Source organism: Chlamydotis macqueenii, chromosome Z (genome assembly GCF_036417535.1).
Source record: "Chlamydotis macqueenii isolate bChlMac1 chromosome Z, bChlMac1.mat, whole genome shotgun sequence".
NCBI classification, from domain to species: Eukaryota; Metazoa; Chordata; class Aves; order Otidiformes; family Otididae; genus Chlamydotis; species Chlamydotis macqueenii.
This window is the reverse complement of record NC_141593.1, coordinates 48,272,277-48,416,455: the sequence shown is the minus strand read 5'-3', so window position 1 is coordinate 48,416,455 and position 144,179 is coordinate 48,272,277. Positions and strand designations below refer to the sequence as shown.

Below are 144,179 nucleotides of genomic sequence, written 5' to 3'. Positions count from 1 at the left end.
TGGGATTCTGGAAGTGGTCCCAGATAGGTTTGGTCTCTGGCAGTCCCAAGGAGGCTGCAGGACCTAGACTAGTAAAATCAAAGTGCTTCATAGCATGTTCAGGGAGAAAAGACCCTCAAGGAACAACTTTTTTTCTGCAGGTGGGTATAGCCAGAGCTGTCTCTGTGACTGCTGTAGGTATCAGACAACTCAAAACAGCATTCTCTGCTGCATGCAAGAGTGCTGGGAAAAATTTTTTTGGAAGTCAGACAGCAATAATCATATAGGCGGTGTTCCTTGGTCTGCTACTGATCTCAGACAAGTCACTTTCTCTCCCCAGTTTCCTGCACTATAAATAGAATAAGCTGTCAGGTTCCTCTGTGAGGTGCTTTCAACTTTACCAGTGTCTGTCTTATAAAACAGAGATCCCTGGTTGTCCTTCCTTAAGGAATGTATTGGTGGCCTATTTCATTAATGTCAGACCTGTTACTGAGGCAGAGGATTTATTACAGGTGATCACAAGATGCCTGTCAGGAGAGAGCTCTCTTGGTGGACAGTGAGCCTAGGGTAGAAACAGGAAGAGCTCTAGGACCACTGACTCTTTCTTAAAGCAGCTGCCTCTTTAGTGTGACAGCCTGTGAGAGGAGAGACTCTGGCAATGTATCCACTCAATCTCCTCTTTCCATTTCCAGTTTACTCAGGAAAGGGTTTGGTTAGACCATTGTTATGCTGGTGGACTGTTTATGTTATTCAGGTATTATGAAGAATTATGAATTGCGTTATTCAGGTAGTCAGAAAATGGCTCTCAAAAGCTGTAGACTCAAATGCATTCTTAGAGTGAAACCCATGCTTTGAATGTGATTGGCTTTTCAGCAGCTCTTGAAAATATTTTTTTTCGCCCTAAGCGAAAAAATTGTTCTCTGTAACAATCTTCTATTTTCGTTATCAACCTTGAGCCTATTTTTAGCTGTCTACATATGTATGCAGGCTTATGAATATCTTAAATGCCACATATAAATGGAGCAGTTATTTTTCCTCATCATACTGATCACACAGCTGGTGGCAATCATTCCAGCTTCAAGCTAGCTAAGGTTAGCATAGATTAAAACTCTACTGCGAATAAGATTATTAAAGAAAGAGTCATGGCAATGGTGAAATAAATTCATTCTTTTTAAAAGTAGCTTCTTACAAATAATATCTCCAAACATGCTTAAACCAACTAAAACACACCACAATGGGCAGTTAGGTGTATGCACACATCTGCTGCCTATTGTCTACTCAAAATAGATGTCTGATGGCCATAATCTCAATAAAAATCCACAAGGGAGCCATCTGGACTAATCCCCATACTTACCCCCAAGAAACGAAAGGGTCAGTTTACCAGCTCGGAAGGCAGGCAGACATGAGCTTACTGAATATGACCACAACTGTCTCTGTATTCTTATTAATGCGAGCAGAAATGGACCTGATTGAAGAAGCCTTCTCACATGCAATTATTCCTGCTCAACATCGCAGTATTGGCTGAGCAAGGCCATTAGGCTAGCATTCCCAAATAGGGAAGCACATGGTACAGGAAGCTGTGCCAGTCATCTGCACTAAGAAAAAACTATTCTTCTAGTGTTAGATGGACCTGTAGCATCTGTGGACCTGATAACAGCTGGAAAATGCAATTAGCATGGTAGTGGTCAGATAGTATCACTCATACCTCTGTCCACTGGGTATGAAGCCAACGAAAATTTACTCCACTCCCAGTAAAATGTGTAATGAATAATCATGCAATAAGAAACACCTGCTGAACATCTTAGACTGTTTTTCCAGCTCAGCCTTGCAAATAATGCCAGTCCTCTCGTAAAAGACTAGCAAGTCATCTGCGCTTTCACTGTATGAGTATTTACTAACATTCAGTTACCAACAAAGTTGGTCTTTCATCTGCTTAAATTAATCTCACAAACTGCAGATATTACTTCTTCATCAATGTCACAGTCCTAAACTGCTTCCAGTTACTGTGCTTAGCAATTTATGCTTGAACTTCCACAGTCTACAATATGTATTAGCCTCAAATATCATAATTCAGAAAAACATAAAACGCTTATACCACCAAGCCATGTAGGATATTCAGCTGTCTTTACAGAGCAACAACATGTGATTATTCATAGTGAAATGGCTGAACTTGAATTTGTAGCATAGAAACAAGATGCTGGAAGGGGAACAACAACAAAAAAAACCCCAATGTCCTGTTCAAATTCCTGCATTCTCTGATCTACTGTCTGATTATACTAGCCCACATCCTAATCAGGGGGAAGTAAGAAACACAGCAACATGAAGTGAATGCAAAATGATGAGAGTATGTTCTAGTCTTAACTCTCTTTGTTCCTCCCTGCCGCCTCTTCCCCTGCATGTTGCCTTCTCTGCTGGCACAGTCCCACTGACCCCCTCCAACATCCTGGACCCTCAGGTCCTTAGCCATTGCAAAGTTCTAGGTTCACTGATGTGACTGACCAGGTTTGTTTTGGTTGTTGTCGTTAGTAATGCTAATTGCTCAAATTTTATGACTCTGTCTCCCTCCCTTTCCTTATTATCACAACTGAGAATATAAACATTCTTACATTCCACATACCCACACATGACTGTCTCACTTCTGACCTCTTTTGTCTACCCTTCAATTTGTTCCTCCCCGCTTCTTCTGCCTGCGCATCCCTTATGTGTCTGTAAAACTCCATGGATTCCTGCACCCCCCTGCCCTCACTGTCTGGTGTCCCTCCCGCTGATTCACAAAAGCTCACCAGTTGGGAGGACAGAAATACTCATCCTCTGCACAAGGCTGTAACTGCTAGATGACCTATCAGGTAGTGAAATTGACAAGGTTCGTTTCTTGTCAATGTTGTATTGTTTGTGTTCTTTTTCAGATCTATGCCCCCATGTGTTTGCTTATTATCTCCCTTTTCCTTATCATCTCAATTAGAAGTCCTCAATCAGATCCCTTGCTAGTATAAACATTCCCAGCTCAACTTCTTTCCTTATCAATTACTGTAAGTGGGCAGGTTTCTTTCAGGCATTGTCTTTGTTCACACCGATTGATCAGAATTCCTGTCTGTAACTATTTGTTCTTTTCCCTTTCCTGTCATTCTAATTTTGTGAAGTCTATTTTCAGGTGATCTTACATCAAGGAATAAACATTCTCACACTTCAAATAGCTTTTCAGGGTTGTGTAGCAGCTGTCTCCAGTAGAACTGTCAGATGAATGGAAAAAATCAACAGTAGATATTCCAGTTATGTGTGAACTGCCAGGTAGGTTGAACAACTGCTTAGCTTGCCCAGCTCACAGATTTCCAGTCTTCCTACCCGACTTCCTGTCTAGCTTGAGCTGTATTGACAGAAAGAGTAAGAGAAAGATTTTTTTAAAACCTCCAAAATTACATAGTGGTTTTTTTCCATAAATGTGTTTATTAAACAAATTAAATCCCACAGCAAATGTTGCTTATTTGTATTTTCACCCAAATTCAGGATGGAGATGATATGAAGAGAGGGGGAGGTGCAAGCTTCATGGGCCTTGCAAGCCTCACTCTCTGGCCTCCTGCCGGGCAGCTGACTGGGCCCGACTCAACCCGGACTAGCTGGAAGAAGTGGAGAGGAGATGAGATGTGAAGAGATCCTCAGAGGCGTCTGCCTGCGTGTTGTGAAGAATTTTTCTTGTGAGAGGAACGGCTGCAGACGCCAAGGTCAGTTCAGAAGGAGGGGGAGGAGTAATGCAGGTCCAGGCCAAGATTCCCCTGCAGCCTGTGGTGATGACCATGGTGGAGTAGGCTGTCCCCCTGCAGCCCATGGAGGCCCACAGAGGAGCAGAGATCCACCTGCAGCCCATGGAGGACCCCATGCTGGGGCAGGTGGATGCCTGAAGGAGGCTGTTGCCCATGGAGGGCCTGCTGGGGCAGCCATTCTGGAGGGACTGCACCCCGTGGAAGAAATTATGCAAGTTGGAGCAGTTTCCTGAAGGACTGTGGCCTGTGGGCGGGACCCCATGCTGGAGCAGGGGAGGAATGTGAGGAGTTCTTGCCTTGACGATGAAGCAGTGGTGTAAAACAACGTGTGATGAACTGACTGCAACCTCCATTCCCTCTTCCCCCCTGTGCCGCTCGGGGTTGGGGGAAGGTGGTAGAGATAATGTCAAGCCTGGGAAGAGGGAGTGGTGGGAGGAGGTTGTCTTGTTCTCTGTCTCATTATCCTGCTTTGATTTTAGTAATAAATGAATACTTTTCCCCAAGTCAAGTCTGTTTTGTCCATAATGGTAACTTTAAGGAGTTCTCCCTGTCCTTATCTCCAACCTTGAGCCTTTTTTCTTGTATTATCCCTCCCTATTCTCTCGGAGGGTGGCGGGAGTGAGAGAGACACTGTGTAGTCTGGTCCCAAGTGGGGCTAAACTATGACATTAGTATATTTCCAGAGGGTGAAAAGTCCATTCGCTAGCCTCCTCTTGGTCTTGATGTCCTTCACAGACACTTGAAAAAGTGATAACTGCACTATACAGACCCACATACCAAGGAATTAATTACTTTTTTTTTTTAATTTATTTTGGAAGTTCTGATTCTTTTGGCACACCACACATATTCATAAAGCTTGCTAAGTAGCTAATTTATGTTAATAAGTAATACAGCTTGTCGTGGTTTTGTTAGTGAGGGGGGCCTAAGGTGGTAGCTTCTGTAGGAAACTGCTAGAAGTCGCTCCCCTTTGTTCAGGGGACTTGGCCAGGCGTACGGCGGACCCACTGCTGGCCAAGGCTGAGCCGATTGGTAGCAGAATGTCCCGTGATAACGCCTCTGCGATAACATATTTAAGAAGGGGAAAACAGAAAAAAAAAAGAGGAGAGAAGATGTGAAGAAGCTGAGCGGGGGCAGAGGCGCAGAGGGGGAGGCGCAGGCCTCATGGGCCTTGCAGGCCTCACCCTCTGGCCTCTCGCCAGGCAGCTGACTGGGCCCAACTTGGTCTGGCCCAGCTGCAAGAAGTAGAAAGGAGATGAGAAGTGAATAAGATGTAAAAAAGATCCCGAGAGACATCTACCAGCCTGTTGTGAGGAACGGCTGCAGACATCAAGGTCAGTTCAGAAGTGAGGAGGAGGAGTAATGTGGCTCCTGGCCAAGATTCCCCTGCAGCCTGTGGTGATGACCATGGTGGAGCAGGTTGTCCCCCTGCAGCCAATGGAGGTCCACGGAGGAGCAGAGATCCACTTGGAGCCCGTGAAGGACCCCACACTGGGGGAGGTGGATGCCTGAAGGTGGCTGTGGCCCGTGGAGGGCCCGCTGGGGCAGCTGTTCTGAAGGGACTGAACTCCATGGAAGAGATGACCCACGCCGGAGCAGTTCCACGAAGGACTGTGGCGTAGGGGTGGGACCCCACAACGGAGCAGGGGAGGAATGTGAGGAGTTCTTCCCCCAGCCATGAAGCAGCGGCGTGAAACAACGTATGATGAACTGACCGCAACCCCCATTCCCTCTTCCCCCCTGTGCCGCTCAGGGAGAGGAAGGTAGTAGAGATAATGTTAAGCTTGGGAAGAGGGAGAGGTGGGGGGAGGTTATCTTGTTCTCTGTCTCATTATCCTGCTGTTTGTAGTAATAAAGAATAGTTTTCCCCAAGTCGAGTCTGTTTTGCCCGTGACAGTAACTTTAAGGATTTCTCCCTGTCCTTATCTCAAACCTCGAGCCGTTTTTCCTTATATTTTCTCTCCCTGTTTTCTTAGAAGGTGGGGGGAGTGAGAGAGAGACTGCGTAGTCTGGTCCCAATCAGGGCTGAACTACGACACAGCTGTAGAAAATAATACATTTGTATAAACCAACCAGAGGATTTTGCTGAGTAACACAGTAAAAACATTTGCATCCAAATTGGGCAGATGAGCCCTGATTCATTATAACATGTCTTTTTGTGGTTTCACTTTATGAAGAAATATTCAGTAGTTTCTCCTCAGAATTGTTCAAAACAATATATCAAGAAAATAGAAGAGATCAGATAGGAACTTGTAGAAATCTTTTGAATATAACATATGATGTGACCTGAAAAAGATTGAATTGAACCATATCTTGGATTGAGCAAGGAGTTAAATTTTTCATTTTTCATAAAGTCATTCCTCAATTTGAGAAGATATTTTACTTAAAGTAAGAAGTGACTGCCAGCAAAATACCAATAGAAGCTGTGCAAAGGAGAGCAATTTAGGGGTTTGTCTTTGAAAAGCACATCCCTGAATTGCACGTCAGTAATTCTCATAAAAAATTGTATGCATTTTTGTCACAGACAAAAATCTCACAAATGTTAGAAAACTCAAGACTTTTCTGTGTAGCCTCACTAAAAATACACAGAAAAAAATATGCAGGAAAATTGCAATCAAGCACAAGAAAACTTGCTGTGTATTGTCATATCTGTCAGACTGATGGGTGAAGGAGGAATTAGTACTCTAACTGAGTAATAAATTGAGTTGAATTAGATGAGAAATGCTTAATTGTTAAATATCAGGATACTTCTAATGCAGTAAAGTATTACAAAAAGGAAAAATAATGATCCATTCAGTATTCTTCTGTTACCTATCAGACTAGCATTCAGAAACTCATTGTGAAAAGTGGGAATGATCTTTTCAGCAGAACAGATAGCCAGGAGGCTTCTAGTACATATATTAGTCTTTCTGTTCACAGAAAACTCGGAATGATTTAAGCAATAATTTAACAGCTCTGGGGCAGAGTACTTATTTTCTGTGGACGTCTTATAACTTGCATGGAATTTGATTAATTTGTGGCCACTCAATATGTATTTTTCCCTTTGTCCACTTCAACATCCTTCTCTTCACTGTGTAACTAGTCTTCCTTCAGCTTTTATAGGGGTGACCATTGGACAGTCTCTGGGAGCAGCACCATTTCTAATTTGTGTATCATTAATACTTGTCAAAGGAACTCTGATGACCTTCATAAAAGACACATGAAAATGCTTTTTAAAATCCTCATGCTCGTTTGTCCAGCCTTGGCTCTCTACTGTTACCACAGCAACAGATGTCCACTCAGTCTCCTTGGAAAATGCTGATTTTCCTGTAAGAAATCACAGAACCACTGAATGCCTGAGGTTGAAAAGGACCTCTGGAGGTCATCTTGTCCAACACTCCCTGTTCAGCAGGGCCACCTAGAGTTGGTTGCCCAGGATCACATCCATGCTACTTTTGAAGATCTCCAAGCAGGGAGACTCCACCACCTTTCTGGGCAACCTGTGCCAGTGTCAGTCACTCTCACAGTAAAAAAGTGTTTCCTCATGTTCAGGAGTAACCTTCTGTGTTTCAGTGTGTTCATACTGCTTCTGGTCCTGTCACTAAGCACCTCCATAAAAAGCCTAGCTTAATTTTTTTTGCAATCTCCTTTCAGGTCTTTTGATTGATGAGATGGATGATGATGAGATTGATTGACATTGATGACACCCACCCTGTGTCTTCTCTTCTCCAGACTGAACAGTCCCAGCTCTCTCAACCTTTCCTTATATGCAAGATTCTCCAGTCTTTTAATCATCTTTATGGTTCTTTGCTAGACTTTCTCCAGTATGTCTGTGTCTCCCTTGTACTGGGGACCCAGAACTGGACCCAGCACTCCAGGTATGGCCTCACCAGTGCTGAGGAGAGGGGAAGGATCCCTTCCCTCAGTCTGCTGACAACACTTCTCCCAGGGCAGCCCAGGACATTTTTAGCCTTCTCTGTGGCAAGGGCACATTACTGGCTCATGTTCAACTTGGTGTCCACCAGGACCTTGAGGTCCTTTTCTGCCAAGCTGCTTTCCAGCTGGACGGTCCCCAGCATTTACTGGTACATAGGGTTGTTCCTTCCATTGCTGCAGGGCTTTGCACTTCTCCTTTCTGAACTGCTTGATGTTCCTGTCAGCCCATTTCTCCATCCTGTTGATGTCCCTCTGGATGCCAGGACAGCCCTTTGATGTATCTGTCACTCTCACTCCTCACAGTCGTCAGCAAGTTTGCTGAAGGTATACTCTGCCCCATTATCCCAATCATTAATGAAGATGTTAAATAGGATTTAACCCTGTATTGACACCTGGGGTGCACTGCTAGTGGCTAGCCTCCAACTAGACCTTGTTCCACTAATCACCACCTTCTAGGTCTGGCCATTCAGTCAGTTTTCAGTCCACCTCATTGTTTCCTCATTCAACTTATGCTTCATCAGCTTTTCTATGAGGATCTCATGGCAGACAGTGTCAAAACCTTAAGGTCAAAAGTCAATGTGGACAATATCGACTGCGCTCCCCTCATATACCAAGCTAGTCTTTCATCATAGAAGCGTACCAGTTTGGTCAATCATGACTTTCCCTTAGTGAATCCATGCTGACTTCCTAGAATTGTCTAGGGGATTTCCCCATAACAATGCCCAATGAACACTACCTTGCTTACATGGAAATGCTGGAGGTGACCTTAAGCTCTGTTTTGTTGATTTTGCGACCCCTTCTTGTCGCATTACCTCAGGCCTTTTCCTTGTCAGCTCTGTCCATCACTCCTTCACAGAGCTGCTGATTACTCTCTCCCTCCTGTCATTCCTAGTTTAAAGCCCTCCTTGCCTACTCAGCCATCCTTGTGGAAACACACCTTGCCTCACTTAGGGAGGTGGATCCCATCTCCTAAGCAGATGTTGATCTGTGGACCGTGTCCCATGGTTGTAGAACCAAAAGCTAGCGTTGTCAGCACTAGCTCTGCAGCCAGTTATTGAGCCCTCCTGCTCACACCCTCTTCCCTGACCAGCAGGATTGAGGAGAACACAACTGGGCTCCCTGTACCCTTGACTACTGGCTGCTGTGGAACTAGAGTGACAGGGATAGTCAGGTGGAATGAATATTTGGATATAGCACCTGGCTTCCTACACTGCATTTCATCAAAGTACTTTGGGGCAATATTTAGAGTGTTTCATGTAACCCTTCTGCCAATCCCATCTCTGTATACAGAGGTGGAAGTATAAAACCTGGCTTTTCCTGTGAGGAAGTGTAGGGATGTGGTCATTCATTGAACATGGTTGCCATGTAGAAGCACAAAGTGTAACAAGGACTCAAATGACAAGGCTTTAGTTTGGGAAACCACAAGAGCTCTGTATCCAAATACAATGAAGTAACCAAAACCTTAAGATAGAAGTCAGTAGCTAAGCATTCAGGGACTAGGTGTTCCCACTCCCAGTAGAGTAAAATGGCTTCTTCCCAGCCCTCCCAGTTTACTAAACACCTTGTGGAAAATACAGACTTCAAAAATAAATGTTGGCACAGACTTTTCTTCAGCACAAGGTATCTGTATTTTGAATGATCCTTTTATCCTGTTTTATCTTCTACAAGCATAGCTACAATCAGCAGTGTGATATAAATAGTCTCTTGGTCTCTGCATTCTCATTGTCTCTCTCTAGCACAAAAAAAAAAAGATGCAGACCTTCAGAGTGGATCTAGACAGCATTTCACCAATCAAAAAATGGCTTCTCCCTCCCCCAAATATTTTTTGTCTCTGAGCTTTTCATTTTTTTTTTTGTAGATTTCTTCTCTTCTGAGTAGCAGAATGAAATTTTAAGAAAGCAGCAAAAAAAAAAAAATACTGAAAAAGAAAAATGCCACTGCTGCTCAAAGCCCTAAATCAAGGAAATTTCTGAAATACTTAACTGAAGAAATTGTTTATATTTTTCCATAGGGCTTTCAGTAAAGAAGGAGCAGTGACAGGTAGGTGGGAAACTTTGTACGGCAAACCACATAACAGGTCCTCTGTATACCTGACACTGTTCAGGTGGTCCTCATTCTTGTTCTGTCTCTGTCCCTCCCATTTACATGTAGCAGTGTTTCTCCTTCTGTGTTTTTATTTCAAATCATGTTTTAGACCTTCCAAATCCATCTGCTTTTTTGCCTCTAGCCACTGACCTCCAGAGTGCTATCATTGTGCCGTGTGATGTGGATATCATTATGAACTGCAGTAGTAGACTGGCAGTAGACCAATTCAATCAGCTTTTGAACTGATTTTATTAAAATACAACTGATACAGAGAAGCCTATGTAGGTTCCCAACTCATGCCTTCCCTAAGCCTTTTGTGGAATATCTCTAGTGCTAATGTTTCCAGAACAACTTCTGTCAGCTTCCCCAGAACATCCTTTTGTGACAGATTTCTGCCTTTTAAATTACATTTAGTTTTGGTTTTAAAGCTTATTATTTTTCTAGGCATTTCAATTGTTCTGCCTTTCATTTTAATGGACTAATGAAAATAATAGGACTTGGTGTCATTGTGCCTTATATTTATGAGCACTTAGAGTGTCCTTTGGAATTTCCTTTATGTAAATTACAATCTTTCCTTCAATTGGCTTTTATTGCTTAATTTCTCTCTGATGAGATGAACTTTGTTTTTCTTGCTTTGGGATATTTTTTAGCATCTTTTTCTAAAGGTTAGCCAGCTGACCTGTGGAAAAAATTAACAGATTTATGATTCTGTGTCTGATTCAAAGAAATGGAGGAAAATTACAGAGTGAGTCTAATTAATTGAACAAATGGGAGCCCAAGTCCACTCAAATTCAGCTTGTTTTGTGTAGATTTGGATGTTTCATAAATAAGTGTGTATTATTTTTATTAGTGCCTTTCTCTAAAGCACTATCTCTCCTATTAATTGAAGACAGGTCAAAAATGCCATTCACAAAGTATTCATTACTTGTATGAAGGTGCTTTGCCATGTCTATTCTGTGCAGTGTGCTTTTCCCCTCAGTTTTTCATGTATTTTCACTAGCCAATGAAAAGAACCATTCTTGGGGCATTGTGGCACAGGGAAATTGACAGAGAGCACTAAGCTGGTTTCATGCTTTTACTCTGAGTTCAGAGGGGCTGAGGGACAAAGTGTCTTCCTTCCAACTTGCAGTGAATTAGTTGTCCAGCAAGAGCTGGAGCCTTTCATAGAGGGAAGAAAGTGGTGTAAGATGAGTTGGGTAAAGCAAAAGCCTCTCAAGGTCTGCGAAGAGGGAGTAAAGCTGTTGGGGAGACTCCAGTCAATGATCATGTCTCAAGGGAGGAAAAAGCTAGAAAATTGCACTGACCAAAGGATCTGGTGGGAGTTCCTAGTGAGCAGTACTAGACACCTTCTCAACTGTGTGGCCTGGGGCAGATCTTTACATGAGCTTAGACAGCATTTCAGGAAGAAGTTAGTCAGAAAACGGATACCCTGGAATGTTATGTGGAGCCAGTCTATGTGGAACCATCAGTCTTCCATGTCTGGATCAGAGATCAATGGGTGATTCTCACATTGCATCCTGGGACAAGGGCTGCATGTCATGCAACACAGAAATGCTGAGAAGAAACAAAAGTATCCTGTAAGCTGTGACCTGTTGATCCTTCAATCAGGTCAATTTCTGCTTGCATTAATAAGAATACAGAGACAGTTGTGGTCATATTCAGTAAGCTCATGTCTGCCTGCCTTCCGAGCTGGTAAACTGACCCTTTCGTTTCTTGGGGGTAAGTATGGGGATTAGTCCAGATGGCTCCCTTGTGGATTTTTATTGAGATTATGGCCATCAGACGTCTATGTTGAGTAGACAATAGGCAGCAGATGTGTGCATACACCTAACTGCCCATTGTGGTGTGTTTTAGTTGGTTTAAGCATGTTTGGAGATATTATTTGTTTTTATTGTAAGAAACTACTTTTTTGAATAATTAATTTCTTTATAGACAAGATGAGAAACTGGTCATAACTGACACTCCAGTAACAGTCAGGAACTAGTTCAGAAGTAAGTGTAATTTATCTACATTACTACAGAGATCATAAATTTTACATTCTCTTTCCTGTGAAGTAATATTATGCATGGGATATCTTTTGCTGTAATTGTAATTTTTTAGGCATATACAGCATGTTTGCTTGTTAAAAACACTCTTAAGTATGAATTAGAAGAGCTCCACTGCCACTTGACAGCACTGTTTTTAACATGAAGCCAACTCCTGCTTGTTTAATGGGATCTGGATTGTGTGCACTGGAATGTTGAGCCAGAGGCAAGATGGGAACCAATTCAGTCTTGCCTCAAGTCTCTGTGTAAAATTTCATGTCTCCTCTCCTAGAAGTTCTTCTCCATTGTAACAGACAGTCTGCAGTTCTGGAGAAACCCTCTATTTCCTCCAGTGTGTCTTACCCCTGACAGCTGGGTGCATTTTCTTTCAGCAAGTTCCAGACTATGTGGTTTTAGTCTGGAGAGTATGATGAAGAATTATACTCTGTAACTTCTGGCTCTTCCTGCTCAGTGGGTAGGCACCTTCTTTTGTCCCTTCTGTCAAAGAAATAGGCAACCTGAAACTCTGGTCCTGACTTTGTCTTTGGGCAGTCGTGATTTTTCTGCAGTTGTTCAGGGCAAGACCAAGAACAGAGTGAAGCAAGACTAAGGAAAGTATTTTTTTCTTGTTTGCTGCCAATAGGACTCTTTCTCCAGTCTATAGCCTTGAAGGATTTGTTTTCTTCTCCTTCCTTTTTTTTTTTTTTTTCTGTTTCTCCTCCTTTCTTTCATCAAGTCCTTAGTTATCACCAAGAATTTATGCAGAAGAACTGCAGCCCCCTTAACTCAAAAACAATTGGACGGGAAGTGCCAAGAAGGAAAAACAGTTCTTGATGACAATATCATAACAGAAGAAAAAAGAAGTAATTCTGGTAATGTTCTCCTTTCATTGTATTTCTTCATAGTATCTGTGAATCTTAATTCCAGATTCTCCAAGAACAAATTTACCAACTATGCTCTTAAGAGAAGAAATTGTAAAGTGAATTTTGAAATTACAGAGAGTCCTGCCTTTGCAGATTAAGTCCATGTGAGACTATTAGAACGTCTTTATCACCAAACTAGAGGTGAGGTGTTATTACTGGTGAACAATAAGCCCTATTGGAAGAAAAGCGCAGTTTCCAAGGAAGAAAAACATCCTTATGAATTTGCACTTAATTGACAATTGTTTAGGGGGAAAAAAAAAAACCAACACACTAAGGGAAAGGGTATAAGTCTTGAAACAGCATTTTTAAGCTTTGGAGTTTTTTGAAGTTTGATTTTAATGTCAAAAGGTTGCAAAATAAAACAAAGCATTAAAGCTGCTTTTTTCTTTGTCCAGCTCTCCACATAACAAAAACTCAGCCATCTTTTGCCACAAAGGCTAGAAAAATTAAGGGGAGTGGAATAGTCCTGCAGTTCTACCGTATTTGCTTCTGCAACTGAACTAATATAATGAGAAGGGAGGTGTGCACATCTCTGACCAAGTGCATTATACCAACATATGCAGACATCCAGTACTCCTTGTTTGTGTATGCTTTGCCTTTCACCATAGACAGGTTGCCTCTTTGCCCACAGTTTGGCACAGAGTTCAGATTATACTGAGCTACTTATGTTTAGCATTAGGAAGGCACTTCAGAACACTGGTGTGGTTAGGGAGTGATACTAATGCACAGCAAGTAGAGAACACGATGCTGGTGCTTTCGAGTAAGGGAGGTGAAATGGCAGGATGCTGGGGACAGCTTTGGACAGTGATGAAAGAAGTCACAGGGATAAAGAGCTAAGGAAGGGCTTGAAATACCAAGTTCTAAAGAGGACAGGTCTAGAAGAATCAGTATTTCCTCGGGAATGTGTTGACCTGGTCATGAAAACTTCATTAATTTTACAACTGTTCATTTCTTAGCACTAATGAAATGCATCCATAAAAAAAAATAAAATTAAAAGGGAGTTTGGGGATATCCTTAGGAAGATGTTACCAAGAAGATAATTAACCCTAACTCAATGTTCTGCTTCAGCTGACACATAGGGAAAAATGGCTTTCCATCTTTGCCATGAAAAGGAATAAAGTGGCAGCATTTTTGAGATGGAAGAATTTGAAAACTTCAGGCATGTTAGGGATTCAGTTTTGCAGCAGCAGTGGTCATACTTCCTAATGAAAATTGGTTTTGAATGAAAAATGGGCTTCTTTTTACGGAAAACATTTTCTTTTGACAACTTCAGACATTTTTTTCTGCCTTTGCTTGAGGAAGAAATACGTCACTGAAAAATTCCTGACCCCAGGCATAGTTAAAAAATAGTGAGATTAATTTCTGCTTCTCTTGCATAATATGAAGTTAAATTGTTATTCATGTAACTGTATCTGTTGAACATTGTGCTTGTTCTGCTGACAGCATAAATCACTAGGATTGCCTTGTCTCTCAAAGGTGCAGAAACAGTGAAAACAAGATGTCAACCAGGCAGCATTTTAATATCATTACTTTAAGACAGCAAAGAGGCCTGTTTTCCAGTTAAAAGATTTGGTTGAAGAGAGTGAAGAGTTGGCATACCTTTAGTAAGGGAATGATGCACAATCTAGGTTCTATAAAGAGGTTGGGATAGATTTTAGATGATTGTGATAATAATGGATAATGATTGCATAATTAAACAACCATAAATCACCAATTTTAAGCTAGATGCTGGTGGCAAGAGCAGTATATAACTAATCACAGCTCTGCAACCAGTATCTTATTTTCTGGAAAGGAGAGGGGAAAAAAAAAAAGGTAGGAAAATTAACTTGGAGCAGGCTGATCTCTCTGTAAATTGTGCTGTGAAACACTGTACCAGATGATGTATTGTGTATCAGAATGCCTGGAAAGCTTTGCAAATAATGACAAACTGTTTTCCTTTGTCTTATATCACTACTGGTATCCTCTCCCACATGGGAGATGGCAGGCTCTGGCCTTTGGATCATTTGCCTTGCTGTGAAGGGCCATTTCTCTTTAAGTTTTGGTGTTACTGAGTTCTGGTGTTAACTTTCCCTGTTCATGGAGCTTCCTGGAAGAAGATGATTATCTTCTCCACAGTAAAGAATTAAATGTCAGGTTGTTTTTTAATAATGGCTGGATTAACTTAGTGTTTTTTCTTCCCTCTCAGTTTCTAGAGGGGAATTTAATTTTGCTCTAGCTTATAGGAAAAAGAAACTTCTGACTGGCAAGTTTCCTCAGTAAAGAGGACACAAAAAACCCTCAAATGGCATGAAATATTTACCAAAATAAAGCTGAAATATTTACCAAAAGAACAAGGATGCTTTTGATGGTGTTACTGAAATACTGCAACACTCACATTCCCTTTTCACATTCTTTCGTCTTGTCAGAAATCTTAGAAGGGAATGAGAAGTATTATGAAAGAATTCTCACTGCCTCTGATAAGCCTGTCTCTACTTACTCTAAAATCCAGAAGATTCTTTCATTGTAATGTGAGCATTTTTAATGAGTTCAAAGCATTCCAAAGGTATTTCTCGTATAAATCTGCCAAAGGGAAAGGACTTGCGCTGAGGTTGCACTACTTTGTTGAGGTAAACCAAACTACTTGTGGTATTAAACCAATCAATAATACAAGTACTTAACAGTCTTGTATCTGATTTTTTGAAAGGGTGCAGGCCCCAGTTTATTTCAGCACAATGAGTTCTGAGGAGAATATCCGTCTTTTGAAAAGCTGACTGTAGATGTAGATGCCCCAGGAGACTTCAGGAAAGAATCTCTGGGCACCTGCAGCTCATCATGTAGTTCTTTGACTTGTCCTTACATCATGGAGGCTGGTTGAAGGAGGCCTGAAGGTATTTAGATCATTATGCCTTTGCCACAAGGTGACTTCTCTTGTTCCCAAGTTCAAGCTTCAGTTAGGAATACACATGTGTTTGTACAGTGCTTCCATATCTGGAAAGAATCCTCCAAGGCTCTGTTTCTTATGGTTTCTATTGCACATAGCACACTCCCTTATACTGAAGTCTAGAAGATGGCCTATCCAGATACCTTTGATGTTTCAGGTTTATAAGATCCAGGAGTATCCCATGCAGGAATCAGGGGATAACTACCTACTGTTTCTCCATGCCTGCATGAAAATTAATGCCTAGAGTGATGCTATTCAACATGGGCTCACCAAATACATCTTCTTCCACTCTGAAATTGGAAAATGAAAACATGCTACCCAGGAGTGAAGTAGTATTTTTTTTTTTCTCCAAGCCACCTCTCCTTGCTCACAGATCTGCTTTGAGCAGAACCCTCTGCAAGCAGGAAGTCTGAACTGAAGCGGTGGGAGATGTAGCATAACTTTAAATTGTGGAGCAGACATCCTACTGGGCCTGCAGTGCCCCTGTTGAGCATTGCAGCATCCCTGAGATGGTTTATTTTCCAGTGCAGCTGGGCTTTACAAGGATGAACATCTGATGGAGTCTTTTTGTGTGAGCTAATGTGATTAATTCATTTGTTTCCTTGTTAAACCTGACACAAGCGCTCTGAGACAAACATCTCTTTCCTATGAAATTCTGTGATGGTGAGTCACTGGGGAATCTAGCAGGTCTTACCTTCAGCTCTACTTCCAGAGTATTTTTGTTTAACATTAGTTTGATGTAGCAGGCTATTTATTTTTATCTATTAATTTTAAGAAATATATGGCAAGCTTAACCTGGTGAGTGCTTTCAGAAGCCTCATGCCTGAGCAGTTCCAGTTCAGAAATTGAAATTGAAGAAAATACTTGTGTTTGAAGAGAAAAGTATTTGTTTAGATTATTGTCACAACCTTGATGGATGATAACAAACTGACACCTATACATACCCTTGGAAACAACAATATTGCAAACAGGAAGGTGTTAGACAGTGTCTCAGAGCACTGACTCCAGAACCCAGAACGTCTGGCACTGTCCTCACACTCTGCTGTCAGCCCAGTGTTGTGGACAAGCCAATGTGAGTGTCAGCAGCAACATGACCAGATGAGTTTCCCTGCTTCTGAAAGGCTGATGAGAAGTTGACTAGGAGCTGTTTGTACTGCATGTCCTTCCTACACAGCTCGAGGAGGTCTGTGCTTCAGCAGGCACTGTGGAAAGGAGCTGGGGGACTGTCTGTACTCAAAACTTTCCTAGCACTTCTTCTGTGGGACTGTGCTCCCAGGTCAGTTCACATGGGCCTAAATCAATCTCAGAACAAGATCAGTGATTTTTCTGCATCAGTGAGAAGTTTCAGTTAGCTTGACAAGTTGGGCTAACTCTTCACTGCCAAAAAACAATATCTGGACAAGACCCTCTCAAGTTCCTCTTTCAGCAGATAAACTCAACAATGTTTTACATCAACTATTTTGTTTTGTTTGCAATTTCATCAAAACGATCTCTTTTCCATAACTTGTCAAGGACTCTACCTTAATGTTTCTAGAGAACAAATGAGTTAACATTTGCTCAAGGAAGGGATCTGCCTTCTGCTGCACCTCTCCTTCCCTGTACTGAAAGATGAGGGCAAGCCACAATGATACTGATGTGAAAAACACTGTCAGCAAGTAATCTCACTACTGACTATAGACTTAAACTTCAGTGCCTCTGCTGGATCTGTCTCTGGTACATGTAATGCCATAAGGGTCAAAGGATTAATTATATACTGCACAAGAGGAACTAAGCAATGGATTTTCCATTAGCATTTTCTAAGTGTCAATTATTATAAAAGCTGTTATTTTAACTTTTTTTTTTTGGCAATTTTATTTCCTGTGCAGTGATTAATCTGCCTGCTCTGTATCGAAGAGATGAGCATGCCAGGCTGTCCACAGTGATGAGGTCACTCCAGACTTGAGCAGGAAATCAGAAGACTGATGATAGATCCCATAACGAGAAACTGGGAGTGAGGACCCCAGTCTGCTTACAGGCAGAGTACAGCTTACATGTGAAAACTGGACCCTTGCATCAGGTTTTTGTTGTGATGTTGTTCATCCTTGTTAGCCAAAAAGAGACCAAATTATTGAACAGGGGTAAAGAATGGCAGCAGAAGGACCAGACACCACTACATGAAAAGGAAGAAGCTTCAGCTGCCTGAAGAAGCTGGCCTGGTTAGTAGCCAGTGCTAAAATAAGACTAAGGAAACTTTTCCCCAGCTGTCAGCCAGGAAGGTCCATGCTCTGTAATCCTGCCCACAGCATTCATTTTTCAGTGTAGGTTGAATCACTATACTGGGGAAAATTAACTGGGGAAAAATATACAACTTGAAGCAAAAGAGGGATTTGTGGCAACTCTTGAGTTGAAAACATGGAGCTGGCCCAACTCTGGTAAGTGGTTACAGCAACAGAGTAACCGTGCCCTGAGGAGTAAAAGGCATACTGAGGAAGTGTGGAGAGGCTGAGCTGTCCCTCTCCATGCTCTGTGAGCCCCAGAGCTCCAGCATATAATCTGTGTATATGTAGTTATTTTCAATGTCTGATTTTTATTCCTGAAGTTTTGCTTTAATCTACAGTTTTTTCTCCCCTGTACTGTGTAGCTTCAACCTCTCTGCAAGCTCTAAACAGACCTCAGAATTCTCCATTACACCTGTTGCACTTACCCTTGCCTTCCTGTCTCCTAAGAAAATTCCTCATGATTTTCCTCTACTTTACTAGCATCCTGTTCTTTCTCACTCATCCACTGCTAATCTTGCATGCTCTTTCCTTTTCTCTTTTCTTCTCAACATTCTGGTGCGTCATTCACAATCTTTTTTCTAACCCCAACTATTCCTTATATTTCTCTTCCCTCCCTTCCTTCCATTCAGTAGGTTCACTCAAAATAAAGTAGCCTGTACTGTCCTCATGGTGCAACAACCATTTTTCATTCTAGTGACTGGATATGAAGCTCCCAAACTTCCCCAAAGACAGATTATATAAACAGGTTGTGATATGTTGGATATGCAGTTTCCAAGACTGCTTGTCCAAATTATTTAAATTTCTCACCAGAAGATGTCTGACTTTAGTGTCTTTATCTTACAGAAGAATACAAATCCTTTATCCCAATTCAAGTTTTGCTTCTGAGTATGGTATTGTGACTCAGGAGCGGCCCATACGCATCTAGAACAATCAATAGCGACATCCTTCAGTGGAGTTCATCAGGGAAATTATTTGTGCACGTTCCCATTTTGCATGAAAATGGCAAAATAAACTGATTCACTTGACAGCTGCAACTTCAAAATATCCAAAGGGCTTTGCCCTGATGTCAAAGAAGATACTGACTGCTTCATCTCAGACAGAAGCAATTTTGCAATGAGCTGTGCTCTGCCTGTAAGCAGACTTGGGTCCTCACTCCCAGTTTCTGGTTATGAGATCTGTCATCAGTCTTCTGATTTCCTGCTCAAGTCTGGAGTGACCTCATCACTGTGGACAGCCTGGCATGCTCATCTCTTTGACAGCTAAATGTATTGTTCATATTATGAAGAAGCCAGAGCATGAGATGAGGGGGTGAAGAGGTAGGGAAGATCTAAGACATCCCTTGATTAGCAGCTGTACTATGAGAAAATGTGCTTTCAAAATGGTACTAGGAGGAATTTGGCAAAACTCATATAAATCAGAAGGAATGCTCTGATTTTCAGAACACATCACAAGGACCTTTGTCTTTGTCTAGATCTGCATCACATGGCCAAGTGTTTTATGACTTTACCATCCACATGGATGATATTTCCAACTAGCATGCTCACCTAGGGATTATGTGTCTTTTTCCTCTAGTCTCTGTGGCTGTGCTTACCTGTGAAGATAATTCACCTTCAGTGACTGCCTGCCTGTTGGTGGTTTAACTTGTTTGTGGTTGCAGCCTGCCTGTTTGTGGTTTAACTTGTTAAGCTGCTGATGGTTCAAAACATCTGCCTCTCCTAAGAAGATCCCAGTCTCACAGAAGCACAGCCATCTATGTTTGTAGGAAGAGAGATAACTCAGCCAACATAGAAATGCACTGTGCTCATCACTTTGGCTGTCCCAAAATGAGGGATTGCCATAGCCAATACTCACAGAGGTCTTGTCTCTCATCAGAAGCTTGTCAGAGCTTCTTCCCATCTTGGGAAGGTCACATTGTCCATGACTTAACACCTGCCACTACGGAATGGTTTCCTTCAGCAGAATTTTCTCGTCAGAAGCTTTTCATGATGTGCTCAAAAACAGATTTCAGTGCTAAAAAAGATGATCAGTATCTGTGCTTGAAAGGACATGGGTTCCAACAACACCTTACTATTTGATTTCTTATTTGATCATAGCAAGTTACAAAGCCTGAAAGTTCAAGACTACTGAAGAGCCTGTTTTAACTCAAATGTGACGATTAATTTTGGGCTCCCTTGTGTCTAGGGATGCTGCAGTTCTTGAATAGGAGCAAGGCCTTTTCTCCATGTTCCACATTCAAGTCATTTGCATGCAGAGTTGTCTAGCCTTGCTTGCAAACTTCTTTTTCTGAATACTGTCCCTGATCCCACTGGGCAGGTAATGCGTGAGCAGCTGTGTGGTGCTTATCTGCCTGCTAGTGTTAAATCACATTAGTCGATCTTACGCAGTAGGCAAGAGTTCCTAACTTGATTCTCTGTTCTGTTGCTTAACCATGCCAGTAGTGGAGTTCAGAACCAGCTGAGTCTGTTCACTGTGACCTTTCTGAAAGATGACTGGAAACTTTCCTGAGGAAGAAAAAGTAAGATGCTCAAAAAATTACACAAATCACAATGGAGCAGGGCCCACCTTTATTCCACCTAAGCCTTGTGAGGGGCAACAGAGATCAGGAAAAAGACAAAGACCTGTGAATACGCCAAAGGAAAGAGAAACAGTTCAAAGTGGTCCCGAATCCTTAAAGCTACCAGTTGTTTGCAATCTCCTGATGAATGCACTTGTCTTTTGAGTTCAGAACTATAATTTTCAAAGCTGTCTAAGAAATGCTGATGCTTTTTTCCTGATTACTTGGCCTGAAAAATCTGTTAAGCTTCATTCAAAATTCTAGTGTGGTCATTCAGAGAAAAGGTGTGAAACAAGGTGAAAGTGAAGCTTTCTCCAGATCTGTAAGTACGAACTAGAGTGTTTGTCATGTGTGTGAGACGATAAACAAAAATTTCTTGTAGTTACTGAAAGAATGTAGAACAAGGAAATTCAAGGCAAGAAAAATATTTTTCATGAAGTATTAGCTAGACTAGGTTTTTTTACATGCAGTTCATGGAAGGCAAGTTAACAGGTATACAACATGCAGTCGTCCCCACTTTTGAGAAGACAAGTGACTAAACATGGGAAGCAGTTGACCAAGAGCTGTTGGCCAAGCCATTCAGTACTGGGTACTGAACACCTTCCAAATCTCATCTTGGATCACTTTTCACTTTCTTGCTGTAAGAGTCTGAGATTAAGACCTTGGAAAGCAAAGGGATCTGTCCATTGTTCTGATAATTATGTAGATTCAGTGAATTTTGGAGCACAGCAATGAAGCCAGGCTCTTCTTGACCATTGTTGTGGCTTCTGGAAAACTATAATGAAAGGAGTGGTAGAGGCAGGGTAGATAAGCCAAGAGTGGAGACTTTGTCAAGCAGTGAACAAAGCAAGGATCTTCTAAACTCAATCCTGTTTGTCTCAGTACCAAAGGGCAGGACACGGTTTCAGCTCTGATTTTTCCAAGCATAGGGTTTGTCCATAGCTACATGCAGGTTATAAAATTAAGCTAGAGCAGATCATGCTCACCTCTTCTGGGCATAGGCTCTTTGTCAGTGCTAATCAAAGCCTTCACTATGCTTTTCTAAAATAAAAAATATTTACTTTTACTAGACAATTAAAATATCCTTCCCTTTGATGTTTTTAAGACACTTTAAGTTGCTTTTAACCTTTAACTTTTGCCATTACTACAGCTCAGGTGCAGGATTAATGCAGTGCACAGTGCAGAAAATCATATAAGCCCTCACCACTCTTCTGGGAGAATGCTGTCCCTGCTGTGCCTTCTGCAGCCTGCTTTCTTCTCGCAGGCCCATTCAGATGATTGATTGAAAATGAGTCATTCTAAAAATAAGTTGTTTTTAAAATCTTCTTGCAAATTCAGGATGGTTTAATAGCACAACTATATAACTATGACAAATTTAACTAGAAAATAAAAAAAAACAACCCAGAGATTAAACCAATGTCTTTCTCAAATAATATGAAGTGACTTTCAGCTATTATACAATTAAAAGATGCGAGCTTTTGCTAACCATTTTCTTGAGAGGAAGCACAATTAGAAAAAAAGAGCCCTCCAAAGATAGCTCAAAACCTGCAGAAAACGTTCTCGTCTGTGCTGAAACAAACCCCTTTAAACTCCAATTTAAAGCTTTAGTTTTTAGAGTACCAGAGGATTGATGCTGCTTCTTTGTGGGACTGCCACTGCAGAAACCCATTCAGCTTTCTAAGAGGTAAATGCCCCGGCGTGAATTACTTAGAGTATAGTAAGTAATCACATACTGTGTGTAGTGTGTAGTGATTCACTTTATCCTCAGAAAGTGACTTCAGATAGGTGAGATTAGCTTAGGCACAATGCTCGTCTGACTTTGGCATCACGCTATGTTGGTTTGCTTTACAAGAGCTTCCTCTTCTTCCTTTTGTTGTGGGACGAGAACTGAGCACAGGTACTATCTCAGACAGAATTGGCTTAGACTCCACTACCTAGCCTAGCTTTCAGGTGGAAGGTAATAAAAAGAAGAGGCAGAGAAAAACCACCATAAATCCTAGTCTGATGACCTAGCTCCCAGTCAACTTCTTTCTCTCCAAGCCGGTGACACTCCAGCATCCTTCCTCCAGGATCCAGTTTACCACCAGCGGAACAAGGCAGTTCTTTCCCAGGGCTTGAAGAAGAGAGCATTGTTCCTCTTTCACTCCTATGCTCACTCAGTTTGTTTTGGTCTCAGCCATTCTGAGAGTTGAATGAGACAGCAAATGCTGAATCTTTGCCTTATTCTAATCATACCTCTTGCCAGCCAGGTCTCAAAGCCAACAAAATGCTTGTGGAAAAATAAACACTTATCTGAAGTTTGCTATTGTGAAAGGAGACTTTTGCAAGCCAAGAACACAGTGTTTGTGTTCTTTACTTCACTTTTACTGTGACATAATTTTATGGAGCTTTGAGGGGCTGGGTTAGTGTGTCTGATGTGTGTGTGTGTATCTCTGTGTGTGTAGCTGATTGCATATCCTATAGCAGCCTTTTCTCCCAGGAAATCCACAGGCCTTGTGGACTTGCTGTGCAATTTTAATAGGTCAAGTTCACTTATAGCCAGCTCTGACACTTGCTTTCATCTGGAGCTTTCTATTAGCCCTCCTGCATTCAGGCAGTCTTGTCCTCAGCAGGTGAGGGAGGTTTTGAAGGCTGTATTTATTGTTGTGGGATTAGTTCCTCCACTGCTCCCATTAGCTCTAATTGTTAGCTTCATGCAGTCATTTGAAAGTGACAAAACCACGCTTGCCTACAGATTTTAATATACAAAGCTATGATTATGATTAACACCAGATCTGGTTTGCTGGTCTGTGCTGCCTTTTTTTTTTTTTTTTTTCCCTTGAACAGCTTAAGTTTTGCCCAGCCTCAGGAGTAACTGGTTGGTTTTCTTTTTTTTTTCAAAAGTTCTGATGAGCTGTAGTGCTGCACTTCAAATTAATGCCTACCTCAAATCTTGTGGCCCCACTGGACTCTTTCTGTGCTATAAAAAGATCAGTTCTTGGTAGTGGCTATTGCATTTGCGAGTTATTTTAAAGTAGAGTCGACATAGTTTGGTTATTGTATATTACCCAACACTCTCACTGTGAGCAAATATTGGATTTTTACTGTGGGATTTGCATGTGGGAGAGATCTAAGGCAGAGGGCTAAAAAAAAGGAAAGATATTAGTTCATTTTTTACAGTTTTACATGGAACTTTATTAGAAAATAGCCTGTGCTTTTATTAAGAGAAAGTTGGTGAGTAATTGACAAGTAGATTGCTAGATCTGGTCTTTGGGGAGATGGTAGCCCCATTGCTAAGTGGGGCTTGAGTTTGTCACTTCTTAGCTTTACAGGATGTGTTTGCAGAAAATGTGCAGGACTCTAAGGATAGATGTAACCTTGTACTCTTGAATGTCTTCATCCTCTGGTCTATCTCATTTCATATTCCCTTGGAAGACATTTGCTACTCCAAATCAGGAGGTTTGGTTTCTCTACTTCCCCTCTCTCTTTGTGCTAAAGAAGACCCAGACTGTATCTGGTGACTCACAGAGATATACAGCAGTGTATTCTCTTCCTAAAAAGTAATTTCCAAGGGCAAGTCTGACCACAAAGGGAGATTAAAAGCATGGAGCTACGGAGTGAATTCCTACTGTGTGGAGTCAAATCTCAATGGTGTACCATAGCCATTAATCTTCTGCCTTAACCTTTCGCACAAGCTCATCCTGCTGCATATTGACATGACACAGCTGAAGTACATTCACTGGCAACATGTCCTTAGCATAGAATCATAGAATCATTTAGGTTGTAAAAGACCTTTAAGATCATAAAATTCAATCATTAACATAACACTGCCAAGTCCACCACTAAACCATGTCCCTAAGCACCATATCTACAGGTCTTTTAAATATCTGTAGGGATGGTAACTCAACCACTTCCCCAGGCAGCCTCTTCCAATGCTTGACAACCCTTTTGATGAATACTTTTTTCCTAATATCAAATCTAAACCTTGCCTGACGCAAGTTGAAGCCATTTCCTCTTGTCCTATCACTTGTGGGGAGAAAAGGTCAACATCCACCTCGCTACAGCCTCCTTTCAGGTGATCATAGAGAGTGAAAGGTCACCTTTCAGCCTCCATTTCTCCAGACTAAACAACCCCAGTTCCCTCAGCCTCCTAAGACTTGTTCTCTACACCCTTCACCATCTCCACTGCCGTTCTTTGGACATGCTCCAGCAACTCAACGTCCTTGTAATGAAGGGCCCAAAACTGCACACAGTATTTGAGGTGCAGCGTCACCAGTGCCAAGTACAGGGGGGATGATCACTTCCCTACTCTTGATGGCCATTCCTGATACAAGCCAGGATGCTATTGGCCTTCTTAGCCACCTGGGCACACTACTGGCTTATATTCAGCCAACTGTCAACCAACACCCCCAGGTCCTTTTCTGCTGGACATCTTTCCAGCCATTCTTCCCCAAGCCTGTAGCATTGCATGGGGTTGTTGTGACCCAAGTGTAGAACTTGTAAAAGCTAGTGGTATCCTAATGCTGTCTGGTCCTCCCTTTTCTTGTTTAGTCACAATGTTATTTGTACCATATTGTGGTCCATGCTCCTCCTGCTATAGGATAGTAGATGTTCAGCCACAGGCCTTGGTTGGGTTACAGCTTCCATGAGCAGAACAGAAGTACTTGTGTGAGGATCAGTCTGATTGTCAAAAGCTCCCTACCTTCACTGAATGTTTGGGTTTATGGAGAAAACCATTCCTGCAGGACTACAGGTGCTAAGTGACCGTAGCATACCCTTGTGTCACATGGAAGTTGCTAGGTCTTAATAATGCCATTAAGATTACATCCCAGTTGCTCCAACAGTGATAAAACGTGCTCCTGCACAAACTGGGCAGGGCAGTCAGAGGGCCACTATTGCAAGGCATGATGAGAGGCAGAGCTTTCTTCCATTATCAGCAATAAGGATGTCATTCTGGCCTCCACTGGGACCTTAAGGGAATATGTGACACTTTTTAATTAAACCCTGCGAAGGCAGGCTTATCTGAGAGGTTGAAAGAGTACTATGGTCATGTTGAGATGATGCCTGTTCACATGACCCCAGTGCTGCTCAGAGCTGCTTTGAACTTAAAAATCTGCTTTTGGATGTTGTACATTTTTTATTTAGACAAATCAAAGTTCTAGACATCAGAGGGTTTTGTCAGATCAGTATCTCTTTGAACCCACTGGGAAATAGTAGGGAGAGACCATTCTTTGATGAATCAATTAAAATTAATTTTCCAACAGCCAAGTCAACTTCAGGCTCATTAGTATGGGCAAATTCCTTGTTGGTCTGTTATTTTTCATCACATCTTCATAATACCATCCCAATAGCATGGGCCTCTGAAATGTAATTAATTCTGTTGAATAAGAGAATTGTTGCCTTTTTTTCCCTCACTAGATCATGGAGGTCTTCCTCAGAAAAGTATAAACAGAGTTTCTTCACTGGCACCTGCCAAAGTCTATTGGCAATACCAAGGAGGTCTGTGAAAGGTGTAAGCTTAAGTCTCCAGCAATTAATGAACCAGAGTGGCGTTAAGTGCCTGCAGAGATGTAGGGTGGACCAGGGCCAGAGGTTCTCTACTGTTGTGCATTACCTTCAAATATAAGCTGACACATGTTGCTGCTATTTTTCTGATCTGAACACTCTACACATAAAAATGCTGCATGAGACTGAGAGAAGCACTCATGCTTGGGAGAGAACTGGAGACAACCTGGCTGGGAAATATGCTTCTTAAGCCTGTCACTCAGGAGAGGCAAGTGCTAGGCCTCTAGGCACATGGAATGCCCTGTCATTTTTGCCCAAACGCATGGAAGCTCAGTGAGACCTCAGGTGTCATATCTGCGAATAAGGATTTCAAATCTCCCTTCCTGACCCTCTGATCCCCAGAAGCTGGAGAAAGTCCCAGCTTCTCACCAAATATGTTGATAACCGAAGAGTCAGGACACCATTAGGCAGATTTCATCTCACCATTCCCAAGAGACTTTTTGACATACATTCCTTTGATATTGCTGACATTTGAGTTGCAAGAGTCTTCAGAGAAAGATGCTTTTGCAAAGGACAGCAAATCTCATTGGGATATCTCAAAGAGGGGTCAGTATCATCATCTTCACTTCACCAGTGGGGGAAAATGAGGAGTTTTGTAGCTCTCACTTCTTCTCAGGCAACTGAACTAGAGTCTAGTAACTGAGCAGTGCTCTCCTTTGTGCTTTCTGTGGGGATGGCTCTCCACAGCCTGTTTTTGTGCATGACTGTAGTGCTGCTGCTGTGGTGGTTTAGCCTTGATCACCACACAGTTTCTCACTCACCCTCCCCCTACCCAGCGGGACGGAGGAGAGAAATTGGGAAGAAAGGAAAACTCTTGGGTTGAGATAAAAACAGTTTACTAAAATACTAAAAACTACAAAGATAACAGAATATAAGGATATTAATATATACAAAATATACAAAATGAACAATGTAAGATTTCTCACCACCCGATGTCCGAATGACCGACACAGCCCGTCCCGAGCAGCGATCATGGAAACAACACTGAGCAGCAAGCAAAGAGGGGAAAGCAAGCTAGCAAGGTATAGGGAACTATGTCAGCAAGCAAGAGAGAAGATGCTAAGGGTGCCCAAATGGAATGGAATGGATGCCCCCTCCCATGGGCAACCCCCACTTACGTACTGAGCATGACGTTTATGGCATAGAATACTCTCTTTGGCCAGTTTGGATCAATTATTCTGTCTGTCTTTCGCCCAGCATCCCACATCTGCATGTTAACGAGACGTTAATGAGACTTGCAAAGCCAGACAGTGTCCTTGGTCTCATTAACAACAACTCATATCATCAGAGTGTTTTTATCAACATTTTCACACACAAAATCCAAAACACACCGGCTACTGAGAGGAAAATTAACTCCATCCCTGCTGAAACCAGGACAGCTGCTGAGCACCATGCAAGTTTTAAAGAAGTCTGTTGCTCACAATCTCAGTGAATAAGAGAACTTTTGTAGACTCCTCGGAAATTTCCACTAAAATGTTCTAATTTCAGTTTTCTCCCCCTAAATGTAGTGCAGATCTGTGCTGAGCTGACTTTAAAAAATAATGAGCAATCATCATCTGCCAGTCTATGATTTTAACTGAGGAGTGGAAATTTTAGTTTTCCTCTCTTTGTCATAGTCTATTAAGCTAGTCTGCCTCATCTCCATGCTAAAAATGGCTGCAATCCCACAGAGGATGAAGTATCTTTTTTTTTAGGCAAAACTGAGAGATCATTAGGAGCTTCCTAATGTTATACTGTAATGCAATGTGAAAAACCTCCAAATGCCTTGCATCTCACCCCCATTTAGTACTGTGAAATCCAATTCTTTATTTAATCATGCAAATAGGAATGGCCTTCAATCTGTAACCTGATTGTCTGTTAACAGTTCGCTATAGATGTGCTGGAACTTCTTCAAATAATAATTAGAAAGAAATAGTAGTTGTTGAGGGTTATGACCTCAAGTGTGCCAGATGAGTTCAGAGAGTCAATCTCTATTAATCTATTTATTTGTAAATTCATTCACCTTAAAATGCTCACCTTTAGTCTGAGATTTGCAATGCTCAGTCTTCACAAAAAAAAAAGAGGGTTCTTTGTGGCTGAGGTGTGAATATCTGATAAGCATCTGTGCAGCTGTTGATAAGATAGGGAAACCTGGAAAGGTGTCTCATTTTCAACAGTTTAAAAGCCAGTTGCTAGATGTTGTGTTCATGTATGCAGAAAATTCACAGCTTATCAGGCTATGAAACTGGAATAGTAGAGTCCCATCTCAACCATGTGTGTGCTTCAGAATGATGGCTTACATAACCAAATTTGAAGTGACTGTACAGTACTTTGGCTATTTTTCAGCACCAATAAAGTGAAAATTGAAACAGAATATAAAATCTTAATACCTTAAGTCCATTTCAGTACACATTCTCCCTTCTCACACAGACTGGCCTTTGCTTCCATTTAACTTCTTCCTTGACCAATAGCTGACAAATTGGAAAGATGATGTTCCATTTTGTGTAAATTTTAAAATATTTTTTAAATTTAAAATTAAACAGAACTTAACTACGTTTTCAGTTGGACAGTTGTTGCTGTGTTGCCGTGGTCTAAACCTCCCATAGCCCAGCTGAAATGTTCACCACATAAGTTTTAAAGTCCTTTTCTCACTCAAAACACCTTCAGCTGCTGCAGCTTGAGCTTGCCAAACACACTGCTGTATCTGAACCTCTAGTACAAAAATAGGGTTTTGGAGGAAAGCAAATCTCAGAGGAAAAAAATTGTTTCCATCCCACCACACTAGCAGAATTCTGCTTCCATCTAAATACTGAAGGTTCAGGAAAGCATGAGTGTTTGATATCACATGCTCCACTCATTTGTCTTTCTCAGTTGTACTTTCAGCACGTGTCTCAAAGAAGCCTGAAAAATCACCAGAGACGGGCTATAGCAGAGCTATCTTCAAGAAGGAATATCCCAATGCTGTTGTAAACTTGTTTTTCCTGAAGAGAGGAGGGAAAGTTGGAGAGGGAGAATTAAAATTCTTGATGCCCAGTAGCCTTCATTCAAGTCTCATTTTCAGAGACCTTTATGAGGCCTAGATTGTCCACAGTACTTCAGGAAGAAAATGAAAATAATCCATTAAAATGGACTTACTTGGGACAACCAATGATGACTATCATGGTACCCAGCTTTTAATTTAGAAGTTTAATATCTGTCTCAAGCATGTAGTCTACGCCTTCGCTGCTGTCAGTGAAGGTTCAGAGCTTGCAGTATGGCTAATCACTGCATCTCAGGACCAGTGTCTGAGAAGCATATCACCAATACACCTCCAAAATTGGAGTGATTTTTCACCAAAACCACTCATTGTTTGCCTGCTGATTTGTCTTGTTCCCCTCTGGAGAATATTTTACCTGACAAAGTGTACTTTTAAAGTGGGAGAATGTATATTTCACCAGCTTGACCACTGGAATTATTCTTCTGTATCTTTTTAATAAGAAGGCAGAAGCTGGTTCCAAAGAATTATTTTACCTCCACTGCAAAATGAAGCCTGTCGAAATCACCTGCTTTCCTTCTTTGGTATCTGAACCCTCTCCCCTGGCCCCACTGGTTTGTTATGATTATTCTGGTTCCCTTGAGCCAGCTGTTTCTTAGGGGAACCAGTGAAAAATACTTTCTTGTCCTGTTATCATAGAATCATAGAATGGTTAGGGTTGGAAGGGACCTTCAAAGGTCATCTAGTCCAACCCCCCTGCAAGGAGCAGGGACATCCCTGACTAGGTCAGGTTGCTCAGAGCCTCATCCAGCCTGGCCTTGAACGTTTCCAGAGATGGGGCCTCCACCACCTTTCTGGGCAACCTGTTCCAGTGTTCTATAACTCGCATTGTAAAAAATTTTTTCCTAATTTCTAATCTAAATCTACCCCCCTCTATTTTAAAACCATTACCTCTCGTCCTATCGCAACAGGCCCTACTAAACAGCCTTTCCCCATCTTTCTTGTAGGCCCCCTTGAGGTACTGGAAGACCGCTATCAGGTCTCCCTGGAGCCTCCTCTTCTCCAGGCTGAACAGCCCCAACTCTCTCAGCCTGTCCTCATAAGAGAGGTGCTCCAGCCCTTTTATCATCTTTGTGGCCCTCCTCTGGACCTTCTCCAACTGGTCCATGTCCTTCTTGGGCTGGGGGATCCAGAACTGGACACAGTACTCCAGGTGGGGTCTCACCAGGGCAGAGTAGAGGGGGAGAATCACCTCCCTCGACCTGCTGGCCACGCTTCTCTTGACGCAGCCCAGGATGCGGTTGGCCTTCTGGGCCGCAAGGGCGCATTGCCTGCTCATGTTAAGCTTCTCATCCACCAGCACTCCCAAGTCCTTCTCCTCAGGGCTGCTCTCAATCCATTCCCTTCAAACAAAGACCTTGCCTGGAACTCAGAGTAAATTAAGAGCCTACCCTTGAACTCACAGGCTGCAGTAGCATTAACATGTTTTGGCCTTAGCAGTGCTGGGCTCAAAGTCTGAGTAGATATTATGGGATGTAAATAATAAGAGTTGATTCTCTGTGACTGTCCTGTGGCTGCTTCTGTGACTAAAAAAAAACCCAAAACACATCAACACACAGCAGTCCTAAGGAAGAGCTTTCTTAGGGGAAAGGGTATCAGCATTTCCTACGAGATGTTATTTCTCTTTCTTTTTCTAACATGATGCAATGCTTTTATGCTGAGCATAACTACTGATTTATTCCTGAGGAAGTAAAATGAGGCTTAGCTGTGTGCAATTTACCACCCAAGAGTTTTGTATATATCAGAAATTTTGGATACAGGGATATATTTGACATCATTGCAAATCAACTTTTTACCTTTTTGGTTTTAAGATCCAAATATATTCTCACTAAACCATAGCTAGATATCTGTGTTTCTTTCAAAAGAATGTTGTTCCACTCTTCCTAAATAAAACTAATTCCTAATAGCAAAACTTATGTAAAATTTGATAATCATCTGTAGATGTCAAACCTCATTTTGTCAAATGAAAAAAAATAACATCTCTATGCAAGTAATATCCATGTTTCTCCTCAATTCTGTTACTATTTTATTTGTATATCAGCATCCATACTTTGATTTCCAAGTGTAGCCTAGAAGGAATTTCACAGGACACCATTGCAAAAAATGTATGAAATCACTGGTATTTTTATTGTCTGTGATTCCATTTTAAAAGAATATAATATAATTTACCCACATCATGCAGGAAAAAGTAGCAGGCAAATAACAAATGAAATTAACATTCACAAAGTCTCTACTTTAAGTAATCTTCTAGCTGCTTGGAGAATACTGCATGCATCTGAAAGAAAGCTGGGGAGCATTTCTACCAGAAAATGCATGGCTAACTTCAATTTTGCTCTGTGTGTGAAAGAGAGAGAGGAAGAGAGAAAACAAGCAATTTTTAATGACAGTACTGAAACATTTTACTAACTTAGCACATGAAGAAACACTTGTCTTGATAACATATATTCAGAACAGATACAGACAACTTACAGATACATAAGACATTACACTGAGGTCACAACAGCTAATTTCTAACAATGCTTGTTCTACCACAGTAAGCTTGCCAAAAAGATGTATTCAGCAGCACTGGTATGGTCTTTCTTGACGAAGGAGAGGGGCTAGGAGGGACCTAAGCCAACATATGGTACTAGAAACATAGACAGAGGAACTCCAAAGTGATTTAGTACATGATCTTACATTTTGTTTCGTTTATTTTAAACACAAGAGTAGCATTCATAATTAATATTCCAGTCTGATTTCTTATGGCTTTCTCTGAAGATAAATATGACTTCACAAGGTCAGTGGCAAACTAAATCATTTACCCTGCAAATGTGGAGGCCCTTTGACTTTTTTTTTACTAACCAGTAACGTCTTGGAGTTGTGAAGGAAAATGGCTGCAGTGTCTAGCCACCAACCTTTCTGTATAAATAAAAACAATTTAAAAAAAAAAAAACAAAAGACCTCATTTACCTGAGATTGAACAGACCAGTGATGAAATAAAACAATGGCATGGAAAGACAAAGAGATATTCAGAATCCAGACAATGAACCATGCTTCTCTTTGGTCTTGTTTAAGTGCTTCAACACCTGCTTGAGTGCTGAGGGGGAAAGTGTCTGAGACAATCCTTCTCACATCCATACATGAGCCAAAGGCGTCTGTGTCCCGTGTTACCACTTCAGAATGTGAAGGGAAATGGATAGGGAGAAGGGAGTGGAGAGTGCCTGCTCTAGAGTCTGTTCAGCATGGCTTAGGCACTTTGAGGACAGTGGAATGACTTGAGGAGAGATCCAGAACTCATGCAAGATGCCAAAAACTATGTGAGGCAAAACCAAGCAAAACCTACCCAATACCCATGGTAGATCTTCTGTCGTGTTTCTTTATTGAAAGAAAAGGAAAATTAAAATGGGAACTACCAGCTCACTCCTGGCTGAACTCTGCTGTCCAAGGAGGAAGGGCTGCTGAGGGAGTGGAGAGCTGAGGTACAGAAGTGATGACGTGGCTGGCCTGGGAAGCTCCCACATTGAAAAAGACTTGGCAAACATTATTTAGTAAAATACTTTCCCTTTCCCTCCCACTCTGTGAGTCTGGCATGAGGCCTAACAAACTCAGCACAGAGTTGTTATGCCCTCTTCAGGGTTTGGATCCAGATGTTCACACAGCTTAGGAGCTCAGCTCACAAAACTAAAAGTATTTTTAATGCTCTGAGCCCAGGGATAGCACTATCTGCTTACAAAATTTGGGCACAGGCCACAGAGTGGTTGGATCCACTAGACCAGGTTGCTCAAAGCCCCATCCAAACTGGCCTTGAAAACTTCCAGGGATGGGGCAGCCACAACTTCTCTGGGCAACCTGTTCCAGTGCCTCACTACCCTCATGTTCCTCATCTTCCACACATACATGCACACATATGCACATCAAGCTGCCAGGGAGACTGTGAAAACAAACAAACAATTGGAAGTACTATTCTGCAAGGAGGACATCAGGCAGAAAATTCTGATTCTATGTCAGGAGTAGTATTGAGCTGGATGAGACATGAGTCCATGATGGGGGCCAGGGAAAGGTCAACAAGGAAGAGGTAGAGAAAGGCCAAAGTAAAGTTAAATGAGCTCACCTTCTTTTATTTGTTTGTTTGTTTGCAGAGTTATCCAGCACAAGGCCAGGGGAAAATATGAATGGATGTGTTCCTTTTAGCAGGGGCACATTTCTGCTGGTTCTGCTTATGTATTAGAGGATGCAAGCCACAGAGATTAGTCAGAACATTTCAGAAGTATTGATGTCAGTGTGTCACTGTGACCTGGGCTAGAAAACTTCACTACCAATGAGAGGCTGAAGCACAGAGCCAGCTTTCAGAGGTGTTCGATTTAGTTCCCCCTGTGGCAAAGCATCAAAAACAGCTGTTGCCTTTGTGACAGAATGAGAGTTTTCAGTTCTTTGAGATTTACTTAAATAGGCTCAAATTACTAGTTGCTGAATTTGCATGGGATAAGTAGGACACTCTCCCTAGAAAATAATAAATTTCTCAACACTGCTATGCTATACCCAAGCATTGATTCAGAGAGAAAGTCTTCGGGGGGAGACACTTATCTTGCTTTAAATGAAAGATATGGATAAAACCTACTGACATTATCTGAAGAGTAAAACCTGCCTTTTCTTCCTCTAGGAAGCCCTTGGCAGCTGATATTTGAAAGAACATGTCTTGTTTGCAGATCCAGCCTGAAATAAGTTGCGTCTTTATCAGCTGGTTCTGACTTGTAGATCAGTCAGACTTCCTCAGCCTCCACCTTGAAATTGGTAAAAACTTATGGTTGAAGTTATCGTGAAGCAAGGACTAGCATACCAGAATAACAATGGGTGGTGAGGAGGGCAATACATTTCTTCTCTTTCATAATATTTTTTCCTTATTATGAGAGATGCTGCTAAAGGCACAGAGTTCACAAGTTCACTGCCTTAACCATGGTGCAGATTTCTTCTGCTTACCTGAAAGCTGATAAAAATATTTTAAAATTTCTTATTCAGGAAAGTTCTGAGATATTTGCCTAGACTTAGTTCCACTGAACAAGTGCACTAACAAAGTTCCGTTGAAGTAAACAGCTTAATTTAGATATACAATTAAGTGTCTCAGTTTGCTCTCCTTTTTGTTGTCAGTAGAAAGTGTGTATTTGCTTCCAAATCTCTTTCATGTACTCAGGAAACTTTTGTTGTTCCCAGGTCAGGGACAAGCAATGCTAGTTCTGGCAGACAAACCTCTATTCTCTTACAAGACAGCGAGACCAAGATGGCATGATGCTCTCACAGCAGCGACTAGGAAGACCAAGTCAAATGCAAAAACTCCAGGATCAGCTCTTGAGATGACAAGCTAGATATCTGATCATTGGGCTTTGTGTTCAAAATATGTCTGTCTACACATGTGAGTCTGTGTATGTACTAGCAAGTCAACATCTCCAGTAGAATTTCGCTTATCTTATGCTTATCTTCGCTTATCTTAATACCCATAGTGCTGTATTGAGAAGCCCTCTGTATCTGTGTCTGTGAAAGGCAATAAAGATAATGGTGAGAGAGAGTTCCTCCCACCCTACTAGCATCAAGGGATGCCACATACTTTTATAATACTAATTAGCTGCTGCACAGCACTGGAGAAGCATCCTTACTTTATGCCTTTATAGAGACTGAAACCTGCATTTTACAGATGGAGAAACTGGGCGCAGCAGAAAAATAAATGACTTCCCCAAGGCAAAGGCAGTAATTTAGCATGATACATAGCAGGCATATGCAGGATTTCTGGATCTCCAGGGCCATGGCTAACATTCAGGCCACCACACTCTCTCACACACTGCAGAAAGAGGCACGCAGGACACAGCTGCAGTACTATACTGGAAACCAAATGTCTATCCTGCAAGCACTGCTAGGACAGCTGAAGATGGCACCAGGCAGAAAGAAGGTTACTTAGTCAAAGCAGCCTATGCACTTGGTCATTGGCTTCAAAGGGGCCGGGGAGGTTCTCTACCAGAGCACCATGCACTCTCGTGTGGTTTCAGATCTCTGTGTGGCAACTGTCTGACCAAATCTGCTCTTTCAAGTTAAGTGTATGGCTAATTCCCAAAGTAATATGACTCTTGCTTAGATTCTGATGCATTTAACTTCTACCAGCATCTGAGGGCAGATGAGTCACTTCTTCCACAGTTCTGAGTGATGTCAGCTGTGTAAGTCATGTGTGATTTACCTTCCAAATGATCTCTTATTTATGCCAGTGATTGAATTAAAACAGAAAAGCTATGCTTCCATGCGAGGACTGACATAACCCTTCCAAGGGCAGATGTGCTCAACAACAAATGGCTATTGAGAGCCAATCAACAAAAACATTAATAATAATGACTAATAATTATTGTCAGTAATTATAAAAAGATAATTCAAGAAAATTAAAGAGGCCACTATTCACACTAAGTGAACACTGCTTCCTGCTTTGGATGGAAATGCATGTGAGGTTGTTCCTTCTCTATGCTTAATGTACGATTGCCTTATTTAACATACATAGTACTATGGCTTATAATAAAAGTTGTGTAGTCTGCAGCTTTTAAATCTTTACTTCCATTTAGAGGCATCTACTGGATGTGACTATGTACAAAAAAGGAATGGAGGAATCTTGGGGTGGAGGGAAGAGAAAGAGGCAGTCAGAAGGTATGGGAAGCAAAGGGACTCCTAGTGAGCAGTAGATGGTAGTGGTGGGGAGGGCTGCATGATGGATGGCAAGATTGTAAATCCCCATTGGGCAAAAGAGAAATCCTTTGCAGCACTGTTCCTGCCCATCTAACAGTCTGCAGTGATTACTTCTTGAGCATGTCTTGCAGGGGCCCTGGTAGGTATTTGATGACTGTGTCTAGAATGCTCTCTTCTTCCTCCTCATCTTCATCCCCACACCCAGGAGGGATTGCCTTCTTTGGGCGTGTCAGACTCCCTTCAGCATTAGCTTCCAGTGCAGCCTGGGCCTCTGCTTCCTTTTCTTCCTTCTTCTTTATCCCATACTGCAGGTGAGAGATAACACATTGTCAGTCACTCATTGTACAGGATGACTGATTAAGCCAGCCATCACATATGATGCCTCATATTCTACACTATGAACATCACTATTAATATTCTGCTTTTGCTTTTTTACACAGACACCCAAATTATCAATCCTAACAACTTCTGCAGTACAGCCCAGTGGATGGACAGCTCTCACAAGACAAGATGGCCAGATGCTCAGATAATTCAGAAAAAAGCACAGGAGAGAATTTGGGACTATACAGCTGCAGGCCTAGCAAAGACAATACAAGCTCTGTCTTAGTAAAGTTTTGGGGTGGCATTCTACTGATGTTGATCCTCCACTTCTCTGTTAACAAGTCTGATGCTCAAGTTCATCATGCACATGATTTTGAAATTCCATCTGCAGCATTTTATAGTAAAGGTTTATGGATGTGGAAAATTTCACAAAAAAAAAAAAATTATCAAGACAGGCAGATTGCAGTCAAAATAACACCGTTTTAGACACTGTCATGGAGGAGATATCTTACACAACCTCATCCCCGTTCTCTTGGTATAAATGGGATAGAAAGATCCCTTAGTGAAAATAAACTTTAATGAGAAACTCTGTCTGTATTTGCACAGTGAACTGTGCACTTCTGGGAGTAAAGTTGACTTATACTCTCTGAAGAGAAACATTCTTCAGCCTCCGAGTAGAATGGATACCTGAAATTTGCTACTCCCATTGAGAATTAAAGGCATACCACTAAGACTTTACATGAGTAACCAGAATCTAATTTTATGGTTTTATATTCAAGATGCTAGACTTAATAGAGGAGTAAAGATATGGCTGAGTGAATCAGACTAGGGAGAGAAGTGCTGTAGTATCTCAGATCCCACTGTGTCTAGGACATTCTTTCCAATTACTAGTTTGAAGGCATGTCCAAAGAAAACAATTTCTGCACCAACAACCCTCATCACTCCTCAGCCTTCATACATTTCATTAATTCTCAGGTATTGCTGCTATTTCCATAAGCGGCTGCCAGAAATTTTGAAGATAATGGTGATACACAATAAAAAAAAAGAGTCAACTCAAACTGCCACATGCAAATCTACAGCAAGAAGGATACCTGCAAGCTACCCTCTTTATCACTTACAATCATTTCACTTCAGCTACATTAGGGAGGCATTTGACCTTTGTGAGGAAGAGGAAAGACACTGAGGTTTGCTTTAGCAGTTATCAGCTTCAACATTATTGTTCTGTAAAAACCACTCCTTTATTTAGGCCTAAATTTTAATTAAAATACCAAATGGAATTAAGATTGCTCTCAGTACATCAAAACCACAAAGTAACTAACCTAAACCCACGCAAAGGCCAGCAAAACATTTTGCATGAAAAAGTTTGAAAACAACTTTGAAAAGAAAATCTTACATGATTTCAAAAACATCAAAGAATTATGTTGGTACAAAGTACTCAGTATTTTCTGGTGTCAATAGTGTGGTACTGCTGAATAGACATCTTTTCATTATTTTATATTTTCATTTTTTCCACTAGTAATAGTCCAAATTGTTTACCAGTCTGCTGTCAAGACTTTCTGATTTCAAGGGGCTCTTGGGCTTGACAAGAAACTTCTAAACATTTCTGAGCAAAAGCAATATTTTTGCTTCTTTTCTCCATCATCATTAAGATTTAGGATGACAGCTTGCAAGGTTGAAACCAATAACTTCAAAAAGCCCTAGTTCTCTAAATCAATTGTTCCAAGCAAAAATGTTCATCAAGGACATCTGTCTTATGATTTTTATACCTAGTGGATGCCAGTCACACCAGATTTCATGGTAGAGATGTTCAAGACATATGATGTCTCCATTCACATCTGAAGCAAACGAAGTGTGTGATCCAACTTGTAGAGCTGAACACCACAAAGATCCAAAATAGGCCAGCAACCACTGCAGAGGAATGACATACACTGCTAGGCTGTGGACAGTCTGTATGGCTGGCTGATACTCAGTCTCCCTCTCAAGTCACACATAGATGTCTCTAGGTGATTCCTAGTGTAATTTATCTACAGACTTTATCTTCCTTTGCCAGCTGGAGAAGAACAGCTGTAGTGGAGACAGCACAAATCATAGTAATTACATGGGTCTTGTGCACGTTTTCAAATTCCCCATCTCCAAACAAGCATCAGCTCATGGCAGGTTGATCCTCCAGCTCATGAACTTGTTGAACAAACAACCAGGCCATAGGAAACTGTGGAACAAAAACAACCACTCAAGCACCCTGTGTGCTAGGACAGAGGGAAGGTCAAAAGATTACATGACGGAATTAGCACTTGACAGCCGGTCGCCTGTGCTGACACGTTTCCTTAGGAAGCCTCTACTGATTCCCCTCAGAGAAATGCACAGTGCTAGTCAGACCTTAGCTCACACAAGATAACACCAGTCTTATGGGGCAGCTGCAGAATAGGACAATACATGGCCTGGAAAGATATATTTTGCTGTAAAAAGGCATTAAGGAAAACTGGATTCTCTTATTCCAGCTTACTGGCACAAATACCAAGTACAGAAAATCATTTTCCTTGGTTCCTATCCATAGTGATACTACAACATGTATAAACAAGCCATTTCCCTTTAGTACACATATAACACCCAAATACAAATTTGTCTTGGACAAAAGAATTCTCTTGGAGAAAGATGACATTGTATCAAAGGCAATTTTTATAAGAAAGGATCAGTTTTGAGTATTCAGTGTTATCAATTAAACTTCGTGGTATTTTCTAATATTTTACATTAACCAAAATGTAATGCTGTGATGATTCACAGGTAAATGAAATGGCATTTTTCAGGTTTGTAATTGTTTCAGAGGAAACAAAATTATAGAAAGGAAAGTCTTAATATAAACAAAATTTCTAAAAAGCATCTTAGTATCATCACATTAAATCTTTCAGTTACCTGGACTTGTGCAAGGCATTTGACACTGTCCCACATGATATCCTTCTCTCTAAACGGGAGAGACATGGGTTTGATGGATGGACCACTCGGTGGATAAGGAGTTGGCTGGATGGCCACACTCAGAGAGTGGTGGTCAATGGCTCAATGTCCAAGTGGAGACCGGTCACAAGTGGCGTCTCCCAGGGGTCCATGTTGGGCTCGGCCCTGTTCAACATCTTTGTCGGCGACATGGACAGTGGGATAGAGTGCACCCTCAGCAAATTCACTGACAACACCAAGCTGTGTGGTGCTGTTGACACGCTGGAAGGGAGGGATGCCATCCAGAGGGACCTTCACAGGCTGGAGAGGTGGGCCCATGCAAACCTCATGAAGTTCAACCAGGACAAGTGCAAGGTCCTGCACCTGGGTCATGGCAATCCCAGGCACAAATATAGGCTAGGTGGAGAATGGATCGAGACCAGCCCTGAGGACAATACTTGGGAGTAATAGATGAGAAAGTCAACATGAGCAGGCAATGCACCCTTGCGGCCCAGAAGGCCAACCGCACCTTGGCTGCATCGAGTGTGGCCAGCAGGTCGAGGGAAATGACTCTGCCCCTCTACTCTGCTCTGGTGAGACCCCACCTGGAGCACTGCGTCCAGTTCTGGAGCCCCCAACATAAGAAGGACATGGACCAGTTGGAGAGGGTCCAGAGGAGGGTCACGAAGATGATAAAAGGGCTGGAGCACCTCTCCTATGAGGACAGGCTGAGAGAGTTGGGGCTGTTCAGCCTGCAGAAGAGGAGGCTCCAGGGAGACCTTGTAGCAGTCTTCCAGTACCTCAAGGGGGCCTACAGGAAAGACGGGGAGAGACTGTTCAGTAGGGCCAGTTGCGACAGGACTAAGGGTGATGGTTTTAAAATAGAGGGGGGTAGATTTAGATTAGATATTAGGAAAAAATTTTTTACACTGAGGGTGGTGGAGCACTGGAACAGGTTGCCCAGAGAGGTGGTGGATGCCCCATCCCTGGAAACGTTCAAGGCCAGGTTGGATGAGGCTCAGCAACCTGATCTAGTTGGAGATGTCCCTGCTCCGTGCAGGGTGGTTGAACCAGATGACCTTTGAAGGTCTCTTCCAACCCAAACTATTCTATGATTCGATAATTCTACGTCAATGAATAATTTTAAAAATACAACTAAAAATAATGATTCTTTTTAGTGCTCCGGCTTTCCTGAGGATGGAAATAATGCATTATCTCAAAACAATTTTGAAGGATGAGACAATTTCATTTTTCTTCAAAGTCCTACTCCACAAAATTTAGTATCAGAGGTGGCCTCTGTATTGTTATCTGCTTGGTCTTCAGTCATGCCACCACATAGTTAATAATGTAGAATTCTGGACATAACCCAGCAAGATATTGAAACTTTTTAAGTATGGGAACCACCTTGTTGCTCCTGAAGTCATTACTGTGCTGTGACATTAAGGTTGTTTTCACTGGGTGAAATACTGGTGGGCCAGAGTCCTCAGTCCTCAGGTGGAAAAAGTAGAGAAAAAATACCATCATCCTTGGTTTACGCCACACTTACTGACTGCATGTCTGGAAAAGGCTAGACTAACAATGCTAGCATCAACTTCCTCCCCATCTCTTTCCCTTCCCTACTCCTTTTGCTTTCCATAGGAATCCAAAGTAAGTGTGTAATCAGATTTGGAACTGACTCCTTAGGAACAACAAGTGATTTATCTAGAGAAGCTAAGGAAATGCAGCAGGAGTTTTGTGGAAGTGTCCTGGTTCTTGCTAGAATAGAGTTAATTTTCACCTAAGTTGGGAGAGAAACTGGAGCTGGTGGCACCTGTGGTTGGGGGACACAGCTGAAATAGTTTACTAATTAGCCAACTGTTGGGATAAGTTTACCCAAATTAGCCAAAGGGTTATTCCATTCCATGTGACATCGTGCTCAGTATATAAGTAAGCAGGGTGGTAAGGTAGTTCCTGCTACTTAGCAGGAAGCAGGGTATTAAAATCTGCTGTTAGCTATTGCACTGTAAGTTACGTGCTTCAGTATTTTCTGTTATTGGGTTTGGTTTGTTTGTTTGCAGGCACCCTGCAAACAGCTGTGCATCACCCATGGTGCTAGGAATTGTTCATGGCTGGTTGTTTTCACTGTGGATAACTGGTAATATTGCTCTTCTTTCATTCAGGAAATAGCTCTTCCTCCCAAGGTGCTCTGAGATCCTGAAATTGGTCTTCAGTCATCATCCCAAGAAATAGTACTGCATATTAGCTAACACTTAGTTTCTGGGAAAAGGTTGGTATATGAATGATACTGGTTACACTTCTCTCAGGAAATTTTTCTCCTCAGTGGTATTGTGTAGCTGTAAGTGGTACTGAATCTATGCCTGAACAGACAGGGCAGATACAGTCATCTCTGGAATTACTATTCGATTTCCCAGTTGAGCTTTTAAAAGCTACCAACATATTTAAATGCCTGTTCCTTATCTTGCTTCCTATACAAATTAGGAGAGACCTTGTCTCTTCTTACACAGCCTGGTCTATTAAATTCCATTCACATTCCAACACACAACACAATAAAAAAAAAAGAAGAAAATTGTCAGTCAGAGAGGAAAGTGTATGCTTAGAGAAGACACTGAGAGGGCAACTTGCCCACCCTTCCACTTCAAGGGTTACCTTGGCCTGAATCAGTCTTTTTTCTTGGAGATCTCAGTTGGTGAGGAAATCTCACTTACTCTGGAACTTAACCACCCTTTACAATTAAAATATTTCTCCTCATGTCTAACTTGATTTTTTTCTGAAATGCCTTTTAAAAAGAAAAAACATCTGTAAAACTGAAAATATAGATCTATTGCAAAAAGACTTATCTGTCATTTGTCCTTTTGGGCTTCATCTATTATGTGTGCTGTTATTTTTTTTCCTTCCATTACCAAAGGGAACATCAGCCCAATTAAGATCTTCCCATCGTTACCTCATGGAATCTTCTGCCAGCACTATGTGTAGGACCGAAACAAATCAAGAGCAATAGGTAGTGTTTAGCATTGACCTTTAACTCCACAATTGTTAGACTCTGGGGTACAGAAAAAGTCTTAATGTGTATTTCATTTATACAATTTCTTTGGTGTCTCTGTGGGTGAATAGGCTGCTTAAGCACACCCTTGGCTTTAAGTTTCAGGTGAAGATGAGGCAGTTTTCAGTCAGAGACTTAGGAAAGTATCTCCCATTCTGATGAACTGTGGTCTGTTTTTCTCTTTCTACTGATGCTACAGTATTGCTTACAGATCTTCCTGTGCTGAGAGTGCTGCTGTGTGTTGATGTGGCAATGGAAACTGTGTATTTTTCTTCCCCTGTGTCTATTGCCTCCAAGCCCCTGTTCCAGAATGAGAGAAGAATTTTCCTACAGGAGATGACAGTACTGAAACCCAAAGCCCTGAGTACTCTGTTCACAGCACACACAGCCTGCTTTGATGAAGATCTGTCCAGCAATGTGCAGTGGCTCCTCTTCCACCTGAACTTAGGCAAGTCCTGATTTCATTTGCGTGTGAACTTTGGCATTTGTTTGTTGGTTGTTTGGTTTTTTTTTATTTTTTTTCTTGGTCTACTTATCTTTCTGATCAGTTCATTTTTCCCTGGTTTGATGTCCAAGGAGTTGCTATGGGGAGAGGATTAGTCCTCAGAAAACTTCTGGGGAAGCCTTTTAACACTTTTTGAAAGGACACTATCTTTGCACCTAAATTTATCCGCTTAAGTCGAAGTTCTGATGTGCACTGTTAGAATTACCCCGACTGCCTCAGGCAGCTCAGCCATACTGACCCTGCATAATCTCTGTACTTTGTGAGTAATAAACAAAAAATCACAGGCTGCCATACAGGGAACCATGCAACTTGCCAGCTGTGGTAGAGAATGAAAGGTAAAAGAGAGAGTGCTGAGTGTCTCAGTTTCTGCCAGTCCCTGTGGGGGCAGGGGTGTGTGCGTGTCTGAGTGTTCTTTCACTTTGTGCTGCTGAGTAGCTCTGCTGACCAGGAGCCTGTCACTGTGTTAGTGGAAGAAGGCTAACCAATAATGGAAAAGAACACAACAAAGTCTGGAAACTGCAGTCCTAAATTACTTTGTTCAATTGCCTGTGACCCAAATAGGAGCACCACTCAAGACAGAGGTGACAGACAAAGAAAGGAGGGCAATAAAATTTGGGTAGGGGACACTTAAGATGCAAAGGCAGAGCTATGGATATATGAGCAGTTTTTGCTTCATGCCTCCTCTCTCCTGGAACAGACTTTCCCAAGCCATGTCCTTGGGGGCTATTTTTCAGTTTTTCAGCCAGCTTGCCTGTAGAGGTTATTTGTAGACATGGCTTCTGTGTTTTGAGTCCTTTACCTCATCTTAAGGCTCCATCTCCCCATAAGTTCCTTGTGGCTGCGTGCGCCTTGCTCCCCTCCAGTAGCTTAGGCTTCCATTTCTGTCAAAATCACAGCAGCTCTTCACTCATCACCTATGTTGGTTCAGGTGTTCCAGTATGCATTTCAGTCTTTGCTTCCTTTCTCTCAGAGGGCACCCAACGGCAGGTACACAGAGGCCTGCATTTTCAGCTTGCACCACACACAGATCAAATGCAGATGTGGATTTTGAAGGTCTCATCTGCTTTTCATCTGCCTCCCATTAGCATCTTCTTCTGGTGAAACTGGGGGAATCTGACAGTCATTTCATTCTCTCCCACGGCAACATTGCTGCCTGAGAACGACACAAATGTTTTTTGCTCTGATTGGCTGCAGGATTGCAACACATTCCTATGGGAATACCCATTGCCCCCAGCATCCAAGAGCAGTCCTGCCCAAATCAATAGCTTTGAAAGTTGCTTTTCTACTGACCCACAGTGAAGACAGAGGAAGATAAAGCACTGCTCTGCTGTGCAGATCTGACCTGTACTTAATGAGCCTTGATACTTTACCTTGATTGGAAGCATCGTCTCTGTCCAATGCTTGCTTGTTTGTGTAACTGTGAAAAACTGAGCTGTATCTGGTTCCTGCTGCAGAGGACACTGTGAATTTTCCGCAAGCTCAGATCAAGGGGAATCTTTCCATTGTTCTCAATGGAGGTGGGACCCGACACATACAGTTAAAAGAGATGTGAAATATGTTTTGGCTTGATCCAGTACGGATGCTGGCTCTATGCTGAAGCGAACTGGCCATTCTGCTTACTGCTCAACTGCCTGGAGTATGCTAGGTTGTCGCAATCAAAATGCTTCTTTACTACATTCAAGAGGTGTGAACTACAATTTTACTCCTCTTTAAGAAGTCAGATTGTATGAGAAAGAATAGGCATAGTTATCACATACTATGAATGTTTCAGAATACTTAGCAGAAAACATTTTCTTTTTCTCTTTGTTGCAAATACGTTAATTTGCTTCCTCTTGTGTGTGCAGCATCCCCATTAAAACAATGCCTTACTGCACACATGGTCAGCCTCAGTGAAAGGGACTGAGGTTTAGAAAACTTCAGGAGTGGAGGTAATTAAATTGCTGCTGAATAGCAAAGAGTTCCATCTTGTAATCAGAGAAGAAATCTCCAGAGTAAGCAGAGATATCTGACTCATGAAGAAGAGCATAGGATCAGAGGCTCCAAAATATTGATTTTAGGTACCTGGAGGGTTGACTGAAATCACTGCACTGACTCATGACCACAGGGCAGAAGATAAGTACTTTACATATTGTACTCTTAAGCCTACTAGGTCCTTTGGAAAAATCTCTCCCCCAGAACCTGACTTGCAGCTTCCGTTAGGAAAATGTGGGTTAATTCTACTCTTCAAAGCAGCTGAGATAGGATAAGAAGAAAGAAAATATGCATATTCCACACTAACAATTACAGTTTAATTGCTTATAGGTTACAGTGAAAACTTAATTTTGCTCTATGATCACCAGGATGGGATCAAGCTGCAGAACATTCCCACAAAAGAGGAATTTCCCAGAGGCATTTTCCACTGTTGCACAGCAAGTGTGCTCCTAGCCAAAGTGGGATATGATTTCTTGTGATTCCAATATCTGTGTTTAGTTTTTTACAAGAAAAACTTCCCAGAAGCCAATGGCAGGGATCCTGGAAATGCACAAATGCAGTAGCTTGTATAAGTTTAGAAGAATCTGTTACAGCTATGTATCTGACAGTATAAATAGATCCATAGGAGGTATCTGTGTTTACATGTGTACTTTGAAAGATCAGAACATGGAGTATAAGCTGCTCCTCCTCCTTCCTGCCTCCTGGAATCTTTTGCTTTGCCAAATGAAAGCCTTCCTTTTAGTACAAGGCTGATAAAATTAATTCCACAGGATGCTGCAGTAATTTATATTAGATATAGCTATTTATTTTCTGTAGTCTCTGTTTACCATACATGAAAAGCTCTTTTTATCTTTTTTTTTTAATTTTTACTTTTGTATTATTTCCTCTTATTTTGAAAGCTCTAGTCCAGTCAGTTTAGGCCTGGATTTCTGTTTCTACAAGAACCTAATACAAATGCTCTAGTGGATAAGCAGTGGTTTCCTGCAGGATGTGGAATCAGCTTTATCTTACAGTGCAAAGCATGGTGAAGATGCAGATAACTGCCAAAAGGAATACTGTTTGTCCTCTCCAGGGAGATAGGGGACTCATTGACTGCTCATGAGGCTTAGAAATTACTATTATCTTGCATTGCTGGGTTTGTGCTTGCTAGGGTTCATCATTTCATTGCCTTATTAATCACAAGCACTTTGGCAGACTGGAGGTTGAAGCCAGCTGAAATTCAGAGGCTGATCCTGAACCCTAAATGGTTGATTCATTTCAAGTTCAGCTCTGAGTAAATAAACTATATGAGCTCTCTACATCTGATCTCTTTGGAAATCTCTGGGAGGCCACTAAAAGTATATTTTTTAAAAAACAGTTTCTGAGTGCCAGTTGTGTTTCTAGCATGTTGCATTCATTTCTCTTTGCACATGTCAGCCCTTGCTATTATGAACTTTAGGTTGTCCTTGGCATTTTATAGTACACCAAAAAGTGCTCTTGAATATGTAGGAGTGTGTTATCAACAAAAGAAAGTGATAGGTAAGAGAGCTCATCACAGCAGATCAAGAAGGAACTTAAAAGCATTCTGGAAATTATATCATTGTACATGATTGAAAGTATGCTCCAGCTAAATTTATGTTCCCTAATATAGTTACAGCAAAAACTGTGAGGGACAGTTGGATTCAATCATACTCTTCTATTACATGGCAGATTTGATGGAAATGAAAAAGATTAAATTCTATCTAAACAAAGACAACAGATCATAAGTATAGCTTAATTCTTACACAAGCAAAAGAAAAAAAACCCCAAAATATTAGAAGAGAGACTACTAACAGTTCCAGATATAGTAGGAGTACTCATATCACCACTGCTGAGAATCCTGGGGCATAACCAGGAAGGAAAGTAATCTCCTAGAATGACATTTAGGTATGCATCTGCATTTTCTTCCCAGCTTCTGTGTGACCTGTATGGAAGAGAATTCATTTCTTCTTAGTGGTCAGAGAATTTAAGTAAGATTTACCCTTCTAAAGGGGCTGCATTGAGAAAATCTGCTCTGAAACACAGCCATTGCTTACAATGATGCCACAGTGAAATATTAGCAAGTTGCTCCCACACCATTCTCATAAGAATATTCTGTCCTCAGTAATTCCCCTGGAGTGACAGGATGAGTTTGACAGGACATTAAACTCCCTCAAACTTTTCACTAAGATTTTTTTTTCCTTCAGTAACTTACACCAATGTTTTCTATGCTGACTTTGCTGACAGCACAAGACAAGGTAATTCTGCAATTGTAAGAGCCAGGAAAGACTAGTTAAGTGATTATCTTTAGTCTTTGCTGTGAGACTATTAAATTTTTGTCATCAACTCCTTGGAGATTCTCCTATGTGGAATAAATCCAACCATACTCCATTGTGGCTAGGATCTAATTAGCACACTCACCCTGACAGTACATCTGTGGAGATCAAAGCATTGATCCCAGAAGCTCAGAGCCAAGACTCATTAAATCAAAGGTAGTTAATCAATTAGCTTCAAACCTTTGACATACGCTTCCTTCTGAAGTACAGAAAGTACTTCTCAATCCCATTAGCCAGCAACAGAGAGAACTGACATCAAAATGCTTTAAAAATGGGAAGAATAATTTTGACACCCAAAAGGGCAAGTAAGAAGTGTTTATTCACATGCTGTAGCTCTTCATGGGAACATGAAAAAAATGAAAGGCAAGTCACTTATCTTTCTCCAGCCCTTTTTTGATCTGGCACACCAGCCTCTCTCTTTTGTAATTCAAGATCATTTTCTTGCTCCCCAAGAGGCTGTAGAAGTCATGTTTGTAGTGGATGAAAGTTGGTAAGGGAGAATATCTGGTGCATCTTAACAATCCTACTGAATAGCATTAATGGTGTTACAGTGCTAGAGGGATCCACTCAGGCTCTATAGCACTGCAAGATTTGGTTGCTACTACAAATTGGGAGAACTGCTGTCACCTGTGAACAACAACTGTATAATAAAGATCCCATCATTGCAACAGCCTGCAGCCAGCTTGGGCTGATAGCTCAAAACTCACACTGAGAGATGAGGTGCATGTTTCACATTTCTTGCAGGTGGAATCAGCTGTTGACCTTTTCTCATTCTTTCTGTTGACTGGCTATGGTCAGAAAGCCGATGGTTAGCATTGTCAGTGATATCTGGGCAGGTACAGATCCCATGAAGCTCACAACCCACATCAAGCTAAGAGCTGTACAGCTAAAGGGAGAGAGAAACCTTGTACAGAAGAGCTTGCTGGCTCTACTATACATATCCCATAGGCATGCCTTTGTTTTATGGCTACAAGACAAAGGAGTTTCATCTCATTCCCATGAGCTTCTATTTTCTAAAGTAAGAAAAGGAGCCTTTTCAAGGGAGAACAGTTGCTATAATAATTTTCAAAGGTTCTTGAGCTCTTGGTTGTGACTTGCAGTTTTTCTTCCCCTCTCCATATGTGCAGGACCTCATACCAATTCAGACAGGAGGGAACAGCTGAAATGCTAACTTCTTGGTGGGTGGAGGCATTTATCCTCCAGATAGTAAGTGAGGACAAGAGTAACATGTCCATTTTCTTTCTCTCTCTCAGTCTGATTGAGTGATTTTTTTTCTGACACAGCAATGTGTCTTTTGCAGCAGCATGTTGGCTTTTTGTTGTGTCCATTTCAAAAAGCAGCAGCTCTAAGTACTCACTTATGGGATGAGTGATACTCAGCCATGCTCAGGATATTCTCCTCAAGCTATGCAAATGAAGGCTGGATCTATTTTTTATAATATCTGAGTGCTTTGGTATCATTAATGAGACTTCTAATACTCTTGTGAAGAGGAAGGGGTAAGAGAGAGACCTTACAATCACACCAAAATCGAGCCTCGGATGACGTGAAGTGGCAGGGAGTGTTGGAAAGAAACACATCAGTAATTGAACCTGCACATACCACGACACCATGCACATCAAAAGCATGCTCAACTGGTCATGCTGTTCCATGCCCCCGACCACTATTTAGTACTTCCCCGTAATTTTCCCTTCATAAAGTATCTGTGCATGCCTAACAGAGCCATGAACCAGTGGGAATTCTATCACTTCAGAAAATTCCATCTTTTCAGGCTATCAATGAACAGTTATTCTTCAAATGTAAAAAGAGTAATTAAAAGAACAACTAAGAATACACCTCAATGAAACATACATGAGCTTTTTTGGATCAGCTTGAATTTCTTTTTTGGCCAAAGTCTCAGCATCTTTGGGTAAAGAACCTAGTTATGCAAATTGCTGTTAAAATCTGGAATCTTTTCATGTAATAGCTTTTGCTGAGAAGCAGGGAGAAAATTCCTTTCAGATCTCCATGTCTGCTGCCACAAAAGAAGTCCTGTGTTACTGGAAGTATCTCTTTTACTAATACCAGAGTACTTCAAATACCAATCAAGTAAACACAGAAGAAGCTAGCACAAATGTGGTGAGGGAAATAGAACCTCTGATACTGGTAGAAGGAATATGTTTGCCTCTGAGAAGCACTAGAAAGAAAGGACTCTCTGTGTACAAAACAGAGAAGCCAGCAACAAACTTTGCCCAACCTACAGCCAGGGCAGGACAAGTAAAAAGGACAAGTAGAAATGATGCTCTATATTTGAGCTGTCCCAGCTGCAGGACTGAAAGGAGATGTTGTGTCGTGCCCACTGATAGGCAGCTCCTGGCACCACATCAACAGGTCAAGCAGGTATATTACACTGTGATTACCTTTCAGATCTTGCTTAGCAGACGCTGAGGTGTGTGTTTGAGTTCTGGCACTTGTTGCTCTTTGATGTGCTTTGAGGGTGAAAATCCCCCGTCTGCAGAATTTCTGCCAAAGAGGCTTGTAGAGTGTGGGAGGATAGGAAGTTTGCAGGTGGGCAAAACTTGTTGCTAGATTTTTAAGCTGAGCACAAGCTTCTAATTCTGGACTTCTTTCAAGAAGAGTGGGAAACATGGTGTGTGTTTTCTTGCTGACAGAAAATTTTGCTCTTATTTATGTATTCATACATTTTGGGCATCCTTACTGGTAACAGCTTGCCTGTTACTTTCCCAATGTGGCAGGTTCCTCAGCCCCAGTTCCTGCTCTTATTTGACTTGGTTCTCTCCCCAGAAAGAAACCAGCCCCTCCCACTGGTATGTCAGGAGAAAAAAGCGGGAGCCTCAGAGACAGCAGTAAACAGACTGTATGAAGACAGAACAACTGACAGCATGATCATAGCTGGCTCCAGAAGCACCTGCTAGCTCTCTAGATTATCCATCAATATTCCATCACACACCTGCTTCCCAGAGCAGCACAGCAAACCTGAGGACACTGTGTTATTATTCAGTAATGCTGTGTGGAAACGTTACTTGCCTGGCTGTTCAGGCTTGTGTTTGGAAAATTACTTTCCTGGGGTGCTAACTTCATCAGCCTTTATCAGAGCAGGTGTGGGGCTCCCAAGAGAAAAAGGTGCCAGCCAGCTTGTGCTGCAGGAGGGACGACAACAGTGCAGTCAATGAAGAACACACAAAGCAGGAAGCTGCTTTGTTTCAATGAATTTATTTAGAAGACATTAACAATATTTTTTCCCACTTTGCCCTGTGGCTTTTCCTGCTGGGATATCGTCTGGAAAGTGTATTCAAAACAAAAAGCAAAAACTCCAGACACTAAAGCAACTCCCCTCTGCACTATGCTTTAAAAACTCAGGGCATTTCTACAGCACAAAGGACAAAGCCACACTATTGGTCTTATGTGTCCAGGCCCTGGTAGCAGGGCTCTACAGTGGTGGCCTCTGTGAGAAGAGGTACAAGGCTGCCCTGTGCCGGACACAGCCAGTTCCAGCCCCAGAGAAAGACATGCAATGCAAACTGGTAGCTGGTATAAAGCCATGATTAAGAGGAATTAAGCTGACCTTTAGCAAGGCGTTCTCCCATTTGGGGCACTCCTCCCCACAAAGGCTTTGTAATGAACCTGGTAAAAGAAGAGACTCCCTATAAATGCCCTGCTCAATTTGATAGCTACAAATTAAGCACCTGTTCTAAGCTTTTCTAGTCATTGGTGAGAGACAACAGTTTGATAGCTAAAGCTTGATAAGCCAAACCCACTTCATGAAACTGGTTATCCCTAAAATGATAGCAAAATATTCCCAGGCTCCCTCCTTAGCTGAATTCATTTCCCTCTCACTCTGAACTCGAGGTCTCTATTGCGAAGCTCTTTAGTTTTTTCAAAACAGATACTTAATTACTCATTCTCATTCTGAACAATTCACTAAAATTAGAAAGCAGCAAGGTTCCTCTTCCTTTTTCTCCCTCTCTCTCTCTCTCTCTCTGAACCTCCCTTCCCTTAGGCATAATCAATTCCTTCTGCAGAAACTGAAACAGCCTGGGAATACATTTGAGTTCTGCTAATGAAAGCTGGCAATAGTTGTAAGATTCACCGTAGCATGTCCCAACTAGTTCCAATGTATATTATATGAGAAACTATAACTTCACAGCTAACAGCTAGGACAAAGAAAAAAAAGAGACCAAAGGCCAAACTACATTTATTTAGCGTTGACTGAATGGACTTCTTGGCTTACTCACACATGGATTCAATTTAGATGTAGTTTCAGGATAATCTTCCTGCAATTCTCATTCCCTTACGACAAGACTTTTTGTTGCATGATAGATCTTAGCTCTTTTTAAATATGAGGCCTATCCCTTTGAGGAACCAAAAATCAGCTTCATTAGGTCCTGTTCTTGCCCTCTTTGGGAAAAGGAAGATATGTCTCACCTGACTAATATGAAAGACCTTCTACAGAGCTAATGGCTTCCTAGTCAGGATGATAATATTCACTACCTGCCCCTTAATTGAGAGATCATGCATAAAATGATCATTTCAGCTGGGGAATGTGCAGCAGCAATAGATGAGCTCTTGAGATGTCAAGTCTCATGCCCCACGTCACTAACTATCCTTGCTTCCCTCAGTGACTTGTGGACCTTATTGAGTGTTGCTGCTTCACTGGAGAGTTCCTGCAGGGAAAAGTTCAAGGAACAAGCTTTAGCTGTTTTTCTCTGCACATCCTGAGCCACAGTGCAGTAGGGTCATCTGCTAGCAGCTCTTTTCTTTGGGTACTGGTCTGCCACTACTACTGTCCTGCAATCTGAGGCCCTCATAGGCTTCCTTGTGAGGGGAGATAGTGGGTCTTAAGCTTTGAATGGGTACTTAAATCTCACCAGCCAGTCAGAGCTCTGGAGAGCATTTTCAGTTTCTGGGGAGAATTAAGATTTTGCTTCAAGAATGAGATTTCATCGGGTACCACTTTATAATAGTCTGAAGAAATGAAGCCAGTAGTTGTGTGTTGGGACAGTCTATTAAATTGAACACCATACCCTTCCTGCAGCAGAGATGGGGAAATAGCAGATAGGAGGACAAACTGGAAGAGAAAGGAGCCTTGGGCAGAGCATGTGGAGGTCCATAGTTGGTGGAGTCAAGTACAGAAGGATAGAGCACAATGCTGTGTAAATATCTCATTCCCATACTATTTTTTCTGGTAGGTAGTATCTAGAAAACTACAGTGAATTTGTTTGTCCTCCAGCCAATACCTTCAGCTTGCCACAGCTTTATCCCAGTATGCCAAGTTCTTCGCAGCCCTGTCACATCTCTAGCAACAGCTTCCTTCACTGCAGAAGATTAAAATCATAACATAGTCTTCTGGTGGGCTTTGAGCAGAATAGTTTTGCTGTGGTTTGAACAACGGACCCTATTCAGTGTCTTTCCTTTTTGCCTTCCAGTGTGACAGCAGACCCAGACATATCATCTAGAGTCAGGATGAATCAGGATTTCTCTGCTTTTGTCTTTGAGAGTGTTCCTAAAGAAACTCAAAGAGATTTTGGGCAAAATTTCCAATGAGGAGAGGAAGAGAAAGGAGGGGAAGAGAGGGGAGGGAAGATACAGTCATCAGTGCTAACAGCCCAGACTTGCTCTCCTCTTTATATGTAATAGCGATAAGTCACAGTTTGAGCTTATAAGAAAAAGAAAGGAAGGAAAAAGCACCAAGCAAAATGAATAGCAGAAATGCAATGGTACAGCAGAACTGCAATACTGTGTTACATCAAGGGTCCAGTTAGGCAGCCAGTAGTTGCTGCTTTGAGAAGGATTGTAATAATTGGAGTAATATTAAGTGATCTTGTCTCTGACATCAACTACTTTCCAACATCAGCAGTTCAGGGATACCAGGAAACCAAGCTTGCCTTTGGGCTGTCACACTCAGCTGTTCTCCATGAATGGATATAATGTTTCTTCTTTTTTAATCCTGTTACATTTTTGCGTTTCCAATTCTGCTGAAAGACTACAGATAAGCTTGAAAATGAATGCAACCTGTACAGAGAGCACTGCAACACACCTGAAAACCTGACAAGGATTTAATAATGCCTGCAAAACCCTATATGCTGATGAGTTGCTAGGGTGATTTGCCAAATCCTACCTTTAGCGAGCATCTCTGTGAGAATTTGCTGAGATGGATGCAGATGTCATACACTCATCTAGATTTTCATGTTGCAGCATTGCACCTCAGATGCACTTTCAATTACAACTAGAGACTGAATGCCTTTAAGATTAAATTCCAGAGAGACGGAAGAGGGAGTGGGTGTTGTGGGTAGAAGTGACCATTCTCTAGTCTGAAGGAGCACTTTTTCACTAAAAAAAAAGGTATTATTCAATCAAATATAGCACACTAAGGTACTCTGCTAATTGTTCATTATACATATTTAAAGACTTCTGCAAACAACTATATTTACAGCTACATGGAATCAGAAGTCTGCCTTTATTCAGATTGAGCAAAGAAGTTGAGTCCTGGAGGATATGCCTGCTAACCGGCTTCTCTTGTTCAAAGATGTAGTGTACAGTTGGGACAGCATATGCTCAGAGGAACATTTTTGTGCATGGTCTTCCCATTCTGTGTGTTTTCACTTTCCAAGGCCTTTTAAAAAATAAAGTGACTCTTCAATACTTAGTTAAATCAGTTCTCTATAATCCCTTGTTTGGCTTCATTCTCTCTCTTCCAGGCGAAACTGAAATGTACTATGAATATTTTTCTAGTGTGTGCAAGTCATGACTACTGGTAATTTACAATTGGCAAACAAAAAGCTCAGAAACCTGTCAGCTTATTGTTATGTTTTAGAAGTGTATATAATTACAGAATAAGAGAAAAACATCTTGACATTTCATGAAATACATATCAGATAAACATAAAATATATCTTATATTTTACATGCTGGTCTTTATGATTAAGCTAAACATTGCTATCATAATGAGACTTTACTAAGTTTACTTACACTGGTTTGAAGATACAGGTTAGAGCTGAGTTTCTAATCTTCCATTCTGTGAATGTACCAGATGTACTTATTTCTATGCTATGCTTACCCCTTTCTGAGTTAACCACATCCAAGCCCTTTATCAATTTACATTTTATAAATCTCAAAAACACTGGAGCTATATTTTATTTATTAGTTTGTGTCCTCTGATCATAATACAAACTTACATTTCTTAATATAAGATTGCCTTTTCAACTGTGATTTCAAGATAACTTAATGCTCCTAAAAAGATCAATCCATCCCAAGAGGAAACAAGGAGAATTTACACCCTTTACTTGATGCAGTGGGGAATGTGACCACTGAGGATAAGGAGGATGAGGTCCTCAACGCCTTCTTTACTTCTGCCTTTAATAGGCAGATCAGTTATCCTCAGGGCACTTTATGCCCTAATCTCAAGTCTGGGATGCCAGGCCAAATACAGCCCCTGTGGTACAGGTGGAGACAGTTAGAGAGCTCCTCCTCCATCTGGACTGCCACAAGTCCATGGGACCGGATGGGCTCCATCCTAGGGTGCTAAGGGAGTTGGTGGGGGTGATTGCCAAGCCGCTCTCGGCTATCTACCAGCGCTTCTGGTTATCTGGGGAGGTCCTGGAGGATTGGAGGCTTGCTGATGTGACTCCCATCTACAAGAAGGGCCGTAAGGAGGATCCGGGGAACTACAGGCCTGTCAGCCTGACCTCAGTACCCAGGAAAGTCATGGAGCAAATCATCTTGGGTGAGATCACTCGGCATATGCGTGGCATCCAGGGGATCTGGCCCAGCCAGCACGGGTTCACGAAAGGCAGGTCGTGCTTGACCAACCTCATTTCCTTTTACGAGTGGGTGACCAGACTGGTGGATGAGGGAAAGGCTGTTGATGTGGTCTACCTGGACTTCAGCAAAGCCTTTGACACGGTCTCTCACAGTATTCTCCTAGGGAAACTGGCTGCCGGTGGACTGGGTAGGTATACCCTTCTTTGGATAAAGAACTGGCTAGGGAGCCGGGCCCAGTGGGTAGTAGTTAATGGAGTCAAGTCCAGCTGGCAGCCTGTTACAAGTGGTGTCCCCCAGGGGTCGGTACTTGGGCTCATCTTGTTCAATATCTTTATTGATGACCTAGACGAGGGGATTGAGTGTACCCTCAGTAAGTTTGCAGATGACACCAAGTTGGGTGGTGGTGTTGATCTGCCTGAGGGTAGGGAGGCCCTTCAGAGGGATCTGGATAGGCTGGATCGCTGGGCTGAGCTGAATGGGATGAGGTTCAACAAGGCCAAGTGTCGGGTCCTGCACTTTTGGCCACAATAACCCCATGCAGCGCTATAGGCTCGGAGCTGAGTGGCTGGAGGACGGTGAAGAGGAAAGGGACCTGGGGGTGTTGGTTGATGCTCAGCTGAACATGAGCCAACAGTGTGCCCAGGTGGCCAAGAGGGCCAACAGCATCCTGGCCTGCATTAGAAATAGTGTGGCCAGCAGGAGCAGGGAGGTAATCATCCCCCTGTATTCGGCACTGGTGAGGCCGCACCTTGAGTATTGTGCTCAATTTTGGGCCCCTCACTACAAGACATTGAAGCCCTGGAATGTGTCCAGAGAAGGGCAACAAAGCTGGTGAGGGGTCTGGAGCACAAGTCTTATGAGAAGCGGCTGAGAGAGCTGAGATTCTTTAGTCTGGAGAAGAGGAGGCTCAGGGGAGATCTCATTGCACTCTATAGCTTCCTGAAGGCAGGTTGTGATGAGCAGGGGTTTGGCCTCTTCTCCCAGGCAACAAGCAGGACCTGAGGAAATGGCCACAAGTTGTACCAGAGGAGGTTTAGATTGGACGTGAGGAAAAACTTTTTCTCCCAAAGAGTGGTCAGGCACTGGAATGGCCTGCCCAGGGAGGTGGTGGAGTTGCCGTCCCTGGCAGTGTTCAAGAGGTGGCTTGATGAGAAGCTACAGGATATGGTTTAGTAGCTGTGGCAGCAATGGTAGTGGGAAGACGGTTGGACTAGATGATCTTATAGGTCCCATCCAACCATATGATTCTGTGATTCTATGATTCAATTAATTAAAGCCTCTCACTGATTTATCTGAGCAGGGGATCAGGCTTGAGAATGCCTTGTTTCCTCTCCTCATCTCTATTAAATTGAATAAATTTTATAAATATTACTCTGCTAATCATGTCAGAGCATTTGCACAAGGGAGTCTGTTTTGCCAATGAGTACGTGGCTTTTCTCCATATCACATGACTAGTGTCTCAATCAGATTTCTTTCTTATTGGAAATCAGTGGGATTACCTTCTAATGCCGAAAAGCCATACAGTTAAGCAGATACAGGAATTCAAGGAATATAGATTTCTTTTCAGCTTTGACATTAAATTGCTGTGTCATCTTGATGATGTCACTTGACCCAGTCTGCCTCTTTGTTCTTTGCATTTCTCTGCTGTCCTAAGCTCTTTATAAGCAGTTATTTAGACCTCATATTGCACCACAGAAGTCAATGGTAATTTTGCTATTGGCTTTAACAAAAACTTAAAGGGCACGCTGCTTTTGCTGTTTTGGAAGAAACTCTCCATGTTTGATTTTTTTTTCTCCCTGGCTGAAATTGTTCTTCATTAAAAATAAAAATGAAGTTATAGTATAAGAAAATGAGCTCCAAACACAGGCTGAATTGATCTGTTTTACTAAAATTAAGACATTCCACTTAGACTGGCCTTTTCACCTGCTCTCAAAATGGCACCTCATTTTAAGAGCTATTTCAATACTACAGAAAAATATTTCCAGAGATAGGGCTATTTCATCAGGCCAGAAACATTCAGCTCCTCCATTATTAGACGAAATTTCTTACAAATTAATGTATTTTTTTCAAAGTTAGTGTTTTCAGCAACACTTTCTTCTCTGACTATTGGTTGAAGGGACCTTCAGAGCAATCACAGCACACATTCTTCTCTCCCAACAGTGATTTTGCTTCAGGTTTATAATGCTCCATTGACCAAATCAGAGATACACTTTAGACAATCAGCATAAATTTGTCTAAAATTCATCCTGCAGTGTCTATTCCTCTGGGAGAGGGAAAGAATTTGGTCCATGGAGGTTGCAAGCTTTTACTGCCCTACTTCTACTCATTCCTGCCAGGAATGGGAGAAGAAAGCAACCTGAAATCCACTCAGTTTTCACAAAACTCAGTGACTCAATTCTGGCAGCATCAATCGCTTAGGGGTAACTAAGTCATTAGCAGGCAGGACTGTGCTCCTACCCTAACATCATCTAAAACAATTAAGTGTTAAATTATTGTCTTTAATTGTCTGAGAGAATGCAAAGTAATTTCCAACTGTAGGAAACATATTTTTATAATCAAGTGCCTTTTTTCCTCCTTTCTTTTTTTTTTTTTAATATTTTAATAGGGTTCAGCATTGGTTCTGAGTAAAGCTGCTATTTTTGAAAGAATGGGATCTGCCTTTACTCCCATTACCAACCCACAGACTTGATGGCTTTATTTCCTTACTGAAAACATTAACTATGTCTAGGGCCAAGGATTAATAATTTACAAAACTTAGAAGATACCTATTTGACAAGAATTGTGTTTGCAAAACCTTTATTCATTTAATATGTTTTTAAGGCTAATAAATCAGAAGTTATATTGTGCCAAGCCCAAGAATGTCCTGTTATATTATGAACCAAACTTCTAACTGCACAGAAGAACCAGTTCTTCTTTGATGGACAGACCACTCGGTGGATAAGGAGTTGGCTGGATGGCTGCACTCAGAGAGTGGTGATCAATGGCTCAATGCCCAAGTGGAGAGCGGTGATGAGTGGCGTCCCTCAGCGGTCCATGTTGGGCCCGGCCCTCTTCAACATCTTTGTCGGCGACGTGGACAGTGGGATAGAGTGCACCCTCAGCAAGTTCACTGACAACACCAAGCTGTGTGGTGCTGTCAACACACCAGAGGGGAGGGATGCCATCGAAAGGGACCTTGATAGGCTGGAGAGGTGGGCCCATGCAAACCTCATGAAGTTCAACCAGGCCAAATGCAAGGTCCTGCACATGAGTTGCGGCAATCCCAGGCACAAATACAGGCTGGGCGGAGAATGGATTGAGAGCAGCCCTGAGGAGAAGGACTTGGGAGTGCTGGTAGACGAGGAGCTCAACATGAGCAGGCAATGCACCCTTGCGGCCCAGAAGGTCAACCGCATCCTGGGCTGCATCAAGAGGAGCGTGGCCAGCAGGTCGAGGGAGGTGACTCTGCCCCTCTACTCTGCTCTGGTGAGACCCCACCTGGAGCACTGCGTCCAGTTCTGGAGCCCCCAACATAAGAAGGACATGGACCAGTTGGAGAGGGTCCAGAGGAGGGCCACAAAGATGTTCAGGAGGGCTGGAGCACCTCTCCTATGAGGACAGGCTGAGAGAGTTGGGGCTGTTCAGCCTGCAGAAGAGGAGGCTCCAGGGAGACCTTGTAGCAGTCTTCCAGTACCTCAAGGGGGCCTACAGGAAAGACGGGGAGAGACTGTTCAGTAGGGCCAGTTGTGACAGGACTAAGGGTAATGGTTTTAAAATAGAGGGGGGTAGATTTAGATTAGATATTAGGAAAAAATTTTTTACACTGAGGGTGGTGGAGCACTGGAACAGGTTGCCCAGAGAGGTGGTGGATGCCCCATCCCTGGAATCGTTCAAGGCCAGGCTGGATGAGGCTCTGAGCAACCTGATCTAGTCGGGGATGTCCCTGCTCCTTGCAGGGGGGTTGGACCAGATGACCTTTGAAGGTCCCTTCCAACCCTAACTATTCTATGATTCTATGATTCTGTCTTCCAACCTCACATTGTCAAATGCAAGCTCACTGGTATTATCTGTATTTATTTTTCTGATGCATCCACCTAACTGTCCCAATGTCTAGTAACTACTAGATTACTATAAGTAACCTAAGCTTGCTCTTTTTACATTAGAATTGTTATCTAGCATTATCTTTGTTTTGTGAATGATTTTTTAAATTTTTCATCTCATATCCATTGTTTGTGTCTCCTGTATACAGCGTTATTAACAGTTGTGCAGAATTCATGTAATAGCAGATCAAGATTATTGGAAGTGTTCTTTTCATTTTCATTTTATTGTCCTTAATTCTAGTCCTGAAGTTCTCTTTCTGCTCTTTTTCTTCCTTTATAAATTCTGGCACTTTTTACCGTCTTGTTTGTATTATTCTTCCATAATTTCTTCATTCCAGTATTTTTTCTATTTTTAATGTTGACTTTTGTTCACTCCAAAGCTATTCAGGTTTTTTCCTATAATATGGGTATGTACCTGTTAAAATTTCTTCAGCAGTTTCAAATTATTAATTATCTTTTCCTAGTTAAATATGATCTAGCTCCTTTTATCCCATTATAGTTTTGAACTTTCTAAAGCCACCCATCAGAAGTCCCAAACAGTTGTTATCTGCTTATTTAAACTTAACTTTGCAAATATATTCAGGCCATGATCACCTGCATTTGAGAATCATCCACCCTTAAGTATTGATTCCTACTTACCTGTCAAGATAAGGTCTAATATAGAATTCCCCTGTGAAAGCAACATATCTTGAGCTAGAAAAAATATTTCCAAGGATGCTTTTAGCACTGGCAGTAGCAGCTATGCAGCACACTTCATTTCAGCTGAAGTCTCCCATGATAAAGTTGGTTTTTTTTTTTTACACTTTTTAGGTAAGTATTTTAGATCCTTGAAGAGCTGATTGTACAGTTCTGTTTTGCAACATATTTAGCCATAGCACACACCAATTTACAGCCCATCCTGCACGTGAAGCATGAGAGTATCAGTTCAGAAGTATTTGGGATCATTTGGTTCAGAGCTGCGTCAGAAAGCACAGGCAACTCACCATGTCAGAGGAACGGTGGGGACTTCAGCACATGGTGCCAGCGAAGAGCTGACCAGGGTTTAACCTTACAGGCTTTCCACCTGCTGGTAGAGAACATTTCTGTTCCTACACAATCTAGACCACAGGCACAGCAAGTTGGTGGTGTGTTGTCCACACTGCTTCCTTGCACCAGAGCTTGTGGACGTCCGTATGTACAGAGCCCCGGACAGAGGCCAAGCAGGGTGGAAACAGTCTGGCTAATTAGGGACAAAGCTGTTTGTTTGGCAGAGGACTGTTTTTACATTAGTTTACAAGCACTATTACTGTTTCTACACAGAGTACAAAGGAGAGCCAGGAATTGCTGCTAGCAGCCAGGAGACTGCAGAGACATGAAAGCAGCTCATGTTCCTAACTTTATATGAACTAAAGGAGACCGTGGTATCATACCCGTGGTCTGAAGTACAACTATAGGATACTTTACATCTCAGAATTGTAAGGCTGAGATGTATCACCAGAGCCTCTGTTGTGTTTAAGCTCTGCCAATAGCTCTCCACTCCCACACCTGCAGAATCCAGCAGCTCATGTCAGACACAAGCCTGCTGTCCAGAAAGCTTCTGAGGACCAGGAGTGACCAGCAGCACCAAAACTGACCTCCGGAACAGGTGGCAGAGATATATCACCATTTGCACATACATTTCCGTTCCTTTTTTACGGAGGGAATGCCTTTGAATCTCGGCTTGACTTCTGCATTTTGATCCTTTAACTTGCATAAGTTAATAAGTTAAGCAAAATTTAAGTTATGACTTAAAGAGTCAAAGGACAGAGAAAATATTGTCAGCTCCATTTCATATATAGTGAATGTTTCTAATAATGTAAGAAAATATTATATACAATATCAGGGTCTGACATTTTCTTATGATTTGACATTTAGTCATGCCGTGTCAAGAAAGAAAAACCACCTACAGGCTGTGTGAAAAGCAGTCATGGAGCAGAAAGGCTGATATCTTGGGTCAGAGAAACTAGAAACAACCATCTCATGTACACATACACAAAAAAACCAAGTTCCTCTTTCCACACAGAAAACATTGCAAAGCTTCCTCCTTTACCATATGTACAATATCCATGGCAAAACAACTCTGCATTTTTCCTGAATAATACTTTCATTGGTTCAGAACAAAGAATCAGAGCACACCAGCTCTTACAGAAGCAAAAGAAAGGGAAAATCAGCCTTTAGTGGAAAAGATGAAAAATGTTGTGATTAGAATAACAGTATCATTGTTTCTGTATTAGTCCGTAAATTTGCATTTAAACAAGTTAAATACTACAGGACATTTCTCTGCAGTTTAAGAGTTCCAAATAAAATTGCCAGTTACTTTAACTTGTGGCTAGTATTCTGGGTGGTTTTTAAGAGGAAAAAAAGTCCACGCATGTATTGTCTTGTTTAAGGTCATAATCAGCAACCTACTGTGACTTTGAATTAATTATGTTTCTATATGTATTCATTTTTTCCCCTGGGAGTGGGAGGCAGAAGGTGACATGGAATCCAAATTCCGTACGTGACATAGACTCAAAACAGGCTTGTACCTTCCTATGCTCTGGGATGATCTTCACTCTGGGATGACTTCTTAAATTAACAGTGTAGCACAAGTGATAGGAAGCACGACAAATTTAAGTTCTACTGTCATCATTAGGATAGCAATCTATAGTAGAATCATTAACAACAGTTCTCAGGATATATTTGTCTTAGCATCATCTTCCTAAAATGTTCTGCCTCGCAGCTAAAGGCAACTAGCTGAGTAAAGGAGTCAGACAAGAACCTGTAGGATCATAAACCAATTTTTCAAGCAAGATGAGGGAAACCACCCACTAGTCTGTGACCCAGACCCTGTCATATACCTAGCCCACACCAAACCCTTTCTCTGCATGTGCATTTCCTTTCACTTTGGCACATCTAGCAGTGACCCCCTAAGTGCATGCTGCCTTTCTCATGTGGGACTGTGCAGAACAAACAAATCATCTTACAGCCCTAACTCTGACAACTGTTGAAACAGAAGCCAGCCTACTTCTTGAGACTTAGAAACTTCTCCAGGATGCACTGGAGGTTAATTTATCCCTATTCTTAAGTGTTACTTCACCTTTCACCCTGTCACAAAAGCAGCACCATAATTTCTGTTTTAGAAAGCATGAGGCTGCTCACCGGGGTGGTACGTACTGTATTTTGCAGGTTATAAAGCCACTGCAACTCTCAAATTTTCCCAAGCACTACCCATAACCACAAATGAGGTTCCTGCCTTTGAGTTCTACCTTTGTAAACCAGGAACTATCAGGAGTTTTAGCCACCATGGGTCAGGACTACATTGCAGGTTTTTAGAGAAGGGGAGCTGCATTTAAGAGCACAATCACTAGAAAGTGCATAGATTACTTGATTTAATCAGACTTGTGAAGACAGTGTTTTGTTTTATTAACCAGAATCATGACAAATCAATCCAATGTAGCCTTTTGTTAACTCTTTGCCACTTTAGAAATCAGTCTGTTTCCACAGGCATCCCATTGTACAGCTTCCAGTTTGATTTTTCATTCCTTTTCTGAAGTTGTTCAGTGTGCCCTTGAGTACAATAAAGCGAGAGAAACCTGGCATCTTCTAGCAAGACCCAGGTGCTTTAATAACTGTTACTCCACTTAGCCAACACTTCAGAGCTTTTCGGTTTGATTTTAATTACAGCAGCTGTGCCATTTTTAGTATCTTTTACGCAACAACGTTACTTCACAACCATGAAGCTCTGATTACAAAAGACTGGAGAACAGAAACTGTGCAAGGCTGTTGCAAGACAGCTGCACTAGGAAGAGTCATAGTTTTGTCCTTTGGAGTTCTTACCAAACTCCTTCAAAGCTGTGCTTACCTGGTATTGACGCTTTGAACTTTTTATTTCAGCCTCCTTTGTCAGAATCATGTACAAAGTTACACATGAACAACAGTACCACATTGTCTATTATTCCTCACTGAGCAACTGTCAATAAATTCTCCTAAACAGGCAGAGTTATATTTTGTGTTAAAAGCTTGCAGGGTGTATGTGTGAGATACAGGAATGGACTTCATGTTGTTTGGTGCTATCAGGACAGATGAAGTATCTTTAGTGGTTTATCTGCACCTGAATTATCCCCACCATCAGGGGTGGTAGGAGGCTGTAGGAGGCTTACAGCAGAGACAGGACTCAACTAATAGCAGATTCTTCAACTCCATTCACATCAGACTTGAGATAAATTGATTGATTTTTACATTTAGGTTTTGAATTAAAAATTCAAATTTCTTTCTAAAGTACTTCAGGCCACTAGATGAAAACAGTCCATGTCAGTCAAATAAACCATTTCACTAAGCCTGAAGCATACTTTTTTCCTTTCTGGGCATCTTTACTAAAAGCAGACTACAAATCACAATCTTTCACAGACCTTACGGCAGTGCTCTTATTCACAGTGCTCTGTGGTTAAGACATTTGCCAAGAAATAGGCAGGGAGGAGCTTTGAACTACCACTTCCTGCCAGGATTTCAAATATTGTCTCTGCCCACTTCAATAATATGTATCAACAACACAGGAAAAACAAAAGGGGTTCCCAAATCACTGGGACTAGAAACAAATATGTCTCAAAACTATCCAAGTGGCAAGACTTCTTAAAAAATACAATGTCACTCAGCCTAAAACTTTTCACCAAAGAAGTTTTCTCAAAGGTGTCATTTCATAATTTTGTTAGGCAGATTTAAATTATTTTAATGGGTTCAAACTCTGTTACTGTCAAATATTTGCTCTTGTTACCTGTCATGTGGTACCTCTAACATTCATATGTTCATGTGGAGCATTAAATTTAAGAGACAGAAATGTTTTAGACAGGTCAATTCCCAGTTCTGACACAGTATGGGAGTGCTGAATCTAAGGCAAAGCACCCTGCCTTCTCTCCTTTCCCTGATGCCTCTGTAAGTGCTCTCAGTAATAAAAAATCCCAGGTTTGCTCTTGAGAAGTAGCTGTATTTTGCAGGGAGAAGTTGCCTTTTGGAAATTCAGGACCAGTCATTGAAGGAGAAGAATACAGTCTTGTCTGTTTGTTTAAAAATCTATTCTGCATTTGTGAGGCAAGCAGAGATAAAAAGTAGTGCTGGGAACATGAATTGACCATTTAACCTAAACAGCACAAGTGAACAAGTGGAAGAGAAAAATCAATACAAATGTTGGTGTCTTGAGAATTCTCGCATAATCTGTGATTGCTTTTGCCCCATAACTGTGATTGCTTTTGCCAACCAAATTCGCTCAGAGATTCTTGCCAAAAATGTCAATGAACAGACCTGTGACTCCAGCTTCTCAAAGAGTCTGGAGGGTGCAGAGTGCCTTTTACACAGTCTCTAATGTGACATATCAGAGTCAGAGGCAAATTATGGCTAGTGTAAGTGACAGGCCTTTCTCCTTGACACTCACTGAGCCTGTCAAACGAGGTTGAGTGCTAAATCTCTGAGAAAATGGAAGCTTAAACAAGCAACCACACACACTTGTAAAGGAAAAGAGCCTCCAGAACAGTTCTGAGCCAGATTCCTGCTCCTTTCCCTCACAGTGTCAGATGCCCTGTAGGAGCAAGGATATCCATACCTCTAGACACACCTTGGCAGGTTCTGATCTGAGATTCTCCCACTACCTGTCAAAAGTGAAGCCCTGAAGCACTCTTTTCCTCCCTCTGTCTCCAAATCCATACCTAAAGAATATGCCAGCACAGAATCAGCTTAAACCACTTGCCAAACACCCAATTTGAGTGACAGAAGAGTGGCCATTAATCGAAAAGCAGACCAGTGCTTTTGCATTTGTTTCTTTTTGCCGATCACGCTTCCCTAGCAAATTTATTGGAGGAGAATGGGAGTCTTTCACCATGCATTGAGATTTAACAGCAGCACACTATTTTCCTTTGCAACAACCTGTAAGAAATAGAACATATATCCTCACCCTACCCCTACATTGAAAACCATTGGGTTTGAGATGGGATAACTGCTTCTGAAATGTCTGTAGAAAGATGAGTCCAGAGCCCTCTCACTGTCCAAATCAGACTTCCTCAGCAAGAATTCGACATAAAGCCTCCTTTGCAGCTGTCAGCTTGATCTGTGGTCCTCAGCTCCTCCTCTGGAATCTGCATCGATTTGCAAGACACAGGAGAAAGGCAAATGAAGAGTGAAAGCACACATCAAGACCGAGAGACTGTTTCAAGAGCATGTAGCGCTTACTGCTTCTTTTATTGAAAGAGACAGCATAGTTAGAATGAGAACTGGCTCTCTAAATTAGAAAGGACAGATTTGCAAAGGCTGGCACATGAGCTGCCACACAGATAGAAGGCATTGGTGTTGCACTTCCTGACTTATAAAGCAATGTCAAATTTCTAGGAGTTAACTAAAATAAGCCTGCTTCTGTTAAACAGCATCAGACTGACTTCCCTATGTGAAGTCAAGGAAATGTTCTGTCTCCATCCCCAAAACTTCCTGGCAGTAGCTGGAATAAATTTCCAAGAAGGAAATGATTCATACAAGTCCTGAATAAAAACCACCTACAAGCCCCATTGTGCTTTCTGGATTTGAGTGGATGAAGAGTTTTGTTCAAGGGATGATTTATCAGCTGTGGTTCCCACATCAGGCCTTTGCTTGGACTATCTTTCTGATTTGATGTCTAGCTGAAGAATCCTTTCTCTAATTTAGGGTCAGCCTGTTTAACAAGGAGACTGAGTTTTACATCCCTATGACTGAACATGCTAGAAATAATCCTGCAGCTGTAAAATTACTAGTGAGATCCTACAAACCTATATGATGCCAGTTTTAAAAGTCAGCTCAGCCATATTATGACTCCAAATTTCTAATGGGCTGCTTGGAGGTTTGCCTGGGACTAAGAGCATAAAAGCACTGTACTTGCTCCACAGTACTTGGTATAGGCTGATGGTCTTTTGAAGACCATGCCAACAGTTTCAGGAAATGCTGGGGAATTTGAATGTGGTGGCCTGGACCTGGCAGGCTGCATTCTTCCTCCCTTCTTCCTAACTGAAGAAAAGCAATTCCTCCATGAAGTCTCCCTCTCAACACATAATGAACAACTTGGGTCTGTGCTTCCCAGCAGGAGCAGGTATACTTATGTGCTGTAGGAGGCTTACAGCAGAGACAGGACTCAAGGTTGTGCTAAAACGCAAAGGAAACTCTGGAAAGCCACACTCAATGAAATGATGAAAGGGCAAATGTTTCCCCAGATACCATACTTCTCCCCCAGTAGCAGCCAGTCTGTCTCACTCAAACTCTAACACAGTTAAAGGAAGGCCACAGCCCAGCTGCATCAGCAATAGGGCTGCCCTGGCTTGGAGCCCCAGACAGGGCATCTTGCACTGTAAGGTAAGATTAAGTCAGCTCTGCTCATGGCTGCCTGAACGCTGGCACGTGAGGAAAAGAAAAGAACTCCTAAGGCCTGTCTCAGACCCTCGGGAAGGCCCATTGTTTTCCCCATACAGGTTCTTAGTTCCAGTTGCACAGATTTGGGCAGTTCCTGTTCTGGAGAGCCAGCATGAATGACTCCAGCCAAAACTCAGGTAGACAGTGGGCTGTGCCTGCTCTACTGGAAAAGCAGGCTAAAACAAGTCTGCAGCCTTTGCAAAAAGAGAACTCTGGATCCAGCACATATATAGGTAGCTTTCCTTCTTCATGCAGTGGATTTGACCTGTCAGCATAGGGGTGACTGTGAATGCTACTACTCAATAAGCTATAACTCAATAGACTTTTTATGCAGATGTTAAACATTGCTAGTGCCCTGAAGAAAGGCAGGTCCCTCACAGACTTCCTTCAGCTGTGGACTTAGACATGGCAGAATGAATGCAGACTGCCACTGAAACTGGAATGAAGTAAGGCTTTGTCAATGATGCAGACATTCCCTTTGCATTAATCTTCTCCTATACACAAAGAAAAAGAATCTTTCTAATTAAAGAAAATCTATTCAGACTGTCTCTGTACACATTTATATGTGTGTCTATGCATATCAATTTGCTACCATATAATTGCTGTGCATACTGTTTCCCTATAGCAATCATGCTCTGTAGAAATAAAGCAGTGCTTCATAGATTACACATTCTTGCTTGGCAATGTAGTCAGTCTATGCTAGCTCTGAAAAAAAAAAGGAATGCTGCTAAAACAGCAGTTCAATCAGAGAAAAAAGGCACAGGAAAAGAGAGAGAAGGTGTACTGTGTGATCAGACAATTAATTACAAATAGTTAGTGCCTTCCTCCTCTGGTGGTAACATAAATAAATAAATAACTGATGGGGTGAAGAAGGGCTGTACTGAAGAGTTCCTTATTATGAATACAGAATAATTTGTCAATTAAAATTGTTGGATATTAGTTTCCAAATAGATCTTCTGGTAATGGGGCACCCTGGTATGAGGGCCAGAAGTGTAGATTGGACTGTGAGGTGGCAGAACAGCACCTCCAGCAGAGAAGTAATGTCTAGCTGTTCAGCCATAGAGGTTCAGTTGCAATGGTACTGGAAGAGAACTTGCAGAAGGCCATTTGTTGGAGTCCCTATTTCTTGTCTTTCCAAGCAGGTGACCCAAAACCTTGGAGTTTCAATAGGTTACAGCCAGGAAGGCTTGAGACACCATTCAGACATCCTTTGTGGCTAAATCATAGAATCATTAAATTCCAGCACTAATCACTGTATGTCATCTACTTGGGTTTATTTTGCACCCAGTCCTGAGTGGGTGAATTTGCTCAGCCCCATTGTAGCAATGGGGATAGGTTTTGCCAGCCAGCTCAGTGAGACAAAAGTTCTTTAAGTGAGGATTTCAGCCGAATGACTCTACAAGACACCCTAGTCACTGCATAACAGCAGAAAAAAAAAAGGCTGAATTTCAAGAGACATTTCAGCAACTCCAGAAGCACCACCCAGCGAGATCTCGTTAGCAGGTATCCAAAGTGACATCTACTGGTGCAGATTTGGATTACCGTGAAACATAGAAGCGAAGTTAGAGCAAGGCAGAGCTGCACAAAGAAACTGACTAATGAGCTCCAAAAGCTATTAGTGGAGCAATCAGCAGTTGGAAACTGAACTTGCTGAGTTCTACTAAATAATTTAACCTCTAACTATTATGTAAGCAGATGAAAAAGATGTCAGTTTGCTTCTGAGCTACAATGGTTGGCTAATAGTGCCTCCCTTCCCTGAATTTTAAAAATGGCCTAAAGCTACAGCACAGGAAGGAATCCAGGTAGCTTTTCACATCAGGGAAGCTCTGTTAGTTTCACACAAAGAGATAAGACCTGGCACACACACTTTCATTCACACCACCGAGAGAATTTTATACATGCAGGTGTCTGGATTCACAAAGACTAAGACATATTGCATATCCTAGAACATCCAAGGGAATATAAAGATGAAAGTACAGGGTTTACATAGGAATAGATTCCCTAAAATCACTCTGAAGATTACTATGTTTAATAATGGCCTTGGAGGTCCTTAGCAGGTAGATCAAGCCTTGTTCTATGCTGAAAAGCACATCTGGGAAGGCACCATTCTCTCTTTCAACTTTCAAGAGAGAATCCTAAATTTAGGCATACCAGATAACTTTGTTAACCTTTGGCTTCCTAGTTGTGCTTCCTCTTAGTGGAGGAGACCAGTTTGTTCACCCTATTCACAAAAGACAGTTGCTGCCTTGCAGACAAGGAGACTTCTTTGGAGATGCCACAGCAGAAAATTAAACCTGGCTGGAATTTCCAAAGGTTGAAAGTGTTAGAGGAGAGAAATGGGTGATTCAGTAGAATTGCAAAGGGCTGTAGTCCTGAAACAATTTTGATGCTACGTTCTAAGCTATGGAGAAAACATGAGGAAACTCAAGAGTCTGTCTCAGAGGCCATACAGGCCAGTCGAGACATCCTTGCATACAACTGTCTGGGGGACAAGTTCTGGCATGAGGTCAGAAGTCTAGACCAGGTCAAATCACTTTATCCCCCTGGATGCCCCCAAATACCAATATGAAATGATCTGCAGGGTTAAGGTGCTCTTCAATCACCCTGCAAATATCTTCTTCCGACTGTGCTTGGACTTACACTAGCTTCCACTGTCCTCAATAACCAATGAATCAAATGTGTCCAGAACACAGTAAACACCACAGGACATTGCCCTTGCAGCCTTCTTCACCCAGAACAGCCCAGGGCTTAATTGCTGCAAAGAGTGCAACTCTTCTCAGTTGTCATTCTTACTGGCATTCTTACTGACTGTTCCCACCCACACCAGAGCCCACTCCTTGGATGGCACAATATAATCTGTCTTGCAAATCATCACACTGGGAGTGCCATAGCCAAGCCTAGTGCTTTCTCATAGCCTGTGACCCAGTTGGTCTATAGCACATAGAGTATCTGCACTGAACTAAACTAAGCAAGGAATTTTTTCCTTTGTTTGCTTTTTATCTTGAATCAAAAACCATTGTGAAAGCAGGAGGAGAGAAATCAAGTTAATGATACCTTTCCATGTACACAACACATACACATGTCTGAAAATCTGAACAGTTGCCACAGCTTCATTAGATCATAAATGCTGGATGAAAATTTACATCACTGGTTTAATATCAATTATTTAAAGGAAAGAGATCAGACAGAATGCTTCTGTTCATTGAGATACAAATTTTATTATTTGAATTACAGAACATGATTTGTTGCTGAGGAAAATCTTTTCTTTGTTTGAGATCCTTCACCTTTTGACATGCAAATAATACAATTTCTGCACTTTTTTCAGTTGTTGATAGTCTCCAGTGAAAAAAGTAGTATATATTTCTTCCTCACAAGGAAGACTATGTTTTCAAAATTGCATTTTCAGGCAGGGAAATTTCATCCCTTTATGCAGGAATTTTTAAAGCCCTTGGCAATACCTTCATCTGAAGTTAGACAAGAATGAAACATCCCACAGATGTGCTAACACCCAAGAGTTTAGCTAACATTGTGAAGCTGTTTTGTAGCAACAAAGTTTCACCAAATTTAAGTTTAAATTCCTGAGCTTGGAGCTTAGATTCAAAGGTCTGATACTGCAAAAGAACATAGCCGATTCACATTCCGGTATTTTTCCTGCCCTAAGAAGAGGATTTTCACAGCTATACACCAGTTACCTATGAAAATATGGAAATTAAATATTAAAAGCAAGTAATTATATGATGTTGCATGTTGATTATCTCACATAAGAATCTAGGACTGCAGCTATAAATCCTAATTGCTTTTTTGTCTGAGTGATTTAGTGCCAAAAGTGAGTTCAGCAATCAGATTTAAAAAAAAAAAAAAAGGAAAGAAAAAAAGCAGCATTATGAGAACAGTTTCTCACTGAAGAGAACAAAGTCCTTAACTTAGGACTTTTCCCATTGCCAGCAAAACAAATGTTCTCCCTTTTCTAGAAGTAAATGCCAATATCACCTACCTTAAACCACGGAAGACTTAGAAATTACATCTTAAATATCTACAAAGATCTGAACAGTTTTCATGGTTTTCCTGGAATACGGACAATTCCAAATACTGCAGAGAATCTTACTGCCTAACCACTGAGAGCATCTAATGACCCAACAGGAAAAATGGCAAGAATTAAAGGCACACATTCAGAGACAGAAGGACTCACAATTAAACAGAACAAGGACTGCACATTTTCCTGATGTGTGATATGCTGCCTGCAGGAACAAGTATCAAACCCTAGACTTCAACATTTCCCTATTGCCAAAAAAGGGACAAGGAAGTCCAGAGCATTTCTTACTGCGCCATAGGGGCTCACTGATGCAACAAGATGTTAACATTCTTCTGCCACCAAAGCTTTAATCACATAATGGCCCTTCTGCTTTTGTACTTTGCAAACAGAAAAAACTCAACAAAACTCTTTGTCTCACACTCAGATAAATCACAGAAGAAACTGTGCTTCGGCTGAACTCATCAACTACGTTAGTGAAAGCACAATAACAATAACAAGGAATTAAACCCTGAAACCAGGAAATTAATTATATTGCTGTCAGAATTTGGATAATGCATAGTAAACGAGATTGAGAACATACAGTGTAAGGTGTGGCAGAGAAAAAATACTTAATATCTGCTTATTGAGAAAACAGTTGACCTCATCTTGTTCAATGAGAGAGCTGAGGTTCCTAGAAGCATAAACGTATGACCATGCCTTAAGCACTGTGCCATAATCTTTACACAGCACCCAACAGGGTCATTATGACTGTAGAGACAACCTTAATTCTTCTAGCATTTGAATTTTCCATTTGCCACTCTTCCATACTTCTCATGCAGATTTCATGCTCAATTTGGAGAGCAGGAATCCTTATCAATATAATAAAACTTCTGCTTTATTCCTCATAGCACATAAGGCTAGTCAATGACAAACTGGGCCACACTGAGTATACAATGGCTACTGAAGCTGTTCATGCTCCATCTCAAGCATCACCTAAATTCAAACATAAATTCTGTCTTGAAGCCAAGCCATTTGGACAGAGGATCACGCTTATATCCTTTTTGGTTGAAACACACCATTGTGAGGATGGTCTTGAACTCTTGCTGCTTTTCAGGATGGGTTGAGCAACACCAACACTCTAAAGCACATGTAAGACTTGCAGGAAGCCAAACTACAGGCATTGTCTCACTAGCAGAAGAGAGAGGTAGAGTGCGTAAAAGACTGTGTCAAAAATTTGTCTCAACATTGTTGAAACAGCGGGCCACCACCCAAGCAATGGCTTCCCATTATCTCGCAAGGCAACTCCTGTTGTCTTGCAAACCTGAATGCAGAGCTGGTTCAGAGAAATCTAGCCCAGTAATGGATCACCCGGTAATGGGCATGCATATCACCACCAGGTGAGGGGTGCGGCTAGGAAAACCAGCTCTCGAAATACAATGAAAACAACCAACATAAAAAGGGAAACATTTTTTCAACGGAAGACTTCTAGACTTAGACATAGACTTCGACACTTCTGCTACACTTCAAGACTTCAACACTTCTACACTTCACTACTCTTCACTTCATTCATTCAACGGAATACACATTCGCCGGAATACACATCCACAGAACTGACATCCAGAGGACCAATACCGGACGGATCGTTCCCCCATCGAGCGAACTGAACTGTCGGGACGCCGCAGCTCTGTGGTGGTAGCTATTACAACCGAAACTCTTTTCCCTCTTTCCTTCCTTTCTCTCCTTTCTCTTTCATTTACAAACTTCTTGTCGGGTTAATAAAGCTACCTGGCTCTTGACTCCGTTTTGAGTCTTAATTTTGTTCCCGAGAAAATGAACAAAACCACGCTCCGGTGTGTGAGAGGTTGGTCCAGCCGTCCCTAGCCGCCCAGACTCGTCTGAGGTCAGCTAGAATGCAAGGGGGCCTTCCTCTCGTCCGAAATCGGAATGTGACAGAGTGTTAATTACAGAGTATGTACTAGGGCTCTCTCAGGACTGGATTCTACCACAGTGATGTAAATAATTAATTACATAAATAAATAACTATGGATCATTACACGAAGAAAGTAATTAGCTTTTGCTGGTGAGGTATGCAGGTATATAACACAAGTTCATATGTTTATAGAAGGCAGTATTCCATCCAAGAGAAACAAGATGGCTGCTCTAGCCCAGTAAGCTGACACTACTTGGTGTTAGCAAGGTAACAGGGATATTAGCTATCCACAGCCCCACCACCATGGTGCTGGCAACAGGCACTGGCCTACCAAACCCAAGGGCAGTGAAGGCCTCTTGGCAGTCTTGCCTGTGCTGGCCAGGTGTGGCACCTCTTCACAGAGACAGCTGTGGTAGGGCCCAGAAGACCTGTGAGGCAGTAGGTTTGAGATCAAGCCCAGATCAGACCAGAAAGCAAGTCGCATATGTGCACCTTTGGGTAGAAGGAAAGTGGAGTACACCCCAGCTATGTTCCTTACATTCTTTCAATCAAATTTCAGTATCAGATGCTGGACTTCAATATTGAGTAGGAGCTGCCAGACAATTGGTGGTCCACTTATTTCAAAATGTCATGTTCAAATGTCATCCTTAAAAATTAATGTCCAAATGAAAATGCCGCCTATATTTTTAGAAAAAAAAAATACTTGATTGCTGCACAATTCATTCTACCCTTTCCTTAAGTCATTTCTATGCCCAGCTGCAACGCTGGGCTCAGGGCATATGTAACTCAATTTAACAGATTGGATTTAAAACCTGAAGTTAGCACATGCTGGAACGTATCTGTGACATCTGTCATCCTTCTTTTCAAACTCTGACATAGCTCCCACATTTCCTGAAGTCCTAAATAAGAGAGTGTATTCATTACACTTGTTGAAGAGCCAGGAAAAAAAGTCCAAAACAAAAAACATGATGAGCCTGTCCTTTCTGTAGGCCTCATCTACCATATTAACTGACTGCTGAAGCCATGATTCCCTAGTCTGTTTCCCTGACATCCTGCAAGCTGCACTAAGGGAGTAACTTTCTGAGTGAGAAATAAGCAAATATCGTTGAGGAGATCTCTAATACTTAATACTTATGTGATTTAATTCATATCTGCTAACTACAACTTGTGTTGTAGAATCTCTACTTCTGTTTTCTCCTTCTCTGTATTTCTGCTGTTACTAGAGGTGGCAAAGAAATTAATATAATTTCTAAATAAACAAGTAATGGAGGAAATGATCCTTCCCTTTTTTCTATTCCTTCAACATTTGTTTCACATTTTGAGCCACCAATTCACAATACTTGTATATCATCAAATCCATCTTTTTGTCAGGACAAAGTAATCTCCCTCTTTCATGGAACTCTCCATCTTAAAAAAAAATACAGGTCCTTTCTACAGCTTTATCCATCTTCCCTGATTCTGCAGAAAACAGCTTAATCTTTCAAATGGATGCTACCTGGGATTATCCACAGGAGAAAGAAAACCACAGGGAACTGAGATCCTGTGTTTTCATAAACTGGATGCACTCCCCAAAGCATGACTTCCTGTTGCTAATCTCAAAGGTAACCAACCACATCACTAGAAAACTGCTATCCAGAGCTTTGACTGAGGCCAGGTAACATTCCTACAAGCATCCCTGTTTACTCTCTCTTCAGAGCCAACCCTCTGCTATATCATTCAGGAGTCAATGCATTTCCAAGAGACTTCACCACCCAGTACTCAGCCTGACTCAGCAAAGTCTAGGTAGCTGACGTTATCCCAGGGAAATCCCCACTGGCTGGATATTTCATTCAAGCTCAGGCTGTATGTATCCTACTCATGAATGTGCAAATTTTAGTGTAGATCACCTTGGATTTGTAACAGAGGGCATCTCAGATTTCTTAAATGCTTTTACAGCAGTTTGGCCAACAGCAAGAAAAATGCAACCACCATCTACCTCTGGGAACACTTCAGTGGTCTAGAAGAAGAGACAGCTACCAGGGAAAAGAAGTCATAAGCCCATCTGCCTGCACCTCAGAAATTCATTACTCTTTTTCTCTCATGTTTAATGCAGATCTATGTCACTGCTTAGAAACAGTTGCACCTGTAAATATACATTAAACATATATTGCACACATTTATATGTTTATATTAATATATTACAATATCTAGATATATATTGATTAAATACATTATAAAACCAACAAATTTTGACCAGATAGGGGTTCTGAATTTGTTTGTCTGGTAACTAATACCCTCTTCATATAAATACCTTTCTCTGGCAGTGTCACAGATAGACTCTTTACAAGGTGCACTATGCCACTAGAACAATTCATCCATGCTTCCCTCCTGAATCATAAGGATTGGGTCAGAAGTTCGGCCCAGTGCAGACACAGTTTTGTTTATGGACAGTGACTCTCAGCTCTGCAATAAGACTTTGAAGCTTTTTCACAAACATGTACTTAATGGCCAGTTAATATTGCTCTCTTTTACCAAGTAGGACTTGCCATTCTGTCTGCAGGTATTTTCTAATGCTCTTTGGCATGTGATGTCAACACACAGGCCTTCGTCTTCAGAAACCCCTCCTCCAACTATTACCCACATTTCTTTCCAAGTTATCTGAGCTCCAGGACCTCTTACTATAAAACTAAGTTATTTTAAAGAGAAAATTTTGATGTAGTCTTGAGAGCGAGGCAGCAAAACTGCTTTCTCCCTCCACACATCAATCCTTAAAAGCTAAGGTACGGTAACAATGGGTTCAGCTAGCTTAAATTAAGCTCATTGCTCTAGTAAAGGTTTGTTTAGTACATTTCTTTTCAGTCTTATTCTGAATTCTCACAATTACTAGTTTCCTTTTCACATCAAATTGTATCATTACAAGAATCAACTTAAGTAGAAGACAGTGCTTCCCAATGGTTAAGTCCTTCAGATAAAGGAAACTCTCTTTCAGATTAATCTCCTGTGAGTAGTGGAATGAAATAAATATGGAAATGGAATATTAAATGAAATAAATATGGAATAAATATGAAAAGCAGAGTAGATTTGTCCCATTTAATCTGTCAACACAAAGAAAGTCTTGGAAGCAATACAGAAGATATTTGGACTGTATCTCTCAGAAACACACTGAATTATGACCCTTCTCACAAACCATAAATGCAAGCTTGGAAAGCACCCACATAGGGACAGAGAAACCTCTAATTTTTAAAACAATGTGAGCATTTAAGAGATTATAAGAAAAATAGGCATTCTTCTCACCTTACCTTCACTCTCTCTTTCAATTTTGCAGGGCTTTTCCATGTGAGAGGTGTGTCTCAACAGGGACAGAGCTCGAGGGACAGGGCACAGGATTAGAAAGTTCAGTGTGGCAAAGTAATTACCCAGCTCTATCCAGCTGCTCAGGGAAATGGTCACAAATCAGCTGAAAACAGTAGTTCTCCACCGAGCATTATAAGCTGCCAAGTGTGTGCTGAAAGCTTACCTTGTCTCGAATCCCTTGTCTCATAACTTCTCTTTCAGCCTCCATCTTGGCATATTTGGCTTTCCTCTCTTCCTCTTCTTGCCTGAGGGCTTCCTGTCGTTCCTCTTCTTTCTTGGCAGCATCTGGGTCTTTCTCCTCATCTCCACCCAGCATCTTCCCCATGTCTTTAGTAGCACCTAGACAAAGAACAAGAGAAAGTAATCCCTGTCAGAAAGTGAGAAAACCACCATGATGCCAACTCTCTCCTTTCCCCCGTTCAGGACCTTCTTCCACTCCCCCTGCCTCTGGAAAGGCTTCTCTTTCCACTGAGGAGGAGGTGCACTCCCCACAGAGGCAGGAGATGGGCAAAGCACCCAGCCTGACCAGGTGGGTTACCTCGTACTGGAGGAAGAAACATGGCAGCAAGGGGAACAGACTACATCTGTAGACTTGCACAATGGCAGCACAATTGTTTTGCAGTCCTGAAGGGTGCAAGCTGCCATGTGCACAATGTTTTCACTCCATCAGCTTAGTCAGGTGACTGAAAATTTATTTTGGAGGGTCTTTAATGTAATAAACTGTGAACTGTTTGTTCATCAAACCTTGTCAGAACAAGAAAGTTACATGAAATATGCAAGGTCGGCCACAGGCATCCCACTATGTAAACACGGCATGCAGGACTGCGAAAGGAGGCGGGGGGGCTCATGAAGATGAAGGGTATAAAACCAGTAACTTTCTAACCATATAGTTTGAAGAAGCAATTAGTGGGAGGGGGAAGTCTGTTTTCATGAGGAGTGAGAAACAGTCTCACATTATCTCGAGGGAGTGCTTAATCCTTAAGCAAGGATTCGAAAATAGGATGGCATCCATCCCATAAATCTCCTTTCTCAAGGAAAACGGGTCGTTAACAAGGACATGAATCGGCCCAGACTGATAAGGTCACTGCCAAGTTGTAGGATCAGCACATTCCAGGCAAAGGTGAAAAGTACACCATGAAGAAGACCTACGGCCTTCCTCCCAAAAGACCCCCGAAGACCCTCGCCCACAATTCCTGGGAGAATTTGCGCAAGCGCTAAGGACTGATAAGCTAATTAACATACGAAGCTAAAGTAGGCGGGTTTAGGTAATGAATATGTATAAGCGTAAACGAAATATTAATTGTTTTACTGTATAAGAATGGGACGGTTTGCTACCTCCGTGCACGCCGTTGGCGGAGCAGGAGACCCCCGGCCGCCCAGCGCTGTTTTGCTTACTGGTTGCTTGCTTTAATAAACCAAATTTTTAATTGGCCAATCTCTGTCATTTAATTGGACAAAGAGGACAGATAAACTATGACATTTAATATAACAGGCAGGTGATACAAACAGAAAGAAATTACACCAGAGCTAGGAAAGGAATTTGAAATCTCAATTGCAGGGATGAGTAATCACAGTCTTAATTGTTGCCAGAAATTACATATCCTGTGACAGGTAGGAGCACACAGCAAACATTTGGAGTTCTTGATGATTTCTAGGCTCCTACCATGGATCAGAAAGAAGCAGCATCTCTGCATGTCTTTTATCTACCCTTGGACAACACTGCCTCTAATGCTTAGTATGTAGGTTGGATCCTGGATTTGCCCAGTCCTCTTTCTACCCCTGCACACACATTGCTCTCAAATTTTCAACCCCTTTGTGCTTCTGAGCCAGCTCTTTGTTACTGTGCAAAGCCTTTGCATAGCCATGCAAATGGGATGGCTTCTTGCATTTCCCTCTGTCCCCACAAGGCTGCATAAAGGCCATTTACCCTGTATTTTAGAGGAACTTTCATTTGCAAATGACTGACAATCATCCACCTGGGGAGGAAAGCAACGGCTGGGGAAAGGCACAGGGCATTTACGGTGATTCATCATCGGGGCACCAGAGGGGCGCAGGAGGATCAAGCCTGGTTACATGGATGAAGTTAAGACACATATCCTTTGGGATTTGTGTTGGATTTTGCCTGGAGCAGGAAAACACCCCGCATCATTTACTAAAAAAAAAGGTACCTTCACCTTAGAAGAACTCTGCAGGTGGCTGGTTACTGACCTTAGTTCCTGAGTCAGGACAGCTCCAGATTGGCTCCTGGCTGGCTGGAATTTAACTCAGTTAATCTGAGACAGCCTTGTTCTAACAAACGCTCACATGCGCATACATGTATACATATTTAACATCCCTTGCCTCGCATAAGGCAAAGCTATCTGCCTTTTAAAGCTTTACTGCGCATAAATCATTGATGACCAATGCAGTAACACTTTTAATTTCTGGATTCTCCTCAACAAATATTTCCACTGACGATCAAACTGATTTAAGTTCAACACTCCACAAAGTTTATATCTTTTTAAGCTTCTCTCCACCTAGAGCTACCCAGTGTAATATGCTAGCTACTTATGAAGCAGAATTCAGCAGCAGAAAGATTTTTTTCCCCTCTAAGCAGTACTTCTAGGTTATCATTACAGAATCACAGAATCACAGAATTATTATCAAGATTGGAAAAGACCTAAAAGATCATCCAGTCCAACCATCACCAATACTTCTCAGCTAAATCATATCCCTCAACACAACATCCAAACGTTTCTTGAACACACCCATGGTCGGTGACTCCACCACCTCCCTGGGCAGTGCATTCCAGTGTCTGACTACCCTTTCCGAGAAGTAATACTAAGTTATAACGTCAGCTCAGCTCATCATGTAAGGAATGTAATTGCATAGACTTCTTTTTCTTTTATCTCTTAGACAAGACCAAGATTTTGACTACATTAGGCATTGGATTTTCAGCTAATCAGCACACAGGGCACCTACAAGAACAACAATGTAGATTCAAGATCCTCACAGACTCTCTTAATTCATTTCTGATTTCAAAGTCACCTTCTAAATGTGTGGAATGCTACAGTGTGCTATTGCTGTTAAGCAATTACAAGGAAATGTACTATGAGAAGCAAAATTTTATACTACATTTTAACTCCAAGCTCTAGTGTTACTTTTGGTATAGGAAAGCTTTTTTTTCCTGTCTCACTTGTTCTTCATCCTAAACTTTAGGTTTTGTTGTTAACATTCCCTGGTTAACAGCTTCTGGTTGAGCAGTGGAAGCTCCAGAGAATTCATTTGCATGTAACTGAGATACTGCAGTTACAGGTACAAGCAGAAGGAAAGAGCAGAAGTTCTGTCCTCAAGCCTGCTTTTGAAGCTTCCAAGGAAACACAGGGGAAGGACATGCTAAATCTGTTCATATCATAAGCTTGGATCTTTTTGTCTTCTTTCACATCCCAACCATAACATCTACCTTGGCATAAAGAGACGAGAGAGAATGCCAAAGTAATCACTAACCAGTAAGTAGCTTCAATCAACATTATTTTCAACATCTCTAGACAAGGCCACAGGAAGAACATAGAAATAGCTAAAATTACAGAACAACATGTGCAAACTGTCACCTTCCTGGCTATAATAAACAGCCTTACCCTTGAAGGATAAAAAATTTCCATAAGAGCAAGCATCTCAGAGGTGGTTTTTTTAGAAGACAAGTGGCATGGCAAACATTCCAAACTAATAGTCACTCCCTTGATCCATATGGGCTAAAGAACTAGGCAATTAGATGTTAAGACACATACTATGAGCACACTCAGATACTTTCATGGGAGATTCACTGGTTTAAGTTGTCATCAGCTGTCTGAAAAACAGTGACTCTGTTGTCAGGGAACATGTGAGAGACACTCCTCAGTGAAACAGCTGGAAAGCAGGTCAGTTGTCTGGAAAGCAGTTTTGCAGTAAAGGCTTTGGGGTCCTGGTGGACAACAAGCTGACCATGAGCCAGCAATGTGTCCTTGCAGCAAAGAATGTCAACAGCCTCCTGGCTCCAGCTGCATTACGAGAAGTGTAGCCAGCAGGTTGAAGGAGGTGAGCCTTCCTCTCTACTGAGCCCTAGTGAGACAAAATTTGGAGTGATGTGCCCAGCTCTGGGCTCCCAGATACAATAGAAATATAGAGCTACTGGAACAAGCCAGCAAAGGGCCATGAAGATGATTAGGAGACTCAAGGATCTCTCATACAAGGAGAGGCTGAGTGAGCTGAGTCTGTCTAGCCTGGAGAAGAGAAGGTTCAGGGGGGGTCTCAGTAGTGTGCGTAAATACCTGATGAAAAGGAATGAGGAAGAGGGAGCCAGACTCTTCTACTGGATGACTTACAGAGAAAGAGATTAATAGGAGCATCTTGGGCATTCTTAATCAAGCAAAGGATGATGGAAATTTGCACACACCATTGACTCAGGTACGGTAATTAAGTGAAATCAGAAGACTTTCTTTTGCAAAAATCTCATTTCATATTGCAGACATACAGCACTCCACACCTGTCTTTCAAGAGGGCTGTATACATGAGTGCTTAGATCTCAGAGGATGTTGCAGAAGTTCCCCATCTCAATCACCTCAATCACAGGTGTCAGAGGAAGCAGTGAGAGGTTTACCTAAAACAGGCATGCCCTGCGGAAATTTTGAAGGTGGTTTTTTGGTAGTACTATTTATGGCTAAGCCATATTTAGATTGTAGGGACAGGACAACGGATGTCTTAGAGCTAATCACAGAGCACTGTCCTGGAGCAGAAATGGGTCACTCATTTTTGTAGCATCACTTCAGAACCAGAACCTTGGTCTGTGTTTACAGTGTAACGCCAAAAAACTCTCAAGCCTTGCCATTCCCTGCACCTTTTTCAGAAGAGGGTCCTGAACAAGCAAGCATTTGCTCTGACTGTCCATGTTTAGACAAAGAAGCTTTTATTTTACTGTCTCTGGGAACCTTTGCTACAGCCATTCCCTCTCCTCAGACTCAGCTTTCTCTGCCTCTATTTAATTTCAATCTTTCTGTCTCTCCCTCTGTCTCCAGCCAGCCTAACTGCATTGCTCAGAGGTTTTCCTGTAGGAAAACAAACTGGTAAGTTGTGCAAACTCTGTGCAAAGGTACTTGAAATATTTAATTATATTTGGAGGTATTTGGAACTCCAGCTTTCAGAGACAAATGCCTCTTCTCACCATTTCCCTTACATACCTCAAGGCAGACTTTAAAGGCTGATGTTGAAAGGTCTTTTTCAAACTTGGTACAAATCCACGTGGAGGCACATAGAACTTTCCAGGAATGACTTTTCCTGCATTTTTCTGAGATAGCAGTGCAAAACACATGCAAAAGTAATGTTTCACTCTGCAGATTGGTAATGAAGCCCCAACCCAAATGAGGTAGATAGCTGTGTTCACAGAACATAATGATTTTCCTTCTTTACGAACTGCCAGAGAGTTTCCTTTGGCAGACAAAAGAAAGTATGCTTTTTAGAGCAAGACCCTGCCAGCCCCATCAGCATAATTTCTTTGGCCAAAATCTTAATCTCTTTGTTTTTTCCTCTGTGAAGTCTCCATCTCATCCCAGACATAGTTTCTCTCTAGCTGTATAGAGCAGTACAGTACTTGCACACAAACCAACATCTCATCTCAATGGCACTTGTGCATTTGTGCAACAAATGGATGTCATAAGTCACTCTTCTATTTTACCTTTCCAGCTTACAAGTATCAATTCATGTATTTAAATAAACTCTTCAGTTCATATATGATTTCTTCCTTTGCATTGGTGCTAAGTACTTTTTATACTACTTTAACTAGAACGATAAAATTGCCTATGCAACACATGTAGAGAAATCATTTTCAGATGACATCTGTCTGATCAGATATCAGACTCACAGTGACACTATCCTGGACATATAAAGCTGTCTTTCTTTTTTCATAGAATCATGCAATTGTTTAGGTTGGAAAAGACCTTTAAGATCATAAAGTTCAACCATAAACCTAACACTGCCAAGTCCCAAAAAACCATGCCCCCAAGTGCCATGTCTACACATCTTTTAAATACCTCCAGGGATGGTAACTCAACTACTTCCCTGGGCAGCCTGTGCCGGTACTTGACAACCCTTTTGGTGAAGAAATTTTCTTAATACTCAGTCTAAACCTCCTCTGCCGCAACTTGAGGCTGTGTCCTCTTGTCCTATTCACTTGCTACTTGAGAAAAGAGACCAACATACCCCTTGCTACAACCTCCTTTCAGGTGACTGTAGAGCACTATAGGGTCACCCTTCAGCATCCTTTTCTCCAGACTGAACAACTTCAGTTCCCTCAGCTGCTCCTCATAAAACTTGTTCTCCAGACCCTTCTCCGGCTTCATTGCCCTTCTTTGAACATGCTCCAGCACCTCAATGTCTTTCTTGTACTGAGGGGCCCAAAGCTGAACACAGTATTCGAGGCGCAGCCTTCCCAGTGCAAAGTACAGGGGAATGATCACTTCCCTGCTCCTGGCCATGCTGTTCCTGATGCAAGCCAGGATGCTGTTGGCCTTCTTGACCACCTCAGTACACTCTCCTGGCTCATATTCAGCCAGCTGTTGGCCAACACTCCGAGGTCCTTTTCCACTGGGCAGTTTTCCAGCCACTCTTCCCCAAGCCTGTAGCATTGCATGGGGTTGTTGTGACCCAAGTGCAGGATCCAGCACTTAGCCTTGTTATTTGTGTTTGGTTTGTTTTTTTTTTTAAATTGCCAGTCACAATTTTCATTTCATGACAAACTAGAAACAGCCACTAGGCTAATATGCATCTGTTCTTCAGAATGACCCAATAGGGCTTTTTCAGGTTGCATTTTATAACCAATTTGTGAAAGATGTCAAACACTGTTGGTGGCTTGTCAGCAGTATCACATCTGTATGCATCAGAGTCACTGTTCTTCTTACCTCTTACTATGCTGTGCACGTTCAATTTAGTATACTTAATATCTCCGAGGAGTGAAATGTTCACTTCAGTTGATTCATTAGTTTGCAAATCTCCTCTGCTGTAAAATAATAGGCACAGTTCCTAGTGAAATAGTTTACATTCCCTGATGGACTTTAATTCATTCTCTTTCTGCTCTGTGACCTCTCATGAAGCCTACAAGGCAGCATGAACAGTTATTTTCTGATATAGGAGTGTATTGTAGGCTAAACAGCTATTAATATCATAAGATTACACCATTTCAAGTCAAGAACTACAAGATCATGGTACATGATCAGATAATTAAGATGAACATACAATGCAAATGTGGGAAGACAGAAGCTTTGGGAAGGTTATTGTCTACCTCTGAGCTGTGGGTAAGATTTTGCACCAGAAAGAAACCTAAAGCTAGTAGAGTTCATAGAATCATAGAATCATAGAATGGTTAGGGTTGGAAGGGACCTTCAAAGGTCATCTAGTCCAACCCCCCTGCAAGAAGCAGGGACATCCCCAACTAGATCAGGTTGCTCAGAGCCTCATCCAGCCTGGCCTTGAACGTTTCCAGGGATGGGGCATCCACCACCTCTCTGGGCGACCTGTTCCAGTGTTCTATAACTCGCATCGTAAAAAATTTTTTCCTAATTTCTAATCTAAATCTACCCCTCATCCTATTGCAACAGGCCCTACTAAACAGCCTCTCCCCATCTTTCTTGTAGGCCCCCTTGAGGTACCGGAAGACCGCTATCAGGTCTCCCTGGAGCCTCCTCTTCTGCAGGCTGAACAGCCCCAACTCTCTCAGCCTGTCCTCTTAAGAGAGGTGCTCCAGCCCTTTTATCATCTTTGTGGCCCTCCTCTGGACCTTCTCCAACTGGTCCATGTCCTTCTTGGGCTGGGGGCTCCAGAACTGGACACAGTACTCCAGGTGGGGTCTCACCAGGGCAAAGTAGAGGGGGAGAATCACCTCCCTCGACCTGCTGGCCACGCTTCTCTTGATGCAGCCCAGGATGCGGTTGGCCTTCTGGGCCGCAAGGGCGCATTGCCTGCTCATGTTGAGCTTCTCATCCACCAGCACTCCCAAGTCCTTCTCCTCAGGGCTGCTCTCAATCCATTCCCCGCCCAGCCTGTATTTGTGCCTGGGATTGCCATGACCCAGGTGCAGGACCTTGCATTTGGCCTGGCTGAACTTCATGAGGTTAGCACGGGCCCAGCTCTCCAGCCTGTCGAGGTCCCTCTGGATGGCATCCCTCCCTTCCAGTGTGTCGATGGCACCACACAACTTGGTGTCATCAGCAAACTTGCTGAGGGTGCACTCTATCCCACTGTCCATGTCGCCGACAAAGATGTTGAACAGGGCCGGGCCCAGCACGGACCCCTGAGGGACGCCACTCATGACCGGTCTCCACATGGACATTGAGCCGTTGACCACCACTCTCTGAGTGCAGCCATCCAGCCAACTCCTTATCCACCGAGTGGTCCGTCCATCAAACCCATGTCTCTCTAGTTCAGAGAGAAGGATGTCATGCAGGACAGTGTCAAAAGCTTTGCACAAGTCCAGGTAGATGATGTCAGTTGCTCGTCCCTTGTCCACCGATGCCGTCACCCCGTCATAGAAGGCCACCAAATTGGTCAGGCACGATCTGCCCTTGGTGAAGCCATGTTGGCTGTCACCAACCACCTCCTTGCTCTCCATGTGCCGTAGCATGGTTTCCAGGAGAATGTGCTCCATGACCTTGCCAGGCACAGAAGTGAGGCTGACTGGCCTGTAGTTACCCCGGTCTTCCTTATTCCCCTTTTTAAAAATTGGGGTTATGTTCCCTCTCTCTTTCAGTTGTCCTGAAAGAGTTTCCTGCACTTTGGTTTTGAAAGGTTAAAAAAGTCTCAGTTACACACACCCCTCCCCTCCCCCTCACATTCTGCAGGAGACTGTTTCCTTTTCATCAGAGCGCATCACACTGCAACACTGAAACCACAATTAACCACGTCTACCATTGTTTTTGTAAACACATGGGCCCTTAGAAAAGGCTGACTATTACTTCAGTCATTGCTAAAAGTAATACTCCTGTTGATTGCAAATAGATTGTCTGGTAAAGTGGAGAGCTTACCCAAGCAGGTCTCACTGAAGATTAGACCAGAAAACCAGCTCAAAGAATAGAGTTTTTCTCCAGTATTTCAAAGACAATTTGTATTCCCATGTTGTTATAAAAGGCTTTACTGCAGTGTGTATATGTGTTTAATTTGCACACTTGCCACTTCAACCTTGTGTGCATTTGATGATGCACGTGCAAAGCACAATGTGAGCAGGGCCAATGTGTCCTGGTCAGCTTGCCCCAGAAAGATGCCCTGGGTTAGGGGACACACAATCAGACTAACCCAGCTCATCACTTTACTGGCCCAGATCCCTCCAAAGGTAAAAGTTAGGCTTTCACTTCCACATACTTTATGTAGACATTTTCACAAACAGATATCTTGAAAGAGCATTCTCCCTTCTCCATCCCACACTGCCTGTGTCCACTGCTGAAGAGCACCAGGTCATGCTCTCAAGGCTCTGCAGCTGCGCCAGGAGGGGCCAAGAGGAGGCATGTTTGCTCCTGAGACCAACACACAGAGCAGGCAAGTTCCTGAGCCTCCTTTTACGTAACTCCTGCCAGGTAATTCCTGCTACAAGGCAGCGGGGGAAAAAGCAAAAAACTGGAATTAAAAACAATCATCACCCTTGAGCTTCCAGCACTAAGAGGGTATTCAACCACCGTGCCTCTGCTGGGTACAGGCAGCTTCACAGGAACAGAAATGAAAATTATCTGGACGTGATGAGGAGTGACCTTGGTGTACTAGACTGAGATGCCACCTGAGAGTGCAAACCTGACTGCCCTTTTGGAGAGATATTATTACTCCATGATACCTGGAAGGCCACAGACATTTAGTTATGCTGCAAAGTGCGTGCAATCCTAGTTAAAAAACACTCTGCCTTGCCTTCAGACACATTGTATTTGTATGGTTTCAGCTGCATTACACCAAAATAAAAAGCCATTCACTGTGTGAATTGTTCTTTTAAACTGTAAACTTTTCCCTAAAAGAAAAGACAATGCCTTTTTTTGGCTGGGCAAGGGATTAAGACACAGGTTAAGGTTAAGATTAACAGAATTAACAGAGATTAAAATAACAGGAGAGTCTGTTGTCGCTTCTGTCCTATAGCTGCTGTATGCACCTTTGTGAGGAAACTTCACAGTACCCCCATTTCTTCTCAGGAATTTTGATCATCTTCATTGTTTGCATTATAAACCCAACAGAGGCAGCCATTTTTGAGACACATCTCTGTAACTACATCTGGAAGGCAGCAGACTCATTCTCAGGCAGACACTCCATACAACCCCACAATCAAAAAGCAGAGATAACTTCCTGTATACCAAAAATGCAGTGGCTTTCGTTCCTGCTCTGATCAATAGAGCCTAGTAAATGCTTGTCTTGTCCTCCCGATCCCTGGGACCCAGCTAGGGTGCAGCTATAAATAGCCTCTACTAGCCTAAATAGCCTCTACCAGCCCAGATGTCACAAGCCAGCTGCCCAGGTTCCCTTCCCAGCCCATGGAGATCTACTCCAGACAGTGACAGAGCTTGCTATGAGATTCTCCTGGCCAAGTGGAGGATTCTCCTTTAGGAGGAGAATTCTCCTTTGGACCTGTTGACTGGGTATCTATTGATGGAGAAGAAGATGTAGGCATCTTGTTCACATGAGCACACCTGCACTGCAGCATCCTGGTATTAGTCATATGCAGCTTGTAGTTTCAACAGAAAAAAAAGAACCTGAGAGCAGGTCTGCTTGCCACAGTATTTATTTGCCTGGGATTTACAATAGTTTTAGTGCTGTTTCCCTGCTTCAAAGAAATTACCCATTTTGGCACAGAAAAAAAAACATCTGAATCAAAAGAATATTACTAAGTAAGTGTGCAAATCTCTGCTGCTCTAATAGATTTCCTAAATTCACATGGGTGATAGATTTCTCTGTCACCTTAGAAAATGAGAGTCTTCCCCATGGTTTCTGATTGATGAGGATGATGAACCTATCCAGGAAGCCCTGGCAACATCAGCCTGTCAGACAATCCTCCTGACTGGAATCTCCCTGTAGTTTTAAAGAAAAGCTAACAGAGACCAGAGCAACACTAACTTTGGTGACATGTTTAATGCATGCCAGTGTTTCACAAGTGGCAGCAGGCTCAAACCCATCTAAAGAGAGCAGTGAGACTGAAGAAGCCAGGACAAGATGACTTTTCCCTCTGGTGGGAGGCAAGACACCTATCTCTGCTGATATACAGGTGCATTAAATGCTGCTTCTTATGTGGACTTTTGTGTTCCAAGGTACTCAGGTTATGCTAGTCAGCTTCAAAACGTTATGCTAGCACCAAAGTCAGATGAATTTATTTAACAGTATTAAAGCAAGAGAACTTTTTTTTTTTATTTAAACAAAACAAAACAAAACCAGCAGACTACTTATTTTAGCAAGACATTATGGCTGGATCAGTTGCTTCTTCAGTGGCTGGGTGGGAGATTGCAAACTATTCCCCCTGCCCCAGCAGACTTCCCAGGAAGGCATGTCTCCTTGAAGGAGACCCCTGTAGGAGCCTATTGGCAGGAAGTAATGGTACTGCTTAAGGCTACTGAGACTGTCCATGAGTTAAACCATCACTGAAACACAGCATTCTCCCACAGCAAAGTTTTAAAGGGACTGGGGTCAAATCTTCAACAATCAACACAAGCCTTTCCCATGTAGTTGAATTCTGATGGAATATCATTGTGAACCTCTTCATAGCAGCAAGAGATGTTTAAACAATTGCAATAACACTCTAACTGGTGAAATTACTTACCCACCAGAAGACATAGGAACTCCTTAGAAATAATTACAGTAATTAAAATAACATATAATTAATGCACCTTCATTATTATTAATTTATTAATTATATTATAAATTAATGCACCTTCACTTATTTTCTTAGTACACGTCAAGAAATGTGGTCGCTTGGTTAACAGCAGCATAGTAATATACTGGTGCTGTGATGCTTCTTGGCAGCTACAGTGGTATCAGTGAGGTGGTACTATACCGGACAGAGAAAAATGTTCTTTAGAATGGGCTGTTACTCAAATTAGGTGCTTCTAGACCTCAGCTTATTACATACAATCAAGTTCTGCTTGAATAAATGTTAACATTTTCTGTCATTGATTTGTCATGTTTTTTTCAGCCCTGAAGGTCAGTGGTTAGGCTGTGAGTAGAGAAGACAATTTTCATGAGAAGCTGTAGAACTTCCATAGTCAAAAAACAACAGTGATTGCAGACACACCACACCTAGAAAGAAACTCTTTAAATTTGGTTTGCTATCAGCAGTTTCTTGGTACACCCACAGACAGAAACATATCATATACACTCACCCACACAAAAACATTGTACCTGCTAGCCAGAACAACTCTCTCTTCTCTTTGCAGCTTGGGCTATTTCAGTTCTATGTGGGAGTTTCATCTAGGATGCAGCACTGATGGACCTTAAATAAAACTCCAAACAGATAAATTTATCTGGAAGGAAAAATTCAGAGAGTAAAAGGCAAAGTGTGCCTCCAGGACTTTTAGAACAGAAGCTATCAAAAGCGATTACCTTCCCTCAACTAAAAAAAAAACAAAAACAAAAACAAAAAAAAACCTTCAGAGATGCAACTCCCTCTGAAATCATCAATGTCATAACCTCAACAGGTTTATTAACAGATTTTACATCATTTGAGGTAACAGGATTTTTTGTCAATGCCTGAAAAATGTCCTTGACAAAGGGACTTGTGTGGCACATTTCACAGTTCCTATCTTTGCTGAGCACTACCAAAGCTGGCCCAGAGTCAGCAAAGGAGTACACACACATATCCCTGCTGAACAAGAACAATGTAATTTGCAAAGTCTTTTGCATGGAGGTGCAAATGAGGAGTCCCAGGCTGCAAGGGCTTCCTTGGTGAAACGGAGGCAGAGGAGTGTGTTTTCAGCTTCTCATGAGGGGTGTCTGAAAGTCCTGCACCTGCACTGAGCGACTTCCCACCTAGAAGTCTCAGCCCTTTCCTATTCAAACAGCACAAGAAACATAAGGGAAATACAATAGCACTATTACTATATTCAAAAGAACTTCCAATTATAATTTAATCTAAACACTTACCTCATCTGAAAGCAAGAACAAGGCAAGATTGAGGCAGAACATGAGGCAGAACTCATCTCCTATGAGGTAGAACATCAAAGGTCTCACTGAAATATCCCAAGGCAAGACCATCAGGATGACAGGTCACAATGGCTACCCAGCCTGCCATCAACTTCTGTGGCTCTTCCATCAAGGCTAGTCTACATAACCCTGTCTCACATAACATGCAGCAGCACTCTTCATGTATCACTTCGAAGAGAACTCACAGACATGAAGAACAGATAAGAGCAGTCTAAATTGTTTTTTTCTTGGAGCCTCCTTCATATCCCTGTGCCTTGTTCAGTCTCCCTCATAGTGAGACCTGCGCAACCCTTCTAGAACACGCAGATCTCAGCAAAAATATTTTTAAAAGAAGGAAGGTAAAGTGTCTTGCAGAATTCTGTAGTAAATCATTTCAGGGGATAAAAGCTCCACAGTGCTGCTAAACACTAAGGGAGCAAAGACCTCTTGCAAGTCGTCTTACAACCTTGATTGTACAAGCTGTGCTTGTTCTATTTTCCATCTTCCATCAGTAGCTCTTTCTCTCACCTTTTTGAATATATAGGTCATTCCTGCTATTGATCCATGCATTTTTTCAGTATGGTATGGAGTTACTTCAGTCTATAGAATTACTCAGAAAAGCTCAAGGGATCATGAGATAATTGGGCAAGAAAAATAATTGATGCCATTTCTGTACTTTCTTTTTACTGCAGGAGAGTCAAAAGAAAATTGAAGGCCATGGAACACTTTTAAAACAGAAGAAAATGGTTTTTTTGAAACTTTTCTATAGAAGATTTTTAAATGTTGCCCAATTTCAGGTTTCACATCCTCATTTAGGGATGAAAGATGAGGAAAGTAAGATTTTAACGGCTCACAGCTCTAGATAAACATCAGCTTACAGAAATACTACATAAATGAAAAAGCCAACAATGCAGTCTTGAAACAAAACATATTTTTATAAATGCCCAGCTAGTGAAAAAGATAAGCAAATTGTTATGTAGGATTGTTGCTCTGGCTCCTTGAATTCATCTAGATTTACATGGGAACAGCAACACAGCTTCATTCACCCTGCATTCATGACCTGTATGAATGTTACCTTCTCTTGCGCTTTAAAGAAAGTATTGCAAATAGTGGTCAGGACTGCTCAGACATCAACTGTACCTCATGGAAATGTATTTTTTCCTTTGGCAACGGCTGTTTATCCTTTTAGGTCTAGTAAACCTGTTCTCCAGAGACACTCTGTCCCTCTTGCTGTCCTGCAGAATGGTGGGTACAGCAGGAGGCTATAAAGCAGCCCTCCACACATCTTTCTTTAAGAGCCACAGCCACACCTGTTGCTTTATCTGAGCCACAGAGAAGTTGGGGTTTGAAAGAAACTCTAAGGAGACAGCCATGCTTAAAAACTTGAGTACTACACTATGGTACAGGTTTGCCATGGGCAAGGAGTATAGTATATGGTTCTAAATCCAGCACAAGCAACTGGGATTGTATTCTACTCTAATTTAAGCATTTTAAGGTGGGGAGATTAGCGTCTCTCACAGTCATGAAGAAAGGACCACCATATTCACTTACTGTATAAAATGACTACATCATCTGAGATTCCAAAATCATGCTAAAAAGCTGCATTTTTTTCTTGTGATAAATAGATATTCTATGCAGGCATAGTCTTTTCATTGGACTCTTGTATTCAACAGATCTGCATCTGAATTATTATCAAACTGATTGTTTCACATTAGAAGTGTGCAATACTCAATGGCTTGTTCAAGTAGCTTAATCCTGCCACAGAACCATCACAATGAGGTCTCTCACCTAGAGCAAAGATGACTACTAAGCTCTCTTATTCCATTTTTTTTTTCCTAATCCATCCCTTATTGACTATGCTGAACACAATTATGAGTCAGTATGTCATTACTGTCAAAATCAAAAACCAGAAGTAGCCCAATGGAGACTTAAGAATGGAGTAAGTAGAAGATAACATGAGACTCCAACAATAGCTGACTTTGAACGGAAAATTCTGCAGCCCTGAGTTTGGTCCTGGTGTTCCTTTCTCCTCTCCTATAGACTCAGGTAGAATACAAACATGGCTTATCAGCTACAGTGACCTCTCTTTGCTGTGAACCTAAGCACTGCAGTAGGTAAGAAGAGAGAATACTATTGTCAGATGTCACGCCAGTATTTTTGGTGGCAGCAGAGCTCTTGTACCTACCTAGATGTGTGCTTGTAAGAGCACCTTATTCACTTGGATAAACCCAGCCAGGAGTTAGCCAAGGTAGGTCCTCCATCACACTCCTTTCCATGCTCTTGGTGATATTAGCAATGCTGCTGAACCCAGGTGATACCCAGCCAGTTGGGAGCCCTCTGACCACCCAACCCATCCAAGAGAAAGCAGAAGAATTCCTAAGAGCATCTCAACACACCTGTGGCTATCTACAAAAGGTCATCAGGATGCAGAACCAGAGTGTTTACTGTATGTTAGGTGTGCTCTCTTTCCCTGTCCCAGGCCATGAAAGAAAATAACTGGCTTTTTAGTACCTACTTTCTATGGTAGCATGTGTAATTAGCATCTTGTAAAACACACTTATCCATGAAGGGAGTACTGCTATGATACCACTTTGCTGTTCCCATGCCCACAAGCCTTGAGACCCATGGGAGCTCAAGGACCAAATATAAGGCTTACAGTACAAGAAAACTTGATACACAGAGATCTCAAGCTTCAACTGGGATAAGCTAACGCTGGAGAAAGAGACTGTCTTTAACATCACTGTCACCAGTGCAGTAAAGACATGTTTCTGCAGTGCAACACAGTGCTGACAAGCACATACATCATTTGCTATGGGGGACCTACTTTAGGCTAAGTCTTTTTGTACCTTTGCTCTGGAATCAACAGTCACTGCCGCAAGACTCACATGACAGCACAAACAGCATTGTTTCAAAGCCATAGCTTGCTTTCTGTTAAAGACATAATCCAATGTGTGGCCTGCTGTACTTGGCTCTGTTCTTCTTCCTGACCTGTAATGCTGTAGTTGTACACACAGACCATATGCAGGGGTAAGGAGGGAACGGCATAATTTATAGCTTTATATAGAGAAACAAATACTGTTCATGTCAATAGCCAATTGCATACATTTAGGATCCTCATTTAAAACCCAAAACTGCAGGCACAGGGAAAGATATCACCTCAGCATAGAGATGTTTAACAAATGCCCTCCAGAATAATTAGTAGGAAGGACTGTTATTTTCAGTCCCTCTGCAACCTCAACTACAACTGGATTCAGTCTCATTTTTGCAGACAGATGGGCTGCAATACTGAGAATCTGCCCATTTTTTTCCTGTAAAGAGCTGAGAGCTCACCATTCACTCTATGCATGTGAATAAAATGACTAAAAAAAGATTTAAAGATAATATACTCTTAGCTATAGGCAGTGAACATTTTTAAAATTAAGTCAGAAGAAACTTGCTGATCAAAGTTTGGAAAGATCTAGCAGTGAAACAATGTTTATCAATGTCCACTAACAGAAATAGCCTGAAGTGGTAACCTGAGAGAAGCACAATGCATTTTGTGGTGTGTGTATGCAGTCAGCATCTGTCATGAATAAGTGTAGGTTCACACAAATGTGTAATTTTGACTCTGCACTTTGGAGTTCAGTACACAAGCTAACACTGCACTTCAGGGTAAAACTGAAGGTCACAACAGAAATTTAAAATGCCTTCAGGCATTGCAGCTGCCTTTGCAGCAGGACAAGGATATCCTTTCAAGCCCATGATAAAACACTTTCTTTATCCACAGAGACTCCATATTTGAACAGAAAAAAAAAAGATAAGTTGCTTATTTATTACAACTTCATTCTTTTGCAAGAACATAAATGTATCTTCTTTAATCCTAAAAAGTCAGTAAGTTTGAAAACAGGTCAATTTTTAAAAATTTTCTCATAAGTAAGCCTACTGTTTCAATAGGCTACATTTTGCTTCATCAATATTTTTCCACTAACAGTTATTAAGCTTCAGCTGTGAAGATTCTTCTGTGATGTGCAATAATCCTTCATACCCCCATCTGCTCAGTGACAGAATTACACGGCACCCCCAGGCCCTGCTTTGTGGAACACTGACACAAGTACTTTTCATTTGAATTGCAAATTTTGCGGAGCTATTTATCTAATACAAATTCTCTTCAAAGAGGCATTTACAACTCATGGACTCTTCCTTGGAGAGGGAAGAAGGGACACATGTATACTCAGGAACTTTGTATTTTATTTAGGCACCTGCTTAAGTCCCAGGTTCTATCCATGTCCATGTAGGTGACACTTGGCTGCAAATCATGCAGAATGCTGTGCCACAGTGCAGCTGATACATGTTTGCAGAAGCAAGTGGCAAATCACTTCTGCAGGGGCACCTCGGGGTTAGGGGGAAGCTTCTTCTTCCTCCTGCTGCACCTTGCCCTTGCAACTTTCCATTCACTGGCATCTTCTGCCTGCTTACTTACCTTGTGTGTCAGTGCGGGGGGGGGTTGATTGATTCACTGGGTGCTGCGGTTCCAGTGCAGACTGTGCCTGGAACCAAGCATCCAGCTCCCTCTCAGCCTCCCTGATGTCCCGCAGCCTCCTGACCGCCTCCTGCAGCTCAGCCACCTGCCCCAGGAGCTGCTCCACCCGGGCACACCTTCTGCAGTCAGGGCTGCCGCCTGCTCCTGCCCCGGGAGTAGGGTCCAGGCACTGCCTGCAGCCTCTCCCTTCCGCTGCTCCGTCTGCACAGAGGCATCGACCACCGCAGGGTTAGCTGGTGCAGGCCTCCCAGCCAGAGCTACAGCCTTTGCTCTCAGGCAAGCGTTTGCCATGCTGCCCTGAGAGTTGGGAACAGCAAATGACCTGGGTCAGCACCCTCCCTGATGCGCAGTGCCCTCGCGAACTGCTGTGCAAACTGCCGGTATTAGGTAGCTATTCTCAGGAATAGTTATTGTTGCTAGATATAGCAACTTCCTGCTGCACCAGGCACCACAAACAGCATTAACAGCCACAAAAGAATGCCAAATTATTCCAGAAGACTGATCCTGTAATACACAATGGAGCATACAGTCCTGTTGCCAGTACCACCACAGACCATTCCTGGCAGTATATTCTTCCCAGTTCCACCTAGATCATTAAGGACTATCAAGTAAAGATTTTTCACAACTAGCTGTGTCCTTATCTCTGGCAGGCCAATCAAGAGGAAAACATGCATTCTGCTCCAACATGGAAATATTAACAGCACAATGTTTAAACCTGTCTGTACAATGGTAGGGTTTGTACAGATAGTGTCTCACAGAGGACCTTTGTTTAAGGAAACTGGGGGAACAGACATCAGAAGGACAAGGATTTTTGTGATGTACTGGGACAATCTTTGGAAGCAGCAATACAGTTTGTTAACCTATGCAGGCCAGAGTGGCTATTCAGGCTAGTGAAGATCTGAATCATGATGAGACAAAAGTTATACTGAAAACAGTAACACTCACTGACTTCAGTGCATGCTGGAGCAGGTGGCTTCTGTGAGCACTATTAAAAGCACGGACTTCTTAATGAAAGGAAGTCTGGTGCTTATGATGTCTTATCAGCTCAGCAGAATTCTGGGGAGAAATAAAAGTGCAGCCACTCCCCCAGTGGCTCAGCAGTCTGAAGTGCTACCTGTTGATACCTCTGCTCCATTTAGATCACTGAACTTTAATTTGCTGTCTTCTCCCGCCACCATTTTTGAGTTTGACTACATTGTTTTTCCAGTCCAGAAGCTGCTACTGTTGAATTCCTCTAACCCTTTGGACACATCAGTTTTTCTTGCCTTGGGAACACTGTCCCTTGTGAGGATCCTTAGACTTCTACTTATGCACCAGAGGGCAAGACAATCTTCAAACATACATGTAACATAGAGCTTTACTTGGAGAAAGAGTTTCTTTGGACTGGCTTCTAGGTTACCATGGTATGCATGCCTTGTACTGTTCTGGTTTCTGCTTTTCTTTTGTTCCATCTTGTTTGCTGCTGCCAAAATACACAAAGCCTTGAACATCTTCTGGGCTTGACATACAGACTCTTCTTGTCATTCCTTGCCACATCCCAAAATGTATTTGTTCTTACAAAATTCTGCAAAAATCAAAACCTTCCTTCTTGCCCAAAATGTGTAATGAAGGGATTGCCCCTGATAGGCCCCAGCTCTTTTTTTTTTACTAAATAAACATCATTTCTGGAGCATTTCATCTAGTTGACAAGTTCCATCAAGCTTTCTGCTGATCTCCCTGCATTGTGATCTTTCTTTTTCTCCTTCTGTCACACGAGTTTGAATTTTTCTTGTGCATAATATAAACTATGAACAAGGTTTCAAAGTGACTTGACAGCAGCTTTATTTACAGTGTATGTAAGACTTATATGCAACCATCAGAGAAATCTTCTCTGAATATTAATCTGATGTTGCTAAAAATTAATTTATTGGTACAGCAGCTTTTAAAGCTGTGGTACATATTATGCTCAAAAATCCATGCAATTAACGTGTCAAAATCTATCACTATAAATTAACTATCAGAATAGTTCTAAATGTAACCCTGTTGCTGGGTTTTAGGCTGCATTCAAGGCATCAGTCAATGAACTACAGTCGCCTGACACAGCCTGGTCTACCACTAGTCAGGCTGTGGCTCACAACATGCAAAGGCTCAGCTTCCTTTCAGAGTCCCTAGCTTCCACTAATACTTCCAGCCTTTCTTGTATACACCTTCCAGCACTTTGAAAAATATCAGCCAACAATGTTGGTCTGAGTTTAGTGTTGACTGTGACCTGGGATAAGCAAGGAAAGGAGATCCCTTCTTACATACTTGCATGGGCTCTGCTATCTCATTGCTAGCTCAAAGCACAGGAAGCTGCTAATACTTACTCTGATACTGGTCAAGAACATGTTTTCATCCTAATGTTGCACAGAGGTGAGCAAGGAGGTAGAAGAGGATGGGGAATGCTTATCTGCTGTCCTATCCTGAACATGCTGAAAGTACAGTCTAACTCTAAATAAGGAGGTTCGTGAAATTCTTGGCTTAAATCTGAGTACAGAATTCAGTTGTTTCCACCACAAAGCACAGGCAGGCCATTGGTTACAATTCTACCCTTGGGAAGAATGCTAGGCCTGCTTCAGCTGTCATCATCAAGTACACAGTCCATCCTGAACTGTCTCTGGAGAGTGATCATTTTGCTGCCTCTCCCAAATCTCAAAGCAGCTATTGGGAGGTACAGTACAGGTCCCTCTTCTTTCCTAGGCTAGACAAACAGTCCACTCCACCAACAGCAAAACGAACACTTGAATATGAACATAGAATCTGAGCCTTCTGTTATGGACTCCACTATGCACCACTCCCAAGTTACGCATCTTTGCACCTCCAACACCTTAGCAAAGCTGCACAAACTTTCCTGGCTAAATCACTCATTGAAAACACTGGTTAAAAAGCAATTGGGCATCATGCATGTGGAAAGAATATTGCCCAAACCATAGGTAAGGCAAATTCACACAAAAGCAGCCTTAATCCTCTCTGAAAGCCATTACTCAGTACCTGGCATCAGTTTGCCACCAGAATAATGTGGCAAATTATTTTGAGACCTCAAGGTCTCTGTGGCGCTTTCCTGGATCGTGGGGCCTGCTGGACACCCAGCAGCATAGTAATCTGGACCACAGCATCTACTTCCCATCAGTTCAGCATAGGCTAAACAGCCCTTGCCTTGCCAGGCATGTAACAGCACACATTGTAAGCCCATGGTTTCTGTTTAAAAGAATATTCTGAGCCTGACCTAGGGCTCAGCTTTAATCCACTCAGTATGCTGTTTGTTGATATCCTAATACATTCAGTGACAGCACACAGTGCCTACCTTCATGTCTTCCAGAACCCAAGGTACTATATTCAGCAATACTGCAACTGTGTCTGGCATGTCATCTCATTTCCAGAAGGAATTGGCTTAGTGTGACATGATACACTTTAAAGAAAAACGTATATTGACTGGCATCAATTAAATCATGCACACTGAAGGACGCCCTTACCTTCTTTGTATCAGACATTTTCTTGATTTTTTCAACATATAGATGAAGTTAGGTCATCTCCTTTCCCTTTCAACATTTTTCACTGTTGAGGTAACATCAGTTTTTTTCTGGACTTACCACAGTATTCAAACAACTTACAGGGAAAACACAATCATACTTTTTCAGAGTGTTCCCTGGGCAGCAATTTTAAAATTTTGCAAAAGCTCTCAACTTCTTGGGATGGAAAGATTTCATCAGTTTTATACATTGTGGCTCTACCATTTATCCCAGCAGAAATACTTACTGAATGTATCCCTTCTTGTGCAAAATTGCAAACTCAGCTGTCATTAAAGAAACCAGGTCTAAGCCTTTGGCCACTTGCTAATTCTTCATGCCTCCCTTGGTATCTGAGTTGAGTTTCTGTTTCTATGCCAACTTTCTCCATTTTGCTGATATATTCATATAATTCACCCTAATTTATTGCCAGAAAACATTCCCTCTTTGGAAGTTTTTGCTCACAGATAGTTAAAGCACAAACATACTATTTTTTAAAATAAGGGAGAATGGTAATCAGGCTAGAAATGTGAAGCTGACAAGAAGAGTATTTTTTTCCAAGATAAAGCATTTGCTGAACTGCTTTGCACAGGTCTTCTTACATTTTTAGCAATATGTACCTAGTTCTTTGCACAGAGACCACTTTAAAATGCGCACACATTATAACTTCCATCATTAACATGGACTCGTTCTATTAAAACAACAAACCAAAAACCCACAGTGGCAAAATCTATTACCTTAATTACCTTACTACCCAATAGCTGATTCTGATGACAGCCAAGAACAGTTATTCCTTTAACTACGAGTAAGAATTGTGTGCTAGTATGGTCAATAGTCTTACAAAATGCAACTCACTCTGTGGGATCCTTCACCCTCAACTTCCTTCAGGTTAAGGGGAACGGAAAGTTTCAAGTGCAACATCTTTAAAGGATAATTAATCTACTCTGGACTCCAAATGATTCCGGAACAGGCACATCCAGACATACAGATATGCCCAGATGAGTTGTTCTTGAAAAAGGAACATGGAGATAAATCTTAGGAGAAGATGCATTTGAATGCATTTTTTTTCATAATTGCTTTGAGATAGTGTCATCTGAATGTTAACACCTACTAAAAGTATCAGTGGAACTGCAAATCCCAGGTCTAAATGTCCAGAAGTGAAAACACAACAATTCTAAACAATGTCAGGCACTGGAGGCAAAATAGACTTGTAGGTCTCTGGTCTTACGAATGCAAGCCTACAGTCACCTGGAAATACAAGGCTGTATCAACTCTATTCCACAAAAATAGAGATTGATGGCATACACCCACCTGAATATTTGAATCAAGAATTAAAAGTTTGCTCACAAAAGACGAAAGACTGTGGCCTTTACCATATTGTGACTTCCTTGACAGAAAAATCAACAGGAAATCTCTTGGGTGATCTTTTAGAAGTATACAAGGACCATCACAATACACTGACTAACAGAAGAACAAGATTTGGGACTGAATGAGGAGTGATGTCAAGGATAGATGAAAATGAAGCCTGTAGGACTAATGTAAATGTGTACTGATGTTCCGAGACCTTGTTGTTTGAAGATTATTTTGTTTATGACCTTTCATCTTCCTTCTCTTTTTCTCCTTCCTTTTCCCCCACAGGCAGACAAGGAGGGAAAGGGCAGCAGGCTACTGGAAAATATCTGGTACCAAGGTAGGATTTTGATGACAAGGGTTTTGGTAATAACTCCAGAACCAGTTTTCCCATGGACACCGCCTGCTCAGATTACATTTTTGATCTGTCCTACCTGCCCTCTCCAAAATGTTTTACATTTTAGAAGCCTTCTGTGCCCAGTTCATTAAGCAGGAGATAACACAGTAATTTAAAATCATTAGAAGCAATGATTCAACACAATCTAAGTTTCTCTGACAATCCTGTTTTAGCACAAGTAAATCATTGCCGTGCTTAGCAATTTAGTTTTCCGCGTTAGCCTCGTAATGACCTCTGAACACGGACCCTGCTACCTCATACCCTGAGTGCATCAGCTTTCCACCAATGGTAAATGTACAGTTTGTGCAATGAATCCCAGCACCCTGCAACCACCTCTTTTCTCTGTGTTGAATATTTCAGCTCATTTCTGCTGAAGACAAACTGCCCTTCAGTATTCCCTTATCACACTTTGGTAGCTTCACAACCCATTTCTCTGCAGTTCCAATGGTTCATTCTTTTTTAAAAATTGAGAAACATGTCCATGAGAAAACCAGGGGCTTCCAAGCATGACATCTAGGACTAAGAGACACAGGTAAAAGTCCAGAATAAATTCCAGTGGCTCTGACCAGCACCTCTCTTAACTGGCTAAATCACAGAACACTTTATGCTGCAAAAGATCTCTGGAGGTCTTCAGCAAAGCCTCCTTCTCTAAGCAAGGCTAGCTACAAAGTTAAAGAAGGCTGCTCAGAGACTTCTCCACTCACATTTTGGAAATCTCCAAGCAGAGGGATACCACAGCCTCTACATCTAAACTGACATTCTAACTGAAGAAGAGCAAGAATCATAAAAGATTTCAGAGAGTGCCTGCCCACCCAAAATAACTGGAGGGCAAGGCCTTTTCCTCATCCAGATGTCTGATATTCTCCAGCATCAAGGGCCCTAACTTCCATGACCAAAACACAGAATCACAGCAAGATCTTCAATAATGCTATGACATGCTCAGGTCTGCCAGCTTTCTATCATGTCCCCTGGAACCCTGCACATCTTTCACTCCCTTCAGGGAAGCAGTGTGAAGCTCTGTCTTGAAATTACAACAGACTGGCTGACTCTTAAGCTTGGTTTATTTCCAGGTCTTCTCTGTCTGAAATTTGCTGAAGTTTTACCTGGTGAAAATGTGTTCTGTGCTCCAGTGAGCTTCCAAAAGCTCTCATTATTTCATGGTCCACACAAGGGTGATTCTGTGCATTACCGAAAGTCTCCTTCCTTGAGACTTTATGGGTGGAAATACTTAACTTTCTTGTATGGTTTCCAAGAAAGAATGTTTGAACAAGCAGTTAACCCCACATTGCATCATACTGGCCATGAAGAGTTGAAGCTCTTAGAAGCTCACTGCAGGTCTTCCATCATATTGATGTTATTTCTAAAGCATTCCCACAGGCATGTGATGGGAGAAGGAATTTTTTTTAAAATTATGTACTGGGAAAAAGATATTCCAAGTAGCTCTTCAATGGCTCAGTAACTGGTAAGCAAAGTGAATCAAAACTGACCTTAGTATGATTTCTGCACTCCCGTCACAACTGGCTGAGCCTATGACTCAGCCCTCTGCACGCCTAAACTGCCAGCTGCAGTGACTTGGCTCCAGAGATCAGGAACCACCTGCACTGCTGCTGTCACAGCTTATTTCACAGCTTCAGTAGACCTCCAGGACAGGCCTAAGCTTTTAAAGTGCTGGGGAGACAGCAGCAGGCAGAACTGGTACCTTCCACCCCTCACACTCATCTCCTTCCTGCAGCAGAGCAGTCCAGCTAACATAGAATTCAGCAAACGATTTCCAACACAGCTAGAGTCAAGCTTAATATAAGGATTTCTGCTCCATACAAGGAGCCATCCAGAAATCTTGGGGGGTGTAGGGGAATGGTTCATCAGGCCAACCACATCTCCCATCCTTACAGCATTCAGTCTTCTGCAAAGACTGCTTTGCAGCCAGGTATAACCCATGAAAAGGTGCATCTCAGATGTGTCAGTACAGAAGATCTACAGACAAGGGACATAGCCGGTGCAACACTCTCTGACCTCTTGAATTTGGCCACCACCAATAAAGGGGCAAAAGGAAGTCTTGAAGCCCTCAGGGTTCACTCAATGGAGAGGGCCCTTCCTAAGCAGAAGAGCTTTTATCTCAAGTCACTCAGGTCCAGATATCTTCCTTCTGCTGCTCTCATTTCTTATTTTTCTTGCACCTTTCTGGGGCATGACATGAGGCAATGCAAACTTTGCTACATAAATAATGACAGAACGGTCTTCAGCAGGGAGAAAATGCAAGGCTAAGGCAAAGGTGAGGATATCTGAGCTCCAAGCTTCAGCATCCAATCTGCAAGCTGGACCTATGTCAATGCCTCAAACACTTATCCACTAAATAATCTGGGCCTGCATATGGCTTGAAGTGTAAGTCAGCACAGTGGATTTATCCATCCACAGGCGACTTAAGTCTTCTAAATATATGGAATTTAGCTGTGAAATCCTAAGTAGATGCAGGGTCAGAATGGAGAACAAGCCATTTTTTTATCAACAAGAGATCTCCTGAGAGGTTTGATTCAGAGAAAAAGGCTTTCCAGAAGAAGCTTGCCTTTGGAGTGTCCTGTGCTGATCAAGAAGTTGGCAAGAGAAGCTAATCATTGCACTAGCATTTTGCAGCAAGAACATAGGTGTTCCCTCAGCTGCCAAGTAAGCAGGCTCATAACAGCTCCGTTCTCATGCAATACACCTCCCTTCAAAATCAGAAGGAAGGCTCCCTGTATTTTCCAAAAGGGTAGGAAATGGTGGGAAGGTATGACTCATTTAAGTCCCCAGCATTGACGGAGTTTACACACATACGAAACAAAGATGCAAGTGGAAGGCAGGCTACTATTTTTGTACAATCTTGTTTGTTCATTAGTGCAGACAGAACAGACTGATGCTGTTTTAACAAACAAGTGGATGTCCAGGTAGCCTACCACTCTTCTGTTTTCACCCCATTTTCACCCCACCTGCATCGTATCTGCCAGTCCTGCCCTCTGGCTTATTAGCTGGGCAACACACCTGACACTTTCTCTTTTTTTGTCTCCACTTCACAGAAGTCACATATACCTCTCAGATGAGGCATCCATTCTCCCCACCTTCTACACCTCAAGCACAACAGTGTGCTCAAGTGACTGTTTTTCTAATGGCTTGTGTTAATCTTCAAGAGCAGGCAAGTAAATGTTAGGCAGATCTTCTCTTTCCCACCAACAGATAAACTACCTTCAGCCCAGGTCTTCAGAGGATTTGGGAGCAAAACCCACTTCATAGCAGTGGAAGAATTTATGCACCAAAGTGCCATTTTGTGCCCCTGAAAGGAAGGCAGGAGCACAGCATCACACATAATGACAAATCCAGGCCTGCCTTGAGACCTCTTTTTTTCCACAATCATTTACCTCTTAACTTTTGTGACAAAAATCAAAACCATTCAGAAGATGAACTCTGCAAGTTTTACGACTAGCAAAAATTATTCTTTATTTCCCTGATCACGCAGGCTGGGAACCTGGGCTTTGCATGAAACATAGTCTCTGCTGGAACTTTGGAAAAAAAAAGAAATGATAGCCTGGCTGAGTCCTTAAATTTCTCCATGGCAGGAAGCATATTGACCAAGCTTGAAGTTTTGAGCAAACTCAGTTAATCTACTGATTAGGCCCTGAGCATCTGAAAACTTTTTCTCATTATCTTCCCACTTTGATTTCAGTCTCTCCCACTATGGAAATCAGATCTGAGCACACAAGAAAAAAAATATAACTTCATTCAAACTATCGGAGATAATTTCCCTTTACCTGCTTCAAATGAGAAAAAAAAAAAGTTAGAAAGAAAGCAGCAAGACTAGCAAAGAAAACTTTGCAATCTAATCACAAAATATTTCTGTATATCTAGATGTTCAAAGAACTGTGGCAAGGGCCAGGGTTACCAAAATACAGCAATCTCCTGCAAAAATAATAATATTTCAAACAATGTTCCTTAACAAGATATTCACAAACCAGCTGCTTTATCCATCTAAAGACTTCTTCCTACATTTTCAAGTGATTACTTGCTACAACAGCCTTACTTTTGGGGAGAACACTGAGAAGCGCTCAAAACCCAGTACATTCTCAGTAAAAATCTCTGGAACAGTTGAAACATTTTCAAACTTCTCTGAAAGACTTCCCTTGGCAGGGCTGGATAGGACATCTTCATCCCCTCAGAAAAATAACAACTATATTACCTACTGCATCTTTTGGTTTGAGGTTGTTTTTTTTTCTGGCTTTCAAGCTTGCTTCCTTGGAAAATTATTTATATGCTACCACACTGTGGTATACAAATATGCCACACCAACCCTCCTCTCTGCTCTCCCTCTGACAGGGGAACATGCTCAATTTCAGCCCTGTTTTCCAGCTGCAAACAGATTAGATAGACCAGGCCAGCTTGAAAGCTCTTGACATGTTAAGTAAAAAGCAGAAAACAGGGAAAGACTGATGAACTGAAATTTGCACCTAGACAGACAGAGATTATGACCTTCTCTACCCCAAGAGGCAGTCATCACAAGATCAGTCAGCGTTTCTTTAGCCACCAATGCTGGCCATACAGATGGGCAGTTGTCGTAGTTTAGTCCCACTTGGGACCAGATTACACTGTCTCTCCCTCATTTCCTCCACCTTCTGAGGGAATGGGGAGAGACAATATAATAAAAAAGGCTCGAGGTTTGGGATAAGGACAGGGAGAGATCCTTAAAGTTACTGTTATGGGCAAAACAGACTCAAATTGGGGAAAACTGTTTAGTTATTAAAACCAAAGCAGGATAATGAGAAAGAGAACAAGATAACTTCGCCCTGGAAGAAGGGATTAATACTAAGGAATCAAGCTGATAAATAGTGATCAATGATTTACTAACCTTGCGAGAAAGAACAGTAGAGTCATAAACTTAATGAGATACTTTCAGGATGCTCTAGCAAGAGCAAAGATAAGTTAGATGTGAACACCCTGAAGGAGTACAGACACACTGGCTGAGACCAAGATAAGGGGACTTAAGAAGTTTAGAACCAACTGATAGGGTGGAATAACCAAGGAAATTGGGAACCAGCAAAGGTAAGTCATCAAGAAACCACCCTGGCAGCAAGAACAAAGCAGGACAAAGGTCTGAATCCACGCAGCTGGACATAGTGACAAGGAGGAGAATGTAATGTAATTAACATTTTTTTAAATATCTGAAAAATGAAATTGTCTCTACAAGTTCTAATTAATACTGTAATAATCTATTGCAACCTAAAATGAGAAATCTTTGCTCCTCATTAAAGCAATAATACAGTAGAATTGTATTAGGGAAAAATAACCATCAGAACTAGGGCTGGGAAGATCCCAATGAAATCACACACTCCATCCTTCTACTGTGACTAGGAAGCTGTTTCTGCATTACTTTATCTGACCGATTGTTTTATCACCTGTTGCTAATCCTTCAAAGGAAGAAACTCTACCCCAGCTCGCCTCCAAGAAGGAGTTTCTCTGCCAAATATCTGGACCCTGGCCACTTTCCCCCTCCCTCTCCTTAAGTTAGTATAAACTAGTACTTTGCCATCACAACACGCATGGAGAACAGTTTCTCTCTTCCTCCAACAGTATATATGGAGATTTTCCAAACCTGACTGCACAGTCCTGGCCAGTTCAAGCTGACTCTGCTTGAGCAGGGGAGTTTGTGTAGAAGATCTCAAGAGGTCTCTTTCAATTTCAGCTATTCTGTGCTTCTGAGAGTACTCCTACTAAGTGTAGGAATTAAGATCCAAACCAGTAGGCACTATTTTTCAGGTAAAGGTTTGGTCCAAGACATAGCATTGTGCTTTTCTGTGATGGAAAGAAGCAACTGAAGACTTCATTACTTCTCATTCTCTGACACTCCTGATGAATTCTGTCAAACAGATCTCTACGCATTCATAGACACCTCATCCTGGAATCTGCCTCAGTACAAGATTCCGTGATGGTATGTGAGCAAAAACTGAGCTCTAAAGGGCAACCATCATCTCCGTGTCCACTTTGTGCAGCAAGGGACTGTGCTGTCATTACTATGACACCTCACCTCACAAAATGAACATAGCACATGACCCAGGTGACAACTATGCTCAGAGCTTAAAAGGCAAGAGCAACAGAAGGATAACAAAAATATTCCCAAAGCCTTTTCCTGAGTGCTAAGGAAATTCTGGACTGTTGATTGTCTCATAAATCCCAGTGTGCCTGCAATAACAGCTAATGCTTTCAAGTCAACCGTTCTCCATGTTGTTTTCCTGATTTCAAGAGCACTTTAGGACAGTCAGTTACCATGAAAAAGTAAAAAGCAGGGGAAAAGCAGTATTTCTCTTCTATATTACTAATTTATCCTTTGCCTTCCTATAGGATATTTTTTCCCTGACCACAGTGAATTATGAGCAAGCTCACTGTTTAAATTTCTGAAAAATATTTTAATTTTCTGCAGGTGCAAAATTTCCTCAGGAATGACACATGAAAAGCTGCAGATTAAGATAACTCATAGTGTACAAGGAAGCCATCAAAAGTAGGATACTTAGGTTTCCTCAAATCTGCTATCCTCTTCCTGATCTCACTCATTCCTGCTGAACATGAAATCTAACTTGTGCTTTCCCTTGCACCTTGGTAATTGAACTGTGAACTGATGCTTTTGTATCCATTTCAAGGCATCCTATAAAATGTGCTACAGCATCATGTCAGGACAGAGAAACTCAACAGTTCTCCACAAAACTACTCATGAGGGAAACAGGTAAAAGAGTACTGCTCTGTAAAAGTATCATCTGCCAGAATTCATACGCACAGGCAAAATATTAAGGCAAAAGTTGGAACCTCTCCACTTCAAAAGAACCAGAAGCCACATTAGTATTGTTCTCCACAGAAATTACCTTTTGGCTGTGACATCCATAGCCACAAAACCAAGCTTTTAGTCAGGACACTGTGCCCTGCAGAACAATGTGTCACTAATGGGATTTTCTCTCGGGGAGAACACCAATTCAAAATGTACAGTCAACACAGGCCCCCTGAGACTCTCTAACAGTTTGACAAGGACAAGTGTCTGCTATAGACTGTGGCTGTTTTATAGGCAAACACCATTTGTGCTTACCTCACAGAAGCATGCTAGCACCTCTAGTGAACTAAATTTCACCTTGCAACATCATCTCCATGGAACTCGTGTCTCACATCTGGTGAATTTAACTCCATGAAATTCATCTACACTCAATGGCACAACAGTCTTATCCCTCCCCAAGATCACCCTGTTCCTTTCACAGGTCTTCTCAGACTTATAGAAAACAACGTACATTTTGCTAGTGAGGATGCGATTTCCACTTTTGATTATGCAACCATCTTCAGCAACAAGTTCTTGACTGCTTGAAATGTGCATGCCTCTTAGGAGAATTCCTTTAGGTGTGGGGTCATGGGAAACAACAGACCTCCTCACTGCAGGAAAACACAATGCATTTCCCCTATCCCATAGACTTAAATTCCAGGAAATCAGCTGAGAGAGCAAATGAAGGTACGAGGAGCAAGATTCGAAGCCATCAGAAAGAATTGGATCTTCATGCAACGGGTAGCAGGTTGGTGAAACACCTGCACAAGCACTGTGGACACTAGAAGATGCCACAGGTTCAAGGACAGGCTGGACAAGCTCATGATGGATAATTCCACTGAGGATCATTATACACAGAGAAACAGCCCAGGAAGCCCCTGGAATAAAAATAGAGAATGAGAGACATGACAGAATATTAGGGGAAGCTATGGAAGCTATGCCTTGTACTTACACTTTCGTAAAGTATCTACCTTTGGCCAGTGCTGGAGACAGGCTACTGAAAGAGGCAGATCAGAAGGCAGAAAGAGGTTTTATCCAGTGTAGACCTGCTGTCCTACACATATCTCTGGCATATTGTATCCCAGAACAGTAAAAAGGCCCTAGTGTGAGCAGATGATGTGAGACACTGGTGAAACAGTGTGAGCTGCCCACACCACACAGAGCATCAGAAAGGTCTGTCTTTTTTTGCTCAGCCTTTTCAGAACTTAAAAACCACCACGTTAACTTCATTGGTGTAGGATGTAGACAGAATCTGCCTACCTCTTTGCAGCAAAGGACAGCGGAAGCTAGCATCTAAATGACAATAGGCAACAGCTTCTTGGTAAGATTTTCTAAATACTATGTATCCTAGTTACACAAATGGACAGCCAATGAGTTGCAAATTCCCCAGCTGAGTCTGCCTAGTACAAGATCTGTTAATTCTGCTTTCAAGTGAGTGCTTTCCAGGAAATATGCTAGAGATTTTAGTGCTGACTGCAATCAGGCCACTTGTCTTTACAATGAGCATCATTTATAGCAATTTTATGCTGATAGCCCTTACTCATCATTATCACAAGAGAGAGTGTACATCAAAATTATTTATTCAGCCCAAATCATACATCAAAAATTATTTATTCACCCCAAATCATACATCATCCAGGCCTTCCATTCAATGGCTTTGAGTCTTCTTTTGGGACCTAGAGAAGCAAAAGTCCTAGAGTGCTCCACACAATGACTTTCACAGCCTTTTAAACTCTCCTATTACTCTGGACAGCGTATAAAATGGCAGAGCTTTGTTTTCAATGACAAATCCAGTTAAATACAAAATGTAGATTTGAGGGTGAAGATCCAGTTTTACAAGACTGATTAGTAATAAATTTTAGTCTCTGTTCAAATCCCATATCTAATTAATTTTTTACATAAACACTCCTTTGTACCCAAATAGAGAATCCTCATGTTTACCAGATATATACAGAGGTAACGTGTCTGGATCTGAAAGCCATAGCTACTGGAGGCTGGATAGTGTTCTGGGGTAGGTCCCCACTACATTTACCCAGTTGCTGTCTTCCCTGTACATCCACTGTTAGAGGCAACACTGGGCTAGATGGTCCTTTAATTTGATCTGATAAGAGCCCTGCCATCTATTATCCTTTTGAACTGACTATAAACAATGGTGAAACTGATTCCACATATTTCTGGTGTGTCCACTGTTCAAAAGGAAGGATTAAACTTACAGCATGAGAGAATACAATAGGAACTGAATCTTGCAGGAATTTCAGTGATGGTAGGCACAAGGCAGATGCTAGGAACTAAGAGGAGCTAGGGCACAGAAATAGATTTTGTTGTTTCAAGATTTGTCTAGCCAGTGCTTATTCCAGTTGGATTTGTAGCAAAGATTTTCAGCTTACATGACTGTAACTGTGTTGGTTTGGATGATCCAGGCCAATCCCACTGCATACTGAGCAGCGTTGAGTACCACAAGGCAGTATCTTTCTTGTCCAGCACTTTTTCAGTTCCTCTCAGGATCCCCTCTGTGTTCGTCCTGGGTTTATTTATAACAAATGCTTTCCTATAGGCCTGCTGTGCCAAATACCAAAAATTGTTCCCACTGACTGCAAGGCAGAAATTCTGTTCCTGTATAATTTGTTCTGTCTTTACACTTCTAACCTAGAGTACAGAGCAGATTCAAACTAATAAACACACTAATGTTGATAAACACACTGATGTTGTTAGCTGTTGCTAAAGAGACCAAGATCACTGTCTGTCTTCCCAGGTTTTGCTAATGTGCAGGTACAGGAAGCTGGGATTGATACAGCCAGAATAGTTGACCCAAACTGGCCAAGGAGAGTATTTCATTCCATAAACGTCATGCTCAGTACTTAAGTGGGGGGTGAGTTGGTGAGCTGGCTCTCCTTTTTTTCCTCTCGACGTTTAGAATAATTTTGGGATTGTTTACAGCTTTTTTTTTCCTTCCATGACTGCTGCTCAGGATGGGCTGTATCGGTCTGGGTCATCGGGTGGTGAGAAATTGTGTATCATTTGGGTTTTTTGCTTGTTTTGGTTTGTTTTTTTAATTATTATTAATCTTACCATTGTTTTTTCTATCATTATTATTAGTGTCATTATCATTATACTATATATATTATTATCTTTTCCTTTGCTATCCTAGTAAACTGTCATTATCTCAACCCAAAAGTTTTCTTTTTTTCTTGATTCTTTCCCCGTCCCCTGGGGAGGGGCAGGGTGATTGAGCAGCTGTGTGGTACTCGATTGCAGACTGCAGCAAAACCACATCACCAGATATCATGTGTGTACCACACTAATCTTCTCCCACATACATTAGTCAGCTAGCATCACCGGTAAGTGTATTTAAGGGGGACACAGAAGTTGCTGCTTCTGAGAGCTACAGGTAGAAGCTGAGTTCTTACATTCTATGAACTAGCTTGGTAATCTGTGAAGTCAATGCAATGGAGAATATGCCCTGGTGATTAGAGACCTGTGATCTATTTTGGTATATGTCAGATGAAGTTCAGCATGGGTAAATCTACATGCATAGTGAAAGTCAAAATTGTAGCTCATTCCCAGAAAGAAACTCTGTCTTCAGATGTGTGTCCTTGTTGCATAAAACTTTGGACTGGTTTCATAGAATCATAGAATCATAGAATGGTTAGGGTCGGAAGGGACCTTCAAAGGTCATCTAGTCCAACCCCCCTGCAAGCAGCAGGGACATCCCCAAATAGATCAGGTTGCTCAGAGCCTCATCCAGCCTGGCCTTGAACGTTTCCAGGGATGGGGCATCCACCACTTCTCTGGGCAACCTGTTCCAGTGTTCTATAACTCGCATCGTAAAAAATTTTTTCCTAATTTCTAATCTAAATCTACCTCCCTCTATTTTAAAACCATTAGCCCTCGTCCTATCACAACAGGCCCTACTAAACAGCCTCTCCCCATCTTTCTTGTAGGCCCCCTTGAGGTACTGGAAGGCCACTATCAGGTCTCCCTGGAGCCTCCTCTTCTCCAGGCTGAACAGCCCCAACTCTCTCAGCCTGTCCTCATAAGAGAGGTGCTCCAGCCCTTTTACCATCTTCGTGGCCCTCCTCTGGACCTTCTCCAACTGGTCCATGTCCTTCTTGTGTTGGGGGCTCCAGAACTGGACACAGTACTCCAGGTGGGGTCTCACCAGAGCAGAGTACAGGGGCCGAATTACCTCCCTCGACCTGCTGGCCACGCTTCTCTTGATGCAGCCCAGGATGCGGTTGGCCTTCTGGGCCGCAAGGGTGCATTGCCTGCTCATGTTGAGCTTCTCGTCCACCAGCACTCCCAAGTCCTTCTCCTCAGGGCTGCTCTCAATCCATTCTCTTTCACCTAACCAGTAACAAAATCAGTGTTTGATCAAGAGACTATGTATATCCTTCCTGGTCATTCACTATCAGTAAAAATATTTGTATCCTTTTTATTACTCTCCTCTTTTTTCTTCTTTTTAATACTTTCCAATTAGATTTTGGATGCTGCCTGCTCATGCACACATACCTTTTCTTCATCAGTGCTTTAAGTTTCCACATGAGAGCTGGTCCCCCTCTCAAATCCATAGCAAGTTGTCATAGGAGTCCCTAGCATTGATTGCCTGAGATGAGGTTCTGCTGCATCTCACATGAAAACAAATTGCAACAGTAAGACAGTGCAACACACATTTTGATTACTATGAAAAAAAAAAAAAAACAGGATCCTGCAAATGCTACAGAACTTAGTGTAGTGTTTACCACAGTACATAATGCATTGTGCTTGCTCCTGGAAAGTCTCCACAGCAAGATCTTGGTAACAAATACTGGCAGCTTCAAGTTGCCATTAATTACGGCAGTCACAGAACATTTCCAGAGCTAAAATTGCCCTCAAGAAAGTTGAAAAAAACAGCTGTTAATGACACTGTGACAGTAGGATGTCTGCATTATATACTACATAGTTGGAGACAGTAAACCTGAGAAAACAAACAGACCCAAGCTATTTAGATGGAAGGCAAGAGTCAGATAGGCAATCACAATAGCCAGAGACCATGTGTCCCAGTTCACCCTCGCTAAAGACTTGTGGCTGATGGAGGAAGTTTGCAATACTGCCAGTGTGACTACCAGAGCACAAACTGTGTAGTGACCTTGTGTTACCTCAGGGCTGAAGCTTGCCAGGTCTTCTTTGTTTGAACTGGTTTTGACCTTGTAGTTATAGTTATGCTTGGTTTAGCTCTAACAGCAGTCTTCCTAATGACCAGGTGGCTATAGGTAATTTGTCTTACTTTTGCTTATCTTTCTATAGCAAAATCATATTCTTTTAAATAGGCAGTAGAAGCAGGCAGTTATTCTGTGTGGTTGTATCTATGACTCTAGCATCATTTAGAATCATAGAATCATAGAATGGTGAGCGTTGGAAGGGACCTTCAAAGGTCATCTAGTTCAAGCCCCCTGCAAGGAGCAGGGACATCCCCGACTAGATCAGGTTGCTCAGAGCCTCATCCAACCTGGCCTTGAATGTTTCTGGGAATGGGGCATCCACCACCTCTCTGGGCATCCTGTTCCAGTACTCTACAACCCTCAGTGTAAAAAGTTTTTTCGTAATATCTAATCTCAGTCTACCTCCCTCTACTTTAAAACCATTACCCCTAGTCCTGTTGCAACTGGCCCTACTGAACAGTCTCTCCCCATCTTTCCTGTAGGCCCCCTTCAGGTACTGGAGGTTTCTCTCAGTTTCAGTTTTAATGCCTTATAAGATAAACATATTCTGAAAAACTATTTTGATCACAACAGTAGCACTGAACTTTTCAAATCCTACCGTGAAGCTCCTAGCCCAAATTACATCACCTAACTTCAAGCCGTGCTACCCTGCTCCTTGTTTGCTATCTCTCTCCCTCCCCTTCCACTATTCATAGCCACACTAAACTACCAGGAGAAAAATCAATTTATCAGAGGGAGTACACTTGCACTTGCCATGAAGCAGCATAGTCTCCTATTCTAGCAGGCCCCTCTTTAGTGTCACCCCTATATGCCTTGTGCAGCACACATTTCTCCTGGTAATTATTTCATTCAGGTATCATCCACTACATGTGACAAACATTCCCTGCAAGACAGTGGACAGGCAGCCACAATGCTGAAGGCCTGAAATGCATTTCTATGGACCAGCAACAGAGCAGCTGAATCACCAAGACACCATGAGGCTCTCTGTTCCACAGCTGTCCAAAAAAAAAAAAAAAAAAAACCTCAGGGCCATTTGCCCTCTGCAGAATCATTTGCCCTCACATTTGCCCTCTGCAGAATCAAGGGCAACAAATAAGCACCTGTCAACCCTACAAAGGCAGGCAAAAACAGCAACTTAGGCAAAGCAAGTGTGCTCAGCAGCACTCTTCTTTTCTCCTGTTTTACCCATGTAAACTGCACTCAAATCAACCGAGAAATAGACTTCAATATAAACAGCACTTAAAATGAAGACCAGCATTAACTGACAAAAGCACATATGCTTGTAGTAGAAGAATGAATAGTTGAAAGGAATTAGGAAAGAAATGGCAACATTCAACAGGTAATAGAAAGGAAGGTGAAAAATAGTCATTTGAACGAAAGAGGAAGGTAAGGAAAGATAATCTCCTGGAAAAGAAAGATAAAATTAAACGATGAAATGTAATCTAGTTTACTGTTTGGGTTTTTTAATTTTTTTTTCTGATTTATAAAGAAATAGACTATAAAGACGGGGGAAAACACCTGCACCCATGCAATAAGCATAAAAACCCCTCCTTCAATACAGTAATTCTAGCTTTTAAGCTCTTAGCTTATTTTGACATGTTAACCATACTACCTTTACCATACTAAAACAGAACAAGAACATAAAGAGCAGCCCTAACTACTGATTTTCTAACCCAGCCATCTTAACAGTTTTCACCTTTACAGCTTTTCAGCAATTAAGTGCAATAACTTTATCCATTAGAAGCAGCATACAGCACAGAGGTTTGAAAATATCTTTTACCAAAACATGGAAGACATCAATAACATTTCATCAGCCATGCTTCTCATGGGCCATATGTTCTGAACTCATCTTAAATTGTTTGTATTAGGGATTGGCCACATTGCCTGAGGGAAAGATTCCACTTCACACTTTTGGCAAGCTTAATGACATCACTACAGTGACATGAGCCTGATACCTCTGGAATTTCCTTAAGTTGGTGTGTATGCTCATGTAAAACAAGTACTACATTTTCAAATCAGAGTGCAGAAGCTAGCATTCTCAAATATTTAGCTAGCTGACCACAGATCTTTTCTAGTTTAGTTTGGTTTGTTTGGGGTTTTTTGGGGGGATGAGGAGGTCTTTTAAGAACTGAAACAACTACATTTTCCCAGCCCAACTCCATTGCAAGTGACTGAAGATTGCTCCAACTTTCCAGTTCAAAAAGGCTCACAACATTCTCAGTAGGATAACAGTGTTTGAAAACTTACACTTGTAGAAAGAATTATACCATTAAAGCCCTCACATTTCATTTATTTTCATTTTCTCCTCATCATTAGATCAGTGTTCTTCATGTGTGTAGGAAGGGAGCGAGGAAGTTAAATGTCTAGCGATATGAAAACATGGATTATCTTCCACAAAGACATGACACTTCACAGGAAAGATATCTGCAATTATCAAACCCTTTTTTCTTGTTTTATTTGGATATTTTGGGGTTTGGGTTTTTTGATTTTTTGATGTTTCGCTGGCCATGTTGCAGTAAGGAAAGATTTCCAAAACTTAACTGTTAAGACATTTTTTTACGACATAATCTAATAATGTGTCACAGTTTAAGAACACCTCATAGAACATATGGAGTATCATTCAATTACTCTAAACTTCACATCAAAGTCATTATTAACAGGTAGCTCTGCAAACTCTGACCAAAAAAAAGCAGAGCAACCTTGTTACAATACCACTAGCTTGTCTGTCAGTCCTAATGCCACAACATGACACTGGTTTAAGGCACAAGGACTCTTGACAGAAAAATCCACTGGAAAACAACAGCCTGAGAGGATTCAGCACTCTTAAAATGGAATTCTTCACTGTGACCTGATCACTGCTGTGACCTGTGACGTGACTTCTGATGTTTCGTTTAAAACAGAGAAAATTTGCTCAGCAGCAGGCAAGAGCTGAAAGGTCTAAATTATTAAGGCAACAAAATAATCTCACCATGAGACTAGCTTCAATTGTGCAATGGCTTTGTCAACATAATTTCTGCAGTTTTAGAAATTACTGGCTGCAACTGTCCACCCCTTCTGCTGGGGAAGGCCACCTTGAACAAAAAAAAAATCCTTACAGACCAGGCGCTTATTTTAACACTACAGAATATTAGCACAAACCACTGACTAAGGCAGCTTTATGCCAGTAAAGACTCAATGTAGCAGAAGAGCAAGGGGAAACTCTTCAGTAAAAAAGGCAGGTGGAATGAGAGCTAGACCCACCAACTTGTCTGTCAGCCATAATTCTCAAATGCTGTTCTTATATTAGTAACATCTCCCAAAACAACACTCTGTATTTCCCTTCTTATATAGAATCACAGAATGGTTAGAGTTGGAAAGGACCTTCAAAGGTCATCTAGTCCAACCCCCCTGCAACAAGCAGGGACATCCCCGACTAGATCAGGTTGCTCAGAGCCTCATCCAACCGGGCCTTGAATGTTTCCAGGGACGGGGCATCCACCACCTCTCTGGGAAACCTGTTCCAGTGTTCCACCACCCTCATTGTAAAAAATTTTTTCCTAATATCTAATCTAAATCTACTATTAAAACCATTTTAAAACCATTACCTCTCGTCCTATCACAACAGGCCCTACTGAACAGTCTCTTCCCATCTTTCTTGTAGGCCCCCCTGAGGTACTGGAAGACCGCTATCAGGTCTCCCCGGAGCCTCCTCTTCTCCAGGCTGAATGGCCCCAACTCTCTCAGCCTGTCCTCATAAGAGAGGTGCTCCAGCCCTTTTACCATCTTCGTGGCCCTCCTCTGGACCTTCTCCAACTGGTCCATGTCCTTCTTCTGTTGGGGGCTCGAGAACTGGACACAGTACTCCAGGTGGGGTCTCACCAGGGCAGAGTACAGGGGCCGAATTACCTCCCTCGACCTGCTGGCCACACTCCTCTTGATGCAGCCCAGGATGCGGTTGGCCTTCTGGGCCGCAAGGGTGCATTGCCTGCTCATGTTGAGCTTCTCATCCACCAGCACTCCCAAGTCCTTCTCCTCAGGGCTGGTCTGAATCCATTCTCCACCCAGCCTGTATTTGTGCCTGGGATTGCCATGACCCAGGTGCAGGACCTTGCACTTGGCCTGGTTGAACTTCATGAGGTTTGCAAGGGCCCACCTCTCCAGCCTGTCAAGGTCCCTCTGGATGGCATCCCTCCCCTCCAGCATGTCAATGGCACCACACAGCTTGATGTCATCCACAAACTTGCTGAGGGTGCACTCTATCCCACTGTCCATGTTGCTGATAAAGATGTTGAACAGGGCTGGGCCCAACATGGACGTCTGAGGGATGCCACTCATCACTGGTCTCCACTTGGACATTGAGCCGTTAACCGCCACTCTCTGAGTGCAGCCATCCAGCCAACTCCTTATCCACCAAGTGGTCCATCCATCAAACCCATGTCTCTCCAGTTCAGAGAGAAGAATGTCGTGCGAGATAGTGTTAAATGCCTTGCACAAGGCCAGGTAGATAATATCCGTTGCTCATCCCTTGTCCACCGATGTTGTCACCCCGTCACAGAAGGCCACCAAATTGGTCAGGCACGATCTGCCCTTTGTGAAGCTGTGTTGGCTGTCACCAACCACCTCCTGGTGCCTTAGCATGGTTTCCAGGAGAATCTGCTCCATGACCTTGCCAGGCACAGAAGTGAGGCTGACCGGCCTGTAGTTGCCTGGGTCTTCCTTGTTCCCCTTTTTAAAAATGGGGGTTATGTTCCCTCTCTTCCAGTCATCAGGGACCTCACCAGACTGTCATGACTTCTCAAATACGATGGCAAGTGACTTGGCAACTTCATCTGCCAGTTCCCTCAGGACTCACGGATGCACTTCTTCAGGTCCCATGGACTTGTGCACCTTCAGGTTCCTCAGATGTTCCCAAACCTGCTCTTCCAGTATAGTGGGCAGTTCTTCATCCTCCCAGTCCCTGCTTGTGCCTTCCACAGCTTGGGTGGCATGACAAGAGCCCTTATTGGTGAAGACTGAGGCAAAAAAGTCATTGAGCACCTCAGCCTTCTCCACATCCCAGGTAACCAGGACATCCATTTCCTTCCGAAGGGGGCCTACATTCTCCTTGGACCTCCTTTTGTCCCTGACACACCTATAGAAGCCTTTCTTCTTTTTTTTGACATCCCTGGCCAGATTCAATACTGTCAGGGCTTTAGTCTGCCTTACGTTATACCTGGCCACTCACACAGCCTCTCTGTAGTCCTCCCAGGCTACCTGTCCCCACTTCCACCCTCTATAGGCTTCCTTCTTCACTTTCAGTTGGTCCAGGAGCTCCTTGCTCATCCACACGGGCCTCCTGGACTTTTTGCCTAACTTGTTCTTCATTGGGATGCACCTCTGCTGAGCTTGGAGGAGTTGCTCCTTGAATGTGGACCAACTTTCCTGGGCCCCTCTTCCCTCCAGGGCCACCTCCAATGGTACTTTGCCTATCAGGTCCCTGAAAAGGCCAAAGTCTGCCCTCCTGAAGTCCAGGGTAGAGAGCTTGCTGAGTAGTTTCCTCGCTGCCCTGTGGATCTTGAACTCCACTGTGTAATGGTCACTAGAGCCAAGGTTGCCTTTGAGTTTCACATCCCCCAGCAGCCCGTCCCTGTTGGTGAGCACAAGGTCGAGCATGGCACCCCTCCTCGTCAGCTCCTCTATCGCCTGCAGGAGGAAGTTGTTGTCCACACATTCCAGGAACCTCCTGGACTGCTTGTGCCCTGCCATGTTGTCTCTCCAACAGATGTTAGGGTGGTTGAAGTCCCCATGAGGACCAGGGCTTGTGACTGCGAGGCTGCTCCTACCTGCCTGTAGAGGGCCTCATCCCCTCTGTCCTCCCCCACCATAACGTCCCCTGTCCCTACCCTTCCTCTAATCCTGACTCATAAGCACTTTTGTCAGCTCCTCCTCGATCCCCAGGTGGAGCTCCATGCACTCCAGGCGGTTACTGACATAGAGAACAACACCCCCTCCTCGTCTCCCCTGCCTGTCCTTCCTAAAAAGCCTATACCCTTCCACGCTGACACTCCAGTCATACGAGTTGTCCTACCACGTCTCCATGACACCAACAAGGTTGTAGCCCTGCTCGTGTGCACACATCTCCAGCTCTTCCTGTTTATTCCACATGCTGTGCGCATTATTATATAGACACTTCAGCCGGGCCCCCGACAAAGCCGACTTGCTGGCTGGAGCAACAGGAGTTCTTTTGGTCTGCAGTTTAAGTTCACTCGCACTTACCCGCGATCCTTCCCTGGCTTCTGGGCACTTGGTGCTGGCAGCAGTGGGCTGGACTGTGCTCCTCCTCCCCCGGCAACACTAGTTTAAAGCCCTCCCAATGAGCCTGGCAAGCCTTTGGCCAAGGACACACTTCCCCTTATCAATTAAGCGTACTTTGTCAGCCCCTAGTAGACCAGGCTTCTCAAAGTAAGCCCCGTGGTCTAGATACCCAAAGCCCTGGCTGTAGCATCACTCCCTGAGCCATGAGTTGACCTGCCAGATACGTCTGGCCCTTTCAGGCCTCTTCCCTTCGACCGGGAGGACTGACGAGAAGACCACCTGAGTCCCAGAGTCCTTGACTGTTGTACCCAGGGCCTTGAAATCCCTTTTGATGTTTCTCAGGCTGCTGCTGGCTGTGTTGCTGGCACCCACATGAAACACCAGCAACAGGTAGTAGTCCGTGGGCCCTATGAGGCTTGTTATTCTCTTGGTGACATCCCTGATACGAGCCCTCAGGAGACAGCACACCTCCCGGGAGAGAGTATCAGGTCAGCAGATGGGTGTCTGCATATCTCTCAGGAGAGAGTCACCCACTACTATCACGCATCTCCTTTTCTTGGTAGCACTAGTAATCACGCGAGCTGGTCGGGCTACCTTGCACGGCTCCCAGTGCCTCCACCAAGGTCTTACTTCTTCGGCCTGCAGAGCGGCAAAGCGGTTCTGCAGGAGCACCTCGGGGTTCGAGGGAAGCTGCTTCTTTCTCCCGCTGCCCCTTGCCTTTGCAGCTTTCCATTCATTGGCATCCTTTGCCTGCTTACTCTTGTGTGCCACAGTTTAGGAGAAAACAGCAGACGCCTTGAGAAGTGGAGACACTGTAAAGAGTGTCAGTAAAAGTGTCACTTTACAGATGCTGTAAAGAAGAGCTGCTGTGAGCAGCCACAAAGGTGACCAAGTAAATCTACCGACAAAGATGGGTATCTACTTAACCAAGGCATGTCCCGCCCCACCTGAAGGACTCCCTGATGACCTCAGCACTCTGCTGAACTCAGCAGGAGTCTGAGATATCCCCAATGAGTCCAGGGAGAGCCCAGGATATCCCTGTTAAGCTCTCCAGGAGCTGAAACATACTTGATAAGGTAGAGCTGTCAGAACAAAGAAACTGTGATGATGAAAAGCTAGGAACTACATCCTATGCCTACTTGTGTATCTACACCAAAATTGTACAAAAATTAAGCTTCCCTGTGGCAGCTTCTCTGCAAGCACTTCTCTGAGAAAGCTTCTCTGCATGACATCTCCCAGACACCCTGGGGATGCCTGGCTGAATCCAAACTCCCAGATGTGGATTATCTATGAAGAAACGCTTTTCCATCACTGATTAGTCACATTCCTGGGGATGGTTTGGTGAGTGCTGTACTGGTAAGACCTCTCATACCATATATACATGAGCATAGAGGTGAATGATTATAAATATATACTTTCTTTTGGTAATTGTGTGATAACAACAGGTTGCCCAGAGAAGTTGTGGATGCCCCATCACTGGAAGTGTTCAAAGTCAGGATGGATTGGGGTTTGAGCAACTTGATCTAGTAGAAGGGAGAGGGCTTGGAAAGAGATGATCTTTGAAGTTCCTTTCAAAAGAAAAATTTTTGATTTTGAAAGACCAAGAATTTGGTTTATATATATATACACTAGTGGTCATTTTGTAGTATCCTGTAACATATACCTGCTTTATTAGTAGTAATTTGTAGTAATCTATAATTTAAAAATTCACAGAAACCCAAAACTCCATGTCCTTGTGCATTATAGAATCCTGAGAACTCCACGGTCACAATCTTACATAACCACAGAGCGAGTAAACCCTTGCCTCCTTCCCTCACATGATGTTCTCACTTCTTTCCCGACTTCTTTTTGCTTGCTGCAGACTCTTCATTCCTTTCATGGGAATGCTATCCCAGGTACCTTGGTGACTGAGTTTATTTCAAAGCCAGCCAGTCTGCTAACTGCTGTTTCAAAGGCTAATACTTGGGGCAGAAGATAGGAGCACAAGAAAACCATCCTCCAAGTCTGTGTCAGCCCTCTATCACTCCACCCGCATAACAGGACAGATGACCACTGGGGGCACAGATGGTTCTTAGTCAAGATGGCAAATTCACCCTACTCACATCCCAGTGAGTGGGCTCTACCTCTGAACCTTAACTCTCTCTTCTGTGAAAAGCAGCAAAGATGTTCCCATTCTTTGGAAAATACCTTGCAGTCTAGTGAGTTCTTTAGAAGTAAGATCCATTGTTATTACTGAAGATGTATCCCAGCGCATGCAGAAGGGATGGGGAGGGTATTCCCTCTATAGCTGTCAAACTATCTGCTTTCTAAACAAATGGTTAATTTTGCTGCTACTTAGCAAACGAGCAGTAAAACAGTGGCTAGTCAGCCTCAGGAGGATGGAGAGCCTTCAGACATTGTAATTACAGAGTCTCATAAGCTCTCCTAAAATGCAAATGAAAATATTAGTGCCTCTGTGAGCTAACGAGCCCCTAAGCCTCAATTCCAGCTAGCAGCTGCTTATCACAATTTTAAATCTGCTATGCAAAAGAACCCAGAAGCACAGCTGCATGTGAAGCAATATTGCAGACAGAGAACTGATGCAGAGGCGGGACATAACCTAGAAGAGTGGGCAGAAAAATTTGTGACTGCACAGTCTTCAAATGGGCCAAACACCAAATGTTTAAAATGAGAGGCAAACACGACTTTCTGCTGCCAAGAATAAATGCCAGTGGCTGCACGAAACAAGGCTTAAAGACTATCTTATAAAGGGAGGAGCAACTGATGACTGTAGCCTGGGTGTCCTCACAAGTTTCAACACATTGTGTTTCCCACACAGCTGTTTCCCAGCTGTTGATAGCTCCGCACTCATGTTTGGCTTTCTGTCGTGCACAGATCTCAGTCTAGGCCAAGAAAACAAGGAAAGAGCAGCTATAAAGGTTGGGCAAGTTTTCGTTTTCTCATTGTGTATGAAAAAAAATAGATCGCCAACCTAGCAAAGGAGCTACACATATGCTTAAATTTTAGCCCATGCTTTTTACCTTACTGATGCCAAGGGTGAACTTCTGAAATGTTTCTTTCAGCTAGGGACTTGGATATACTTTGACAGACTACAATTTAAAGCATCTCCAGATTAAAGCTATAAATCATCAGCTGGGATCACAGGAATCCCATTGGTCTTCATCCTTTTATGCTAAACATCTTAATTATTCAGCAGAGAAAGTCATGCATTAATATTGAATTAAAACTTAGACTGCTAAGGCAAGAACCAACACAACTGCTAAAAGCTGATGGTTTTTTTCCCCCCCTTTTAAGTCTGCGGCAAGGCTGACAGATAAGTGACTTAGAGATAGATGGGGAAATGGAGGGAGCTGGGGAACAGGTAGCAGCACCAAAATACCTCTTTGAAGTGTCATTTTTGCTTAGAGCCAAAACCAAAGCCTCAGCTTCAAACATTATGAAAAAAGAGAGAAGACCAGTAACAGAGAAAAATTTGAATGCTCTTAAGGTAAAGCTTTGTTGAGTGCCATGCCTCGACTATGACTACCACCACAAATCTGATTAATCCTTGAGTCATTTCCATTCCATTTTTCCCTTTTGCAAACACCAACCACAAATTTCTAGTTATCCAATTTTAAAAGAACAGAACAGGTTCACTTGTTTCGTCAACTCAGTGCACTTATCTCTTCTCCCACCACCATGTAGGCAACTTGCACACAAGGGGACACTATATTGGCCACAACTGCTGGGAAATCACACCTGCTCCTAACAACTGGCATGAAAAAGAAAAGATTAAATGCCAAAGCTGCTAGAAAAAAAAAAGCTCAAATGTGGTCCCAAATCAGCACACAACTGAAGATTGCCATGGGCTTAGGTGCTTTTGCAGAATGGAATACAGAATTAGGAAGCGCTGCCTGCCTCTTTAGGCTGGAAACTTGAAGCGCCGTTAGACTAGCAGCATATTCAAAATGAATGAGTCACTTCTAAGTTTACGTCAGTTACCTCTGTCCAACGAAAGTGCAACTGTGATGGACTGTCAGAAAGAGGAGCAGCATATCTTATTCACAACGGCCTCAGGTCCGTGAAGGGGACCTACTTCTAGTGCAAGCCACTGTACTCTTTTTTCAGCTCCCGTAAACCATACTTGTTGCAAACATGGAATCTCAGATACTTCTCCCGTATCCTCACCTCTCATCTTTATTATGTTGTCCCTGCATAAGATCAGCCTCTTCTTGATCCTGACAAAAGTTCTGAATTTGTCTCAGAAGCATAACTGACAACCCAGCTGCAAAGGACAAAGCAAAAAGAGGACTATCGCCATAGTCTGTGGACTATCCCACAGACCAGCTACAGGAACATCCATCCTCTGCTTGCCTTATCGGATAACTTCCCTTTGCATTCACACAACTGAGAGAGCAAATAGAAGGCCACCATACGGCATCTCATTTTCACTCCTGCCCTGGGGGAAGTTTCTAGTTCTGCTGCACTCTCTCCTTGTGTGGCCACATTCTTTCTCAATGAGAAGGTGTAAGTACCCAGAAAGGGCAGTGGGGATAATGAAAACCTAAATAGATTAATAGGAAACATATCCTTGAACTGCTCTCAGTTTAACAGCTCCAATTCTGACTGCAGTGTGGGCCCCTTCGACAAACCATGAAGGTCTGGTGCACGTCTGTGCTTTCAGCTCATCACTGATTTGTGCAAATGGTGTGGCTGTAGACGGCAATTCCCACAAGACAGTCTGGAGGGAATGTGTCTGGTATCTGGCTGACATTCTGAAGACTTCCTTCCATCTTTAGAAGTGAAAACTACATGAGAGGTCTTTTCCTCGCACTTCAACTACCTCAGCTTAAGATGTCGCCAGTGCAGAAACTGGGTCTGTAGCTGTGACCAGTTAGGGCCTTCTCCCAGGAAGACAATCCTAATAGGATCCATCTCAGCTAATACAGACATTCAGCATGTACAGTAAAGGAACATTGCCTGTGCTCTCTCCATTCTCCTGAAGGGAAGCCAGTGCTCCTGGGACGTCCCTCAGAAGATCACTTAATGTTGCTTCTTTGAGGCAACTTTAATATCTGCCAGTCAGCTGTATTGGTTGCATCCATCAGTATGTCTGCAGAAGCAGCAATAAATCAGTATGTCTGCAGAAGCAGGAATAAAAAGACTCCTGAAGACCGCTTCTATTGCTTTCTAAGTCTGGAAGCTGATGCAAAATTAATTTGCTATCATACTGGAAGGATGTGCTGCAGGGAGAGTGTCCTGCAAGATCTATCCCACATTTTAATTAATTGTTTGAATTATAACATGGACACTTACTCCACTGTTGCAGTAGTGTAAGTGTAAAGTCACTAACATAAGAAGTAAGAGAAGCATCATTTGTTAGGAGATAGAAAAAAAAAAAACAGATAAAAAAAAAAACAGAGCAGCTTTCAAGCATACTAGGCTTTCTGCAGTTCTTTATCTGGATGATGGCAAGCTAAAAGCAGCTGCTATGCAGAGAAAAATTAGCATTACAAGTTCTCTCAAATAATGGCATGAAACAAACAGGGTGCAAAACCAAGGATGTCTACCCAAAGAGGAATATTCAAGCGCACAAGTACAAGTACACTCCCTGAAAGGGAGCGGGGACTCACCAGCAGCTCTGCTGAAAAGGAGACTACAGAGATCTAAACTACTGTCACAGCAAAGGCTAGAAAACTGAGAGTAGATTAGGTTTTGTACTGCCTCTACAATTATTACAAGACCATGATAAGATGGAAATCAATGCAATGTGACAGGAAATAGCTCATATTGCAGATTAAAGAGAAGAACTAATAAATACAGCTCTCCCTTATCCTTACATAGTGTGAGCATATCAGGCAGCAAATCATCCTGATGTTCTGAGTGATTGTGTTCCGCTGAAAATGTTTAAACGACCTTCATCCTGTTCCTTCTGCTGGTAGCCAGAATATATGCCAATACTGTATTTCATCTTTCTCTAGCAAAGAACTACCACAGATCCCATTAAAGACTTCACCTTTAGGGCCAGAGAAGGAACACATGCTTACTCATAGGAAGAAGTTGTAAATGTTCCCCAGAGGGGCTGAGGAAATGTGCTTGAGGAAAGCACATTTTAAGAATGTTACATAATTAAACAGTCTCTAGTTAAAATTATTTCTGTTGCGTTCCATTGTCAAGCTAGTCCATCCATTTGAGCACTGTAATGAGCTTGTTCAGGAGCTGAACTGTCAGCTGAACTGTTAAAAATATCTGATTCTAACGAGTACATTAGAAAGGGATCCCCAACAGTGCCACATAGGTAGACAAGGGTGATTTACTGCTCTGTGCAAGGTGATAACACGGGCATGAATCACCAGGTGCATTCAGAGAACAGCTAGACAGGAACTTGCATCACAAGGACGACAAGCATTATCAGGGCCAAGGACTGACTATATAAAGCATTCTTGATCTTGTGGGAGTGAGTAAACAAACAGATCCTCTCTGCCTCCTCAGGGCACAGTAGCAGTCCTGAACTAGCTGAAGTAAGTGATGCCCATGAGACCCTTCTGCTAGGCACTGCATATTAGACCAGGAATACCACACAGGTAGTCTGATCCTGGTGGATACATCTCAAGAAACGGTTCCTAAGCTCTCCTGTTAAGTGGTTTTAGTGCTATCTTAGCACACCAAAGTAAAACAAAGAGAGAGGACATCCCAATAGAAAAGGTCCATGAAATACAACCATAGAATGGTTAGGGTTGGAAGGGACCTTTAAAGGTCATCTAGTCCAACCCCCCGGCAGGGACCTCTTCCACTAGATTAGGTTGCTCAGAGCCTCATCCAACCTGGCCTTGAACGTTTCCAGGGATGAAGCATCTACACCTCCTCTCTCGGCAACCTGTTCCACTGTTCTACAACCCTCATTGTAAAATTTTTTTTCCTAGTACCTAATCTAAATCTACCTCGCTCTATTTTGAAATCATTAAACGAGGAAAAAAAAGACTGTAAGATAGGCCAACGGCCAACAGGCTGTATGTGTTAGCAATTGAGGGAGGACAAAAAATTAACCATGAAAGTCAATAAAAAAGCACCACATGGAGGAGATGCAGAAAAGCATCTGAAATGTGCTAGTGCATCTTAAGACACTTTCACATTTCAACTGGCACTCAGACCATTTGAAATCAAGTGTAGCCTTCCCCTTGATGTCAGTCACCTTTAAGTCAAGGCCTTCTAGGGCCTCAAAGGCCCTCAAATTACACAACTGACTTTTATTGGCTGTGTCATCGCTCATTAATCCTTCCCAGCGGAGAAAAAATTCCCTATAAAGATGAACAGCTCTTCATTCTTAGAAACTGTTTGAAGATAAAAGAGTGTGATCTTTCTCTTTTGCTCTAAGTGAGCTGCACTTGGAGCAGATCTGGCTCTTGTCACAACCAATGAACTCAGCCATCAACTTGGTATAGTGTCTCCCATAATATTTGCATACTGCTTCCTTACTAGACCACTCCTCCCCAATACCAGGAATTTCAGCACAAATACAGGAAGGAGGTTTTTCCCAGGCCCTTCTCCCTGAGCTCTTCTCCGATCTCTGAGGAACTTCTTTAAGCCCCAAATGCAGCTTAAATCAAAGGCAGATTTTGGTACAGACGGATACTTCCTTCATGCGTTGCTGAGGCCAAATAAGAATCCAGGTAGGTAAGAAGAGTATCCACCTCACACAGTATGGAATAGACTTTGCAGCTCTGAGACCCCACTTTCAGAAACTGAAGTAGTAAGTGAGCAGCAAGACAGCACACTATAGCCGAACTTGAGTAATGGGACTTTTCAGAGGAGGAATGGGTAGGCTTCTTCTGTGTTGCCATCAGGAAATGTATTTACAGCATCAGCTTTCCAGACTGTCAGAGACAGAAATAAGAGCAGAATGCCAGCAGCTTTTTCACCTGGCAAAATTGTCAGGCTTGAATGTGCAGGTGGGAACAGTGTGAAGGCACGCTGCTCAGCTGCAGGTGATGCGATAATACAGTAAGAAATCATGCTAAGCATCCAGCCTGAGAGGCAGAAGGTACTCCTCCCACCACTTGGAGTCCATGCATACATGTGGTGCTGGGTTCCATCCACAGCTTCATCCCTGATGCAGGTATCTATCTACCTAGAGAGATCTTCCTAGAAATCCCTACCTAGGAGTGCAATTTGACTCTACACGTCTTCAGGGATTAAGAGCTCTCATTGGATCCTTTCCCTCCTTGAACTTCATGGGAAGAAGAATTTTACTTTCCAGGTTGTCCTGCATGGAACAGATTTTCTTTTGTTTTGTTCCCTGAGCTTTAGGTGAGTGGAGAAAATAGACGAGGAAACAAATACGACACTGAGCCAATGTCCATTAAACACAGTATTCTTTAGCATGAACTACATATTACCTGGCTGTCACATCCTTAACCTAAATGACACTTCTGTTACCAAAGATTGCGTAGCATGGGTTGTTTTCAGCTGGAGTCTGGTCACCTCCTTTGCAAACTCTACCTGGATTACTTACTTGCCAGAGAATTTGCAGGTGCATTAAAATTACACATAATGCACAGGTGTCAATATGTTTTATGTATTCACTTCAAACAAAATATGAACTACACTGTCACTGCATTTGCTGTTTTTTGCATTTGCTTATTTTGGATTTGAAGTATATTAAAAATCTTTTATAAATTAGACCATTACCTTTTTTTTTTCTTACCATGAAATGCACAACATTTCATTTAATCACTTTTGTGTTCCTTACTGCCAGACAAGGCTATTGTGACATGTCTGTCACCCAAAAGCTACTAGAACTAATGCTTGTCACTTAATCCCATAATTTTCAGCTAACCAATAAGGCAAAAAATAAATTACTTTATCAACTCTAGCCTCTTTGTATCTGCTTTATTGCCAACTGTAATACAACCAGTTATAATTGAGTTGCAGTTTAATCAACTAAGTAGGCCAAACCGTGAGGAAAAAGGGAAACAAAAAAAAAAGAAAGAGAAAAAGGAAGAGAGAATCTAGGTCGCTCTGTTCTTAAGACAACAAAATAGATAACTGCTTCTCTCCAAAGCATCCATGCTGCACTTGGTGCATGTTTGAGATCTTATGTAACGAATAACATCCCTGGATTAGCCAGCCCCTCCTAATAATGTACCACAAATCTCTTCCATGCATATCCAGCAGTGGAGATGATAAAACTGACCCACCCTTTTCATACTGTGTTGAAATAAGAAATACTCCATTTTTATGAGTTTTTAACCAGGAGAGGAAGAAAAACTGTGATTATTTTAGTTGCATCTGCATGAAACTAGTAGAAACACAGGTCTCTGACTGCTGTAGACTGACAGATCCCTATCAAAAAAGACATATTTAGAACATCTGAAATTTGTAAATTAAATTATGCTGTATCAGAGCAGTGCCTATGAAGGATCAGCACCCTGCTGTGCAGAATCAAGCCCTGGGTTTCACTGGTCATCCAGAGCTTGTCTCTGTTCGAGCAGATTAGCTAAACTGCTGCCTTTATTTAGGAGTGATTTTTAAGGCACATAAATGGACCCACTCTTGTACAGTACAAAGTAAAATACGCACTAAAGTGAGCCCTAAATAAATCAGAGAAATAACCACACAAGAACCAGTAATAAGACAGCATGTCTACAACTGAGAAAAAAAAAAATAATGGGTGTTCTTAACTCAGGGTGGCCAATTCAAAATAGTTGGCTGGAGTTAAAATACCATTGAAGCTGATACAACCTGCATTTAACCCGGGGACAGGATTCAAGAGGCAATGCAGAGTTAAAACTGTAGCAGCTTTGCCTTCACTTTAGGCAGCATGGAAGCAGAACACACTTGCTTGTGGTGGTGATCGAGAGGATGTGTTTTACCCACCTATTTCAAGTAACTGTTAGCACAGCTGCCAGCATCGCAAGAGTCCATGTATGCTGTCCTGGAAGAGAGGAACCAAGGTCCAGGTGGAAGCAGTACCACCTGAAAAGTTTTACTAGATGACAGTTAAAAATAAAAACCAGAAGTCCCAATCAAGCTCCTTAGCCAGGAGGCCAGTCATTGTCTCCATGACAAGAGAACTCAGCCACATGACCAGAAAAGGGAGCACCTTGACATGGTGTTCAGAGAGATGTGAACTGCACTGGGATCTCAGCCTGGCCGAGCACTCACTGGCAATACAATCAGATGCACATTCAGCAGAAAGGAATGGTACATTCCTCTTCTCTTCCAGAAGCCAACTGCTTGCTGTGGCAGTGATCTTGTGTCCTACCATCTGCCTGTGTGCCCTTTCTGAAGGTTCCTTTGGGTAAGCACTCTTGAAGTAACCAGGCAGTTTTAAGGAGACCTGGGAGGAAAGTTTTCAGCCATGGGGACACAGCCTCACAATGCTACAGGATACATTTGAGCCCTACGGATTCAGTCCTGCATATAAAACAAGCCTCTTTTTCTGGGTACTAAGCTAGCATAAGGCACCCTCCTAAAGTGCCTACCTAGGTAGAGGTTTAAGTCCTAACCAAATGTCAGCCTGAGTCCAGGATATTGCTAGGGTAGAGAGCAGGAGCATAAAATGAGGAACATAAACTGAATCTAACAATCTGCTACCACAAGTAAAATAGTAAATATCAGTACTGAGGAACAGCTTGTTCTCAGACAACTGTCCGAAACTGGTAGGAGATTTCAGGGAAACACTTAGTTCTGAAATCATTTATTTCTCAACTGGAGCGTAAAACAAACAAATGAAGAAATGTATTGAAAACAGCAGTTTCCAAGTGAAAGGCAGGTAGAAATTACCATGGAGGGAATTTCAAGTTATGCTTGTTACATAAAATTCAAAATCTCCACCTGGGCTGCAACACCACAGTTGAAAAAATATCCAACATAGCTGTGAGCTTGCTTTACCCAGAAGCAACTCTAGAAACTACTTTGCAAATCCACCAGGTCCTTTGAAATAAAGTAACTTTCAACCTGAATCTCACAAATGATTTCGTACCATCCTTGGAGCAGTGAGATGATAAAGCTGGCAGACCTCCTCCCCTCCTCTCACGTGGGCACAATAGAGTTAAAATGTTTTTAGAAAAGGGAAAATTACCCACAGCTTTGTGACCACCTCACCCAGAGGGGCACATTCCTGATTCCCACTGAGCTGGGCCAGACCCCTGGAACCCATCAGAGGCTGTAACGTATTGTAACATCATCAGAATTGAGTGGAAAAAAAAATGAACCTCTTTTAAAGACAATTTTATTATTATAGACAGTCTTACAAGTGAAGAGTCAAAGATATTCTCTGCTTCCTATAGTCAGGAGGGAAAATTATTTCCTGCCTCACTGGCCCCATCTCTCTGGGTATGCACAATTACACTGATACACTACTTGAAACCCACCGGAGACCTAGTTTCCATTTCTCTCCACTTCCCCCAGCAGCAGGCTCCCCCAGCACCCCTCTGCTCTTCCTCTAGTCAGAAACAGTTTTCTAATTCCTGACTTCAGTATGTTCATGCTCAATTTATTCACATTATTCTTTTACCAACGCTGTCCTTCACCTTACTAGCTCTTCCTTCACTGCAGTGTTTACCTTATGTATTTAGAGAGAGCAATTGTGTCCCTTCTTAACCTTTTTCCTCAGCATTTTAATGCATCTCCATGTAATTACAAATTTCCTTTCATGCTCCTTTTAATCTGTCACTGTGCAGCTTGGTTGATGTAGAACAAGAACTGCTGATATTTAAACTATGCAGTAAGAAAAATACTTGTCACAAGTGTTTTAAACATACAGAAAGAAAAAAAAAATTAAAAATACTTTTCTGTTTCTAATAGAGATCAGGACTTTTCTAAACACTCTCCCAAGCAGTTCTATTCCCAGCTAGAACTGTGCACAAAGCAGCTATGCTGATGTGCTGGCTGTTACCAAAACCTCTGAATAGCTTCTCCTTCTCTTCAATTTCTTGTTTGTTTGGATTTTGTTTGTTTGGATGTTTTAATATAAATTTTCTGTTATATAATGAAAAAATAAATCTGAAGGAAACTGCACAGAGAAATTGGCTCATTCACAAGAACAAAACATTTCACTCAGTAAGAGCCACACTGATTCAGGGAAGAGTGGCATACATACACTTAACTCCAGCATAAAATAAATGACTGTCAAAGATTTAAAATACATCTCTTTGCATATGATGTCTTAGTCTCATGTAGCCTTTCAGATTTGTGATGAGTCTCTCTTCTCGATCACTGAGAAAATATAAACTGTGTGTTTAAAAGCTTTTCATGGAAAAAAAAATATGTTTTAGTAAAACCGTTTGAAAGTCCTCTTGCAAATTAAAATTTTAATTAACACAAGCATCTTCAAGGAATTTAAACGGACACACACCCATAGAGCAGGCACTGAAACAAAGACCAGGCAGTCTCACACCGTTTTTGCTCCTTCAGGGGTCATGCAAGAAAGTCTCACACTACATGCACTAACATAGTGGGAGGGAGGAAGAATGCATAAGAATGTTTCTTTATGCCAATATCAAGTCAAGGACAAACTTTGAAGTCCATTAAGTATGTAAGTTCAGCTCTGCCAAGCACCAAGAAGCAGAAGAAGGAGTGACAGAAGGGAAAAAGAAAGCTATTCCCTTCCCATGAAGAGAAGAGCAGTGTTCAGGTGCTCATGAGTCACACTTGACTCTGTCCTGCTCTTGGCATAATGGAGCCACACATACTGCTTCCTATGCAAGGGGAGTGGGAGAGACACCATATAGCTAGAGAGCAAGTGACCTTCCCAAGCACACTCAGGGTTCTCCCACAGGTGAGGCCAGCAGTTGAGACAACCATCTCCCACTCAATTTCCTTAAATACTAGGTTCAAACTTCTTTCCTGCTAGTCACCTTTGCCTGTGCTTGCCAGAAAAAAAAAAAAAAAAGAGGTGGATCCAGGGACACAGAGACATGGCAGTTCAGCTATCTGCCAGTCTAAGCATTGACACACATTTCTGCCATCCCTCTTCCTTTAAGGGCTATCTGCCTTTTCCTTCATTGCTCCCATTCTCTTAGGAGACACCAAAACAGCTCCACCATTCTAGACTTGGATTACTTTGTTTCTTCCATTACTTTCCACAGAAGATAACTCACAGCCATTCAAATCCCAAATTTCTGTTGATGTTGCATGTTTGACATTCCTTCAAGGTCAGTATCACTGCAAATAAGCCACAAGACTTAAATCATGCTGCAAAACCATAAGTAGCTGCTAAGCAGCAGTACGTAATGACAACTTCAAATTGTAAAAAGAGGCACACAAAAGCTAGCAGATTAAATTTATTGTCTATCCAAATGCATTTCTGGACAGCATCCACCCCATTTGAAATCAGCTCATTTAAAACTGCAGTGGGGGTGGGAATCAATTCTCAAACTGTACAGTATGATCATCAATTTGTCCTTAGTAGAGACACACCATTTGTTAAAAGTATTTTATTTCTAATATGCACTGCAATTTGTATCAGCAATAGGAAGATCACTAGTAACCTTCGCCATGTCTGTAATTACAGCTATTACCCTTTAGCCAACCACATGATCATCTGCTCAGCAACCTGTGGAAATTCTCAGCCTTCTCAGCAAAGCTCTACATCCTTTGAGATGCATACTCCAGCCACCAAAGCCAACCTGCAAGAAACAGAACTGACTATATTCCAGTTCTCACAATCAAGCTGTAGGTGAGAAAATAAGACAGCAACCAACACAGTTCTCAAAGCCATCACTTAGCAAAAGTTTACGGTGCTATGTAGCCTTGAGTAAACCCTTTATTTCAGCACATGGAATGAGTATACAAAGGCCGTGCAGAGTTGCAGCCTCCCAAAGACAAGCATCCAAGGCGAAGGCAGAGTGCTCTCTGCCCCACCACTGAAAGTGGAGAGTAAGAGAACTTCAAAGAACCTCAGCATGCTGCATCTGCAGCTGTTGGAAGTTGGAGCAGAAATTCAGCAGCTTTGAGGGATTAATGTCCCACAGTCACCACTTTATGAACCATATCCTCTTTCAAAGGGCCTGAAAAACTGTGGATTCCCATCCTAGAGAATACTAGGACTCTATCTGTCTCTGAGTCTCAGGACCAGCCTCTATTTCCTCTCTTAGCACTATCACATAATGTTCAAAGAGGGGACCATGATGTTCAAACAGAAGAGCATGCATTTGCATGTAGCCCTCTGACATAAGAATCAGAGAAGCATCTTTTGTTCAGCCATGAAGTAATCCTAAACAAACTCCTTAATGCATGTGAAATTTCCTTATTTCTTCCTCTCTCCCCTCTCTGAGAGAAAAAACTTCCTGCTTATCTGTGTCACTCCACTCCAAGCAGGCTCTTGGCAAGCAGATGCTCATCAGGAGAAACCTTAGTTAAGCTCTTTGTGGCATACCTCTACAATCAACAAGCTGAAGGCTGCTCATTTCCTCCAAGGATACTAAATAATCACACTTTGCTCTCAATGCCTGCTTACAAATAAAAACAAACAGAACTAAGATCCCAGCAGACACAAGTGAGAGCATTTGTGTGATTCTAACAGCAACAGGCCCAGCAGAGGCAAACAAACATAAAAGGAAGGTGTCCTGGTTCTGGCTAGAACAGAGTTAATCCCTGAGCTGGGACAGGAACAGGAGCTTGTGCCCCCATGGCTGGGGGACATAGCTGGGATAGTTTACTAATTAGCCAACAGCTGAGATAAGTTTACCAAATTAGCCAAAGAGCTATTCCATCCCATGTGACATCATGCTCAGTATCTAAGTCAGGAGGGTGCTGAAGGGAGTCTCCTGCTACTTGGGAGGAAACCAGGTATCAGGATTTGCTGTGACCTATTGTGTTTTCCATTTCTGTTTTGGTTTTTTTCCTGTTATTCTCTTAACTTTTTTTTTCATCTCAACCCATGAGTTTTGCCTTGTTTTCTTTATCAATTCTCCTCCCCATCCCAGTGGAGGGTGGGGGGAGTGAGTGAGAGACTGCGTAGCTTGGCCCTCAGCAGGGCTAAATTATGACAGCAGGTTTTCTCAAAAAAGGCACAGGAAGAGAGGACCTGGCCAGTTTTCCTCTTTCTGGTTTGGGTCATGGATGGAATAAGTCAGCTGACCTTCACTGTAGTTGTTTCACTGGTAACATCTCCACAGTCAATGATCTGCTCTCTTGGAAGATATCATGCTCCTTGGTTTTAATGGGAATTCCTGAAGAACAAACTAAGCCCTACAGGTTGTCACTGGAGGATCTAGCATTAAATAAATGAAGAAGGAAGATCCAAGGCTGGTCTAGATTAATCAGCCTTAAACAGCTATAGCACCTGTGTTTGTTTTGTTTTTCTGGAAGGACTGAGACACCTACATGGGATTTTCCCTTGTATCCTTATCTCAGCAGCAGATATCATGATTGCATGCAATCCAATTTCTTGAAGAAAATCTCTTTGACAGCAGTACACAGTAGGAAAAAAGGCCTATAAAACCATTCCTTGTTAAAAGTGTACCCATCAGATATCAACGCTACCTCTTACTCTTCAAAATGTGATTAAAATGCATATTCTGAAAGCATTAGATAAAGAAAAGAGGATCCATAAGGTAACAGGTCAACAACACAACCTTACTACACACTGAGGCTGCACAATTCATCTTATACTCTTACTCACTTAAGAATTTATGGTCTAGAATAGTATAGTTCAGTGGAAGGGACCTACAAAAATCATCTAGTCCAACTGCTTGACCACATCCCGGCTGACCAAAAATTAAAGCATGTTATTAAGGGCCTGACTGCAAAATGAAAGGCCTCTTGTGCCATGGTTTTCAAGGATTACCGGCAAGAGAGACCTCAGAAGTAAATGCCAGCACTACAACTTGCAGGTCTGCATTACAGTTTCTGTCTTCCTCCATGACTTCATACATTAACATAAGCAGTGGAGTACAGTCTAGCTGATACATGAGGTCCTAGAGCAGGAGAGAGGTCAGCAGAGAACTGCAAATGTGACAAACAAGAGGCTGAGTTGGAGGAAGAGAAGGCAGAAACTACTGTGCCTGTTTCACCGTCTCTTCTACCCTGGACAGGTCTGTATTGCCTCTAATTGCACTCAATCTCTCACTGACTTTGCCAGGGAAAAATCAAGGACTTAACCACACACCACCAGTGAGTAAAGTGACGAAAATGCAGCAGCAAAACACACACTTCATAAGCCACAAAGAAGACCGCTGCTGAGATGTTGTTAAACACAGTACGGTTTCCATTCTGGCTTATCTGGCATTCACACACACTCACATCTTCACTAAAGTAAGCTTAGCATACGGGCTGCTTTTTCCAAGCTTATGGACGCTGACTTAAATCCCGTTATCTTCAGGAGGGTTTAAATCTCCACTTACCTTCAAGACCAAGAAGATTCCTTCTGGACTGAGTTTTATGGTATATCTAGCTGAACAAAAGCTGCTGGTAAAGGACATGAAGCAGGCAATTCCTCCGCTGCTGACACATTCCAGATGGCCATCTGGCTGCATTTGTTTTCTGCCTACAGTATTTTAAGAATCCTTATGAACCAAAACAAGTCTCCACTGAATCCTGACAAATAAAGAAGTGAATGCCAAGCAGCAGTCCTCACTCTAAGCTGCTGCCAATAAAACAGAAAATCATGCCTGTAATATAGCCTAGTGAATATCTATCCAGAAGATCAAATGTACCCTTCCTCCTGATGTGGCTTGCATTGCACAATGAATGCAAGAGGTACTGTCAGCATGAAGAACCCCCTCTACTCTGCTCTCCTGAGACCCCACCAGAGTATTGTGTCCAGCTCTGGACAAAAAGAACATGGACGTGTTGGACAGGGTCCAGAGGAGGACCATGAAGATGATCAGAGGGCTGGAGCACCTCTCCTAATGAGGACAGGCTGAGAAAGTTGGGGTTGTTCAGCTTGGAGAAGAGAAGGCTCTGGGGAGACTTTATAGCAGCCTTCCACTACCTAAAGGGGGCTCATAAGAAAGATGGGGAGAAACTCTTCAGCAAGGCCTGTTGTGATAGGATGAGGGGTAATGGTTTCAAAATAGAAGGAGGTAGACTTAGACTAGATATAAGGAAGAAATTTCTGACAATGAGGGTGGTGAAAGGTGGAACAGGTTGCCCAGAGAGGTAGTAGGGCAGGTTGGATGAGGCTCTGAGCAACCTGATCTAGTGGAAGATGTCACTGTTCCTTGCAGGAGGGTTGGACTAGATGACCTTTAAATGACCCTTCCAACTAATTATTCTATTCTAAGAAGAAATGTAGGCAGTACTGTTCATATGCATCACTACGTATTAAATGAGTTACAAGATTAATCTACAGACTGACATTAGGGAAAGTCACTATTTAAGGCAAGCATCCCAGCTAGACATTTCTCCTACCCATGGGAATAAACGGAGTGCATTAAAAGTGCCCTGCACAACACCATATAGTACAGAGTTAGAACTATTGTTGCTGTTCTGTATATACATATCTTCACAGCCTTCTGGTCTGCACAATGCTAGTTTCTGTTGTAAGAAATCTCTCTCTTCAACCACATCAAGATCCTACCTCAGACAAATCCTTCCCGCCTTCCCATGGGCCTTCCCCTTCTCTTTTTCCATATGAAAATGCCTAAGACCTTTGGCCTTCACGTCTCCCGGTAACAGGATGAAAGCCAGAAGTTTCAAGAAGTTTAGTGTCTCTTCTACTTCAGTTTCGCTATCTGTCTAAGCTACCAGTGACAGAGGACGTGAGCACAGCACGACATAGGATTCAGGTGTTGGTGCACCCCTTGCTTTCACACAAACCTATGAAGAGATAAACAATACCCAGTGAAAAACACTCTTGCTAAATTCCTCCAGACACCATTTCAGGTCCTCTACTTACAGCTTTTTCCTGGGAAGTCATACACCTCAGTCATGGCAACAGTTCTCCAGACCTCTGACATGGCTTGGTAAAGAGCACTCCTAATGTAAAATGCGATCGGTTGGTTGTTTTAATTTAGTGAACTGCCACAGGAACAGCAAAGTGGCAAATGACCCTGGCTACACACCTATGTCAATGTCTGCTTATGTGGCAGGGTCAGAGGTACAAAATAGCCCTTTGCTACTTCTATGGAAGACAAGATAGCAATTTTAAGCCTGCAGGTTTCCTCTTGCTATTTTCTTCTTGTCATCCTACACAGCTAATCATCATCATGACTGCATTTCATATATATGGCTTCTGTCACTGTCAAACAATAAATGCAGGGACTTTCACAAAGGTCTGAGAAGCACACAAAAAAAAAATGACAGAAGCAAATTGGCCAAGTAAGCTAATATTTTTGCTGCTTTTCCTGGATCACAGTCCCCACTAGATAATGAAAGGGTCAAGGATTTTACCTTGATGAGGCCAGGGACTTGCAAATACACATTTCAAGCTTGTCAACTGCTAGGCAAAAACTCTGCTGCCAACACTAGCAGCAAAATCCCAGTGCTGGCCACCCCAGCACAGGATGGCCTTTGACTGCACAGAAACAGGGGACTTCTGCAGACCCCCTTTAATAACAAGTCAAGGAAAGAACACACTCTACCTCATGAATACAATAACCTTCCAAACTGATTTCACAAAATGTAAATCCCGTAGTCACAGACTTCCAAACAAAGCAACTCTACAGAACATAATTGTCTTTCCTTGCCTGTTAATTTAGCTCACCTACCTTTCAGAACATCTTCCTGCCTTCTCCCACTCTGACTGGCAAAACTCCAAGGAAAAACAAATCTGATTGTCCATTAGTGACAAATATCTCCACAGACTGCTTCAAACACAATGGGAAAACTCCCACAGGAACATTCTGCTAAGGCTACTGTTTATTGTTAATTAAGCAAAGTGTGAAACCTCCTTTTCCTCAACAAGGTGAGTGAGGAGGTGGGAGAGCAATGATGTTTTCCTTCCAGTACCTCCTCTGATCTCTCCAGTATGACTAAACCTGGTCCCAAAGTCCTCATATGCTTCAGAGCCTCACCTAGCCCCATCCAGCAGGAAAAGGGCAAAAGTACCCTGCCCGCAAACAGTTCTCAGATCCAGGCTCTTAGCTACCATAAGTTCTGGCCTAGGCTTCACTTTGGTGCTGGATGCTGGGAAGAGAAAATGCCATGTCCATAATGGTCAGACAAAGAAACTCAGCTCAGCTCCTGGCCCTTGTGAGGTGTCCCCAGCTGAGACAGTGAAAAGGTTAAGCTATCGTAGCTGTAAGTGGTGTACAAGCAACATCTATAGCAAGTCTGATTCTCTGTACATTCAAGGGAACATGATTGACAAAAGTGCTAATTTGTTTTCTTTCTTCCAGCAGTGCCAGAAGAGAACTTTTGCACCATTCAAAAAATACCAAGCGGACAACACAATGAATTCAGAAGTGTTCTGGGAAAAGCCACGTTAAACTAAAATCAAAGAGCCATGAAGTCCACAGGAAGATCTCCCTGAAACTGGGTATAATAAAAAGCTCCCTAGCAGATCATTCCATATATCCTAGCCAAAGCAAGCCTGTCACCGACTACAGGTTTGGTGCTTTGCTCCATTTGCGCATCTCCCTCTGGATGTCAGAACTGGCAGACAAAACCAATTCTGGACTCACAATTAAGGAAACAAACTGTAACCTTTACTCCTCGGCTTGCTGTGCCAGTGCAGCCAGATTGCATGCCTATGTCAGCTTGGGCTTTAACTACAGTGGGAAGCAAGCGTCTAAAACTACCCTTACTTTCCATGTTCTATTTGCCCTGGGAGATCTTGTTTTTCCTTTTTGAAACTATTTCTAATTTAAAAAATAGGTCTCTGCTTAATTAATTAACATTTCCTGGATTTTGTCACTCTGCAGAGACTTCTCCTTTATTAAGTAAGTAGGCAAGGTCCAGACACATTTTGCTAATACATTGTCATCTGGCAGAACTGGTGCCCCAGGCACCATCTTGACAGACATCAGATACTCAGGCTTCACCAAAAGATGCTTTTTGAATTTGCCTTCTCAGCAATTTCTATTATAATGCAAATCCTGACCCTAGCAGGCAATATTATGTTAGAATGAATGTCTGCCCAGAGTAAATGCTGTTAAGCACGGGCAGACATTGCAGCCCACTTAGGTTAGTCACTAAGCTGCAAGAAAAGGTATGCTTCTCAGCTGTTAGTCCTTTGCTGCAACAGCCCTCCCCATGCCTTTAACGGCAGTTTCTAAGTAGTTAGTTCCCTTTAGTGGATTCATAGATTTCCAGCTCGTAGGTACACTTCTTCATTTCTGTGCAAGCAACATTATTCACACCATAGCAAACAGTGCAAACTGTGCTCTTAACACTATTTCTCCTTCAAAACAAGCACTGAAAAGTAGTGAAATGTAATACTGTTATCATACAAATAATTATCTTCTCACATAGGTATCTTCGTATCTTTTTGTGCAATCAAACTAGACCCTTTCTTCTCCAGTTTGATCTTCACATTCGAAACACTAACTAAAACTTGGGTTGCTTGCTCTATTCTTAACTGTGACAGTTTCTCTCTCTTGGTGAAAAAAAAAAAAAACAAAAACCAAACACCAATATAAAACAAGACAGTTCCTTTGCTTTTAAAGATGAAAATCATGTTTGCATGCCATGGGAGAGAGTCCTGTAGTAAATGTTGGAGCTGCATATGACATCAATAACACCATCCATGAAACATTCCCACAGTCCCATGACTCTACAGTATTTCCAAAGGAAAATGAATGGAAAATGCACATACAGTACCAAAGAGAATGATCACAACCACCTCACTGACTTCCTCTGAAGCCAACTATTCTAGTTTCCAAGAGCGGCCAGCATTCAGGATCATCTCAGTGACAGCCTTGTTCTGACTGAATTTTCAGGCCAAGCAGCACAGAAAGACAGCATAACTGCAGCAGAAAGAAGGAATCTCATTCCCAAATACTTCTGCCTTGTTTTCAATTTGTTTACCCCACACCACTGCCTTTTCTATTTCTCACCATTAGGTTAAAACAATTCATCATGCACAGAAGGAAATATATTGAAACTATATAAAAGGTTAGCCCCAAGTCCAGCTAGGGTGTGTGAGGGATACTTTATTACTGTTTCCCTGCTTATATATACTTACTAAAAACAACTCTACAAATACCAGGTACAAAAATTTCTGCAGTGACTATTTTTGGTCAAGATCTGGCTAATGTTTGGGGGGGAGGGAATGAAAAGAGGCCTCATGCACACACACAAAACACTACTCTTTCTTCAGGTTTACACTGGCTAAACCTGTCTGCAGCCTTTGTGATACCTACCGCAGTGGCATGGCATGAAGCAAAGCAAGATCTGCGCACTGTACAGCAGGATACGCAGCCAGCTGGTTAGGGTGCCAGACTAGGCATGACCCAGGGCCTGCACACCTCGTGCAGGAGGTCTAGCCCCTGACATGGGGCTTTGGTCCCTGCTTGCTGCTGCCCTCTCCTGCTCAGATTCTTCAAACGCTTGGCTCTGGGATCATGAATCAGTGACAGACATGCTCTTCCGGGTCCTCAGACAGCTCTTCCAGCAGCAGAGCCTACCAGAGGTTCATGGCAGCCCATCCTCTCTCTTGCCAGACACAAAGGGCAGCAGGCAAGGGCTGCAAGGCCCCTCACATGCCAACTGCACTTACCTCCCAGAGCCTGTTTCATAACAAAATCCATGGTGATGACTTAGGGGTGCTGCTCGCCTTCACACCTCACATACACAGAGATCAGGAATCCTCGGAGGGCAGCCTGCAAAGAGGCACAACCAAAAGAGGAATGGTGTCTCTAGGAGGAGGAAAGGCTGATGCCTGGTCCTTCTCGGCTTTCTCCCCACAGCTTTCCTCCCCTTGTCTAAGTGCAGGCAAGTTTCCACCCCCCCATCCCTGCAGATGCTGGCTTTGCAGGACAAGGCTGCCCCTGGGGAGCGGAGCTGCATGCTGGCGGGCGGGGAATGGACGGTAAGGGGACGCGGCGGCTCCCCCAGGCAGGGCTGGTGGCCAGGAGCGAGCCCGGGAGAGCGATGCCGCGGTCCTCCCGGCTTATCTCCTGCAGGCGGGCAGGAAGGCGTTAAACCTTTGAACTTTGCCGTTTCCCCGCCCGCCTCTCGCCCTCTCGGTTTTCAGAGGGCCACCTCCGCCAGGGACCGCCGAGGGGGCGTTTGAAGGTGAAGGGCTCCGCAACTGCCCGGGTAGGTAAGCGGAGGCAACCGGGCGACTCGTGTGCGGATGCAGCCCGGGCAGCGGGATGGTGGGCATGGGTGCGGGGCAGGCTCCCCCACCCCAGACCCGCGGAAACCTCACCCAGAGAGCCCCCAGTGCAACGCCAAGCGGGGGCTGCACATCCTCAGGAAGAAGCCGAACCGCCTCAAGGTTGAGACTCGAGCGCAGCCCAGCCCTAACCCGTCCCCACCCCCACCCACCCGCCCCATGCAGCAGGCTGCCGCCCCCCGGCCGACAGCGGCTCCGACAGCGGGTCACGACCGAACCGCGGGGGGCTGCGCTGCCCGCCAGCACCCAGGAGAACCAGGGCCACTCCACCCCTGCTTGCCCAATCCCCGCCTCCCCTCGCCGCCCTCCCACATGCCGGCCGGCACAGCACGGCACGGCCCGCCCCGGAGCCGGTACCTCGCTCGGCGGCCCGCGCGGTGCTGAGCTGAGCTGAACTGAGCTCTGCTTTGCTGAGCTGAGGCCGGCGGCTCTGCTCCTCTCCGGTCTGGTCCTAAAGGCCCCGGCCAGCACCCATGTGCCTGCGGGCTGCCGGGAAAGTTGCAGGCGCGGAATAGGTGAGAGAGGACAAGTCCAGACCTTCTCCCTACTTTTCCCCCGCGCCTCTCTTTTTATCACAGGATTTCCGGACCGTCCCACCGACACAGTCCCTCCTTCCTCCTCCCCTCGTTGCGGGAGCTGGATTGTCTCCCTCCCCCTGCCTCAGGTTCCCCCGCCCCTTCCCTGTGCTGCCCTCGCGCCTCGCTGCTCTCCGCGGAGGAGGGCTCCGGGGCTCCCGACCCCCTCGGAGGGGTGCGTGTGTTTGCATGCGTGTCCCCCCTCGCCCCATCCTCGGCCGTTTGCACCAGCCAGGTGTCCTTGCGCTTTGCCGTAAGGGAAGGAGGGGAGCTTTGTCAGCCCGCTGTCACATTTTGCGATCGCTTCCTTGCGAGCCAGTGTGTGCATGCCAGGGGAGATCTCTGCAACGGTTTCCTGCAAAAGGGGCGAGGGTGGTGACGTGCGGAAAACGGACTCCACAATCTGTAACGTTGTAAAGTACGTATGTTTATTCAGCGCTGGGCAGCACGGGAGGTAGTCCCACCAAAACCGTGCGCTCCTGACGCGGTAGCTCACTTCAAATTTATACACCCAAGTGTTACATATACATAAAGTTTCGCAATACGCCTATGCATATGCATGACTTATCCCCGCTTCGTATTAAAATTAGTCCCAACGGGTCATTTTCATAAACTCCTCCCATCTAGGTTTGCGCAGTGCCTACTGGCGGTGGTCGTCGGGGGTGAAGGCAGGTGACTCCTCTTCGTCACCGCTAGTAACCTTTTGTTCTTGCGTAAACTCAGTTATCCCTTGGCTTTCATTCAAGTTGCAGGGTCGGTTTTAGCTGGTTCTTGAAGCGACCCCCCTAGTCCTTACCAGGAACTGTCTTTCATGAAGAATTGCAAGACTTTCTGCTTCAGATAGTTTGCACAATGGTTAACAAATTATTAAGCAAGTAGTTAGCAAAACATTAAGCACTATTTATCAACTTGATTCCTTAGGGATGCACAGCAATAATTAATCAATGCCATATCTACTAAAATTCCTTAAACTCCTTCACTCAGTGGGAAAGCGATCTGCGTCCTCTGTTCTGGGTCCTTCCCAGAGGTCCCTTTTCATGCCCTAGGTCCTGGAAGGAGTTGGAGAGGTGAGGAAGAAAGACAAGGCGAGGAGCAGAGCCGCCTTCTCCCTCCTCCTTCGCCTCAGATTTTACTGTGGCCAGAGAAAGGTGTCCGGCTGCTCGGCTCGGTCCTCTTGCGATCCAGCAGTGTTTGCAGCCTGGGGGAGGGCTGTGGGGGTTGAGTCCCCTCCCTGGCGTTGCTGACTGAAAGGCTGCGATCCATGGCCCACCTCGGGTTCGGAACAGCATCTGAAGGTGAGGAGACCAGAGCTGCCTGCGGTGCCAGCGCTGCGTGGCAAAGCAGAGCAATATCCCTTCACCGCACAGGCACCCACCATTAGGGATGCCAGCAGCCGGCCTGGGTCTGGGTGGGGAGGGGACGAGCTCTGCTGCTGATCCGCCCTCCTGTCACCAGCAGGAGAGGTGTGACAGCAGTCCCCAGAGCAACCAATATGGGTATATAAGGGGGGTAGGGGGCTGCGGAATGACGGTGGCAGAAGCAAGGGCCTGAGGGTGGGGGAGCAGTGGGGACAGCATCCCGGGGATGCGCTGGCACAGCCCCGTGGGCGAGCTCATCTGAGGGCCAGGGAGGGCACGGCAGGGAAAGGTCTACGGGCCCAGCAGCCTTCCTTGATCATGCAAGTGCTCTTGGAGAGTAGGACAGTGTGCGTGCCCCACACTACTAAACCTCCAGATGCACACCTTGCTCTTATATCCTGGAGCCTGGGAAGGAATTATTCAAATGCCCTCAAACACAAGGATCAGAAAAGTGTGGGCTAATAGTTAAAACACTGAATTGTCTAAACCCACATTTCTTCTCCCTACTTTGGAGATCCCAGAACATGCTACATCAAGGAACTCCTGTAGTAGCCAGGGGCCAGTACAGCCAAGTGAGGTTACTGAGAAATGTCATCTTTCCTGTTCAATAGGCTTTGCAATGGCAAATGTCCTCCCTTGAGTGCAGAGAATAAAGTGATGTCATCCACAGGGGCTTTCACAAACCAGGCAAAACAATAGGCACATAAAGGAAAAGACCCCGTGAGGTCCTTAGAGCTGCTGGTCTGTCCGCAGAACCAGCTGACTCTCCAAACATCATGTACCTATGGTTCTGTCCTCAAAATACTCCCACTTTTTCCAGATAATAGCTGCTACAGAAAATCAAGACACATGAGGCAGTGAAACATGACCGCAACACTCACTACTTCACAGCTCCCTCTTCTTCAGGAGAACAAGGCACAGGATCACCAGACCCCAAACCCCATTGAGATACTTTTAGTCTCAGCTTAAGCGTCTCCTCCCTACCTCAAGTGCCAGCACCCAAGCAACTCCCACAAGGTGTACCTTCAAGGTGAAAGCCCAAATGCTTGTTAGCCTGATTTGGGTACCTCCTATCCATGTGGTACTCTGACCTATCAGTCAGGAAAGATCCCACTAGTACCCTCCTTACATTAAGTTTGGAGGCAAGAAAGGACATGGTGAAAAAGAGGTGATGTAGTCTATACATCTGTGTCTATTAATGGTCTCAGAGAGGCTTCTGGAGAAGGCTTTTACCTCAGAAATTGAACAGAAGTGTTCTGGCACAATCTTTCCTCAATTTTCTGAGAAACCCAACTGGATGGCTGGACTCATGGGAATCCATTATGTGATTTACTTGAGATACATGACTTCTACTACAAGAGAAATAACAGCTTGACCAGCCATGGCAGTGATATAAGCAATGCCCCATGGATCTTCTTTCTGATTACATATAACGATATATTATGTCCAGAATACTTTATGAATCTGGCAATAATGCCATTTAATAGCGTATTTACTGGACAGCAACGAATCTCAGAAACAGCGATGTTTTCTGATCAGGGCAAGGGATAGAAATCGGTATCTGCACGTGGGATCCGTCTCAGCACCATGGACAGAGGAGAAGTGCTGCACGCACTGAGGCTACTGCTGACACCTCCAAAACTTCCCAAAATACCAGAGCCAGTTCTTAGTCTGGTTTGCATTGTGTGGCTGAGATATATTTGTTCCTGATTGTGCGAACACACTTATTCCGCATTTACAAACAGGAATAATAGTAATGCACTCCATGACTTTGCTTGGTGCAGGTGGTACAGAAAACTGAAAGCAAAGATCTCCTCCATGGAGCTTTGTCCGTGGAACTCAGACTCCTTGGCCACCAGCTGAGAATCTGTGCACTTACCGGTGTCTGTGTAAGAAGGTGGAATAAGCCAGTAATAACTTCTGGTTACATTTTCCATAGAAAAATGAATATTCAGGTCTCAAAAAAGATGGAAAATAATGTGTTTCCAGGAAAAAAAAAAATGTTTAATTTCAACATCTTTAAATGCTGTGTTTGATTATTTAATTCCATATGGTGTTTGACTGCTAAACTGAAATCATTGCCATGTAAAAATGATACTAATAAGAAAGCTCACAAACCAAGTATGAAGTGAAAACACTTAAGCAGCTGCCCAAAATGAACCTACTTTTTTTCTTCCTCGCCTCCTCACCTTTTTCCCCCCCTACTTTATTATCAGCTCACACTTAGGTGACTGCAGCAGTGTTCGGTGTACTGCAGGCAGGACTTGCAGAGCAGCCAGATTATTAGCTTTTAATCAATACAGCTACTGAGTCAGAGGAGCTAGACACTTGCTAAGGCTAGTTTGTGGACAGTAGTTACAGTCCCTCCAGGGGTTTAGTTCACTGAACAGAAGCCTACTGCATGTTTCTGCTTCTCTTCAGCTGTCGATTCTGGCTATCAAAACATTTTTAAATTCAAGCATTTTTGTCTCTTTGAAAGTATTGCTTTGTTTTATTCCACTCAACTTATAGCAGGCTTCAAGTAAGTTCTTTAATTTCTAATCAAATGGAAAAAAAATATATTATTTTAAAGAAGTGGGTGTGTCCCTAAAGTCAAAACTATGAAAATACTTTTCAATCATTTCTGCTAGCTCTGAAGATGACCTTTCTAGGTAAGTAGTTGCTGCAGCTATCACAAGACAAATTTTAGCTGCCTGCATTTATAAAACCGGAAACAAACATGTGTTGATTGCCCTGTCTTCATGACATGCAGACACAGGCATGTGTATTATATTTTCTTTTTTTTTGTGAACACAAGTGTCCAAGCCTGGTTTCCCTTGGTAGGCTGCCATTTACAACTTCTCGCTCCTAAGCTGGTGGTTTCTCATTTATACTCTCCCTTTTCTACTCCCGTTATCCCTGTAGCTCCATCCCTTTCTCTGTTTCCTGTTCTCCAGACAAGTTCTTGCCTTACCAGACAGACTAAGAGTCCCATCTCTGGAGGGCTCTGATTCCTGCAGTTAGGCATGGTGGGATAAAGATCCTGTAGGTCTTATCTCCAGGATTTACTGCTCTATGTTATAAGGCTTCTTTGGCACCCAGAAGTTGTCCACAAAGCTAAGAATCCATTTTTATCACTTGGCTGATCAAATGATTACGTCTTTACTCAAAGCATATCAGGCTTTTGTTGTGAGATCACTGTTTCAAGTACTTTTGACAGGAATGAGTAAGTTTGCAGATTACACCAAACTGGGTGGGAGTGTCGATCTGCTCAAGGGTAGGAGGGCTTTACAGAGGGATCTGGACAGGCTGGACTGATGGGCCAAGGTGAACTGTATGAAGTTCAACAAGGCGAAGTGCCAGGTCCTGCACTTTGGTCACAATTCCATGCAACACTACAGGCTTGGGAAAGAGTGACTGGAAATCTGCCTGATGAAAAGGGACCTGAAAGTGCTGGTAGACAGCCGGCTGAACATGAGGCAGCAGTGTGCCCAGGTGGCCAAGAAGGCCAACAGCATTCTGGCTTGCATCAGGAACAGCATGGCCAACAGGAG

At 42.7% G+C, this 144,179-nt stretch overlaps 1 protein-coding gene across 1 annotated transcript; it reads right to left on the bottom strand.

The window, feature by feature from the left end:
• Nucleotides 1–35,440: 35,440 nt before the first annotated feature.
• Nucleotides 35,441–139,191, bottom strand: CPLX1 (complexin 1). Its single transcript, XM_086770117.1, has 4 exons — nucleotides 139,071–139,191; nucleotides 138,093–138,195; nucleotides 75,452–75,627; nucleotides 35,441–35,968 (listed from the first exon to the last, which is right to left on the bottom strand). Exons 2-4 carry the CDS (start codon nucleotides 138,121–138,123, stop codon nucleotides 35,771–35,773), a joined length of 405 nt encoding a protein of 134 aa, XP_086626243.1. The 5' UTR covers nucleotides 138,124–138,195; nucleotides 139,071–139,191; the 3' UTR covers nucleotides 35,441–35,770.
• Between the last annotated feature and the right edge of the window lie 4,988 nt (nucleotides 139,192–144,179).

Excerpts from the sequence above, each read along its gene's own strand:
- CPLX1 (XM_086770117.1), bottom strand. The coding sequence starts at position 138,123 with ATGGATTTTGTTATGAAACAGGCTCTGGGAG. Across the intron at positions 75,628-138,092 it reads TATGAAACAGGCTCTGGGAG|GTGCTACTAAAGACATGGGG; the intron begins GTAAGTGCAGTT and ends TTCTTTGTCTAG. Across the intron at positions 35,969-75,451 it reads GACAAGGGATTCGAGACAAG|TATGGGATAAAGAAGAAGGA; the intron begins GTAAGCTTTCAG and ends TCTCACCTGCAG.